Source organism: Notechis scutatus, chromosome 3 (assembly GCF_049901735.1).
Source record: "Notechis scutatus isolate UNSWTSFEM ecotype Mainland chromosome 3, rNotScu1.2, whole genome shotgun sequence".
Lineage (NCBI taxonomy): Eukaryota > Metazoa > Chordata > Lepidosauria > Squamata > Elapidae > Notechis > Notechis scutatus.
Genome location: NC_142011.1, coordinates 52,556,693 through 52,700,871, shown reverse-complemented (window position 1 = coordinate 52,700,871; position 144,179 = coordinate 52,556,693). Strand labels below are relative to the sequence as shown.

The window sequence follows — 144,179 nt, the reverse complement described above, 5'->3', positions numbered from 1 at the left end:
TCCTTGTACTAAGACAAAAAAGGAGATTTAGATATAATTTTGAATAGGAATTTGATGTTAAAAATATTAAGAAAAGGAAGCATATTATGCACATTTGAACTGTGAGCAAATACAAAATAGAAGTATTAACATCTACTTAACAGAACAAATGAGCTAAATTTATACGGCTGTTTTCAGAGTTTAATATTTTAATACATTTGAGCTTGTATTATACTTATCATTTGGTGTAGTTGTGTGCCCATGACTTACAGTCAATTGTAAATATTCCAATCCCTCTTAAAAGAGAAACTTCAGTTGATAAGATGTAAAATAGCCTTGTGCTGACATCTGAAGAAGTAAAAAATAGAAAAGATAAATTATACAAAGTATCAAGATCTACCTGGGGATGAGTTGAGTTGTCTAGCTGACAATAAACATGCTAAAATGACATGTGACAATTTGGGGGCAATGAAATGGCTTATTAAAGGGCACCTATGAAGTGTTTTTAACTAGGATTTTATTGCACAGAATACTAGCTAAGCAATCAAGTCTCCATCAAACATAGAAGCATGATCTCCCAACACTCTTGTAGTTATATAATTTAGACCCTAGGCCTAATTTTGGTTTGGTGAGGGAGAACATGTTAGATGAAAATATCTATTATGCTTTTACTGAGCAGGGCCTGAGACTTCTGCTCCTGTCCTAAACATATTCCAACCTTTGAAAAATATTGTTCCTAGGAGAATGGTGTTTCAGACTATTGTTTATTTAATTCACAATTGGAAGCTGCCCCCTTCCTCTTCATCAGTATGTATTAAAACCTGAACTTCAATATCCTTCAAGAGATATACTATAGTAGTTAAGAATATGAGCCTTGATTCCATCGTTATCTGAGCTATGATGGCTGTTCATTTATTCTTCATTCAGCCATTTGTTCATTCCTGTTTTCTCTCCATAAACATAACTGAAAGCAGTTCATTGTGATAAAATATGTACTCCATAAAACTTAACCTGCAGAGTGGAAAAACAAAAAAACCCAACAGCAACCAACTTCAGAAAGTAAATAAAAAACTGAAGTTTACTCTAAACAATAACTCATAGCCCACCTCTAACATATATGAAGGCACAGATCAAGGAAAACAGCTGTAATACACATATGATAAGGAGACAAATGCGAATCAATGGAAGGCATTCTTCACAAGCAGATCTTGGTCGTAAGTCTGAACATGAAATGTGATATAGTGCAGGGTACAGTGGAACCTTGGGTCATGAATGCTTCTGATCACGACCAAATAGGGTGCTGAGCAAAAGAATCTGCTAAATGTTTCACTCTGATTGCAAACACATCTTCGGGTGGTGATCAAACAACCACAGCGATTTCCCTTGCACGCCAATTTTTTTTGTCTGTGGATGCGCAGTCAGTCTTACTTCTGGTCATGGCCAAATTGGGTTGTGACCGAAGTCCTGGAATGGATTACGGTGGTGACCAGAGGTTCCACTGTATAGTAGGATGGCAGTCATGGGGCTATATTAGGTTTAGAAAGCAGATTCAAGTCCACCAATCTCACTAGGTAACTTTGGATCAGTTATGCTGCCTTTTAATTCAACCGACTACACGAGTTTTATGAATATGGAAAAATAATACTAGGATGTACAGTTTCGAGATCCTGAAGGAAAAGTCAAACCTAATCTAACAGTTTGGCAAACAACTCTTTCTTCAGCCTCAGCTGAGTGCATAGTTAAGCATGTTACATCTGGACTGCAAATGTCTACATGAGATAAGATTCTGGCTCATTGCTGCTACTAGTAGACCTCAGATTTGCAGCACCGTCCAATACCCTAGTATCTGCTTACAGAGGATGCTTTGGATATAGAGGCTTCTCAGTTAGAAAAAGAAGATTGTTGTTGCTGTTATGGAACAGAGACTAAACTAAGCAGCATATTGTTTTATGTCGTAGCTAGCAATTTGGCTCATCTGAAAAAATAACATTAGAAAGCAGGTACAGTAAATGTAGCTGTATATCTCAGCATGTGGCTGATCTTTGTGACTGAGTAGAATTGAGCTTGGGTGGTCTTGGCTGGGAGAGTCCCCCAAAATGGCAGTGGTAGAATGTGTTTCTGTATTGTTGCCCAAAAAAGCTATAAACATGGCTATGAAATCATGAAAAGCTAAGTTCAACCTGAAAAGAGACTTTGCTTTAAATCAGTGTTTTTCCAATTTAACAACTGTAATATGTGTGGACTTCAATTCCCGGAATTCTCCAACCACACACCTAAAAGCTGCCAACTTTGAAAAACACTGATTTAAATATAACTGGAGCTTCCCTTGATCTCTCCTAAACCCTGAAAACTATTGCACATTTCTCCAAGATTTATTAGAAACTTTGAACTTGGATGAACAATATTCAAGTCCTTGATGTGATCTCATTTGAAACTTGCCTTAGCTGCAAAATGGCAATGTTAAGGAGATGCCTCATAAAATTGTTGTAAAAAAAATCCCTCAATGTTACATTTTGAGTCAAAATGAGTAGTAACTGCAATTTAAATCAGGTACGTATTTATCGGCGTATAACACGCACTTTTTCCCCCTGAAAATAGGGGGCAAATGATGTATGCGTGTTATACGCCGATATAATGTTAAGAAGCCTTCGGTGAATGCTGCTGGGATCGGGGATCAAGGACACAAATGAAAGAAGGGGAGGAGGAAGCAACCGAAGCCTGTCCTTCTCTCTGGGTCAGCTCTCTCAGTTGCTCTCTCGCTCCTCCACCAGCACAGGAAGAAACTGCTTCAAAGAAGCGGGGGGCTTTTCCTGTCGCCTCTCCCCACCCCCACCCCGTCCGCCCGCCCGCCCGCCCGCAGTGCTCCGTTCTGCCTGCCTGCCTGCCTTCGTTAATGGTTGAATCGGAACAGCTTCGGCTGAGTAAAAGAGGCGAATAGTTATTATTCTCAGCCGAAGCTGCTCCCAAACAACCAGAAACTAAGGCAGGCAGGCAGAATTTTTTAAATTTTTTTTCCTGAAATTTCCCCCTTAAAATGAAGATGCGTGTTATACGCCAGTGCGTGTTATACGCCGATAAATACGGTATATCACTGCCCTCTGCTGCAAAAAAACCAGAACTGCTTTGTTGATCGTTGGAAGAGGTGCTTGCCTTTTCTAGCATTTAGCTTTGTCATAACTTGAAAGAGGAAACTGGTAAAATAGGTGGGCAGTATGCACATGATTTATCCTTTGGTTTAGCAAAACAAACACCACCAACCCCCAATCATTCTGTTTGCCTAGAGTGGCAACTGTTAGCAAGTGCCTAGTTCCCCTGGCAACCTAGCAGTTCGAAAGCATGCAAATCAGAGGTGGTATTCAGCAGGTTCTGACCAGTTATAGAGAACCAGCAGCGGAAATTTTGAATAGTTTGGAATACCACCTCTGACTGGCCCCACCCCCTATCTATTCTCTGCCTCCTAAGTCCCAGTGATTGGCTGGGTCTTCTTTTGTTGCCTTGCACAGGAGAACGGAGCTGGAAAGCAGGTTAATGGGGTGGGGAGGGAATGAGGATTTCTTCCTCTGCCACACCCACCAAGCCACGCCCACCAAGCCATGCCACACCCACCAAGCCACACACACAGAAACGGTAGTACAAATATTCGAATCCCACCATTGATGCAAATGAGAGTAGATAAATAGGTACCGCTTCATGGGAAGGGAACAGCATTCCCTATGCCTCGGTATATAGTCATGCTGGCTACATGACAAGGAAAGACTCTTTGGACAATGCTGGCTCCTTTGGCTAAGAAATGGAGATGAGCACCACCCCTGGGGTTGGAGATGACTGGACAGGGGAAACCCTTAATTCCCTTACAGAAGGACCCATGCATGGCAAGTAGAACAAAGAAGAGGATACTTGATCTCAGTTTTATGAAATCTAACTTCCTTATTGATATGTGGTGGTCCATCATCCATGTTTTAAGATTTATTAAAAGAAATCAGAAGCAACAGCACCCACAGTCATGAGAGGCCAGGCAAGGAGATGCGTGCCTCGATTTGAGTGAAATTGAGTTGGCCACACCCAGCCAATAACATGACCACCAAGCCATGCCCACCCAGTCACATGACCACCAAGCCACACCCACCAACTAAGCCACGCCCACAGAACCGGTTGTTAAAAAATTTGAATCCCACCTCTGTTGGTAAGGCATGGGATTTCAGCATGAAGAGTTTCACCATCAACTGCACATTTATCCATTATCCTTGACCAGTGAATTGCCATAGAATCCTCATAGAGGATAGCACAGGTAATCCTCAACTTATAACAATTCATTTAGCGACTGTTCAAAGTTACAACAGTACTGAAAAAAGTTGGCTTATGACCATTGTTTACACTTCCGACCATTACAGCATCCTCATGGTCACGTAATCCAACTTCAGGTCCTTGGCACCTGGTTCATGTTTGTGACGGTTGCAACATCCTGTGGTCATGTGATCAACTTGTTTTGACCTTCTGACAAGCACCATCGATGGGGAAGCCAGATTCACTTAACAACTTGGATACTAATTTAACAATGGTGATAAGAAAGGTTGTAAAATGGGGCAAAACTCACTTAACAAATGTCTCGCTTAACAACAGAAAGCTTGTGCTCAACTGTGGTTGTAAGTCAAGGGGTACCTGTATTGTTTCCGTGGTTTATGAATTTGATTAACTTATTGAATTATTTCTGACAATTTTCACTCTAAGCCACTCTTGAGATTTTAAACAAAACGCAAAGCAAAGCATACGTTTAAAAATAAGGGTTTTTTTTCAGAGAAAAAAGAGAATTCATAAAGCTTGTGTTACAACTTTGCACCGCATTTCAGGGAAATTATGCTTTAGCACTCATCACTGATTCCACATGAGATGTTGAATTACATTTTACCAGCTCTGAAAAACATAGCCTGGTAGAAAATAAGGAGCATCCTCATTATCTCAGCAGAAGAAAGATTATTTTCCCCCATCATCCCACTAAAAGCTACCTTGCTTTGGATCTCTTGTCTGCAACCAGGGAAGGGAAAGAGGCTGAGAGAATCAACCTGGAAATGGTTGATAATAGCTTCCTCACAACAGAAACAAAATGGGAACTTAAAGGCTACATTTGTTCTGGGTTTTTGTTGTTGTTGTTGTTGCATACAATTTTGTGAACTAGGTTAAATACATGGAGTCATGCATGTGCAAAGTACAACGGGATAATCTTTTTTGGGGAGGAAAACAAACAAGTAAAAGGGGAAAGACCATGAAATGATAGCAGTTAGAGAGCCTGATTTCCATGCTGAGCCTGAAGGAATATGTCTGTCGCATTGAAAGCTGTTTTATAATAGTTTCATCTTACCATTGTAATATCCCCAGTGTAATGGACCTGGGTTTAGGAAGTTTTGGTTTCAGGGCAAAACTGGCACACAGTATGTTTTTGAACCTGCATAAAACTCCATTTATCATGTTACTTGTGCAAAAATACATAAAATAGCATGCATAATGTCCCATTCCCATCTTTTGTATGCATATATACATAAAATGTGCATTCTGTGCTGCCATAGAAATATGCAAAATATGGACTTAATGGACATTTTTGCGTGACCGATAGCCCTTGCTTCTATTTATCTGTTAAATGTTCACCATGCCATGGTGAGTTCTGATAGGTGTGATTTTAAGAAACCTTGTAACACTTAATTTTTGGCTAGGCAATCTAAAGTGTTAAATGTATGCTTGGAAAGCCAAATATTTTGGTCAGTGTAGTTCAGTATGTCTATTTCCAGAAGGCAGATGTACTGACAAAGGTAGATGTCCCAAAGCTATATTCATCCTTTGAAATCTGGTGAATACATTAATTGCTTCTTAAGGCTGGCATCCTCCCAGTACAATTAAGATCCTAATAGATCAACAATTACAGCCATGCTCTGTGGGGGAAAGATTAAATTGATCCCAGTTAACCTCAAGGCTCTGAATTGCATCAAGTTCTAATATCTTAGCTGTTTTGCTATTAACAGCTTGAAAAAGGCTTTGACTGAGGGGGCCTTTTTTCTGTCCTTTGCTGTCTTGGTTGTTTTCATCCATCCTGTAGGGCAGTGGCCCCCAACCTTTTTTGTGCCGCGGCCCGGTACCGGCATCACAGAATGATCCGCAGCCTGGTACCGGCATCAGCATGCATGACAAGTCAAGGCGAGCCGAGCGACCGGCCAGCCAGCCGTCCCCCACTTCTCCCCGCCACCTTCAACTCCTCCTTTGTACCTTTGTCGATGGGCTTCCCTTCAGGACAGCTTCGGGACGGTTGCTCGGCTCGCCTTGCCTTGGGTGCTGAAAGAATCCTCGTGCCTTAGTTTCGTTCGAAGCCCCCCCCCCCTTCGATGAAACTAAGGCGTGAGGATTCCTTCAGGACCCAAACGCCGCTTTCCAACCGGAAAAGCTCACCTGGAAGCACTTTCTCGTCAAACAAGATGGCGGCGCCCAGCAAACCGGCGGCCCGGTAGGAAATGTTCCACGGACCGGTACCGGTCTGCGGCCCGGTGGTTGGGGACCCCTGCTGTAGGGCTGAATGTCCTTAACTCCAAGCATTATCACTCTTTCTTGCAACCTTCCCCAACCTATATCCCACCTTCCAGATGTTCGGGGACAGCAGCTTCTAGAATTTCAAGTCGTCCCAGGTAAAGAACACACTGGCTAAAACTCTGGCAATTGCCACCAGAAGAGCACTCTGATTGAAGCCCTTAAGTTGTTTTTCCATCTAGAACAGAGGTCTCCAAACTTGGCAACTTTAAGACTTGTGGACTTCAATTCCCAGAATTCTCCAGCCAGCTGGTTTGAGAATTCTGGGAGTTAAAGTCCACAAGTCTTAAAGTTGCCCCCTGATCTAGAATCTAGATAGATCTTCCATTTGCTATTGTATCAACCAGTAGCCTTTGGTGAGAATTAGGCAAGATTGGATTTATTCCTCATAGCATTTGACCCTTGTCATGTTTCCAAAACAAAAACTGTGCTTACTCTAGTGGCTCTCAGGGCAGTTGAGGTTGCCTGATATAATGGATGGCTGTTTTTTACTTTGTTAGACATAGACATAAAACAACTAGAAAGCTGTAATTGTATCACTTAGCCTTGCCAACTGCTCTCACTGCTGAGAACGATAAAACTAGAAGTTTTATCTCAGTTAATGACCAATAAATAACAAAGTAAAATATAAAATATAATGAGATTCAAATAAGGTATATTTATACAACTGTTAAGTACAGTGATATACTATAACAGAATTATGAGAATTAACTCTATAAAATCAATAATACTAAATAGCAAAGCCTAAAAAGTTTTTTAACTGCATATGTTAAAACTATTGTTTAGACTAAGATACATGAATACTTCGTTATCATTCAAGCTGAAATATATAATACTCCCCAAGGTATATAAAAAAACTTGAGCATCTAAGGTTGATTTTTCATTTTACATTTTGTAGGATGCCTTCTATACACATTATGGCTTTGTAGAAAGTTAGCACCTATCCCTCTCCTAGAAGAATGAAATATTTTAGGATATACTAAAAAGGCAGAATATTTCCCCTAAAAAGAGAAGTAGAAACTCAGAAGCAGAAGCTCACCTTTGTTAATGGGTGGGCCATTAAGACTTCAGCCAGAGTATTCTATATAACAAAGGCCTCTACCCATCTCACCATTGGCCTGGGAAGATTGCATCAGTTAGCACTCAGGTGAAGCCATGTGGTCCAGACAAAGCCTACAAAGTTAGCGAAGACCGCCGCCCCTGGGAGTCTGATAGCCAATGGGATACATTTTTTATACAGGAACAGGAAACACTAAGGTGGGGCCCCACAGAGGGTATGAAACCAAGGGATTCTCAGTATCCCTTCCCTTTTTCACTCAGGAACTCTGAGGCATGTGGTCCTGTGCACCATTAAACCTTCTTTCCAAGCAACTTCTATGAATCCAGTGTCTTTTTCCCCACTGGAACTGAACCCAGAAGGATATTTCTTCCAACAGCTTCTTGTGGTACAAAATATTACTTCCACTTACTTAAATAATTTGTTCAGTTGCAGTTCATGCCCATTTAGTATCCATCTTTGAATTTCAGGGCACTTTGCAAAAATTATGTTCTTGGTCTTGTCATAACTGATCTCAGTAATTTGCTCCGAGAAGGAGTCCACAAGGAATACCAGATCATACCACCATCTACGATGCCTGTCTTGCATCCCTAGATAAAGTATGTCCACTTCAACACATTAAACAGTTACACATATTGATATCAAAAGTTTCAGATAAAGTAGAGCCTATTCTATTGCTGCATCATCTGGAAATTACTAATGTACCAAATATTCCAAAGCATTTGTTATATTTACATAATACATAATTCACAAGCAAAGAAGCATAATATAGCCTTATCAGATGGCTGGTAGGAAAATGCTTAGTTTCCATCAGCACTTTGAACAGGAAGCTACTTACACCCCCTTTAGCCAACTTCAGTGTATTTTATAAACCTAGCCTGTGTCAAACGATCATTCCGACCTATATCACTCTTTTGTTCAAAAGCAAACAACGATCTAATATTGTTTCAAGACAAAGTGAGAAAGACTGATTCAGCAATGGCAATCCTGTATTGGTATTGTTTTTGTTTCATGACCAAATTGGTCCTTTTGCTCTCAGTTCATATGCATTTCATACTGTTTAATGAGTATGTTTTCTCTGAGAAGATAAGACTCAGAGGAATGACAACTGACAATCTGAGGTGGTCTGCTTGCATGTAATTGAACTACAGCTGCTCATGAGACCATGTTTGACTACAGAACAATAGCATATCTTTATCGTGTGCGGGGTCAACTACTTATAGTAAGGAAGTAAAATATAAGCTTCAGAAGAAATTAAGATGTTTATTTTATTTTTTCATCCAATGGCAAATACCCAGAAGAAGAAAGAGATCATAGTGGGATCCCAACTGGCTACCAACCAAACTGGCTACCACAATTCTGTTTTCTGAAATGTAGCTGATACCAGTAATGAGCTGGGATGATTTTCATGCTTGCTTTTCCATAATTGCTCATTCAGGACAAGCAACAGTTTGAGGGACCTGAGAGTGAGCCAGTTCTCATTCACTTCCTCACCCTGCTGCCTTCCAAATGTGCTTTGCTATAATTTCCAGCATCCCTCTCAAAATGGTGAGTATTATGTTGACCCTGAAAATTGGGAACTGTAGACAAATGCATCTGAAGAGCAGCAGACAAGGAAGTCTGGCTTAACTCAGTAGGGAGCATAGATAATATATAAAGGTGAGAAGCAGAAGCTTCAAGTGGTAATATACTTTTCAAAGCTGTTGATTCTAATATTAGTGGTAGCTGCTACAAAATGAAATAGGGTGTGTGGGAGGTAATTTTAAAGGGCAGCAGAAGATCCTTTTTGTGTTGCTCTAATTGACAGCCTAATTCCTTTTATATTGTCCAGGGTCTATTATACAAATCATACTATGAACAAGGACATTTTGTCAACAGTTTTTTAAAAACAGGAATAAGTTAATCACAGTTTATTGAACAAGGCAGGGTTAGATGCAGATGAAACCCTACTTAAAGAACCCCTATTTAAATCATTGGAACTTTAGAGACATTTAAGTTAAATTGATTGATTTTGGTATGTCTGACTCCATCAGGATCCAATCCATTTAACATTGAAATGGGTTTCTTAAAAATGGGAGCATTCTATGCAAAGTAGGTAATGCATACATATCCTATACTCTTTGATCCGAACAGCTGTGCTTTAAATGGCCTCCAAGGACATTTTTATCATAGAGCTGGACTTTTCTCCTTGAGGCACTGTCTCTCCTGAAGTGGCAAGACTAAAGTCATAATTTCTCACAAGGCAGAATGCCAACATTTGAACTTCTATAGTATGGATGTGTGTGATGTCATAGCACAATCATGGCATATTTTCAGTAAGGTTTTTGCTTCTGAAAATGAGTTTAATGTCTAAAGCCAGACTGCATTTCATCATTTTATTTATTACATGTTTTTTCAATATCTTTTGGTGAGAAGCTGCACAATTTGCTTTCTCTATAAACCAGCCAAAATGTCTGTAATGATAGCTTTATGTCTAAATGTACAAGTCTAGCAAAAATGGAGGCAAGGGTACTCCAAATTTTTACTGATAATCCAATCTATAAGATAGGTTCTCTCCAGACATCAGTCCATAAGTATTTTAAAGTATTTCCAGTTTGCTCATTCTTTTCTACCTCTTCAGAATAACAAAGTGCTGTTATTCAGATAACCATGTATACACATTTCAGCAGATGCCTAAGCTCTTCTATATACAGTACATGTTATACCACTGGAATGCCAAGTTTGCTGTTATCAGAAAATTACTTCCTAGCCTATTTTGAATTATTAACCAAATATTCTGCATTATTTTTTTATCTGTCCCAAAACGGAATGGCCTTGTAAAAATATATTTGTTTGATAATATCATGGGTGAATAGCTACAGGCTCAAAAGAACTTAGAGAATTAGCCTCTGTGCACTAACAAATATTCAAACTTTTTTTTCCCTGGCAGAACAAAACTAACAGGGATGAGTACAGTTTGGGTAGAAATATATTTGATACAGGCTGTAGAAATTTTCTTCTGTGCTCTACTGTTGTAAATAAAGGCAGAGAAAATTAAAGAACTGTGCAGAGCATAGCAGCTAAGTAGGTACTTCATCATAAAAAACCTAGATTGCTGTTGGCATCCATTTTTTATCAAACACTTTTGGTGCTATTTTCTAGGGGTACAGCACCAAACCAATTCCAAACCTAATCACACAAGAGAGCAGTATTTTGGGAAGATTTTTATTACTAAGTCACAAATGTGACAAACATCCACCTCTAAAATTAGTAGAAATCATACATTGTACTTGCAAAGACTTTTCTCTCAAAGAACACTCTTCATAGCATTCCATAGTACTTTTTAAGCAAAGCTTGCAAAAATAACTTGATTTAAGCTATGTAAGCTAATTTCTGTGAGAATTATTAAATGTATTTTCAGCAATTGCATTAGTTTTGAACATGTGATGTCAGTTCATATATATTAACACAACTCTGAAAAGAAGATAGGGTGAAATGAATTGACGTTGTGGTGTCCAAGACATAACTGAGCCTCCCAAACTTTCTGCCATGACTATATATTTAATACACCCCCACAACACAAACACTTTAAGGGAAGTAAAAACTAGGACAATTTATATTGGTCATTTCAAAATTTTCGTACTATCAGCTCATTTTCTTTTTATGTACACTGACAGCATATGCGCCAAAGACAAATTCCTTGTGTGTCCAATCACACTTGGCCAATAAAGAATTCTATTCTATATTTTATCAAGTGGGTCCTGGATTTCCATGTTATTCCAAGAGCATCAGTAACTGAATATAATAATAAATAGAAATATGAATAATTTGAGTAAAGTTTGTTGAGTATCAAAATACGTGTGTGTGTGTTGTTTGATGGTAATTGTCTTCAAAGATGACAAATACTGAAGACTGAGGAAACAGAATGTATAAACTGAGATAATTTATGAGTGATGGGTTGTGCTGTTCAGAAGATATTCATTGGTCCTGTACATCACCAGAATGATACACTGATAGTCCTTGTTTAGCCATCACAACTGGGATTGGCAATTTGATTGTTAAGTGAAGCAATCGGTAAGTGAAACCACAATTGTGCTTATGACTTTAACTTTCCTTTGCTTTACAGACTTGCAAAGATTGTAAATGCAAGGACTGATCATAAAGTTACCTTTTCATCACTGTTGCAACTGTGAATGGAATCAAATGACCAAGCCACTAAACAAGGACTACCTATATGTGATTAACATTATCACGTTTCCTTTCTCAGGTTCATACATATATAATACTGCACCAAGCTTTAAGAAGACATGTTTTAGAAGTGAAACAAATCTTCAAGTGATGTTATTTAATGACCTAAGAAATCCTCAAAATGAGAAATGTAACAGATATTTTCTTCATTGCTGCTACAAAGTTAGCAGACCCCAATAAGAAATACTAGATCAGAATTCCTCAACATTTACGGCTTTGCGGACTGGCGGGGGCGGGGAGAGAGGGGATGGTTTGGCATTGAGGGCTGGCAAGTATGCACATGTAGCTGCATTTGCACAATACACCTACACATATATAAACAACAATATTATTTTTTAAAAAAATCATAAATATAATGAAACTATTATTTTGCTTATTATAGTTAACACAGAGAATTGTTCATTCTGTTACATTTTCATACATCTGTAATTTCTTTGAATTTGACAAACTAACATGAATAATTATGAACAGAAAGATCACAGTATACATATAACTGAGCTATTAGAGCTGCTCCATTAACATTGGGCATCATTCAAATATAATACTCTAACATAAATGTGTTCTTAATTTGTAGTTATCTGGAACATATTTGCAAACTACATACTGTACATTTGGGGAAATATTTTGTCCTGCCGTTGATCAATCAGCATTTATGGCATATCCCAAACACTGAGATTCTGAATGTTCTAATAACTGGAAAGTTAGATTTGTTTAAAAGACAGCATAGCCTGTAAAAATGTGTGTCATCAGTCATTTTTACGGTGTAATCCTGCGTATCTCTGAAATTATAAGGAAGTAAGCTTATTCCATAGGAGAACATATGAGTTGGATCAGAATTTTAATATTTTAAGACTCTACGTTGGTGTTTCTTTATTTCAGCCACTTAATATTTGTGAACTTCAAGTCCCATGCTGGCTGGGCAATTCTGGGAATTGAAATTCATACGTCTTGAAATGGCTGAAGTTTTGTTGGATAGGCATTAACCCCATCCAACAAAACTTGAGTCCCACATCCTGTCTCTTCATCTTGGCACAGCCATTGGATTTTTGCAGCTATGAGTGACCTGTTCATTTCCTATAGACTGTTTGCCTTTGTTCATCTTTGGCCTTTGCACGATTTGTCAAATCAAGCTGCCAAGGAATTCTCTGGTTTGAGGCTTCTTTTTGTTCATGTACACATAGGCACATATTTAGGGCACACATAGAGCCATTCCTCCAAGTCCTTCTTCGATGGCATAGGAATGTAGAAAGAAGGACTTTTTCTGTTGATATAAGCAAAGCTGGGACAAGATCTCTCTCAATGGAAAGAGGCATTGGTTATTGTTAGGAGTAAATCACCATAGCCAATACCTGTTCAGGGTGAAGCGTGGTTTTCATAGATTTTCCTAATATGATTTGCCCATTGTTATTGCCTAAGGGTCTTTGTGGGTGTCTATGTGTCCGTGTATAAATCACTGCATTATTTCACTCAAACCGTGTGGATGGGATTCAATTTAAATTGATTAAGGCTGATTCAACTTCTCCAGTTATTCTGAGCCATTGTCAGCCCCCCCCCCCCCCCCCCCCCCCCCCCCCCCCCCCCCCCCCCCCCCCCCCCCCCCCCCCCCCCCTTTCCCCCTCCCCCTCCTCCCCCCCCCCCTCCCCCCCCCCCTCTTTTTTTTTTTCTTCCCCCCCCCCCTTCTCCTCCCCCCCTCCCCCCCCCCCCCCCCTCTCCCCCCCCCCCCCCTTTCCCCCCCCCCCCCCCCCCCCCCCCCCCCCCCCCCCCCCCCTCCCCGCCCTCCCCTCCCCCCCCTCTTTTCTTTCCTTTTTTTTTTTTTTTTTTTTTTTTTTTTTTTTTTTTTTTTTTTTTTTTTTTTTTTTTTTTTTTTTTTTTTTTTTTTTTTTTTTTTTTTTTTTTTTTTGAAATAGTTGACCAGAACAAAGGCAGGACACTTCTAAATTAAGTTTAACTCACCAACAACATAGCTGCTGGGTTGATATGGAATATAGAATAGCATGTTGTACAATTATAAATTTGGAAAGGAGAGTAAAAGATAGTTGTGCCTCATAGAAAATTATGGAACTTATAAGGAAGAAAGGGGAATATAAACTTTTCCTAAAGCACGAGAAGACATTACATCAAATGAGGCTTTGACACTCTCTTCTGACTGCAATGATTCTGAAGAATCAACATTATTCTAAAAATTGGTAAATGATAGTTTGGGTGAAGAAAAGAAGTCGTATAGGCTTGAGTGTCCAAAGAGGAACGGAAGAACCATTAGACTAGTTTGTTTGAATGTCATCCCACTCCAGATAATTCTACAATTAATCTGACACTTTGTGATGCTACACGTTGGCCCCCTATCTCATTAAAAGAAATTGAACATCTGATACTGGTGCTGCCATCAGGCAAAGCCCCTGGAGAAGACTATATCTTGGTGATTTATTAAAAGCTGATATATTGAGAATTTAAAATTTCATTTTTCTAATTTTCCAGCTAGACTTAATGCTTTGGGGGGGGGGGGAAGCAATTCACACCCTGGACAGTGAAGATAGGAAACATAACATGATGTAGCAAAACGTTGTGTGGAGTATGAAGATTTTGCAATAGCCGATCTCCTAGTTAGTGTCCACATTAGCATACAAAATTGGTTATTATGAAGGAACTGAGAAGCAGGCAATAGAAACATTGTTTTATGAGGTGCACCTTAATCCAGTATTGCCAGTAACAATGAAGTCATATCAATGAACCTCTCAAAAAATTCAATTATAACGTTAGGAAAACATTCAGTCAGGATAGCAACAATTTTGACCTACATTTTGACCTACATAACCTGTAGTTATGTTTATGCACATAATGCAGAGTTTTCTGGTACATCTTTAATGTGAGCCTTTAGTGCAGTTAAACACCTTAGAAGTTATCTGATCTTGAGAAGTACTTTTTTAAAACCATGTTTCTCCCTTTGTTTTTATTAACACGACAATCTGTGCATCTAGGTTTATTGGGGTAATAAATGCCCAGTGTTAACAACCACAGGCTACAGATAGCCAACACAGGATCATGAAAGGATCTAAACTGAAGAGAAATTACAGTTTAACCATTTTCATACAGGCCAATATTCTATAGGTGCTAATGGGATCAGAATTTTGCACATCCCCTTGATTCTGGTATTTCTCAGCTATAAGAGTATAAAAGTAACTTCTATAAGTTACTTTTTAATATCCTCTTTGAATCTGAGTTTTCTTCTCTATTTAAGTGGAGACCTTTTATTGAAAGGTAAAATAAGGAGTGGGCATTAGCAAACTTTTCTTGTTTAACAGGAACTCCTGCTAATTAGAAATCTGTGACTTGTTTTGATAACTTTGCTTTTGCATGCTGTAGAAATAAGTTTAATCTCCTTTAAAATTAAATTTACAGAGAGATTATAGTGTGCACAAGCTGGACTTTAACTTCCAGCTATTGTCCCATATGCAAAATGTCTGTCATATCCTGTTCAGTTTGTCTATAATCTCCTAGAATTTGTGACTTCTAAATATCCTTTCAGATTTTTCATCCACTTTGCCATGCTGTAATTCATTAGATTATGTTCATCTGGCCATGCAAACCAAATTATGCATTTATCCTAGTGGAACTTGGTTAATTGCAGAAGCCAAACAGGTCAGATTGGTTATTATTTGGATAGGTCCTCCTGCCTGGAAATTTCAAGGTTGTTGGCTAGACTGAGGAGTTGAAAAAAATCTCAGGAAGAAGGCAGTGATGAAGCACTTCCATAATATTGCCAATAAAAGTATTTGCACACAGTAATCAGGAATTGTACTTGGCAGACATCATCTTTTAAAAAAATATATATAAAATATTGTTAGGTGCATTCAAATGCCCTAATCAATGACTATCCCAACATTTCAAGCATATTGATAATTTGATACCATCTGGTGGATGTCACTGGATGCTTATGGCATTTTCTAATATTTTTGTTTTGCTACAAACATACAGGTTGAGGTAGCTGGAATCTTATAATTTAATTCCAACAACAGCTTCAGATTCTGAGGGGACCACTATGCCATAGAATTCTCATGAAGAATTTCTCTGCTCCAAGTCCTATTCCAATATGTACAGGCTTGCATATACATTTAATTGATTTACTCTCTTTGTCTGGCAGGGTTGCGGGAGAAGAGGCTCTAAGAGAAAGGACATTTCAGCCTATTTTATGTCTTTTGAAAGTGTCTTAGTTTCAGTGAGAAATATCTGAGTATCATGAGTTATCAACAATATTTTCTTAAAATATTGAGAACATACTATTAATTACTATAACTGAAATTATAGAATATGAAGTAATTATTTAGGCTATCAAGTCCAATTTCCTGCTTACTGGAGGAATCGAAATTAAAATATCTTCAATGGGTGATTCTGCTTTAGCGGGCGTTGTGCTTACAGCCCAGCACCGTGCAGGACGTTTGGCATTTGCCAGAGAACACCAAGATTGGCAAGATTGGTGCCCTGTGCTCTTCACAGATGAAAGCAGGTTCACACTTGAGCACATGTGACAGACATGACAGGGTCTGGAGATGCCATGAGAATGTTCTGCTGCCTGCAACATCCTCCAGCATGACCAGTTTGGCAGTGGGTCAGTAATGATGTGGGGTGGCATTTCTTTAAGGGGCCGCACAGCCTTCCATGTGTTCACCAGAGGTAGCCTGACTGCCATTAGGTACCGAGATGAGATCCTCAGACCCCTTGTGAGACCATATCCTGGTGCGGTTGGTCCTGGGTTCCTCCTAATGCACGACAATGCTAGACCTCATGTGGCTGGAGTGTGTCAGCAGTTCCTGCAAGACAAAGGCATTGATGCTATGGACCGGCCCGCCCATTCCCCAGACCTGAATCCAATTGAGCACATCTGGGACATCATGTCTCGCTCCATCCACCAACGTCACATTGCACCACAGACTGTTCAGGAGTTGGGGGACGCTTTAGTCCAGGTGTGGGAGGAGATCCCTCAGGAGACCATCCGCCATCTCATCAGGAGCATGCCCAGATGTTGTAGGGAGGTCATAGAGGCACGTGGAGGCCACACACACTACTGAGCCTCATTTTGACTTCTTTTAAGGACATTACATCAAAGTTGGATCAGCCTGTAGTGTTTTTTTCCACTTTAATTTTGAGTGTAACTCCAAATCCAGACCTCCATGGGTTGCTAAATTTGATTTCCATTGATAATTTTTGTGTGAGTTTGTTGTCAGCACATTCAATTATGTAATGAACAAAGTATTTAATAAGACTATTTCATTCATTCAGATCTAGGATGTCTTATTTTTGTGTTCCCTTTATTTTTTTGAGCTGTGTATATATATGTGTTTGTGTGTGTGTTTGTGTGTAAGTGTGTGTGTGTGTGTGTATTCTTAAGTTTTCGTGGGTACTTACATGTATGGTATTCAGCTTTGTTCGGGTATTTTCCCACGTCATTGTAGTTGTGCTTTTAAAGTTGTAGCAACGTTTCGGCAGAATCTCATCTGCCATCATCAGGCTTCTGTATTGAGTTCTTCTGGCAATCACAGACGAACTCAATACAGAAGCCTGATGATGGCAGATGAGATTCTGCAGAAACATTGCTACAACTTTAAAAGCACAACTACAATGTCGTGGGAAAATACCCGAACTAAGCTGAATGCCATACATGGGCACCGAAAACTTAAGAAAACACACACACACACACACACACACATATATATATATATATATATATTTTCTTAAGTTTTCATGGTACTTACATGTATGGTATTCGGCTTGGTTCGGGTATTTTCCCACGTCATTGTAGTTGTTCTTTTAAAGTTGTAGCAACGTTTCAGCAGAATCTCATCTGCCATCATCAGGCTTCTGCATTGTGTCCGTCTGTGAGTCAGACTTTTACAGTGGTTTCAGATTTGAATTTGGGGCAGCCTATTGCTGTGCCAGAATGGTTTTTTCTTCATCCTGATTGGTTGGGAGTCTTGGTCTGTGTTTATTGGTCTCGGAGTTTGCTGTGTTCTGCTTGATTGGTGTCTCTAATATCTTCTGTCTGTTTTTTGGCTCTTTTTGTATCTTGATTGGCTGGCAGCATTGTGTTGCTTTATTGGAGGCCTTTAGTGCAGCTTGGCTTCGGGTAAATGGACGGCTATCATTAGTTAGGAAGCTGGGTTTCATCTGGGTGCCTGGTTGGGATGTGTTTGAGCTGGAAGTATCAGGGGGGATCTGTTTGTGCCCAGGTGTTTGCCTGGCTTGTGGTGTGGAGATTTTTTTGTTTGTGAGTGCAGGCTTCCAAATGATTGACGATCGAAAACGATTGACGATCGATTGACGAAGAAAAAACCATTCTGGCACAGCAATAGGCTGCCCCAAATTCAAATCTGAAACCACTGTAAAAGTCTGACTCACAGACGGACACAATGCAGAAGCCTGATGATGGCAGATGAGATTCTGCTGAAACGTTGCTACAACTTTAAAAGAACAACTACAATGACGTGGGAAAATACCCGAACCAAGCCGAATACCATACATACACACACACACACACACACACACACACACACACACACACACATACATATCACTTTTTCTATGAATGTGATATTTAGAGGTGTGTTAGTTTGGAACATGAATGATTTGTATTTCTGTGTACACATTATGTGTTATTATTTGAAAGCCCAAATGTAGGCAGTAGATATTAGAACTGATTATGCAAAAAGCTAGGGAAGTGAATGGAGAAACTTTAAAGATTTGCAAACGCTGGTAGAAAAGTGATGCGAGCTTAAATTATCACATGTTAAAAGGCAAACCACCAGATTCCAGTTTGAGAAGCAGAGCAGGTGAATTTTCAGTCCAGCAGATTCAGAGTACTGCCTGGTTAGTCCTTTCTGACCCGAGTTCTAACATTTGAAAGATCCAGTACAGAAGCCAGCAGATTTAGAAAAATGAATTTCCATTTCAAATCAAACTTCAATTTCTTTTAACCTCAAAAAAGGAATTCAAAACATATGTAGCACTATATATAGCATGGAAAGTATACTCCAATCATGGGATTTGCAGGGAAGAAATTGTTCCAGTTCCCAGACATCTACACACACCAAATCTACCGTAGCTGCCAGACATTTAGAAGGGGATCCCTGAGAAAGGTTAATGTTTAGCACAGTGATTCTCAATCTTGACAATTTTAATATGTATGGACTTCAACTTCCAGAATTCTTCAACCAGCTTGCAGATTAGGGAATTCTGGGGAGTTTAACACCACATATCTTAAAGTTGCCAAGGTTGAGAAACACCGGGTTAACAATTCTGCACTAAATTTAAATTTAGTTGACTCAACCTTGAATATGAAGGATCTGATAGATTCAGAAGAAATCTGTAATAGCCAACTATGCTTGAATACAGTTGATCAAATGAATTTCTAGAAGCATTTGTGATGGGAGTGGTCTGTACGCCCAGTAAAATGAATACAAATAAATAAATTTCAAGAGGAGTAAAACCACCTCAGGCAAATGCAAAGTTGTAGATTCAAAATATAGCAGGGAGACAAAGAAGAAGAGCTGGACAACCCTTGTAGATGTTAACCCACCATTGGAAGCAGGGAAAGGAGAATGCCAGAAGGGGAACCTCTGAGTTTTTCACAATTCTTCCCCGGGTACAAGACATGTATCATACAAGTGAAGAACAAGGGTCATACGGTTAAGGCTAGAAACTAGAAAAATGAATTCTAGTTGGATCTTAGGCATGAAGCCATTTAGGTGGCTTTGGGCCAGTTCCTCTCTCTCATCCCTGGGAATGAGACAACATCAAGTCTGAAAATCTTTCTGAGAAATATGCCATGACTTGTCCTGGCAAGGAATCAAGACTGATCAAAGGCACAAAACAAACCGACAAACAATAAATACAGCTCAAATACAATTTTAGTTACTCCCCAGAGATTTAATCTTCCCTCAGTCACAATAAAAATGCATTTCAGCACAACTTTCAGAGACATTTGGGGTTTTGCAGATAAGCATAGCCTTGTACACTTCTAATTCAGAAGGTTGATTTTCCTGGTCTCGAAATCAAAGCATTGTTGAGATCAAGAAGCTCCTCATTATACTAAATATGTGAAAAGAACAAAGTTGAGATACGTTTTGGTAGCACTAATACTCTGCTCTGCTATGTTCTACTATGCTCTGCTCTGCTCTGCTCTGCTCTGCTCTACTCTACTCTACTCTACTCTACTCTACTCTACTCTATTTTTCTCTACTGTGCTCTACTCTACTCTACTATATTCTGCCCTACTTTACTCCACGGGCATACAAGCATTTAAGGATGCTTAACTTTCTCAAAATTAGGGCCAGAAAGAGGTAACATTTGATAACTAACTGTGCCATTAATTGATCCCTTGAGTATTTTTTAATGATTTTCAAGCAGGTCCTTTTGCAATTATGTGTGACGTCATAGAATGGCCTCCAGAGTCTCGGCAGAATGAACAGTGTGAGAATTACACATAGACCAGGGGAGTCAAACTCATGTTGTCATGGCAGCATCACATCATGTATCGGGACTTTTCCCCCCTTTGCTAAACCTGGCATGAGTGTGGCCAGCGCGTGATGCAACCAGCCCATGGGCCAGGAGTTTGACAGTCTTGACATAGGACAGTGAGCTCTAACTGCAAAAGATCTTCTATCTCATTTTGGTCTAAACTACCTCAAAGAAGTTTCTCAAAGGAAATGTTTCCTAAATGGGAGGAGGAAGGAGAATCTCTGGCTTACATTACCATATAAGATTAACGATTTCAAGACTCTTTGCAAATCCAAGATTCACAAGTGCCACAGAAACTAATTGCTAGTACAATTACCAGATACTTTACAGAATCCTATTCCCTTCACTTACACAAGTCAGTGGTAAACCCAGATCTGTTTGTTTTTAATCTCCCCCTCATGCTTTTTCAGATATTCCCCGCTCCTCCAGTAGAAATTTTATCTTGTTTTGTTGTCATTTGAAGCAATCTTTGCTGGACTTGTCATGGAAACTGGCCTGTTTGTTTCCCTACACTATGAAGAAAGCATAACTAACCCTGACAATCCTAAGAGTTTCTTGCTGCCTTTGAGAGGAAGCATTCAACAGTTTTTGGTAGAGGGACAGTGGTTTCCTCAAAAAAAAAAAGCGGGGGGGGGGCTTTAATCCTGAAAGCAAGTCTATCCTCATATCAAGAGACACAATTGCATGAATCAGAACTTCTCAGAATGTGATTTGCAAGCTCTTTTAGGTACTCTGTGGAAATGTTTAAATGCATAGTTACTGTAAGCGTTACAAAAATGCTTTGATTTTCTGTAGAGAAGAGCAGCAAAAATTTAACGTGGGACACCATGGTGTCTAATATTCAAGTGATTTGCGAAGAAAGGAAATTGAGCAGAAAGTTAGGCCTAGATTTCTCCTTGTCCTTTTCATACTTTTCTGTAACAGGCAATGATACCCTATTATACCCCTTTCCAACCCAATATATGGCCATAATGATGATAGAAGCTTTATTGTGACCTACCCTGAGGTATCAAATTGTGAAATCTATTTTAGGGCCCTTAGACCATCAGTCATTCTAATAAATTTTATTTTTTGAGGGACTCCTGATAAGTCAAGATAAATCACATTTATGTTTTTTTTAATCTTACCCTGCACTTCCCGATTGGTTCTTCTCCTGGTTGCTTTAATGAGATGGGTTCCTGCATCAATTGTTTTTCCCATTAACATTTTGTGTCTTCTCAACTGGTAACACAGTAGGTGATAATGGATACATGAATATAGGAGAGTTCTAGTGTCTTTTCAATGCTTGTTTATTTGTACATTTACTGTTCAAACAAGGTACCATGGAGGCAAACAGGCCTGGCATCCTTAATCCACCTGAAAACATTATGTTCTGCCTGTCCTTTCAAAATCCAAGCTTGCAGTTTTTTTCACACTTCTCTGCAAAGCTCTAGCCTCAGCACCACTATGGAAATGAATTGCTCAACCGTGGACCATTCATAGTCATTAAGGAACATTTACTATTTTGTTACTCCTAATCATCTCAGGGATCATGGCAATCAAACTCCTTAAAATATCAGTGGCAATAACAATTTAACAGAGATGAAATTATAGATTTAATTTACCATATATAAAATATAACAGCAGCCTTTATGCTAGGATTACAGAGTGAATACAAGGATTAAATGAGTTAATAACTATGAATAAAAATAGGGCTTGTATTAAACCAATGTATATGTAAAACAAATTAAAGAAGCAAACAGAAACAGTTGCTGGATATTGCCAGAAGAATAATTTGGAGTTCCAACTTGAGCCGGGGCTGCACAAGAATAAATAAAAATGCGGAGATTTCCGGTTTGAGCTTCTTCGGTGACAGACCGAAACCGCGACTCTGCGCGGTTTCGATCTGTGCTCGCTGCTGGAGTGCCCCGAGCCAGCTGGTTTCGGGGCTAAGCCACCCCGTGGAGGTGGTGAAGAGTGGGGATACTGCCTGCAGGGTTGAGGAGAGCTGTATCTCTCCTCCTCAGCTGGCCATTATTCCCTTTCCTGAAGGCGGTTGTAACAGTGGTCAGAAATGGCCACCCCAAAGAAGAACTCGACCAGAAAAGAATGTGCAGGAGGAAGATAAGAAGAGAAAGTTTTGGTTGACCGGGTCAAACAGCAAAAGGAACAACTAAGGTACCCTGGAATTTAAACTATATAAAAAAAAATAACAATGTTCCCAAAGAAGATTTTCAAGCAGCGAAGGAGAGAGAAAAGGGAAAGGATTTGGTTTTTTTCTTCTCTTCCTTTCCCTATACTGACAGCTAAGAGACTTAAGCAAGAAATTGGGGAAAAAATCCACTTTGACATCAATAGGCTGAAAATAAAATAAAATCAATAAGCTGAAAATAAAATGTCAAATGGATAATAAAGATTTCTGGATACTTAAAAGCTTTTGAAAGCAGGAAAGGAGAGAAAAAGAATAAAAGGGCAGGATCTGGAAGGGAGGAGACTGCCTGGAATTAAAAAGAACTTACAGTAAAATCTCAACAAGACTTCTAAAAGATACATTTTAACTGAAACAAGGCAATAAAATAGTAAAACCCCAGGAAGAGAAAGTGAAAAAAGAAGCATGAAGAAACAGCTTGGGAGTATTTGGATTACTTGGTGATTTCTGGATTTTTGGTTACTGCATTTGAATGACTAAAATCAATCGGGTGGTTGTTTAAAAGTGTTTAAAATGGCACCACTTTTAGAAGAACTGAAAATGAAACTTAAAAAGTACAAAGAAGATGCACAAGAAGGGAGAGGTTCTTTTGGCTTCATATTTCAATTTTTAGAAATGGAGATTTGGAACTTTGAGAAACAACAAGAAACGCCTGCAGAACAAGAAGATTGGGACAAAGAAGAAGCCATCTTTGATGAACAAGTAATTTTATGTGGGGGGGAAAAAGGAAAGGGGGGGAAAGAGAATGAAAAGTTTAAGATTTGGAAAAACAACCCCAAAAAAGAATAGTTTGAAAAATAAGTATAAAATTAGAAAGCAACAGAAGAGGAAAATACAGAGAGAGAATTAGAAGTAGAGAGACAAGGGGGTAAAAAGGGGAGGGAGAAGAAGAGAGGGAAGAAAGAAAGGAAAAGAAGTTATAAAGGACAAAAACAAGATATAGAGAAACAGGGCCTATTTGGAGATAATGGGTGAAAATCTAATTGAAAAAGGGATTCTGCAAAGGCACATAAGATATTATTGTTATATTAGAAATAGAAATAATTTCAGAAAATATGAAACAATGTATGATTAATATGATGAATAAAATAGTTATCGTAAGTTAGTGGAATGTTTGTTAATAAATAAATGTAATAAAATGAATATTTAATGATTTATAAAACATAAGTGAAGAGAAATAGGGGAAAAATTAATTATGGAAAAATTATACGTGTCCCCAAGGAAGTATGATATTTAATTGAAAAGAAATGTTAAAGATGTGAAGACTTTAATGAATATTAATGATAGAACTGAATTGAAATGGAATGAGTGTTTTAATTACATATATTTATAATCCTTTTTTAAAAGAATATAGTGTGTATTTTAAGAATGTACCAAGCAGAATTTGATTGGAAGTTATGTATCATATTGAATGTTATAACCTTAAGGTATATATTGAAGTTTAAAGAAGAGTTGAATGGATAAAATTAAAAGATATAAAGGTGTCATACTCCAATTAGTAACTACAGGAGAAAATTTGTCTAATGAGAAAAGATAATATGAAATTGAAACAGGACAGACAAAAGTATAAATATAATGATTTGAATTGAGATGAGATAATTAAAATAAAGTTGAGAAAATTAAAAGAGGGGAAAAACTATATAGAAAATGCAAAATAGTAATAAGATATGGAATAGAACACGAAAATGAGCATGAAATTGAGTTTGTGTCTGTATAAAGAAGTGTAACCCGGGACCATGCTACTTTCAAAAAAGATGTTTTACTTGTATTATGTTTTTTTGTGTGTGTGAAAACCCAAATAAAACTTTTTTTTATTAAAAAAAAAAGAATAAATAAAAATGAGATCCAGACAGCTGTGAGGAAAGAAGAAATAATTATTCCTAAAAGCAAATAGTGGCAGCTGCTGAGAAATGGGGGTAAAGCAACACAGTTAAATAGGGGAGCTTTTCCTGGGTGTATGTGGAAGTGTCTACATGCTGATTCTAGGGTGACACTTGAGAGACATGTATGTGTTCTGTCTCACCTGTGGCCACGAGGTGAGAGTCCAAATGTCCAAAGGAAAAAACATGAACAGACAATATCAGGAACAACAGAGTTAACTTTCCTTTGGCTGAATTCGTCGTTGGCAGATTTCCCAGAAGCTGTCTGCAAATTCTGATAATGAGCAGAACTATAAATCAGAGACCAACGGCAAACAGAATACTTTGTCCAAACTGCAGATGCAAATTAACAAGTTTGACCCAAACGGGGATTCAAAGCTAACATGCCTCCTTATATTCCTTGAGGGGCGTGTCAGTCTCTTTCCTCAGTCCCTGATTCGACGTCTCCTTCCAGTTTGTGCTTGACGTTTCTGCTTACATCTGTTCCTTGCATCAAACCAACATTCTTCGGTTTGATCTTCATCCAAGGACTCTGGCACGTTCTCCTGCTTACCTGCCGACACCTGAGGTATAACTAATGAGGAAGGTCCTGGAGTGGATGAGGATTCCGAAACTTCCAGCAAAGCAGGTTCAAACCCCAATGCCTCCTCTTCCTCCTGACTCCCATTTATGTCACTCAACAAGGCAGGCTCAAACCTTAATGCCAGATCTTCCTCATCACTCGAGCCTATGTCTTCTGACAGAGCAGGTTCAAACCTCTGAGTCACAACATGTATGTATGTGTGTGTTCGTGGGTGGGTGTGTTACGTCTTCTTGTGAACATGCAGTTCCACTGGGAGACCTAATTTAATGAACTATATTTGTGTTTGTAGACCTCATCCTTTGATATGTGGATTAGGTTTGGTAACTTATTTGGAAGTTTGAGGAAGTTTGGGTAAAGGATTTTTCTCCATTTGCTATTTTTACTTGATTAATTTAGTTTCAGCTTGAGGTAGAGATGCTGATTCTCAGACCATTGTGTTTTAAGGGGAAATGGAAACAGTACAAAGAATAAAATATATTTGGATATAAAACTTCTCACAATAGGTAAACTGTCCTTTAAAGGAAGCTTAAAATCCATGCAGTTTTCTTGATAGCAATATGAAACAGGGTTTGCTGTTGTCTTCTTTGACAATGTTTTTCAGCTCTTGCCATCTTATATGGCCCTGAGATTTTCTCGCAGCCTCCCATCCGAACCCAGGCCCAAATCTGGTGAGCTTTTAAAGATAAAAATAGGCTAGGAGTAGCTGAATCTTAATTGCCAATACCTTAAAATGAATGGATGTAAGTTCACTGGCCTTCATTCGGAAGGCTCGTAGAAGTCCTTTCAACCATGTGATTTTTTAAAAATAGATCTATCTGCAGAACTGTATTTATTGTACCTCATCTCAAACATTATGCCCATTTCTAGACACCATACTTCAGGAAGAGTTCAGACAAATGGGAAAATATTTGGAGGAGGGTAAGGAGAATGATCAGGGATCCAGAAACTAAATCCTATGAAAAGAGATTGAAGAAACAGAGAATATTTTGTTCCGAGAAAAGAAGAAGCACTCTTCAAATAATTCAAAGGATGTCTTTCAGAAAAAATTCCAAATCTATTCTCAATCATTCTAGAATTCAGGGCACAAAATAATGTATTTAAGTAGGAGGAAGATAGATTCTTCTTAAATGTTAGAGAAAATTTTCCAACACTAAAAACAATTTGAAAGTTTCACTAGAGAAATAATGTGTGTGTGTGTGTGTGTGTGTTTTCTTAAGTTTTTGCGGGTGTTTATATGTATGGTATTCAGCTTTGTTCAGGTATTTTCCCACGTCATTATAGTTGTGCTTTTAAAGTTGTAGCAATGTTTCGGCAGAATCTCATCTGCCATCATCAGGCTTCTGTATAGTGTTGGTCTGTGAGTCAGACTTTCACAGCTGTGAAAGTCTGAAAGCCTCCAATACAGAAACACAATGTTGCCAGCCAATCAAGACAAAAAAAGGCACAAAACAGACAGAAGATATTAGAAACACCAATCAAGCAGAACACAGCAAACTCCAAGACCAATAAACACAGACCAAGACTCCCAGCCAATCAGGATTAAGAAAAAACCATTCTGGCACAGCAGTAGGCTAGCCCCAAATTTAAAACTGAAACAGCTGTGAAAGTCTGACTCACAGACGAACACAATACAGAAGCCTGATGATGGCAGATGAGATTCTGCTGAAACGTCGCTACAACTTTAAAAGCACAACTGCTATGACGTGGGAAAATATCCGAACAAAGCTGAATGCCATACATGTAAATACCCACGAAAACTTAAGAATATATATATATATATATATATATATATATATATATATATATATATATATATATATATATATATATATATATATATATGTATATGTATATGTATATGTATATGATATATGTATATGTATATGTATATGTATATGTATATGTATATGTATATGTATATGTATATGTATGTATATATGTATATATGTATATATGTATATATGTATATGTATATGTATATGATGTATATGTATAGTATTCAGCTTTGTTCGGGTATTTTCCCACGTCATTATAGTTGTGCTTTTAAAGTTGTAGCATATATATATCATAAGCTTACATGTATATATATTGACAACAGTAGCAGAGCCAGGGATGAGAATGGTTACACATCTTAGTATTCCTTGATTTCTCAACAGTGAGGTGACCAACTGTCCTCTTTTAGGGAGGACAGTCCTCCTTTTTAAGTTCTGTCCTCTCTCGAAAAGTGTCATCCTACATGTCCTCCTTTTTGATAAATGAAGACTAATCTGTAAATCTCCGTATTTGATCGATGCCGATCTGATCCATTGTGTGTGATGTGACATATTTGTATTTGACATGACGATTGATCAAGGCTCAGTACAGTGTGGCGAGACGCGATTATGAGATGCATGCGCTCCACACAGGAGAATTGGTTTGAGAGAGTGCACCACACGCAAGAGTGCGCATGCAAGAGTGCGCTGCATGCAAGAGTGTGCCACATGCAAGAGTGCGCCACACGCAAGTGGCTTTGTTTTTTTTCTCTTCAATTTATTTATCCCTTTCATTGTAAAAAAGTTGGTCACCTTATCAACAGCCTTCAGTACTGTATCCTACTGGGCCATCTTCAGCATTTGGGACTGGGAGGCATTATTCTGCAGTGGGTCTCCTTTCTCTGTGGATGGTTTCAATTGTTGTTGACGGGGGATGAGGCAGGGCTTGACTCTCTCTGTCTTTTTGTTTAACATTACATGAAATTGTTGGGTGAGGTCATCCATCAATTTGGAGTCAGCTATCATCGATGTGCTGATGACAACCAATTATATATCTTGACCCTGGGTTGACCAAGTGATGCCACTGAAGTTGTGACAGACTGCCAGGAGGCCATGTAGGCCTGTGTAGGGAAGACCAGGCCCAGGCTCATTCTTGACAAGACCGAGTGGCTTTGTTTGTATGTCCTCTCCCTCTTGGTTCTAGGGATAGTTCATGCTTAGTCTTTAATTGGGTTGGACTTACCCATCTGAGATTAGTTTGCAATCCATTGGTCCTGCTAGACTCACAGCCCATGCTTTAAAAATAGTGGCTTCTTCACAAGAGCTTTGCAAAGGCCTTTGCACAGGTGTTCTAATTGCATCTCTTCCTAAACTGGAAGGCCCTTCAGATCTTGGTCACTTTTCAACTGAATTACTGAGTTGTCACTGAAGGCCACTTGGAAGTTACAGCTGGTCCAGAATGCAGCAGTGCAGACAGTCATCAATGTGTCACAGTATGCCTAGGTTTCCCTGCTGCTTCACAATGCACTGATTGCCATTTGGCTTCCAAGAATAATTCAGGGTGTTGGTTATGACTTACAAAGCCTTTCGTGGTATATGATCTGGTTAGTTGTGAGACCACCTGTCTCCCTATATTTCTGCCTGTATGATGAGGTCAGCTACAGTGGTCATAGTCCAGATCCCATAAAATAAGCAGTATTTCCTTGTGGAACCCAGCAAGTGAGTCTTCTCAGTGATGGCTTCTGCCCGGTGGAAATCTGTACCGCTCCTACCCTTTTTGTCTTTTTGCAGATTGTTAAAGATCTGGTTTTTCTTTCAGATCTTGGGCTAGGATGATCAGCCGCTTCATGTTTTTGGCTTTTGTCTTACAGTCAGCTATATTCTTTTTTCTCTGATACATGTTGTTTGCTGCCCAGAGTTGCTGTGGAATTGGGTGGCCTTAAAATGTAAATAATAAAATAAAATAATAAAAAATAATAAATTGAAGTGAATTTTTAATAACCGGCTAGAAGCTGCAAAAGCTAAATGTGATAGACTTTAGGAGAAATAACAGTGCAAGAACTGACTAACAATATCCTAGAAAACATTAACAGAGGAAAACATTTTCATTAACAAGAAACAGCTTCCAGGTTGGGAGCCCTTTGCAGCAATTTTTGCTGACCAGATACTTCACTCTCAGTGTTGCTGTGAGCTTAACACAGCCTGACTCTGATGCAGTGACTGTAAAACACATGTTGGCACAGCTCCCAGGCTCCCGTGCTATCCCTTGCTTGACAGGGTTGGACTCTAGGCAGAGGGATGGTCTGAGGGATTAATAGGTGTGAACAGTTATTTTCTCAGCTTGTCTCTTTCAGGAATAATTGTCTTGACTTGGCTCTTCACAAAAACCCACCCCGCTTCATGGCACCTTTGGCAACACTTAACACAGTTGGGCAAGTTGTAATGAAACAACCTGACCTTCCTACCCCCAAAAACAGAAGATGCTGCAAAATGAAAAGGCAGAGACCTCTTCTGTTCCCATGGTTACATCATGGGCCTTGCAAATTGTAACCCCTCTACTCTCATTTACCTTTTTGAAATGTTGGTTTCAAAGCACTTTCTAAAATGATTAAACAGTGATGGTTTTAATTTTTAAAAAGCTGATCAGCATTAGATACAGCTGTTAATTTGCAAATCATTTAATCGTTACCTTTTCTAGCTTAATTAGAAGCCTGCAAAGTAGACTAGCATTGTCGTTCTCATTGTACAAGTTACCAGAGGATGTTAAGAGAATACAAGTAGTCCAAGATAATTCACTGAGAAAGGAGCAGGGGTACATTTGGAACAAGGGGTCTCATTGATAACAGATAACAGATAATCAGAGTTGGAAGGGACCGTGTAGGTCATCTAGTCCAACCCCCCGCCCAAGTGGGAGACCCTAGACCATTTCTGACAAATGGCAGTCCAATCTCTTCTTGAAAGCCTCAAGTGATGGAGCTCCCACAACTTCTGAGGGCAAAGTGTTCCATTGGTTGATCTCACTATCAGAAAGTTTCTCCTTATTTCCAGGTTAAATCTCTCCTTGTTCAGTTTCCATCCATTATTCTTTGTCTGGCCTTCAGACGCTTTAGAAAATAGATTGACCCCTTCCTCTCTGTGGCAGTCCCTCAAATATTGGAAGACCGCTATCATGTCTCCCCTGGACCTTCCCTTTACTAGACTAGCCAAGCCCAGTTCCTGTAACCATTCTTCATATGCCTTAGTCTCCAGTCCCCTAATCATCCTGATTGCTCTTCTCTGTACTTTTTCTAAAGTCTCAACATCTTTTTTATAACGTGGTGAACAAAACTGGATGCAGTACTCTAGGTGTGGTTTTACTAAGGCTTTATAGAGTGGTATTAGTGCCTCCCTTGATCTTGATTGTATCTCTCTGTTGATACAATTTAGGATTGCATTAGCTTTTTTGTTTGCTGCTGCACACTGCTGGCTCATATTTAGCTAGTTGTCCATTAAGACTCCAAGATCCCTCTCACAGTTACTGCTATTGAGCCTGGTTTCACCCAGTCTATATGTGTATTTTTGGTTTTTCTTGCCTAAGTGTAGGACTTTACTTTTCTCTACATTGAATTTCATTTTGTTAAATATGGCCCAGTGTTCTAATCTGTCAAGATCTGTCTGGATCTTGAACCTATCTTCTTGGGTGTTAGCTATTCCTGCCAGCTTAGTATCATCTGCAAATTTGGTAAGTTCCCCTTCTATTCCTTCATCTAAGTTGTTAATTAAGATATTGAAGAGTACTGGGCCTAAGACAGAACCTTGTGGCACCCCACTGCTTACTTCCCTCCATGTAGACTTAGACCCATTAAGGACTACTTGTTGAGTACAGTTTGCCAGCCAGTTGCAAATCCATCTAGTGGTGGTGCTATCTATTCCACTTTTTTCTAGCTTACTAAGAAGTAGGTTGTGGTCTACTTTGTCGAATGCCTTGCTAAAATCTAAATATATTATGTCCACAGTATTTTGCTGGTCTACTAATCTGATTGATGAGAAACTATTCCAGGAAGTCTGAGGTATGTGGAGGACACGAACAAAAAAAGGCAGGATAACTATTGAAGTCCAGATTATAAAGACTAATTGTCAGGTTTACACTACATCAGTGGTCTCAAGGAGACCAAGTGCTCATAAATCATGAGATGGTAATCATATTCTGTGCCATGTTGTTGCAAATGATTAGTTGATTTCAATCAGTAATATATTTGATAGATTTCTTCCACTAACTCTTTTTTCTTTCTTGGTTAATTTATAGATTAGTTTGTCCAGTAAAGATATCACTTGAGTCAAATTTCCAATCTCTCGGTGTTAAGTACAGATAAAGATTGGTGTTGGTAATACCAATTCTTCAAGTCACCTTCTGACTTCCCCATTAAACATAGAGGAGCTTGCTATTGATTTCATAGATAAGCTTATACCAATATAGTAAGTGCTTAATTTTCCCAGGACACTCAAGAGGACAGTAAGTTCTGCTGCCTGGCCTTGTTGTCTTAAATGGGTAATATGCTCTCAGGAAATCAAGGGCTGGATCTGAAATGTGGCAGGTACTATTAGTGGTTTCTTAGCTAAACATTTTTTTTCAATATGAATGCTGAGCCAAAGGCTTATTGAAGATAAAATTTTAGGATGGGAGAAGGGACAGAACTCTGGAAGAAAATTAAGGCGATGGTAGGTCCAGCAGGGAATTTCTGTGAAACAAATTAGGCTATGTGCTAGAAATGGCACTGTTGTTAGTAAGTCATATGCGGCATACCTGTATATTGTGGCTTCAAAGGGTTTGAAGAGAAGCAACTATGAGCTAGGATTGGTAGTTGTGAGCACCTCATCTCACAAAGGGTTTTTCAGAGCAAGATTATGTGTTTGCAACCAACCCATTAGTATCCCAATGAGCCTGTGACTGTCCAGGGCATTATGTCCCATGGTGAAAACATCAGGTGGATGCCAGCAGCCTGAAAAGGTGCAGAAGTGAAAGACTGGTATTTAGAAATCCACCTATTCAGACAGATCTGACCTTTAATTGAGAGTGATGCTGACTTTTTGTTTATCATGTCAGAAAACATAATGCTTGCCTGGTTATTTGAAGGCAGGGAAAACACACACCAAAATAGCAAAGCATAATAATGATGGTGATTTTATAGGAAAGGTGAATGAAATGTCAGGTGCTTATGACCTCTCGAATGGAACTCTTCTTGCAAAGTAGAAGAGAAGCACTGACTTTCACTGCATTATGCAACTTTCATAGCATTTGTGCAATGCTAATGTGTTTTCTGGAGTCATAGAACAATCTTCACTTCTGGCAGTGCTCAAATTTTGCATAAGCTTGGAGATTATGATTTTGCTTGCTTTTGTACAAGTTTGCGGATCATGGATTATTTTGTGTTTATCTAATTGCTGATTCAATCTGAGTAACCTTCCCTCAAAAGTCTAATTCTGTCCTAAAGTGTCTGTTTCTCATGTGCAAACATCTGAGTAGAGATCAAGACCAGGTGAGGATGATATCAGTTCCCTGTGAGATCCTTCCTTTTTGCATAATTTGGAATTTCCACATGCAAAACATTGCTACATAGAAAACCACATGCAATTTGCATATAGATTTTGAAGCAGCACATTGGTTCACATGTTATTTTTTTTAATTTAATTAACTTCTATTTCAGAAAATGAACTACTTTATCCTGGTTTAGTAGATCAGAAGCAAATTATAGCAGCAGAAAATTAAATACAGGTATTCCTCAATGGTCAACCATTTGTTTAGTGACTGTTTTGAAATTACAACAGCACTGAAAAAGATGATTAATGACCACTCCTTTCCCTTGCAACCATTGCAACATCTTCATAGACACATGATCAAAATTTGGGTGCCTGGAAACCAGCATGTTTTTACAACAGTTGCAGCATCCTGGGAATATGTAATCACCTTCTGTAGGAGAAGGAATGGCAGAACCTGAGGTTGGAGTGAAAAATGGAATTAGCTTAGAATCCCAGCATAGCCACAAGTGAGCTAATTTTATCTAACTCTAACCAGGTGCTGACCATTAGCTGAGAAGATTCCTGTGCATAGGCTTTTAGCAATAAATCAGCTTAAACTGAACCTTTACCTATGGACTTAGTCTTTCATGCCTGCTACCTTCCCAGCCAGCTTCAAGCAAGCAAAGTCAGTGGGAGAATACTGGACTTGCTTATTGAGCATGCGATTAATGACTTAACAACTGCAGTGATTCGCTTAACAATCATGGCAAAAAGGTTGTAAAATCTGGTATGACTCACTTATCAATTGCCTTACTTAGTAATGGAAATTTGAGTCCCAATTGTTGTTGTAAGTTGATGACTACTTCAGTGCTGGTATTCTACCAGTTTGGCCCAGTTATGCCGAGCCAGTAGCGACAATGAGCAGTGGGGACTGAACTGGTTGTCTCTGCCGCTCGGCTGCTGGGCCCACCCGCCCGCCTAGTCTGCCATACTCACCTTTATCCTCTGCTTTTGAAGCGTAGCTGCTTTGCGCGGCACAGCAGAGTGCTGCGTGGCAGCTGCTGAAGTGACCAGGAGAGTGCAGGCTTGCAGGAGGTGAATTGGAACATTTATTTTTTATTTATTTATTTATTTGATTTGCCAATTGTTTACAAGATAATAAGTATAAGAGTATACATAGTTGTGAATACATGAAATGGGTACATATATTCCGATCTGTGGTTGTGGTTGAGGGTAGAACATCTCTGAGCCTGCACAAATGCCTCTGCACCTCTGCACAAAGTGTGTGTTTGACGCGTGCAAATGTGCCCACCAAGCCACGCCCACTGAACCGGTGGTAAAACATTTTGAATCCCACCACTGGACTACTTGTAGTTCAGAACCAAGAAGCATCTTAAGACAAGCATCTATAGAATTTGTGTATTACTGGTCACCTGATCACAGAAATCACTTTAATATCTTCTCTTGACATGAAAATTCCTTTGTTGAACTAAATTAAAGCATAAAAATAATACTTTGCAAGAATATCCACATATGGTACCTGACAATTGTTATAAATTATCACTCCAATACTCAGATTGTAATCAAACAAAGTGATTAAGGTAGCCAGAAAAGTGGCAAAGTAGAATACTGGATTAGAATCCCGAGTTTATACTTTTGGAAAGTTAACATTCCTAAAACCTGAAACTGATTTTAGCAATGATTACTGAAGCAGGTTTTATATCTTCTGTATACTAGAACAAAGATTAATTTACTGGAAATACACTACAAAGATAGATAGAGCCTGGCTATACCCTACCAGGAGGAGAATCTGGGAGTATATGCTCTGTGTATATGTGCCTGAGGAAAAAAGGCAGAAGGAAATGACTTCAGATTAGCCACCTCTTACAGAATAAGCAGACCTGGGGCTAACAAACATTTCCTGTGTGCCTCAGCATGAGAATGGACCACCTACTATTTTGTGAGGGAAGGACTGGATGGTACTCCCTTTGGCTACTCTAAACTACTGGAGAGGGTGACAGAGTACTATGAAGTCTGGAATAAAATATATCAATGGTTGGAGTTGAAAAAAGAAGAAATTTTTGACGCTTTATAGGAATGAAAGTTAAAGAAAATGAAATATAATAGACAAATATGATATGAATATAAAGACTAGAAGGGGAAAAAGGAGATGGAAAAGAAGCTAGGTTGTAAATATGTATATAAATGTAAATAGAAACAAATACGTAATGAGCATTAAATTAACAACGTAGGGAAAAAGGAAAAATTGCCTGTTATATCTACTTTTATGCTATAGTATGTATTGCCAAAATGATGGCCAAGAAAGTTGCACTGTGTTCAATTGTTTTTAATGTTTATTTAATAAAAAATATATATTAAAAAACCTGCTGGAGTAGCACTACTACAAGAAGTCTTTTTCCTTCTGAATTGGTGGAAGTACAGCAGTTCAGTATTATCTGTTGCACTTTACTGTATTCTACACAAATGCCTCTGTTCCAATTGGCTGGTAAGTGCTCTGGGAGCAACCCCCCTTCCTGTGACAGCTATTTGCATTTTTTTAATAGGTGAAATTGACATAAATTCTGCCAAGTTTCTCCTTCTCGCCAAGTATATGGAAAAACTGTAAAACTGTTTTTCCCCCCTATCAATCCTCAAAGAAGATGCCTACCAAAGGAAAAGCATTGGCACTTGTTATTCCAGCATGGGTAGGGAAGTAGAGGAATTGGGAAGAGGGCTCAGTAATGACTATCTAGGCAAAACATCTAGCTGTCATTGTGGTAAATACTAATTTACCACTGTATGGTTGCGCAGTGGTTAGAATGCAGTACTTCAGGCTAACTCTGCTCACTGCCAGGAGTTCAATTCTGACTGACTCAAGGTTGACTCAACCTTCCAGCCTTCAGAGGTCAGTAGCAATAGTAATAGCACTTAGACTTATATACCGATTCACAGTACTTTACAGCCCTCTCTAAGCAGTTTTACAGAGTCAGCATATTGCCCCCAACAATCTGAATCCTTATTTTACCAACCTCAGAAGGATGGAAGGCTGAGTCAACCTTGAGTCAATGAGACTCAAACTGCCATACTGCTGGCTGTCAGCATAATTAGCCTGCAGTAGTACAGTCTAACCTCTGAGCACCATGGCTCATGAGTAAAATGAGGAGCCAAATTGTTCGGGGCAATATGCTGACTTGTAAACCTCTTAGAAAGGGCTGTAAAGGACTATGAAGCAGTATATAAGTCCAAGTACTACTGCTACTGCTAGTGCTATTGCTAAAAGTAGAGGAAAAGGTTGAAATCTGGAAATATGTCTCATAATCTAGCTTGATTTTCAGATGACTTATTCAAAAATAACAAAAAATCCGAAGGTGTTGTATAGATCCCCACCTACTATCTTTTTGTGACCAGTACCTCAGATGGAGCTAATAAGTCAGTGCCACTGAATCCGTAAATGAGTACTAATAGTGTAGTGATGATACCTTAGCCCTCGGATGGCAGATAACCTCAATCACTGTCCTCATGTATTTGTTGGGGTGGGGGAAAATATCAAGCCCTTAGATATTCCAGAAAGCAAGGATTGAGAGCTGGATATGTGCTCTATTCCTGAATTGCATCAGCTAGTCTATTTTAGATAGTCGAGCTGATACAACAAGGAGTATGGATCTCAAAATTTAATACACTAAGGTGATTGGGTTTGCCAAGAAACCTGAACAGTTCCAAATTACATATAAATGGTGAAAAGCTAAAGCAAGCAGATAAATTTGTTATCTCCCTTGGTAGAAAGTTCATTGCAAATGAAAAAAGAACTCTGAGGATATACGTGGTCATTTGACTAATGAATTTTTGCTGAAATAAGTGAAAATAGCCGTATGTAAAAGTGAATGCTGCCTATTTTGCTACATGGCAGTTTGGTTAGATAATTCCTAAGGTACCTTTCAAATTTTATATTCAATTTTTCTGATTCCCTTTCTTTTCGCTAATGGCATGCTTTGAATTTCATTTGCATATTTCTTGTACCTTGTCTGGATTGTATAACATTGCTTAGCCAGAAAGAAAATAGGGTAATGGCGATGTAGACATATATGTAAACAACAGCTTTTCTCAAATTTTACTACAGACAGCCTGTGTGTGTGATTGGCATGATTTTCTTTCTCAAGCTTTTATTATTTTATTCAATACAGCTTTTATTAGTTCTAACTGTTGTTCATGATTGGACAAGCAGCCTTTCAAAATTAAGAGGGTATTTTTTTTTTAAAAAAGGTGTTTCTTGTGTGTGGCATTTTATTACAATTATTTTCCAAAAGAGTACATTTATCTACAGCAAGATAAAGTGCACAAAAAGCACCAACATATGCTATAAACTAACTGGTTTAAGACCAATCAAAAAGTAACAGGTGTATTAATGGCTGTTGCACCTTGTAACCATGTGAATCATTAACATCTGATGACCACAGAGCCATCTGAAGACCTGCAAAAATAAATGACCCGTTATGAATTAGGCCCCAGAAACTAAGCATTCCTAACCTTGTTCAAAAGCAAGGACATCAGCTCATATATTTAAGCAACACATTGAGTAGTGAAGTGTGAAATCGGGTTAGATACATACACTTGTGAACAAGACATAAAGCCTGCAGCATCATAGCCATGGATTTGCTTTCAGCAACAAAAAAAGTTGTACTGCAGAAACAGAGCATAACACAGCTTTTCTAAGTGGGTGGCCTACAAAAAGATGGTATCTAGAGGGCATCCGGCTGGTCTACTGACATTAATATGGCAAGGCAACCAAAACTAGGAATGTAGACTACTTCAAGAAAGCATTCAGGTAAAACAAAGAGAATACAGCTGAGGCACCCAGATGAAGACAACTGCAATCAATACCACAGGACACTTGCATGTTCAAATAGAATCTGGTTTTTTTTCCTGGTAGAGGTATTAATTAGATCATTCCATAGTGAAGCAGACCATTAGCAATCAATTACAACAAAGCACTGGCAATAAATGCAGATAATTAGGCTCCCCAAAAAGTAATTATGTTTGTTCCACTCCAATGAACTTTTTATTTTAATAGTAATTAACTTAGGGTGGGGGAGAGAAAATTTGAGTGACCCACTGTGCCCAGTCCTGACTGCATGAAAAACAGAAAAAATAGAATCATACCCCATCATAGTTATGAGCACTTTGCTCTAGATTAAAATACATTTATATTTTAATTATAACTATTGTATGTCTATATGTACAGTACATAAAAACTTCTCTGGTTAATGGGCAGTGGGGAAGAACGGAGGGGGCCATACAGTAAGACTTACCACAGCATAGTAACTCCAGTATGTCAAAACAATGTTGAATGCACACTCTTCCTACCATCTTTGACCATTTGTAGCTGAGACCAGCAAGCCTGAGCAACAAAATCCACAATCTAATGAAACATTGCAGGAGTAACAGCTCCATTAATGGGCAACCTGAGAAAGGAATGATCCTTCATTCTAAGGTTCTTTCGAGATCTATAGAAAGATGCTGTAGCAATGTACCAGCAGTGTAGATCTGCTTTCAGTGGAAATGTTTAGCATAACTTTCTCAAGCCAGTTTATGCTGTTGCATATTACAGAAGCTCAGAATCAGGAAGGATTTTTGATAAGACTGTGTAGGCTGACAAGAAGTTGCTGCCTTTGAAAGCTAAAGTTTTCTTTCACTTAGTAATCCCATTGGAGAGAGGAGGAGGTGGCTAAATTTCAGGCAAGAGATATTTTCTTAGTTACATTTAGATCTTAACAGAATTCAGACATTCACCAATTTAAAGCCAAAGGTAAAAAAGATAATTCTGGGAAACTACCTGCTGATTCACAAGACATTGTCAGACTCACCTGCTTTCATGGAAGCAAATCTTCTTATATACAAAAAGTTACTACTGATCAGTGATCTTAATAGTCTAATGTGGATCAGCGGTTGCCAACCGGTCGGCCGTGGCCCACTGGTGGGCCATGAGAAAATTTTGGTGGGCCGCAGAGAAATCTCACCCCCAGAGCACCCCCCCCAAAGCAATTAATCCAGGCTGTGCAGAAACACACGGCTGTGCCACCCACATGGCCCGTGGAAACCCTTCCTGCCCACTCACTCCTTAATCCGTAAACTTGCCTGCTAAATTTCTATTTTTTCTTTTTCCAACCATCATGTTCTGCTGTGCCGGGAGATTTAGATTAGCTAGGAAGCAGGAAATGGTTGGATTTCTTGCTTTCTAGCTAGTCTTTAGAAAGTTTAGATCTTCGGCTCTGCCAAACCACCTTTAGGACTGAAGGTTTGCTTGCAAGCAAATTCAGTGCAGACTCACGGCAAGCAAATTTGAGAGACTGAGCTAGCTGATGGCAGATAGATAGATCACTGAATGATTCTGTAAGCAACTCAATCTGCCTACCTGTTTTGCCTGATTTTGGGTAAAAGTAGCTCTTTTTTAAAAATAAAAAATTCAATATTTACATGCATGGTGTGTTGTGAGTTAATTTTGTGAGTTTGCTTGCAAGCAAATTTTATGTGACAGACTGAGCAAGCCAATGGCAGATAGATAGATTTCTGAATGAATCTGTGATTCTGTGAGCAACTCAATCTGCCTGCCTGCTTTGCCTGATTTTGGATAAAAGTTGCTCTTTTTTATAAAAAATTCAATATTTATATAAATATTTATATTTACATACAAGCCAGGCCCAGCCAGTCACATTACCACCAAGCCACACCCACAAATTAGGCCACACCCACAGAACCGGTTAGTGGTCCCCGGGATCTAAAATTATGAGTTTGGTGGTCCCTGAGGTCCAAAAGGTTGGCAACCGCTGATGTAGACAGTATATTTGGTATTGCTAAAGTAGTAGAATGCACCCAGAGATCTACTCATAAATATTCCTGATTTTTGCTAAATTATGAAATTGGCAGGCAGAGAAATCAGATTTTTTGATTCCTAAAAATGGTGTTAGTGTTCAAATAATTCTGGCAAGGTTCTGAAAATAACAAGGCACTTTGCATTTTCCCTCCTCTGCCTTTAGCTAGTCATCAGACAAGGAACATTTATATGAAGCAAAATGATTAAAGAAAGGCTTGAAGAGACTTTTCCTGATAGAAATTGGTCTAACATGAATTTTAAAAGTTGCAGATGTCAAGGAATACTGAGAAGCACAAATATTTTGGCTTCTGCCTAGTTGGGTGCTCTAAAGAGACTTTTTAAATTCATATGCAGTCTGTGTGTTGTGCGTCTAACGTGCAATATTCTGTAGTTTATATGGAAGAATTTTCATCACAAACAGGAGAAAGCTTAGAGTGAAGATTTTTAAAGAAAAAAAATCACTAAAAATAAGAATCCACTCAGATTGGTTAAGAGAGGAAGATCCTCCACATTCTGGTAGCTTCATTAATAACCTCATGAAATCCTAAGAAGAAAAGACTGGCGACACAAGTAGGATTATTTTTTAATCAGTCATATTAAACTAATGACCACCAGGTTGTTGTCTGAATGGAAACCACAAATTCACACATACACACTTACAAAGGAAAATCCAGTCAATGCCTGAAAAATACAATTCCCGGTTTGGAAAGCAACTTGAGAAACACTGCTTGGTGTCAGAATTATGGCCAGGGTCTTGTGTCCTTCTGCCTCAAAATATTCCCCCCACAACACTGAACAAAAACAAAAAACCCAGGAGATTGCTTTTCCTTTTTCAACTCCAAGAAGAAAAACAAAATGAGGTGGATGCAGTTGGAAGTTTGATGAGACAAGCCGAAGTCATCCCGGCACAATCTGAAGAATTCGGCCTATGGAAACAACTGTGATCTGAGAGGTCAAAGCTTGGCACTAATGAGATTGTACTGCTGCCTGCATTAACCAGTCAATTAAAATGTATAATTCCTTTTTTTCACTGGAAACCACACTGCAATAATGGAGAGGAGAAAAAGTGGGCTTGGTATTAAAGCTGCTGTCTCCCCAGAAGAGGCTGGAGCCTTGAAGCTTTGAAGAGGTCTCTGCCTGGAGAAAGGGTGGATATAGCTGAGCTTTATAAACATCCAGAAGACACAGGATAGGACACAAAACTTGTCAAAGACATGGCCATAGCAATGTGCTTTGCCACAGCTGGAGGAGAACTTTCCACAGGGGCAAGCTCAAGTGCTGTTCGGGAAGTGCAAGCATCCTGCAGAAAAAAATTCCATGAAATTCATGGTTCAGCAGCAAGTTTTTAAAATCTTCAGAACCTCAAATTCCTTGGCACTGGAGGTCATGCAATATCACTCTGCTTTGGAGTCAATTTTTGTTTTCTGATAAAAACGAAATGTGCATTCTGGGAAAGAATAAATGTGCTAGTGCAGATGTGTTGACAGCTTCAAAACCTGATGGACAGAGGAAGCAGGAGGCCCATTGCTATTTGTAACCTAGGCAGCGTTTGTATGCCAGAGGCAGACTATAAATATAAAATCATATCTGCTACAAACAGAAGACTTATATTGTACAACCTTTACCCATATACACAAGAACACAATTTACATATAATGCCTTACAGGAGTGTCATTGTCACAGAAAGGATTTTTTTTCCTAAAAAAAGAAGGGGGGGAAAGCACAGCTCCCCACCCCCCCAAACGTTCAGTGCACATACCAAGTTAGGCAGTCCAACAACCACAAGTGGAGCTCTGTTTTATTCACTTGCATTTTCTGAATTGTGCATGAACTAAACAGCCTTTTCAATGTGTGCGCGCCATCCCACAGAGATGCTGCACGAGAGGAATGTGGCAGCATGCACATGGAAGTATATATGTCTTTTGTTAATGCCTGAAATGCCTCATTTCTTCAGACATGCAGAGTGAAGCTAAGGCCTGAGAGTGTCTTGTGTTCAACAGCACTGCCTTCTCTTGGGCAGGACTCTTTGTAAGGCATCTTCATTGGGGAGTTTAAACAACCGCCGAAGAAGAAACAGAGGGAAACAAGAAAAAAAGAAACAGGCCAAAGAGGAATTGCATGAGTTTGTCTGTGCTTAGCAGGTTAACAAGAGGCTGCAGGACGTAAGACTATCTAGGCTGAAACTTGGAGGGCATTCAGAAGTTCTGTTTATTCATTTCACTTCCATCCAAGCTCAGGCCACCATCACAGCAGGACACTAATCGTTTCTGGAGTGGCACGTCCACACATGGAGTGGCAGGCAGGCACACACAAAAGTGAAGGCAGAAGTCTGATGGGAGCTTTTTTTTACAGCAAAGATTGGGCTCCTGGTCAGTGTGTCCGAGGGCTTAGGTGATCGAATGCCACAGTGATCGAAACTGTGCCAGCACAATGAGAAGCAAAGGCAGAAACTCTACTACCTATCGACGATAGTGATTGGGAGCATCTGCAAACATGTACTTTAGTCTGTAGGCTTCAGCAAGGAGGAGTCCAATCTCTTCATTGCCCCAGTGTATGGTGGGTAGATTTTGTAATAACATTAGAAGACCCTGAAATGTGGAAAAGAGACAGCTCAGAGGTATGGCCTTGGCTTTCAATGTGCAAAAGCGCTTTTACGTTCTTGGGGGCATTATCTTTCTCTTTCGTGATTTTATTTATTCAAATTTATTATCGTGGCCCAACTCCAATGGACTCTGGGACACGCACCAAATCAAAGCATCCATAAAAAACAGACAAAACACAAAACCAAGCAGGGAGCCTGGACCAAAATAATCTCAAAACCTACATCCGATTCAATATGAACTATAGTCATTCAGGCAGTATTGAGCCTGATAACCAGTGAGGGGGAAAAACACCATCTCAGGATTGGGGTCAAAACCTGAAACACGAAATCTTCACTTCCTGCTTTACTTACAGACTATGTAGCAAAGTCAGCTGTTACAGCTGTGGAAATTATTTTACTAAAGCACTTAGAAAAAATGTCTGCATCTCTGGGCAAAGTGATTTCATGCCTATAATCACAGACCAGAAACATTGCTGTACATATTCATTCTGTTCTCTTCTCTTCTCTAAAATCAATACGTTTTCAAGCAGGATAATTACACTGCATCCTTTTCTAAATGTGGTTGCCTGCTGATGATTTACCTGGAAGTCCTCTTCATCCAAAATCTCTTTCCGCCATTTAATCAAGAATGCAGCACAGACGTATAAATGGAAATGAGAGAATCCTTCAGGCTCCGACTGAAAAGAACACATCACTTGGGGTTAGAACCACTGTTATCAGCATGCCTTATTTATCACTGCTTTTCTACATTTGATAGTGGATATACATGTAAGTGATGTGCAAGGAGAGAGGCAGAGCTCTATTTTGTGATGATGTTATACAGGTAGTCCTTGACTTACAACAGTTCATGTAGTGAGTATTGAAGTTACAACTGAAAAAAAATAACTTACAACCATGTTTCACCCTTATGACTCTGTCTGGATCCCCAGGATCACATGATTTATGTTTGGATGCTTGGCAACTGGTTCATATTTATGATGGTTGCAATGTTCCGGGGTCATGTGGTCCCCTTTTGCAATGGTGGCTTAGTGGTTAAGACAGTGAGCTTGTTGATCAGAAAGGCCAGCAGTTTGGCGGTTTGAATCCCTAGTGCTGCGTAACAGAGTAAGGTCCCGTTACTTGTCCCAGCTTCTGACACCCTAGCAGTTCGGAAGCATGTAAAAATGCATGTAGAAAAATAGGGACCACTTTGGTGGGAAGGTAACAGTGTTCCATGTGCCTTTGGCGTTTAGTCATGCCAGCCACATGACCATGGAGACGTCTTCGGACAGCGCTGGCTCTCTGGCTTTGTAACGGAGATGAGCATCTCCCCCTAGAGCTGAAAATGACTACCACGTATGTGCGAGAGGAACCTTTACCTTTACCTAGCATGCAAAGTCAATGGGGAAGCCAGATTCACTTAACAACTGTGGCAAGAAAGGTCATAAAATGTGGCAAAGTTCACTTAACAACTGTCTCACTTAGCAAGCCTAAATTTTAGGCTCCATTGTCGTCATAAGACCTACCCTCAAGAATCCAAGGAGAAGACTGGCCCAACTATACTGGCCTCCCAGAAGGCCCTGAAAAGTTGGTTTTGCCATTCAGAAATAAGGAGCCTACAAAATGGTTGCATTGTGTTTAAGAGTCTGGATTTCATTTGGTTTTTTGTTTGTTTGTTTATAGTACTTTAATTGTTTTAATCATTTTCAGTGGTTTTGTTGTAATTGTTTTGGCAGTTTTTTGCTCTTGCTAATTTAATCATTTGAGCTGTCCAGAGTTACAAACGTGAGTTGGGTGGCTAAATAAACCCAATAAATAAATAAGTGATCTGAGTACACTATTGCCTGCTTCCATGTAGGATTATCGCTGGGAAAAGGTGTCTGAGTCAAGTCACATGGCACCGTTTTTTTAAATCAAGACAGGCTTCCCGCAAAGAAGTGGGATAGTCTCATACCTGATAAGTGTCCCAAAGACGAATGGTGCAGCGAAGAGGAAGCTCCCTCATCAGGAGATTGTTCATCCAGCGAAAGGCAAACTGCAAGTACTCCACTTCATACTTCCTAAAGTGACTGTGTACCTGCTCTGAAACAGGACCTTTTATTTGCAAATGGCAAATATTTGATATATTTGCTGTCATTAGCAGAAAGCACATCCCCATGAAACAGTATCTTTGCCTGCTGTCGCTATTCTACTTCTGAGTACAACTCAACATGCTGGTTTTGACCTATCATGTCCCACAGGGCTGCCTACTGCTATCCATCTGGGTCCTGCATCTCAGATAGGATGCTTAGCCTGCATTTGAGATTTGGGGAGTGTGAAAAATGTCTGTTTTTTAGTCCCGTTTCTATGAAGAAACTAGCAAAGAAAAAAAACATATTTCCACTAACAACATTGGAAGGGCAAGCTACTGTAGGTAAATAGGGAACAAACAAACCCATACTGACTTGCACTGGTGATGTTACCTAGTTGGGTAATGAAATGTCTACAAACAGCAAAGATCAGAGAGCACCAAGGACTCCACCAAGATCAACCATGAGCTACATATATTCTACTGTATTTTTTTTTTTTTGAATATGAGAAACTTGTGGTTTTTGTCGCTGGCACCTACACTATGGAATAGCTTCCCATCAGAATTTTGGAAAGTTCAAATGCTTGAGTTCTTACAGTCTTATAAACAGAGCTGTGGTCATGGCAATTATTTAAAACCTATCATCAATGTGGTCATTTTGAGGGGGCTGCCCATAAAAATACATCTTACTTACATTTTATAAATGTTAGCCCTTTTTCTGCTAATTTTTTCTCTTACAAGCCTATCAGCTTATGACTTCTTATTCACCCTTCTTCCCAAGAGTATTCTATTTCTAACATCCCAGTCTGATTGTCACCTAAGACAATTGAGAAAAAGAGCCTATGACTTTGGTCTCATGTCAACTGTTTGTGTTCCACACCGTATGTTTTTCTCCCAAGTGAGAATCCATGAGTGTTACAATTCAGTTGCAGATGTCAAACTCATATTCACTTACCATCAATACGACTGACCAGTTCCTCCAGTGCTTTGACTTTTTTTTGGATCCCTGGTTGTGCAAATGTGTAATTGTCCTGAAGCAAAGATATATTGTGTGTTTAAGAGGATGCAAGACCAGCAAACAGGTTTATACCTTTTTAGTTATTGAAAATGCTTTCCAGGGTTTTCAAACAGATTATTCCAAAAATGCCAGAAATAAAATATGAAACTATATATATATCCAGTAGACCTTATCATAAATTTCTGATATTTGGGACATATCTGATGGATATGCTCCTTATGGAATATTCATTTGCAATAGAAAATGATGGTGAGAATTGGGTATTAACCATTTCTTGCCCTCTTTAACTGCCTGTAACATAACAACCTGATGTTCCCAGTTTGTTTATTCAACACAGCATGAACAAATAGGACAAACTGCTGATTTCATCTGGTTATAAGACATTCTGGAAACCCTGGTTCTCCATGAATTACAGAAATTATTTCCTATGTATATAATATCTTCAAAATAAAAAAAAAATATTAAAAAAGATCCCATACAAGACTTTCAAAAATTCTGTTTTTGAAGTGGCATACCCTGAAATAATATAAATTTAAACTGCTACTATGATTAGCATGTTCCTGTCAAAAGCATAAAATTCCCTCAGTGGCCCACTTGCTTATCCACATATATAAAAATGTATGTTGATAAATAACCTCTATTTGTACATCAAACATTTTATGGTCTATATGATAGTGTCACTGATCAAATTGAGCTACATTATATTGATTTGAATATAGCTTCATGGTCAAAATCCGCATAATGTTAAACAAGGAATTCAGTTAAGTTTCCTGAGAATTTCGTATTAGTTTTATATTAGGTTTCTAGCCCTTAGAGCTGTGAAGATGGCATGCACATTTGTAATAACTATAGGAATTTAAGCAGAGGAAAGCATTATTAAGATTTTCAAGGACTAGAAAATGCTGTTTCAGTATCCATGTGATTCCTTCTCTTTCTCTAGAACTAACAAATCCAGAATAAATTATACAAATATAGAATGAACTATAAAAAAACCGTTCGAATAGTAATAGACTGCCATGATTCAAATTGAATGTTTGTGAGACATAATATTTAGTTAACTGAATAATTCTTGTTTTAAGCATGGGGTGCACTTGCTTTTGTATTTTGCCTTCAGTAGAGGCCAGAGCAGATAAAATTATGAAAGTGTACACATTATCCTTGGGTGACCATGAAGCAGCAGAAGTGGCTGGGAATAGCAGATAAATGCCCTACCTGGATCCCATCCAGCAGTTTGCTCATACACCAAAAGCTGTCAGCTTCGATGCTTCGATGCACATCTTGAGACAGGTTTGTTACATCAAAGTTCTCCACATCCTCTTCTAAAAAAAAAGAAAGTGTACCATTGTAGATTAACGCTTAGGGATATACGCCCCTTCTCTGTCTCTGCAATTTATTTTGTGTCTTTCTAAAAATAGAAGCAATATCCTATCAGGTCTTCCTTTTGTTGGTGGAGTTCTGTTTATTTTTGTTGGCGGAGTTGTAACTTCTACAATGGGAAAGTTCACACAAACATGGAGGGAAAATGCATCGGCAGTTATACACTCAATGGCTAATCACATACTGGATTTTGTTGATTCATAACTACGTTTATAATGATTATGATGGCAGAAGAAGTTCTAATCTAAGAAGCTGGAAAAGACCATAACTACTCTGAATTGCTATTGTTCAGATTTTGACAACATGCGTGACTTAAGTCCCATGACTACCAAGAGCTGAAAAGGTTCTGCAATATTATATGTATATGCACATGAACATATAAAAGACATGCATAATAAAAAAAATGATAAGACTTTATCTGTTCATAGTAACATTATGTTTGTGTATTTGCACTTACCGTATTTGCCGGCGTATAAGACGACTTTTTTGTCCTGAAAAACATGCCTCCAAGTGGGGGGGTCGTCTTATACACCGGGAGGACTCCGACTCCCATTTCGAGCTTGAGTTGCAGCCGGGAGGGAGGCTGGGGGGGGAAGCGGTGTGTGTGTGTGTGTGTGTGTGTGTGTGTGGCGGGTATCACGTGCTGCGCAACCTTTCCCCCTCTTCCTTCCTTAGCGGTGTGGGGAGGAGAGGATTCAAGATCCTCACGTGCGGCGTACTTTTCTTTTTCTTTTTTTCTTTTTGCACGCAGGTTTTGCATGCGGGCGGCTGTAGGTTAAGGATGGGAGAGCCCCGGGTGGGTTATCAGGTTTTACGGTGCTTCCAACATGTGCGAACGGTGGGAGAGCGGAGAAGAGAGCGAGCGAGCGCCCGCTGTGTGAAATCCTGCCGTCAAAGCAACACTGGGGGAGGCAGGGTATAAATTTACCAGGTTAATGTAGCAATGGTGATTAATGCCCAGAACATTGTTTGCGGGTATTGGGGTGTGTGTGTGTGTGTGGTGGTGGTGAGGAGAGGTTGTCCTTTGAATGCGGAAAAGTAGGTGTGACCTTGTGTAGGAAAATAAAGAGATCCTTTTAGCGTGTTTGGCTTCTTTGCCTCCCTCGTTCGTTTTGACGTGGAGATAATGGCCTTCGGGCGGAGGGGAAGAAAACGGTAGCTGGATCATTTCAAATTTCACTTACTCTCCTGCCTCACTTCAATATGTCTGAGCGACTCCAGATACTGGAAGACTTTTTGAATGAAAGTGTTACCTCCATATTTTTTTTAAAGAGGGCCACTTGGGGAAAAAAAAAGATTCTAAGGAATTCCTTGTTTCTTGATTAAAGAGAAGGCATTGAATATACTGTTCCTTGGCAGCCTTTTCAGTGTCCGGGTTTTTGGTGTGTGTGTGTGTGAGAGAGAGAGAGAGAGAGAGAGAGAGAGAGATCAGCTGTATTGAGAAGAGAATGTTTCCTGTGTTCTCATTTTATTTACAACATATTTTACGCTAATGGTAAGCAATGAAAAATATTTTTAAAACTCATTTCTAAACTCCATAGCTATTTGCATATTCTTGGTTCAAAATTGGATTAGCTCATTTCAAAATTGTCCAAAGCAGAAAAGTGCGTCAAAAAAAAAAAAAGTGCAAAAGTGGAAGGTGTGTGGAAGAGGGGTAGTCTTATACGGCGAGTATATAACAAACTCTATATTTTGAGTGGAAATGTTGGGGGTCGTCTTATACGCCCAGTCGTCTTATACGCCGGCAAATACGGTATATACATATGTATTTAGCAGATAAAATTACCAATGTTTAAAATTACACTAAGGCGAATATGATATATGTAGTTGGTAAGGTACAATTCCTATAAAATAATATGTGTCCTGAATATATAGTAAATTATAAGTATGAAATAGCACCCCTTTTTGGAAATTTATTTGCTAAAATAACTCCTGGTTTTCTTGTATGATCTTCTAGATTTATTTCATTTGATAATGAGGTCTGGATAGAAATAGATTCCCTGCAGGATGACGTTTATTAAGAGACAGAGACTGTTGAAGGGAGAGGTGGAAAAGGTTGTGGTTGGATGGAACTGAAGAGATTCTTAAAGAAAAGTTTAAAAATAAAAGGTCATGTATGAGTCAGTGTATTAACATGATGGAAGCAGGGACATGGGGAGGAATAATGAATAGTGTTAGTATAAACTATTACTGTGGTTTTTTTTCTTTTATTTTGTGTCTTTAATTTATTTGGTTTAGACTTTCATACCTGAGTTCTGCTTATTCTGACAGGAAGTAGTATGATGAACAAATACAGTGTCTATGCATACAATATGCAAATAAATCCCCATTCACACTTTGTCTAAATATATTAACTTCAGATAATATTAAGCTCAGGCAATTGTCACTACTGATGATGGGAAGTGGCAAGACAGAATTATCACGTTTAAGAAGCACGTCTTAATTTCTCTTATGGCAAACTGCTATTCACAAATCCATTCAAGGCAGAAAAATACATCTCGCTGTTCTTTGCTTCTCTTAATAGCAGATGCCTTGATCACATCTATCTAAGTGTTTTTACCAAGAGACACTTTGGTTGGCAACACTGAAAAAGAGTTATAACACAATGGAGAAGTCATTCAAACCTCCCACAATAGTAAGAGCTCTCTATCCAGTACAAGAGATTGACAGCACTGAATTCTGAAGAATACTTGTTTTTAAAAGGCAGGCACCAGCCGTTATGAAGTGGCATCAGGACAGGGCTAGCCAAAGTTGTTTTGGCCTCTAGTTCCTTGCCTTGGAGATGGATTTTCCTTGAATCCCATTAACCAGAAAGATTTTACCATCCACCTCAAAGCTAAAAACTTGACAGAAGGACTGTCATTGGTTTTTTCATAAAGTCAGATTCAAAGGTGCATGTCCCCCCCCAATATTCTTGGTTATTTTCCGACCTTAAAGTTGCTGCAATTTAATCTGGAAAAGTATTCTTTTCTTTTCTAAAATTAATTTTAGTGACTAATACAGAGTTGGACATGACACCATCTTTGAGTACATGCAATAGAATGAGAGGTAAAGAATATACGATATGAAGGATTAGGGATACAATCTCCCAGCATTTTTTTCACTTTGAAATAATTATGCAGGACCTTGGAATCAGCAGGATTTTGGATCAGAGGGGTCAGCAATGTATTTCCTCCCCTTTCTGAGCTTCTTCTTATTTTAAATCAGTCTCACAACAAGCTACAGTTGGCCTTGTAAGGGAAAAAAGGGCTGTGTGACAAACGTCTACATTCCTGTATTGGCTCAGTATTACCTTCCCTGGAATGCAAGACACCTTTATAGCATTTGAGAATAGCCTTAGTGGACAAACCTTTCTTTTTTATTGAAAACATTTTTTTACAATAACCAGGCTTGTGAAATGTAAATGTGGAGTACTCAAGGTAAGCTTAGTAGCTGGTACTTTTGGATTTGTTATCCAGGCAGCTGACATATTGGACAAAATAAATCAACTCAAGGGTCAGCATTCACTTTCACCCTAGTCTCATAAATGTGGAACTCTACTCTGCTTGTTTTGTAGGGACTTCCACCATGAGCCAAAGATGTTCACTCAAAAACCAATCTTAGTGACCCATACAGATATAAAATTGAAAGGATATTTAAATAGTCAAGAAGCGCCTTCGGGCACACGCTTGGTATTGTAAGATGCATATCTTGAAGTAAATAGCCTTTCGTAAGAAATTCATTTTCTTATGTTCTGAAGTCCCAAGCTTGCTATGTCATAATTTAGTTACCTAAACGCATGCAATATCTTTCACAATAGCGATAACACTTAGCCTTATAAACTGGTCATAGTCCTTTACAGCAGTCTTTGGGCAGGATACAATGCCAGTATATCACTCCCAACAATCTGGGTCCTCATTATACCGACCTTGGAAGGATGGAAGGCTGATTCAACCTTGAGTCCATCAGGATCAAACTCCAGACTGTGGGCAGAGTTAGCCTGCAATATTGCATTTTAATCACTGTGCCATCATGGCTCTAGAATTTCTAGAGCTAATGTGTAGCTAATGCTACATATATAACCTCCCAAATTAAATTTGACTGACTGAATTACTTGATTTTGTTAAAGTGAATTTACCATCAAAATACATTTTAAACAAATTCCAATAACTTAATTGAAATGGTGAATGAAATTGGACTTCATTTGATATGCCCTTCATTCCATTTAATTTAACCTAACACTCAACTTGCTGAAAAACAACATCCTCTATCTTTACTGCTTCTCAAAACTAACCATCAAGTTTAGAAGAAAACATATTACTGAACAGCAAGGAGGCACCAACCCTGTGGCAGCCCAGTAGTGAACAGTGTATAATTGGCATTAGTGTAATGGAAATGGCTGTAGGGGACACAGCGAGAGAAGCAGAGATAAGAGATGTTTCTGGCAGTTCCCTGAATCTCTGAAGCATATATTTTCACCAATGCTTATTGCTAATTTATGAAAAGATTTCACAGACTCACAAAAGCTTAACAGCTTTTAAACAGATTTTTTAATCCATTAGAGGTCTGAAAATGGCATCTAGCTCTGAGTAATTTGCATCTGCAGCAATTATAAACTGTTTCCACACACCCCACCTCTTCCACCAAACTTGAAAGGAGAACACCATTCAATGAGACCAGCCTAAGGCATCAGCAGAATCAAATGAAACAACTTCTTTAAGAGAAAAACCACAGTTTCTACCCAGTTCTTCCAATGCTAGTTAATTCGGTTTCTAAAAGGAAAGGAAAGTCCTCACAGAATCAGAGGGATTTTCACACACTCAAAAAAGCAAGGGCAATGGGCCTATGTTTGTGTCAAGTGACCAAGGCTGAAATCATATATGCCCACCAATCTGAACAACCAGTTTTCTTTTAAAAGTACCATTTTAATAATCTTTCCCCCCTAAATCTATCTTTTGGGGAAACATTCAAATTACAACATTAAACACATTTAATGCTGTTTTAAACTGATTATCGGAGCACTACAACAGTTTAAAATGTTTGCTCTTAGCTTTCAGTTCTGTGGAATAAAATCTTCTCAGTCAAGTATAGCACCACTTCAGTGGTGGGATTCAATTTTTTTTACTACAGGTTCTGTGGGCGTGGCTTGGTGGGCGTGGCAGGGGAAGGATACTGTAAAATCTCCAGTCAGAGGTGGTATTTGTCGGTTCTCTGAACTACTCAAAATTTCCACTACCGGTTCTCTAGAACTGGTCAGAACCTGCTGAATACCACCTCTGCACCCCTTGATGGTCAATAAATTGTTTTGAAATTTTTAATTTACAAACTAAGTATTATAACCCTAGATTATATCTAGATCCTAGTGGAGGACAAAATATCACAATACCTAACTTCTGAAATTTCTTAACTCCTAAAAGTAATAGAAGCTAACATGCTATCAGATACTTTTCTGAAAGGCAGCAATAGCATGATAGGGTGAGGAGAATGGATGAGATTCTGAGATTTTCTCTATTTTTTAAAATAGGATTATTTTGTATATAACTAATTCTATTAAGAATGGGATTGATTACAGTCAGAAACCTGGTGGAAGGCCTTTTCCTTGGTACCAGCCCAGCCTGCAGGATTAGTCAGAATATGTGTGAATCGATAAGGACATTCTTAATGCCATCCCATTAAGCTTAAAAGGATTTGAGATTTATACTGCATTATTGTTTATATTGTGAGTTATTATTTCATTCTAGAAAGCAAACAGCCTAATTTAAGAGCATACAATCATAGAATACAATTGCACAGGCAACTTTGAATATTTCTATTCCTGCAGACTTCAATTTCTAAAGATTTTCAAAATAAGCAGAATATAGGACTTTATGTACTTTGATTCCAGACACTGTACAAGCGGATTTGGATCATCAGAATTTTATATTTTTTTGCCGCTTCTTCCTACTTTTTGCTTCCTTAGAAACAAGAATTTGAGGAGAGGTTTCTGGGGAGGAATGGCAAACTGGGGTTCTGTGGATTAGTGGGAGGCACTATAGGTGAAAAGACATCGGGATGCTGGATACAGATTGCTGAAAATTCTCTCCAGATCAAGGAGACATCTTCATATCCTGACTGTTTTACAACAGTCATTTTTTGCTGCCTCCATCTATCTTCCAGGATGTGATCCATCTGACATCTAGCATGCAATTCCAGTGTCACAGAAAAATAGGGATTGCACAACCTATGCAGCTTTTCTATTGATTTAGAGGTTAAAAGGCAACAAGCAGAAGATTATCAATACTGAAGCCTCCTCCTGGCTATGCAGCTTTTTAATCTTTTTCTCCCAGCACCACTTCCCACTTTTTAAAATTAAGGAGGAACCCAAAAGAGCTTTTATTTACATGGGTTTCATTTATCAATATTTGACATATTAAAAATTAAAATCGATGCGTTCGTTGCCACTGTAGCTTCTCATGATTGTTTGATAGGATCCCTGAAAAGATCTTGAGAGATTCCCAGGAGTTCTAAGATCACACTTTAAGAAACACTGGTCTAGAAACATGATTAGATGTTTCAGCCTGTTGCCTCTTCTTGGGAGATTTAAAAAAAAATCAAGTTTTATTAAAAAGGATAAAAAGACAAATGCTAACGTTAAGTGTTACATTGTACAATTTTTAAAAAAATAAAAGAATAGAGTTCCAGAATTGTCCAGATACAATAAAAAGCTATTTAAGACTTCCGGTTTGCCAGGCTTCGGCGGCGGCGGAAATTCGCGATCCTGCGCTAGCCGTCTTGGTGCCTCCGATCCTGACGGGTCTGGAGGATAAGGCTGCCCCGTAGAGGCAGCCGGAGATAGGGGGGATCCAGACAGGGGTTTGGGGGTATCGCAGACCCCCTCGCCACCCGGCATAACCCCCTTTTCTCAAGGCGGTGGAGCAGCGGTCAGTAATGGCCGCCACAAAGAAGCCGGCAGCTGGACAAGATCGTGCTGGAGAAAGAAGGAGAAAGTTTTGAAGTGAAAGTTCTTTGGCTGCACCGGGATCTTAAGATGCATTCAACATCCTGAAAACCTTGATTTTTTGAACGATACTTTGTTTCCAGAGGAGATTTATAAGCGGCGAATGAAAGTGTTGAAAGAGAAAGTTTACTCTCCTTCCCTATGGAATTAACAAATGGACATTGAAAAACCTGCTTTCTTATAGAAGGTAAAAATTTAAAGCTCTTTGTTACAAGTGGGAATGGAGAGGACAAAAGAAAAATTTATATTAAGATCTTGTTGGAGGGGATGCCTGGAAGACTTTGAGACCAGAAGTTAATTGCAATAAGGCTTTAAAATACAGACTGGGTTTTTTTTTTTTTTTCCAATTGATATTACCCCAGGAAGAAAAAGTGTGAAGGGAAGAACTTTGTGCTCTGTTTGGACTGCTTGATGACTCTGGGACTTTGGGGAATTGTTTTAAGCTTTGAAATATCTTGGCTGTTTTAAGAAGAAGAAGAGGGGGGGGGGAGAAGAAAAGGTTTATAATGGCTTTATCCGTTGATGAACTAAGAGAGGAATATGGAAAAATAAAGAAAGAAGGCAAGGACGCTTTGAGAGAAACTTTTCGCTTTTTAGAAATGGCACTTGCTACTTATCAGCAATCACAACAATTGATGGAGGAAGCAGAAGAAGAAGCCATATTTAATGAATCCAAAAATTTGATTAAGAAAGAAAGGAGAAAGAGAGGAAGGAAAATGAAGGACTTAAGACCTAAAAAAACACCCAAGAAAGAGAAAAATAAGATGCAAAATCAATACAATGTTAGAAAAGCAAAAGAAAAGAGAAATTCAACAGAGAGGGGAAGCTAAAAAGGCGGAGGTTAGGAGGGGGGGTAAAAGACCAGGTGGGATAAGAAAGGAAGGGAAAAGGGGGGAAAAAGCCATAAAGGTATGAAACAAGACGGAAAAAGATTTTTTTTTTTTTTAGGGATAAAGGGTAATGTATAATTTTTTTCTTTTTTTTTTAAAAAAAGGATTCTGCAAGGTACATAAGATAGTATTGTAGTATCTGTATTAGAAATAGAAAATTAGAATTTTATAAGATCTAAATAAAGATTAAAACATTAAAATGCTTAATAATGATAGATTTTAAGATTTAATAAAATATTAAAGGGAATGTTTAAAATACTTAGTTTAAGTATAGAGTTTAATTGACTATTGTGTTGATGTTAGTATAAACTTATTATTGCAGCATTTGTATTTGAAATAGATAATTGGAATGTTACAAGATTTAATATTTAATTACGTATTTAATTACTTTATAGATTTATTATTTTTTTCTTTCTCTTAAAAATTAGTAGGTAAAATGTACTAAGCAGAATCAGATGGGGAACCAGGTGTTATTTTAAATGTCAATCTAGGGGAGCGATAGAAAGGCATCATACTTTGATTAGTGATTTCAGGAGAAACCTTTTTTTTTTTCCACTATAGGGAATGAGATAAATGGATAATTGGAAAAGAATGGACAAAAGATACAAGTGTAATGATTTAAACTAAGATGAAATAAATAAAATAGAATTAAGAAGAGTGAAAAGCGGGGAGAAGTTATAATGAAGATATAGAATGGTAAATAAGATAGGCAATGGTATATAAGATGAGCATAAATTTAATTGAAGTCCGTATAAAGAGAGGCCAAGCCACTTTCTAAAAAGAAGTTTTATGTTTTTGTGTTTTGTGTGTTTATGTTTGTTTGAGACTTAATAAAACCTTGGAGGAAAGTTAGATGAGAATAATTGTAAACAAGTCAGAGGGAAATATGAATATGATGACTATAAAATGGATAAATATAGAAAAGAAACGTAATTGAATAAGAGTAAAGAGAAATAATGAGAAATCTGCTAAAAGATATCTATGTGGAAATGGGATACATTAGAATTATGTTGTATAAAATAATGTTTTATCTGCCTTGTAAAAATTTATAATGGAAAGAGGTTTTATGTGTTCAATGTTTAATGATGTTTTGTTTGTCTTTAAAATTAATAAAATCTGTTTCAAAAAAAAGCTATTTAAATGAAACGTAAGATAGCATTGGTCTGCAAAAATAGAGTGATTTTAGCAAATTTCTTATAAAAGAAACTGTAAATTGTTATTTTACAAATTACAACAATAGTCTAAGGAGAATGTTATTTTTGTTCATGAAGAGGCTACGGTATGAATAAAAAGGCTTGAGAATACATATAATTCCTGCTCTTGAACAGAGAAATAAAAAACAATTGGATTGGACCTAGCAGCACACAGTGGGGGGGGAATCTAATCCAAATTCTTGACTAGTTTGGTCATCTGTTTCTATTTTACTAGCAAATTTTCAAAGTAAAAGTTCTTCTACTATTCCCCCAGATTTTTAGGGCAAATCTGCTGAATTTGCTTTACTCATAGACTTCACCTTGAGATATCTCCTCTAGTTCTGTCCTTCAGTTTTAAAAAGAACCAAAAAGACTTTCTCTGCAGCCAAGGGAGGGGTCTGAGGCAATCTGAATGTATATGACCAAGAGACATGCTTCATTTATGAATGTGGATTCTGTCAGTGCTTATCTGGCATGTGAATATCAGAGTAGGCAGTCTGTATATTAACAATACATCCTGAAATGTAGGCAGTGGGTGAACCAGTTCTTGCTTTGATAAATGTTTCCCAATAATTAATGCAGTGTATATGTCTAAAAATGTCTTAGGGTTACAACAGATTGAAATTTAGATTAGGAAGGGTAATGGTTTTATTGCCAAGGTTTGTTGCCAAGGCTGCGTTTTAACTTCTTTAGTGTCTAAAGGCTGTAAGGACCTTGAGTCAGTGAGATCATCTGAATAGGCTAGTCCAAAATCTTGAGGCAGTTTTGGAGCTGGAGGTTTCTGCAAAGTTTCTTGCTCCTAAAAATCAATCATTTTTCAGATGTTTATCAAAATTAATAGTCCGTGAGCTATATGCCCCTCTGTAGACCATAGACAATTAATTGGTCTTTACATTTATTCTTGATATCTAAACTTTCTTTCCTTTCTTGAAAGTGTTAATTGTGTTCTTTTTTGTTTCACTTTCCCCCATATATTTTTTTAAAAAGTCACACCACCATATCACTTCTCCAGATCCTAATCATAAACTCGTACCTAGTTTTGACCCTTGGAATAAAGTTGAACTGTGGGTAAAATGGCTGTAGAATCCTCAGTTTTTCATTTAAATTCTTAGAAAATCTTAAAATATGAATAGTTGCCTAAGGCTAATATTACGAAGAAAAACCCCCAACTTTGCAATGGATGCTTATTTCATGTGCAGGCTTGACAACATTCTTCTTACAATACTTAACCTGAATGCTCCTGAGCCTTTGTAATATTTTTTTTAAAACTGTAATATTTTAAAAAGTATTAACACTCCCAGTCTTCTCAGTTTAAGACAGAGTTTTTTCCTGCCTTTTCTCAGGTCTGAATAAAGTTTACCCATTTTTAAATCTCATTTTCCCTCCCCTTTTGCACCAAAGTTTCACAACCTGGCGGCAGAAGAAATGGACAGAAAATGGTTGTTTCCAAATTAACTCTTTTCTGGCCCAAACAGTCACCTCAGTTTCATCACTGCCCTTATTCTATGCTTTGCTAGTGTCATAATAGTGACACAAAAATAACTTTCTTGGTAACTGGTGTGCATAACCTGTGGGAAATTGCAAACTATTTTCTTATCTCACAAATCATTTGGCTATTCTGATGGTTAACTAAGCAATTATTAAGGGATTATAGAAAGGGGGAATTGGCATCCATGTTAATCTTTTCCCCAATTCAATAATCCTTCTCATCTGGTAAACCATCATCTACAGATTCAGCCTCAGTAAGCCACTCTAAATTATCCATTACATTTAACAGATGTCAGGTTCCCTAGACTCCTGGTGGTATAAACCCAAGGTAGCTAGATACTCAGTTGGATTTGGTTGACTTAATATGTGAAACAGAAAAATCTGTAATAATAACTTTTTATATCCAGATCACAAAAAATGAAAGGGGAGGAAAAAGCACTCGATCCCAAAACTTGCTGCTACTTATATATAGGTCTTCCTATATTATGCTATACTATTATTTGTTTAATCATGATTTATTAAATAAATAACAGGTACATTGGTTGCACAACATGTTAAAAAATCAGCTTAAAAACTTGCAATAGTTGGATTCACATAATTTGCCACACCACTGATTGAACTGATGTGTGAAGTCAGCCACAAACTGAGGTTATATTTGTACCACATGTAAATCAAACCAAAGTAATCTCTGTTTCATCAGATAAAATAATGCATTCCTACCATTTCCAAAATTAAGACAATGGCTTTATCTATACATTTACACACAACTGTTGCTTAGTTTGGATATTTCTAACTTGATTTATTCAACTATGATACATACAAATCTTTTGGTTACTCATCTTACTATCTTGATCTGCAATTAATGTAAGAAGTCACTAAGTTTTTAATTTTTGCCCAAGCGAGGAAACCATGTTATTTGCCTGAAAATAACATTGCAGCACTGGTGAAAAGGGCTCAGCAGAGATTATACTACCTGAGACTTCTCAGAAACCAACAACCAAATGAAAAACTGCTGGTGACCTTCTACCGCTGCACCATAGAGAGTATCTTAACTTACTGCACCTCTGTATGATTTGCCAATTGCACAGTGGCAGATAGGAAAGCACTTCAGAAGGTTAACGTCATTGCCCAGAAGATCATTGGTTGCCTTCTCCCGTCTTTGGAAGAGCTTTATAGCTCCCGCTGCCTTAAGAAAGTTCAAAACATTCTCAAAGATCCATCTCATCCTGGGAACCCTTTTTTTGAACTATTACCATCTGGCAGATGGTACAGAATAAAAACAAAGACAAACAGGCTGAAAAATAGCTTCTATCCCAGGGCAGCAGCTCTGTTGAATTCTACTGTATAGTGCAGTGTTGGCGTGGTGTTGGGGATTTCAATTCAATGTGTGGAGTGTGAAGGATGTGTGTTTGTGTTTATTTTCATGGTTATGATGTGCACTGAAGATGGTGTTTGATTTCATTGTACGAGGTGCAATGACAATAAAGTAAAGTAAAGTAAAGTAAAGTAAAGTAAAGTAAAGCCAAGTTATATCATGATTGGAAATTTAAAACCTTGGCTTGATCCAAAATGAATATCCATAGTTTCCTGGTTCAGACAAAACAGGATATTATGCAATGAAAATTTGATCTTGGCTGCTATGTATTATATACATAGGAAAAGGAACAAAAGAACAAACCAATTAATCAGTGGAACAACGTGCCTCCAGAAGTTGTGAATGTTCCAACAAATTGTTTCCAAATTGTTATTCTATATTCTAAAGAGGACTGCTTGTATTGGATGTGTGTGTGTTCCACTTAGAAAGCCAATCATTATTATACTTCTTGAAAGAAAATACTTGCTGCATTTAGACAATCAAATTCCATGAAAGGATCCATTGAAATTAACCATATTCAAACCCAGAATCACATTTTTTTAAAAACCCCAAAAAACTCCTCAGTCAGTAGCTTTAGATTTGCTTTGTGCACATTCCTGTACAAATGTATTTCTTCCTTTCAATGATTTGGTAAGTTTAGGCACCATTGTAACTATAATTACAGTTATCATCAAAATATGATTTGATATCTGGGGATTCCTTCACATATCACTGTTTCCAAGTGGAGGACTTCTTTTGCTAGATCAAGACTGTAAGACCGTGTGTATGTTTGTGTATGTTTGTGTGTATATATGTGTGAACTTAAAGGCAGAGCATACTATCCAGAACAGATGGTACTTTTTAAAGTACATATTTTTAAACATACAATTTTAAGAAAGGATGCTAGAATTTATTTGCTTTCCAATTCCCTCCCATTTCTTTTTTCTGTCTTATCAAATCCTTTAGATGATAAATACCTTCTGTTTTGATATCCACATATATTTGAAGCATTTAGGTATTTTATAAGTGTTGGTTACATGACAAACATGGTTCGGGGAAATAATATGAATATGCTCATAAAGGTTGTATATGAAAGACAGACAAATGCAAGAAACAATATAGTTCACTCCCAATCAGCTACTTCTCCCTCTCCCAAAGGAGAAGCAATGACTATGATAGCACGAGCAATCCTGAAAACTAGAGGTAGGGGTTCTGGTAAAAGAAGAGAGCTTTGGAAAATCCTCTCGAGTATATTGCTCAACACAAACATCTGTTCTGCAAGAGCCTGAGACAGAACCCACATAAAAAAAACCTGGATATCCAACATATGGCTCTGACAAGAAATTGAAAGGCAGCCAACAGTTTTGCAGCAGCCACTTGAAGCTGGCATGAAGAAAAGTCTAATGTGGCTGTGATTGACACTGCAGTTCAAGGCACCACCGAGCTAGGTTAGGAGAAGATTAATACGCACAACATTGGCTTGCTCTGCATGTGGCTGCTGGGAACAGCAAAGATCTCTAGACGGCATTCAACCAAGAAGCTTGGAGATTGCTAACCAGCAAATGGAGTTAATTTAAAGCAGGACTAGAGGCCAGCTCATCTTTCTGCCTGCAGACACTGTCTAAAATTTGTAGGATCCTGTCAAAAATAGAGATGTACTTTTTCCCACCTTACTGGGAAACCATCCATTTATACAATGACATCATGAAAAAAAAGCTATGGCTGTTTTGAAGGAATGGACTTTTGGGAGCTTCCTTATCTTTTATTTCAGCACAGAAGTGATGAAATAAAACTGAAACGATCACATTGAAACAGAGACAATCATGAAGGAAGACAAATTACCTTCTAAGTATGGATATTTACGGTGTATGCCAGCAGCAGAGAGTGCTGTCTTGACAACGTGCACATGTGAACTGATGTTTGTGATTCAAAGGAATCTTTTTTAAAAATGAAACTCAAGATTCCAAGTTGTCTCACAGATTATAATGTAATTTGATTTTTAACAGGTCCAAGTTTTTCTACTGTGGAATGGGATGGCTTAAGATTGGTTGTAGCTCACTAGGACATCAATTCTGTGAAATAACACCATTCTCCCCTTGTCATGATTTAGTATATGGCATCTATGACACCAGCATAAATCCCAAACATGGCCATTAGTTCTAAAAGGAGAACTCTCCACAGGACTGTAGAAAGAGATCCTGGTGCTTGACCTTGCAAACCTAAGTCAGTTTAATCTTCTGAAAGGAACAAGGACAGAAATATTGAATAATAGGCAATTTCCAAATCTACATGTTCCCCAGAAACTGAAATAATGTAAGGTTTAGAAACCACAATATATTTATTGTCTCCCATATCTTCATTCAGTAAAACACTATAATGAAATGGAGAAGAACTGGAACTAGGTGACTATAGTCCTCTGTGAAGCTCTATTGCAAGGTTGATACATATTCTTGGAGGGACTCCTACATTAATACCCTGTTTCTCCAACAATACGGCCTCCCCCAATAGGAAGTCCCAGCATGTTTTATAGGCATGAAATGAAATTAAGCCCCTCCCCCCAAATTAAGGCCTATATTAAAACATGCGAAATGGGGGGGAAATGGCGGGGGGCTTGCTGTTAGGAAGTACTTTTGTTGCACACCCGGATATGGTGCTGCCTGCGTTGACCCCGATACAAAGTGCCCCACCAACACCGAGGTCAACATCCAAGCCGTCGCCGCCCGCCCAAAGATGCAAGGGAGGGGAATTAAGTCACCCCCGATAAGACGGCCTAGCCGTTTTTTCAGGGCTCAAAAAAAAATAAGACCCGGCCTTATTATATGAGAAACACGGTAGTTGTAAAGTATTTTCAAGAAGATGTGAAATACTAAGAGTTTTAAGGGCACAGTGGCCGAGCGGTTAAGATGCTGAGCGTGTTGACTGAAGTTCAGTCCCAAGTACTGCATGACAGGTGAGCTCTCATTCTTGTCCCGACCTAGCAATTCAAAAGCATGCAAATGTGAGTAGACAAATAGGTACCGCTTCATTGGGAAGGTTACAGCATCCCATATGTTTCAGCATATAGTCATGCTGGCCGGATGACCATGGAAGCATCTTCAGGCAACACTGGCTCTCAGCTAGGAAATAAAGATGAGCACCGCCCCTTAGAATCAGTCATGACTGGATAGGGGAAACATTTACCTTTTTTTTAAAAAAGAAAGTTTTTATGGAATGATCAGACTCTTTGATTTTCCTTGTCAAAATTATTGCTTTTACTTGAAGACTGAGGTTTTAATGCTCTTCATTTTCAAGTAAACCACTGTGTATTTATTTTGACTTTATTGCTTTCTGTAATGGAAGGATTTGAAAAAAAAAACATTATGAACACAATTGTAAAGCTATTATCTTGCCCCTTTAATTTACTGGAAGTCCTAACTTTGTTTTTAGTTACAATGCAGTTGGTATCCCAGATACAGGTACAGCAACAGACAAACAGTGCCTGCAGGCCTCTATATTTTCTCATCTCATGAAGTGGGCAGCAGTGAGCAGATTCTCAATGAATTACTGAAAACTATGCAGCAAATAAGGTGACCTGAATGTTATTTTTATTCACACCTAAGTATGAATATTTGGCAAAATAGTGGATAGTATGGAATAAGTTGGAATACCCTCATTTAATAAGTCATTATGGTTAGATTTTAAAAAATCCTATTCATCCAAATATAATATAGGCTGGCTTTCCAATTCTTTATGTTGAAAGTGCAAAACATAACCAACTAGCCTTTTGACAAACCAGGAACTCTGCTGCCTGCCTGGATCCCTATCTGAGTCTCTCAGTCTAGCTCAGGCATTGAAGTTCCTCCACTTGAAGGTGTTCAGTGGAGTTCAATCTCATGGCCTGGAAGCTGGATCAGGGAAAGCCACGGGTTGTATATAGTCCATGACAACCATGGGTTTGTCCCAATAATCTCAAAACACATTAGTGGACATATGTCAGGGCAGTTGCTTCAGGGCAGTTTTGTTGTGATCTGAATCTAATGAGCATTCTATCTAGCCCACTGTTGTGGTTAGATCACCTTCTAGTTCAATTAAAATTGATGTTCAAAAGGGAACCTAACTGAACATGGGGACAAGCAAAAGTTCAAGACATCATGAAAAAGGGGAAACCTTTCCTTTTTTACTTCCCCTACTTTATTGCACTGATGGAACTTCAGCAACAGTGTACAGATGTATTGTTAATAACATTACCTTTTTTTTTTCTATGGACTTTTTTGTTTGAGTTTTCCTTACACTTTGGTTATATCTGGTTTAGCCAGTTGTTATTTGGTTACTGTTTTCTTTTTATTTATTATGCCATTCTTTTTTAACTTTTTTAAAGGCATAATGTGGTTGTTTTGGTTTGGCTAATACAACATAGCTGCTATAGATATAATACTCTATCGTCCAGTCAATATAGTTTATTCAAATCACATGAAGTTTCACATGAAGGTAACATGGTTACTAACAACTAGATTGCTCCAGAAATTAATTAATACAACTTAAAGAAATCTTTACCAAATGATATCAAATTCTGCCTGGTATTTGCCTTGAAAAGTTTGGTTGAAGTTAAATAAAGCTGTTACTGAATGTATTAGGAATGGTAATACATGTGGGAGACTAAATGGAATGCTTACCAAATGTTTCTTTTGTCAACCATAAAATCTCTTCCAAATGAGTATTCAACAATTCTGCCGCTTTGATAAGCACCTTTGGGACACTAAAATTTTTACTATAGTTGCAGCTGTTATAACCCCCATAAGCCATTCTGCCAGACAGCACTGGCTGAAACAAGCAATGCTCAGCAATGTTCAATGGCATCGCTGATCTGTTGAGAGCAGCAGATACACCATATATGGATCTGTCGCTGGCACAGATCCCAAAATGCTCATGGGCTCTGCAACTTCATGAAGATAGTTCCCTTGTGCAGCAGGCTAACAGTGAACAATTTGAAAAAAAGGCAACAACATACAAGAAGAGGAGAAAGAGTTTGGTCCTGTTTATTAGCCAGGTATCTGACCAGTGATTCAGCAAAAGCAATTTTAGCCTGATGAGAGCTGCCAGGCTCAATTGTTAGTTTTCAAACAAAGAGAGAAATAATGTATGGTATGGTATGGTATGGTATGGTATGGTATGGTATGGTATGGTATGGTATGGTATGGCATGTGTACTAGTGGTGCCAATGGATGATTTCAGAAATAACTTCCTTTGTAAACTCCTTGGCTGTTTTCTGTAATTTAATTCACTGAATGATCATGAACAAATATAGACCTCTCTCAAAACCCAAACAAATGATCTGACATATATATCAAAGAGCTAATCTTTGGTAGACTTCTCAAATTGATCTAAAAATGAGGGTGTCAGCAACCTTATCTCTACTAAAGAATGATTAATGAGCAGCAGTGACCTAATGTGCCAAGAATATTCATCACTACACAAGGATAAGGCAAGAATCCAGCAAATACAACGTTAAGAGGTACAAGTGTCGGGACCAGTTTATTTTTATTGGAGATAACCAATTAAGAATGCCTATCTCCAAATAAAGCAGTGATTTTCCTATACAAATGTCATGAGAGTGCTTGCTGGTTTGCTGATTCAGCCACTGGAGTATAAGCTAGATAAGGGGCAGATATACCAGAAACAGCTCAAAACACATTTGATGGGCAGCTACTCAAGGAAGTCTATCGAAGACAGAAATAGCGGAAAGGCCGCTGTGAGTTCCAGATTCTGAAACATCACTTCCCAGGAGAAGCTACATTATTGTATGCAAGGAAGAGTTAAATGGTCTGCCCAGGAAAATAACCAGGGAATGGCCTTTTTAGTGAAAGCACTATTCTTGGGCTACCCTCCTCATAGTGAGGCTTAGTTAGTGCCTAATATTACCATCAGTCAGAAGTGTTTTATAATAATATGCAAGTTAATCATTCTATTTTTCCCATGGAGGGTCACTGACAAATTGATTGGGAAAGACATTGGCAGTAATTGATAATGATAAATTTATTGTTTAATCATTAAATACCACATGGAATATTTTGAATGCTTCTTAAACAGAATTAATCATTCCATAGAACAAAATTCAAATGAAGCATTATCTTACAAGTTCTACTGATAAGACTGTTAAGAACTGTAACTGATATAAAGTTTTCCTAGAACAGACGAGTGGGCCCAATTAGCCCCCCACCCCCAGTAGCCAGCCATGAAGCTCATGTGTATAAATGAAGAAGCAGCCATCCTGCACGGAAAGTTCCTCATCAACCATATTTAGAACATGAACGGTCATATCATTAGATATATACCTAGAATGGCAAGTAGGAGCATGTCATGAAAATCAAAAGACTAAATGATCGTATTTCCAGACTTAGAAAAATAAAAACATTTAAGGCACAATATACCAATAACCAAGAGAGCTGAATATTCAATTTCCATGCCATTCCTTACTATCCATTATTTTCACGTTCTATTTTATCTCATTTATAATTAGGAGAGAACACCTACTGTATATATTTAAGGCATGATCTCAAATAATCATCAATATTCAAAATACATCTCTTATCCTGTTTCATTGCTTCCAGTCATTTATTCCATTCTCCAAGAAATTGCAAAAATTGGATTACTAATCTTTGATGCACAGTAAAAAAATAATTTATGAGGACTATCAATGCAGGTCAATTGGCAATTAAACAAATGAATAGTGTATGAATTATCTGTATAAATAAGTTTGATCAATGGCAGGAGGATTTGCAGAACTTGATTTTATTTTTTTCATTATTCTTTTAACTAAATAAATCTTACAGAAACAGATCATCTAAATGTGATAGTATCAGTCTGGCATTGACATCATCAGAATGTCTTTTTGATCCTTCTGTATCTGGCCTACAACTAGATACAGGTACTAGGTACACCTGATGCTGCTTTGATTCTGAGCCAACACAAACCAGTCAGATTTCTTTATACCAGCTTTTAAACTAATAATTCTCTGAGTATATAACTTGACCCATATAGGCTGCATGATTATTTTCTGGTGCTTTTTCTGATGTTTTTTCTCTAAGTTAAAAACACATCGCTATTATTATATGTTATACAGTTTCTCTGAAAAGCTCTTTCTTTTCTTAAATGTTATTCCTAAATTCTATTCTCAAAGCCATTTTTTCTGCATGTCAATATTATTAAAACTGATAGAATGTGCTACCTGGTTCAGTATTAACTGCTGGTGAGTATTTTTGTTTCCACTGTACAGGGTAAAAGAGGTGGACTTCAATTAGAAGCACTGCTTTAATGTAAAAGAAAAAAAAAGAATCTGTTCCATGACTAGATCTTTTAATTCATTAACCATGCCAGATTATTCTAAAAAGAAGGTGGAATTATTTCCATGTATCTTACAAGATACAAAATTGTAATCAGGGGTAGTGCCATTCTATACCTTTCTAAACAATTCAGAAGCAGAGCCCTCCTACTACTTGATAAAATTTGTCATTTGCATAATGCATCTTGATTGCAAAATGCTGCTATCTTTGACAAACAATGTAAGTATGACACTACCGCAGCCATTACTCTTTGTGGAGTTTTTCTTACTAATGACTTGTTTACCCTACTGACAATCACAGCTAGACAATATCACCGCCTCCCACAAAAAACCTTTTTCTGTCAGATTTAAGACATGGCTGACAAAAGCTAATCCAGGAGAGATATGATGGTGATATACTGTAATGGCAAAGCATTTCAGGGAGGATGAAGCTGATCGAGTGATGACAATCTGAGTATCCAACAGCAAGAGCTAGTCATATACTTCAGCCATCAAGCATCGCTTACCAACATATTCAGAGAGGAACACAACAAAGAATGGAGTGACCAGGTCATTAATCCCTTGCACGTAGCCGCTGGCAGGGTGTCGGATGGCCCAGATAAACAGGATTCGTTCAAAGATCTAGAGAGGAAGAAGGAAAGCCGGGTGCTTGAGTTAGCCATGCCCAAGGAAAGAGGAAGAAGGAGAAAGCCTGAACAAGAGCAGGTGAGGAAGAGGCTGTGATAAGAGTTAGAAATGCATAGTGACTAAAGAATTAGACAGGTTTGAGGTTCTTAGCAGCAAAAGAAGATTCAGTATACAGTGTACCTGGCTCCTAGGATGCCATGTGTCGAAGTCAGCAGTAATTCAGAATAATCATAGATGAATATTCTGCTCTGAAAAGAGTTTATCTATCCTTTTGCATTGTCTATGATTAAGAGGGTTACAAGCTGAGGGGATTACCTGGCTTCACTTCCTCCAAGGTCACATGTTCATGGGTGGAATCCTGAGGTTGTTTCAACCCAGATCCATAGCCATTGGAAAAAAGAAGCAAGCTCTGGAGAAGATCAGATACCTTCTCAACTTTTTAAACCTTTCCTTACAAAATTCAAAGTTGCTTCTTTTTAAGAGGAGGGGGAAAAAAAACACTGGCCAATTAAGCCTCACGCCTGCTTATTTGTTCAAATATTTCAGTCAAAGGGAACAAAAGGCACCAGATTGGCAGTACTGTCATTAATGTGAACTATGATTAAGCAAATGGTTGTAAACTGAGGATCATCTTTAACTGATATCTTTCAAATGGATGTTTCATAACAAGTTTAATGAATGTCAAGCCTAGTTCAAAAGAGCAGGTAACAAAAGATGGTGGGGGGGGGAGGACTATTGGACATCCCGGAGAATACAAAATTTTGGGCTTAATTCACAAGTATTCTGATGTGGATTAAGGCAATTTCCTGTTGTTCTAGTCCAACATGTCTCCTACCTCTGTTATGTAAGGGTCTTTCCAAAGTCACTATCATATATTTTGTAGATGCTCTTATATCTACTGTTAAAAGTTCCTCATTTTCTGCAATGGGGCTTCTTGCTTATGGATTAATATAGGCAACAAAAGGCCTTCTCACAATTATCTGGTATGGCTGAAATTCATGAACCTTAGGATGAGGCTACTGCTAATATGTATACAGCAGCCCCAAAACACACTGTCAAGTTCAATAAATCACTTCTGCAGAATCAGCAAGGCCTGACAGACCATACATTGCAGCTCTTTGACAGAGGTGCTCTAGATTCTCTTGTTTCCTTCAAATATAAGAATAGGACTCAGAATTGAGGCCCCTGATATGTTTTCTAGTTGCATACCAGATTCAGAAACATTAACCCCAGCATGCTTCAAGTCCTCATGGTGATTTCTGTAATTGAGAGAACTGGCATTCTCCAGAATATATGTTGTTTACACTTCATGAAACATTAATAATAAATAAATAGCTTCTCTGTTACATTTGCATCCACAATGACTGAATTTAGTAGACAAGCAACTGAAATCTGTTGTTTCGAGAATACAAAATCTTGATGGAGGCATTTATTGCTCATTGTAGGAAACGTGTCATGGCAGAACAATATAAGCAATACCTCAGTGCCCTTGGTATAAATTTCCTGACCAGTTTTCCTTTCAAGAGTCTGCACAGATTATTTTGTAACTTTCAGGTTAGTCTGCAATGGCATTTAACATAATTGTGACAGATAGCTCTCATTAATCATAATTTGATCATGGGCGTTTGTTTTGCAGCACTACCACTTATATTAATAGTTAAGTATTCTAGCTCTTAAGCTGATCAAAGCTTTTAAACAGTATGCACAGGCCCTTGTCTACTACAAGGAGAAAAGGGGCATACACCAGAAAACAAGCCATGACAATGTGCATGTACATTTCAAGGCCAACAGCACAGGACCTTGTTAGGTATTTATTTATGCTCCATAAACCTGAAGAACTGAATCAATCTATTATTATGTTTTAGACAGACCTTGCTTTAATAATCATAAATTCCCACACCCAATCAATGCTGACTCCTAAATATCAAAAACCCCATCTCTGCTATACACAAGAGCTAGAAATGGATTAAGATCACTTAAGCTTGACTGAAACAGCATGATTTACAGGCATCAGTAAATAATCAGTAGAATCAGACTGGTCAAAGCTACAATAATTTATATCTTATAACATGTTTAGTTATTAATATTTTGAATTCAATTAATCTAGCCAGAGGTCTGCCATTTAAAACTCTACTAAGATAGTTTATGTTCTTAGGCAAGTCACCTCATTGGTACAATATGGACTTAATGCAGTTTTGCTGCTGGTATACATTGAGAGGACACTTAAAGAGTCAGAGATTATTCCTTCATGAAGTCACTCGTTTCTGTTAAAGAGTTTCTAAAAATAATGACTTAATTTCTACAGAGCCTTATCACTAGAGAGCATCTAGAAAGCCCACACAGACTCCTACCTTTTACTCATAGTAACTTCCTAGATACTAGTAGTATCCTCAGAAGACTTATTCTGGGTACTTATCACTAACAGAAGGATGGAAAATGCCTGGATAAATGGATTACTTGGTTTTCATGCCTTGATTTGAACAGACAGATAATATCAGAACATTGTACCCTCGCAACTAACTAAATATAACTGTGCGTAGGAAAAACACTTTATCTTATGTAGTGCATTCTAAAAAATTAAAAAAAATATGAAGTAGTTGCATCTTTTTCTGTTGAAAGTTTGTAATTTCATGCAATATTTGAATATATGGATTTGTATGAAAAGTCCATAATTAGACAGTATTGAAGCTACTAGGCTGCAGATTGAAATGTTAGTCCTGTATATTTCTTCTTGTTGATTTGCCTGCAACATCTAGTAATATATCATATATAATGCAATGCCATTGTGTTACAAATGTCTCTATCCCCACAGCAATGGCTGGTAAAATAAAGGGAAACAGAATGCAACATGATCCTATCCACTTATATTAATACATATCCCTAAGAAAAAGAGGCAGGGAAATATTTATTTGGTGGCAGTGTACATTCTTTCATAATTTCATAATGATTTTTGCATTTCCCAAATGGTGAGCTTAGGTAGAATACTGATAAAACATTCCTGCAAAAATAAGTGTGCCTGCATGATTCATTTAGGTATATTGCATTTTGGAAATGCAGCATATAATACTACATAGCCACCTAATTTTTAGAATGAAAAGAAAATACTTAAAAGTGGGATTTAAATATATATCAGAAATGCCCTTGAATAGTACAAGGCAGTTTAGCCTAGAACATTGTTTCTTGACCTCGGCAAGTTTATGATGTTGGGCTTGAATTCCCAGAATTCCTCAGCAAGCTGGAAGTTGAAGTTACACATCTTAAAACTGGTTAAAACAGTACTCAGAAAATCAGTAATAATTGGACAAAACAGTAAGCATCCTTGGTCACCCACATCAAGGCTTATCGGGGGTGGGGGCGGGAAACTTCTCACCTCTTGAACTAATGGCTGCTGGAACAGAGGGATGAGGGGATTTGTCCGTGGAATGTCTATATGGATCTGAAAATGATTTTTAAGAAAATAAAAAGATATTAAAGACTGCAAACAAATCTTGCAATCTGCAAATATAAGGCAATATTTCTATGTCCTAATCTAAAGAGAAGATAGAATGGTATCGCTGATTCAGAGGACCAACATTATAGCATGTTCTTGCTCATCCCACTAAACAGAGCTGATGACTCAAGCATATATGTTAATGATCCAGCACAACTATGCAAGCCTTGCACGAATGATCCCTTCAAAAGACTACCCTAAAAGACCTAGGTAAAAGACCCTCTGGGTCAAGAATGCCTGCAGCTTTTGGAAGACGCCCAGGCAACAGGTGCACCAGCCTGGTGGTTATGAGTTCCAGAGATCAGTTTTGTAGGCAGCATAGGGGGAACTTTCCTCCCAGCAAAAAAGCAACCGGCCCACACTGTCAATGGCAGGAAGAATACAGTATTATAAAGCTGCTTCAACAGGAAGGATTAGGGAAGTCTTGTGTAGCTTTTTCTTTTCTTTCCAGTGAAGCAACTCCAATGGCTCTCTCTCTGGAAAGAAGTGGAAGAAAGCATCTTATTTCCTAGAGCAAGGTGTGTTGGAGACTAGATCTTCCCTCCCCTCCCCTCAAGCATGCTTAAAGTTGTGGATTTCCCCAAAAGCACTGACCTGCAAGCAAGTTCCTAGAGAATGAACAGAGGTTTTTTTGTACATACATACGTTTATGTGTCTGCTGGGTATATATGTATATCTGGAATGTATGGTCTTCAATATCTGACATAACTCTAAAAGGCAAAAATGCTATCTATTCCTGTTCTAGGATCATTAGTCAGATCACTTTCATGCCTGCTGGTTTTGGCAACAAATAACACCTAGGAAGTGTATATTATTATCTACTATATTATTACCAATGTTAATTTGGGAATCTGGAATGGAAAGACCCATTTGACTACAGAACTCACTGAGTGACTTGCCCAGATTGTCTCAACCAATCGGTCTCACATGGCTATTGTTCTGCAGGTAAATTCCCTCACTTTCTAAATACATGCTTTGGAGCTCAGAAAAGGTGGGAATATAAATGCAAAGAACCGTAACTAAACAAATAATGGGCAGAACTACCTGCAAATTGATAAGGGGCCAAGCTCAGTCTAGAGATTAGAAGTCTTGAGTACCTGCCGATAAGTATCTTGATGGTGTTCCTCGTTTCTGGAGTCATAATACTGTTCAATGAAGCCAAAATACTCTTCTCGTTTTCGTTGTAAAGTCAGCTTCCTTCGTTCCATATTGGCAGGGAGATAACCCTATAGAAGACAAACCCTGTCAAGTCAAAATTCTTCCACTGTGTTCCACATTCCTATCCAATTTTCGCTCCAACCTGCCCAATGCTAGCCCACAAGAAAATATTTTAGGAAAGGATATAGGATTTAACAAGAGTCCAACAAAAGGTTGTAGAACCAAAAGTTTGAAAAATGCAGCTTCTTCTAATCAAGTTCTCCTTCGGGGGATGAAACTGCAACTCTCAACATTTTTCCTTGCATAAAATGCTTAAAAGCATTGGAGACAGTCATACTTTGGAATCTACAATTCCAAGCACCACATAAAGATTTCTTGGGAGTAAGGCTTTTTGGAGGTCAGAAATACTGCTGTCCTGTAACTTCTCTCATTTTCTACCGAGACTGACTTTGGAATTCATTGGCATTCTTGCTTTTTCATGGCATAACTAATATAACATATGGGCTATTTTTATTTCTAAATCAGTTTTTACAAACCTAAGCATAAAATGTACTGTTCTCCCATGCTACAGTGTCATACTCCTCTCAAGAGATCCCAGGCAGCTTGGTTAAGAAAGACTTGGGCTAAAAATCCAACCAGGAGCTGACTTTGCCTGGAGCCCAGGTTATGCATCTTGGATACATTTTCATTATGTAGATGACACAAGTTGTCCTAGGTCAGAGGATGCAGCACTCACTGATAAAAGTCGCCAAGTCACAGGACGAACCTCTTTGGGGACACCAGGCCAGCTGCATTTCCTCAATTCATCTGCAAAGGGACAACAGTGAATTTATTTATATTAACTTTTTGGCATTTTTAAAGATGGCAGAAAGAATATACTTTGCCCCCCCTCTGGGTAAGTAACTTAGATATGTACGGCAATGGTGACTATGTTTCTTTTTATTTTAATTCTTTGAAATTTAAAATTGGATTTAAAATATTCATGCAAACAAAATAATAAATCAAATATAATCATTGGGACTCTGTAAAGATCTACAACTCTACTGCTTTAGTCCTCATACAATCCTTGTTTGATCTCCTTCAAGATTATCACATTAACATTCTCGGTTAACTTGGCTAGGGATTATCTCACACTGGAATCTCATGTTACACAGGGACATTTATGGTAACCCAAACAGGCCTGCGTCACAACAGGAGGGATGTGGTTGTTTTATTTATTAGTTCTAGAAACCACAAAAGTTTCCTGGGGTACTTTGATCACCCCAACACCTGGACTCACCTAGATCTGTGTTTTGGCTGGACAGAAGCTGCCGGAATTTTTCCAAGCGAGTTTTCTCACGCACCGTCATGGGAGGAGCCCCAGAAGCATTTTGGTCAGAGATGCGAGCGACAAGTGGAATGATGGGTCGGAGTGGGAGGGATTGCTGTTTGTGGAGGGAGTTGCGCATACAGGCATCCTCTAAAAGAGTTTAAAGAGGTCCATCAGGAGTATACTGGGCAGCAGCAAACACTGGAGCTTCCAGAATCCATTGTTTTCTTCATGCCTCCAGAATCCCCAATTCCAGGAAGGCTTCCACACCTTTAAACACACACATGGCAAGGAAAGTCTCCATACCCGTGAATTTTCTCTCCCATCACTGAATGATGGCAGAAGCTTCACATGTTGAACTGTTTCCTGCCATGCTGTTATTAAACAGGCACGCAAAGAACTTGAAGATTAGTCAAGATAAACCAGGAACTGATCCACTCCTGCTGACCAAGTTATCAAACTGTTTTGCTTCATTCATCACCAAGAACCCCTGCACAGCAATATCCTGAGATTTTACAATTTTCACTATGCTTGACATAACTCTTAAAGAAAGTGCAGAGATCCAGTGATTGTAATGGTAAAAGTAGAATGTTCTATTGTTAGCAATTTAGATGGATGGCTCTTAAACCATGTTCACTAATATCAAGATTACCTGGCCTGTCCATCAACATTATATAAAGCCAGTGCTCTCTCAGCTCTCCTTCCATCATCTCCATCTGTTTCCAGATTTCAGGCTCTTTCATTCCTTCTTCCTTCAGCATGCTAAACAAAAAAATCAACTGCACAGAAGAGGAAGCACCACACCTCAAAGGCAATCTACCACCCCAACTTCCTCTATACTTCAATGCTAAAAAGCCAAACAATTACCAGAAAAGAAATAGAATGTGCCATGGGCTTTGATGCCATCTGGTGGTAGCTTTTGCAATCAGATGGCTACTTTTTCAAAACCCAGAAAGCAGAATCTACTTTGCTCATTGCAGCATGCAAAATAAGGCATGCATTAATTTAATTGTTTGATTAATATTTGGAGTGTACAATTTCTGGCTTGAGGATGCCATTAGGCTTTGTGGCAGAACCCGTTTCAAGGGGAATTTCAGGGACTCTGCAAGGTGAAATGGGTATCTCTAGGGCGGCGGCGGGGGGGGTCAAATTGGTGGCCTGTGGGCTGGATGCGTTATGCGCAGGCCACGCCCACCCCAGCTCCACAAATGGGGAAAACATGGCGAAACGCCACGTGATGGCAACGTGACGCTGCAAGTTTGACACCTGTGCACTAGTGTACCTATAAAGATTAAGGTACTGATTTTATCCTCTGAACTTTCCTAAAGTCCAAAGCCACCAAAGAAGCTGTCATAACATTTTGGTCAATTGGGGAATGGAACACAAAAAGAACTCTGGCAAGGGCGCATGATGACTTCAGGCTGTACTCATATCTCACATGCAATATCACAATTCTGTGGTCAAAACTCTATGTTCTTTCCAAAAGTTTCAAAACATTTTTTGAGTACCAGTTCACTAACCAAAAGGCCTTTATTTACAGAAAGAGCAGACTCATCCTCTCCCAACCTCCAATAAACATGCGATGGCTATGCTTGATATCAGTTACTAAGCATGACTAACAGATACACTAACCACTGTTCATAAGAGCGTATCAGATCTATGCGTGCTCTGCAAAGGAACAAACTTTTACAATAAACCATTATAATTTCACCGGTTAGTAAAGCCAAGATCTACCAACTACAGTACATAATCAGATCCCAGGATTCACCTTGTCTAGTACCCAAATATATTGTAACCAAAGTCCATAAATAAATACAAAATTCAAGGAATTGTTTATATATCTGCATCAATGTATTCTGTTTCTCATAAATATGGGGCAAAATAAAAAGTTTTTTAAAAAGCATGAAAGTCTTGTTTCCTGGGATACTGTACTTAGCTAATCACCAGCTTTCAAGATTTCATCAGGAATTAACCACACACATAAAAGGCTATTTCTTCATCCATAAGGGGAAAAAAATGCATTTCTTGGCTAAAACAGATTGAAGGTTTTAAGAATATTCCATTCTGCGTTTGCCTACATTCTGCGTTTGCCTACAAATGCAGCATTTGTACAGAACTGCAGTGTTCACTCTCACAAATGTGATGGGAATACACTGGAAAAAAAGCCAAGAGCCACAAGCAACATACCAGGTCCTCTGGATAGCTGGGCCTCACTATTGGATTTGATGACTTTACAATTGATTGGTGCATCACTAAGAGCTGCCTGGGGCCACTCAGGTTTCATACGCAGCCTGCTGTGATTTTCCAGGACTTGTGCTGCTGTGGCTTTGGCCACTTTAGAGTTCAATGTTTGGAAAGATGAGAAATCTTCATCTTCATCATCCCCAATATCCCACGCATCACTGGTGTCCCGAGCAAACTCATGAAAACTGCTGGCCTTCTTATTTTTCATAGATAGCGTATTGATCTTGGAGCGTTCCTTGATGAAGCTAAAAAAAAAAGTAAAGTGACACACTGTATTGAGAATTGCACGCAGTTGTGATATACAAAATTTCCTTGCCTATGATCATCTTTATTCATCATTTTCATTTAATGTATCCGTTGCTCTCCCTCCATCCCACGGTTTCTTCCCTTCCCTTTCAATGAGCCAAAGAACAAAGAATGGAAAATAATGTTAGGCAATCTTCACCAAATACAAATTTTAAATTCTAAGCCAGAACTTTATAGACTGAGCAGACAAGAAGCAAAATATTTCTGCCTAAGTCCATGATGTTATCCATGAAACCTCCTGTGTGATAAGCAAAGTAAAACTCTGGTTTTATGTTATGTAAGTAGAATACTAAAGTATAAACCACACATATATAAGACATGTGAAAATAGAAATGTTAATATACTACTGCCCAAAATAACATGCATATTGAATAAAGACACAATTAATCCTTTGTTTGAACAACACTGTTAACTTTCACTTGCTTTATTTTCAGTTACATGAATCATAATCCTAGCATCAAATAACCCAGAATAAAGTCTTTGTCTATTTAGACCAAGAAACCTAAATGAATTCTAAGAAAGTAAGGCAGATCAAATGGAATTTAAAATGCAAAAAACGGAATTTCTTTTAGAATACATCAGGAATCCCTACCAATAATCCAAAGCTAATGATGGTACTGAACCCCCATTAGTTCCATTAATCTTTGCTTTAAAAAAAAAGAGGCAAAGGGACCTCACATGTACTTTTTCAGTCATAAATTTTTAATACAAAATGATGTTAACTAAACTGACAAGTGGACGTAAATTCTAAATAGTTGCATAATAATCCAGAAGTAGATGTCAATAACAGGAACAAATAAAATACCAAATTTAGCCAATCACTGTACAAAGACCAACATAAAAGGAGAAACGTATCACTGACACTGATTTCTAGGTAGTGTTTCTCGACCTTAGCTAGCATGGCTGGCTGGGGAGTTCTGGGAATTGAAGTCCACCCATCTTCAACTGGCCAAGGTTGAGAAATATTGCTCTAGGATAACAATGGTTTTTCCCCCTGAAATTCTCAACCATCTTTCCTCACTCTAGGCTTTATTATTTAAGGATTAAAATGAATGTATTAAATCAATGGATCACAGCCTATAGTCTGAGAAGGTTATGCATACTGTCTCCATTGAAAATTCCAAAACAAAAGTGGTTAAATCCCTTGTTTAAAATATAAATTTTAGTAAGAATTTTTCATACAATGAAATATAAATCCAAAGAAAAAGAAATAGAAAAAAGAAAAGTTACAAGGAACAAAAGTAACAAAGACAGAAAGAGAAACAAAGGTGAAGAAATAAATGACTTCTGATCTTTTCAACAGTTATTTACAAAGTTATAACTCCTCCTCCCACCTGAATGGTACACTAATAACTTAGATAGATATATAGACCTATATTTTCATCGTTCATATAGTAATCAATAATGTACAGTCTAAATTCAATGACTCCAATACAACTGCTTCAAAGTTCATAGCTAATATTCTTGAAATAATCATCCTTATCCTGATTGACACTAAAATTGGCCTATGCATGTCTTTGGCCTTCTTAAATCCCACCTGACCCTTTCCCTCACGGAAGCAGAGATAAGGATTTATAATAGATGACTTAATGTTGTATAGTCCATAATATAAAGGCAATAGGTTAAGTGATATCAGTGTGAATGAATATAGCTTAAGGATAGCCAAAAGTAAAAAACAAACAAACAAACACAAAAGTAAATCAGCATAGAATGTTTATATTTATGAAATGAATATTTCAAATTTCTTCATACAATCATATTCAACTATGTAAATGTGACAATCTTTAACAATCTAGTTAATGCTTAATTCATTTAAACATAAATACTAATTCAAGTCTGAAATTTTGCAGGTTTTCCCCTTTCCACTCTTTCGTTTGTAAAAATTCAGCCTCTTCTTGCCAAATAAAACCAAAGGATAAGAAAATCTCTCTGTGGGGAAAATGCTACTCTTATACAAAATCCCCACACACCTATTTATATAGGAATTGCCAAACGTCATCTCCTTAAAAGGAACTACTAGATCTGCAAATTTGATGTTAAACAACAATCAAGTAATACCTGTGTTGATTTCCAAATGATGATAATTAATGGAGACATAATATCCCCTATTTCCAAATTAGGATCAACAGCTGGAACCAAATTGAATCAGGTATCTCTGAAACAGACCAAGCAAAACTGGACTGCTTCTAAATGTCTAAGTCAATATTTCAATCAAATATTTTGATCAGTCTAATATATCCCTTTACATTCCTCATATTGCTTGCACCTAGAAAAAAATCATGCGAAGCAGACTGACACTAAAACTGCACTTTGTATGTCACTGCCCTTTTGAAACGCTACCTGTTCCTCTCCCTTTACAAATTAGCATAGAATTGTTTCCTGTCTCAGTGAGGGCAATGATTATGAAGGAGATGTAACATCCCATAATGATTTAATAGTTAAACCATCAGTTCACTATATGTCCTCCACTTAATGGCCAATAGTTTTTTCAAGGAAGCAAAATATAAACCTCAAAGGAGTACTGATGGTTCAAATATAGTATCCAAGTACTTCAGTAGAACATCATCAACCTAGGCAATATGTTTTCCTATTGTAAAAGTGCCTTCTCGTAGACGAGGTAGAATAATTTGCCATTTTACAACATACAGGTAGTCCTTGTTTTACAGACATTCATTTAGCGACTGTTCAAGTTACAATGGCACCGAAAAAAGTTTTTCAGACTTATGACTGTTGCAGCATCCCCATGGTCACATGATCAAAATTTGGGTGCTTGACAACTGGCATGTACTTATGATAGTTGCAGTATCCAGGGCTCATGTAATCACAATCTATAACCCACCCAGCTGGCTTCTAACAAGCAAAGTCAATGGAGGAAGCCAAATTCGCTTAACAACTGCAGTGACTTGCTGAAAAATGATGGCAAAATTGAGTTGTAAAATGGGATAAAAATAAAGCATTAAAAAGTACTTACTTTTTCGTGAGCCGTGGGTCCAGTGGAGGATGCTGAGCTCCATAAACAGGCTGAATACTGTGAAAGAGACAAGACACACAACCAATATTAGATGTATATTCTGCCTTTCCTTCAAGAGTTCAGGGCAACCTCAATTTTCCTCTAACAGGGGTGTCAAACTCATGTCGTCACAATGGCGTCATGTGATGTATCGGGACTTTTCCCCCCTTTGCTAAACTGGGCGTGGGCGTTGTCAGCGTGTGACACATCCAGCGTCTGCACTGGGAGTTTGACCATTCTGCTCTATAACAATGTTTCTATGAGACAGAATGGGTTGAGAGATTAGGTTTAGCCCAAAATAAGTCAGTGAGCTTTGATGGCTAAAGATGAATCTGAATTTGGGTCTTCCTTGCACTAATGCAACATATAACACTGAAAATAACCATACTGTACTTCAATAACTACAGGAACAACTTCAACATCCTCAAAGCTTCATAATAATTCAGAGCTGAAGGGTAGTTCTTTTAACAGGAGCCCAGATATTTATTTTGAACTGTTATGATAATATGAAATTAAGGTTCTGAAAGATTAAGAGTTAAATGCAGAACAAGTCTTCAACTCCAGTCATAATATTAGAGTGGCTGGGTTTGGTGCTTTATATAGCAACTAATGCACAAATCTTGCCTTTTGACATGAGAAGTACTATATTACAGAAACAGTTTTTTTAAAAATTAAAAATCGCTTTGGCTTTGTTTACACGAGAACCAGACCATTATGGCTTATTCAATAAACCAACCCCACACAACATAAACCAGCTAGTATATAAAAGAAAAATGGTGACTTAATTTGATAATTAAGCAATCAGAAAGGGATTCTACTTAATTGAACACCAAAGGCCTCTGCAAGGGGAGCGGGAGCCCGATCTTAACTGCTTTTTTACGGCAAAAGAATTGGGGTCTTAAGGCAAAAGAATTGGGAGGGGGGATTGTTCCAGAGAATATAGACAGTCATTTTAAAAAGCATGAAAATACTGTGAGATGGGAAAGTTTAAAAGCAGGAACTTGGAGCATGCTGTCCCTATGGGAGCATGTGGAATGGATAGATGTTCTCAGGAGAAGACAGTCCCACAACTAACTCATCATCTTGAATCACATTCAGGAGCCTAATATGTGCAAGTGCAGCATATGGAATAGTGGTATTATATGGGCTAAATGAACTACACCCATAACTACCTGTGCTGCTGCAATTGAAACTTCCAGATGGTCTTCAAGAGCAGTCCATATGTTGCAGTAGTCCAATTGGGAGGTGACTAAAGTGTGAGTGAGCATTCCTGGAATGAATCCAACGGGTGCAAAAGACATAGCTGTGCAAAAGACCTCTGGGCTACTGCTGCTACTTGCTCTTAGGGCAAGAGTTTGAGGCCTCCAGGTTGCACATCAAGTCTGAACGAGGTAGTGCCAACCCAGTTTAGAATGAAAGGTGGAAACATTCACATCCAGAATCCAGAATCATTCTGCCATGGAAGGATTCAGGCACAACCTGTTTCCCCATCCAGATCCTCAACACTTTCCAGAGACTTTTGACAGTTTCACTTGGATAGATAAGGCCAGAGATATACAATTGAGTATCATGAATGTAATTTATCTAGAGCATAACACACTGAAACAGAGGAGTACAATGACAAAACTATGCAGAATTTTAAGAACCAATTCAGTAAGCTAAAAGTAAAGCAGGAACAGAATTGACAACCCATTGTAAATACTTCTCCTTTACTTGGTGCCAAGAAGTCATGTGGAAGCGATTTCCCATTTTAATAAGCAGCTTTTTGCTAGTTTCCACAACATTTTAGCCCAAATCAAAATATCTCTTCTATCCCTTTTAGCAGATTTAACAGAAGGCTGACGGAGCTCTATGTATGCCAAGTGATTTATTTTCCTGCTTAGTCTGGAACTAACTGCCTGATGGGGAACAAATCATATGCTCATTTTTTTCTACCCTATACATAACATGTGTACAAAATTGCAAACTATGTTTATTATAAACAATTTATGCACATTCATATTGCACAACTCTAGGAGGAGTAAGATAGCTGTGTTTGGAAATCCTGTAGAAACCAACTATTATCTGATAAAAAATATCAAACTTCAAGGCTTCATAAAATAATAAAGGGGAAACCTTGCACTCCCTTCTGCTGGTGTGAGATATCACAGCATTGATGATGTTGCAAAGTACTCACATCAAAAATGGAAGAAGTTTATATTTACTGGTTGGCTCAGGTTCAAGTTGGCTCATTTGCCTTTGCTCAAACCAGTTTAGCTGGTTGAGTCAACTTTACTGTTTCAAACAACTATAGATGAAAGCTGTTTCACAGAAAGGCAGAATTATATGCAAGCAGGATGTGGCAGTATGTGGCAGTATGATAAGACAGCCAAAAACAAAACGCTACTACTGCACTTACAAAAATATTGTTTCTTTTCAAACACACATATTATACAATATTGATCTGCAATGTTCCTAGACTTCTGAATTGTCCAATTCTTATAGCCAGAGAAATAAAGATAAAAACAAAAATTACCTACTTAGGAAGAATTTAAAGCTAGCAAAGCATTCCAGACACTTTACAGTGGTAGTTAGTTACATGATCAAGATGAGATTAGAGGACCAGTCTATGAACCATACAGCTTTTGCCTTAAATTGCTATCCATGAAGGCTGCTTCTTAGTTTCCCTACACTTTTCTCAGTGGCATATTTATTTCTGATTTTGTCAATTCATTGTTTCTTAATTCCTTTAAGAGTGCAAAAAAAAAGTGCAGTTTTCTCCCATTTAATTAGTGAAAGGGAGTAATCTAATCAAATCTCACAATCTAAATAATATAATTAAGGAGAAAATATTGGGATATTCCAAATTTTTGAAATATTGGAAAATATTCCGCTGCTGATGCTCAAGTTCCTCTACACCCAAAGTAGTAAAAGAGGAAGTTATCAAAAAGATGCTCAAGAATATGATCTTATATGTGAAAACCGTTGAAAGTTTCTGTATGCGTACATTTTAACAAGAGCCCAAACTCTGCTAGAAAGACATTAGTTTGAAGAAGATAAAAGAAAAGCACAGTATATTTGTTTAGCACCCCTTACATAGGGCTTATGAGAGGAGGAAGAGAAATAAGGGGACAAATATTCCTCTCAATTCCTTACGATTCAAATATTAGAGCTTCCTGCTTAAGTTTTATGGGTAAGGGGTTACAACAGAGGCTAGTTGCATCTTTAAAAATGGAATAACTTTCCTAAGAAAGTTGAAAATTCGTGTCTTCTGCTCCAGCCTTATGTCATGGAAGTTCTCCGGACGACTTTCTGGGCTGATGATAGGGAAAAGTTTTCTAACCATTGCTCTACAGCCGACCGAACACATTCGTTCGGTTTAAGCATGGTTGATTAATTCGGGTTTTTATTTCAACTTTAACCTGAACTCTCCCGCAAAAAGCATTGGCCTAGTAAGCATTGCACACAGATGAAAACCGATCAGCCTACACACCAATGAAGACGCGGGCGGCTTTTCACTTTCTCGGGGAAAGCGGCACGCTCTGCACCTGTCTAAAGCGCTACCTCGACTGCCTCCCTAACCACCAATGCGGCCCGCAAGGCAGAGGTGACCAGGGCATCGGATTCCCGGAGGCGGGTTTGGAACCTGAGAACCGCTCGAATTAGTTGCTCCATCACTTTTGATTTAAAAGACCGGGCGCGTCACGTCTCCCGAGTGGCAAAAGAAGGGCAGGACTGCGAGATGCTGCCGATGAAGCGAGGCAGCCCCACGACTGGAAAGACCCGACTCTTGCCCTCGATGCCAGGCAAGAGGGAATCCCCTGCTCCAGACCACCTCCAGGGTTCTCCCACTTCCCTCTTCTCCTATGCCTTCTCCATCCACAGGAGCGACCGGCTGAAGCAACTATTCGCTTCAGGAGCAGCAAGGCTGGACCCTTCACCGCACTTCCGAGAAACGAAGGGCGACAAAAACTAGAAGCCAAGCCGGCTTCGCTAAGTCAACCTCGCCTCCTCCCCGGGGAACAAACGGATCGGTCGGCATCGATGCCAGGACGGAGCCTCCTTTGCTCACCTGCCCGGTAGCTTCGCGCTCCGTTTCCAGAACTGCTTGTTGCTTTCCGCAGCCATGCCTCGGGCAGAGGCCGAGACCCTCGCTGGCCCGGTAGCGAGAGGGGACAACCCGGAGCGATGGGGCCCGAATCCTCCGGCCGAGACCGTTTCACCTCCTCCTTCCCGGGGTCCCCTTGCCAGTCCCCAGAGCCGCCATCTTGGATTCGGGCGGGTAGAATGCACCCATTGGCTGTTGGACGGATAATCCCCAAAGCTTGACCAATCCTGAGTCCCATCTGTAGAGCCACGTGAAGCACGAAGGGAAGAAGAAAAACCCAAACCGGAGGAATCAGAAACCTGCCAGAGAATGAGAGGCGGGACAAGAGATCACAAGCGATAAGGGGGGGGGGGGAGGGGGGCGCATGGGGAGAGACTGGGGGCGAGTCACATGCGCTCTAGCGAAGGGGAAGCGGGAAAGGCGGTTTAACTGTCAAAACCAGGCGCGGGAAGGGAAGAGTTGTGTATAAAACAGGTCCACCGAAAGTCGCTCCAAGAAGATACCGGTTTGAGTATTCAGGAAGTGCTTGAGGTTTTTTTAAAAGAAAACACGAAAAAGCGCCGGTTATTTGGCCATATAGCCGCATTTCAACGTACATAAAGTTTGAAATGGACCTTCTTCCCCTGGCCCTTTGAAACCTAAAGATAAACAGTTCAGCAAGTTAAATAAAAATATAAATACAAAATCAGGTAGAAACTTTCCAGTAATTCACGTTTTGATATATGGATGGATAGATATTTTTTCCCTATTCAATTATATTCAATTTCTGGAGACGCCCTGCAGTTTTCTTGGCAAGATATTTTTTCAGAAGTGGTTTGTCATTGCCTCCTTCCTAGGGCTGAGGGAAAGTGACTGGTTCAAGATCACCTAATTGGTTTTGTGCATAAAGCAGAGTTAGAATTGAGGGCTCCCAAGTTTGATGCCTTAACCACTATGGGTAATCTTCGACTACATGTGTAATTGAGCATGCAAGTTTGCTTGTAAATCATGACTATTATGTGGGTTGCCAGTGACCATGCCTGAATTAACAACTATTTTTGTGGTGGTCATTAAGCAAACCCGCTTAATGGGGCGTTGTTTTGCAAGAAACCAGAAGTAAATACCGGTTTCTGGCTGAAATATCATAAATTGTAGTTACAGTATGTGACTGGGGTGTTGCAAAAGGCCATGAATGCAGGCCAGTTGTGTCTGCTGAGATTGGTGGCCAGTGGAACTTTGAATCTGGGTTATAAATAGTTTTTTCATAATTTTGAATGGTTGCCAAGCAACTGATCTTAAGGATTACCTGTATACCAAACTGGCACTGGTCCATTATATAGGTCCCTTGTATAAAGGAAAGTTCCTGTTCTTGTAACTAGAGTAATCATAGTCCTCAACTTAAAACCACAATTGACCCCAAAATTTCCATTGCTAAGCAAAACAGTTGTTGTGAGTTTGCCCCATTTTATGACTTCTTACCATAATTATTAAGTGAATTGCTGCAGTTGTTAAGTTAGTAACACAGTTGTTAAGTGAATCTGGCTTTCCCCATTGTATTTGCTTGTCAGAAGGCTGCAAAGGGTGATCACATGATCCCAGAACACTGCAACTGACGTAAATACATGCCAGTTGCCAAGCAAGTCACTTTTTTTCAGTGCCATTATAACTTCAGTCACTAAATGAATAGTTGTTAGTTGAGGACTATATGTGCATGGACATATGCTTTTTTTAATATATGAATACAGCAGAGGTTTCCCATTGCCTTTTTCTGGTTTTTTTTTACAACTTAGTATGATCTATTAACTCTAAAATTTCTGGTAGTCTCCCATTCAAATATTAACAAGGCCTGAATCTGCTTATTTTTTTTCCAAAATCAGTCATCGAAAATGGAAGCCAGCATTTATCAGAGTATCCATATTTGCATCAAGAGATAGCCAGAGTCTGCTTGATGTCTGCTTGATGTCCCGTGACCAGCAGTTTGCAAGAATGGATTAGTGGCTGAAAATTGTTTCACTGAAATGGTAACACAAATAATATAGCAGTAACCTGCTGATGATTACAACACCTTTCTGAAGATTGAAATTATTTCCAATTAGTTTCTTAACGTCAGTTATTACCCCCCTTAAGAACCATATGTGAAGTGTCTTGTGTTTGCCTTGTTGTATGACATATCGTATATAGGTAGTCCTTGACATACAACCACATTTGAGCCCAAAAGACAGTTAAGTGAGTTTTGCTCCCTTTTATGGCCTTTCTTGCTACAGTTTTAAATGAATCACTACAGTTGTTAAAGTTAATCATTTGGTCATTAGCAAATCTGGCTTCCCTGATTAACTTTGTCTATGGAAATTCTCAATCATCCAGGTCATGGTTGTCTCAAAGGTGTTTTTCCAAAAGGCAAGTGGACTTTTTTGTTTTTTTCTTTGAAGCCGTTCCACTTTCTGAAGAGAAAGTTTCTTGGACGAGAAGCAAAATATTGTCAAAGAAAAAAACAAAGTCCACTTGCCTTTTGGAAAATTAATTTTGGAACATCTATTGACTTTCCTTGTTGGAAATCAGCTGGGAAAATTACGGACAGTGCAACTATTATAAATACATGCTAGTTGCCAAGCGCCTGAGTTTTGATCACCTGACAATGGGGATGCTGCAAGTAAGAACAGATGATTATAAGTCACTTTTTTCAATGCCATTGTACCTTTGAATGGTCACTAAATGAATGATTATAACTCAAGGGCCACCTGAATAGGGGAAAAATTTTGCTTAAATGTAATCAGACTTCTGAATGTATACTGTTAATTTTGCCATAGTTGCATATTTCCCAAGTTTGGTTTCCCATTCTTGGAGATTACTTGATCTAAGTCCCTTAGGATTTTAAGATTTATCCTCAAGAATATAATTCTTGACCAGCAGCCCTATGCTGAAATTTGTGATAATGGTACTAAGTGTTCTGTCCCACCTGTATCCACAGATGAAAACTTCAAGTTACAGAGTTCAAATACTTTACGTAAACAAAACCAGAGACAGAAGATTCAATTGCTCTGTTATCACAGTCCTTTGGCAATCCTTCTAGATTCTGTCCGGCAATTCTGTATAGTTCGTAAATCACAACGCAGTAATCAGACACAAGTCTTTCCAAGGCAAAATTCACTTTCCTGATTAACAGTTAACACCTGAGGTTTAATTAGGGAAGTAGATTCAGGGGAGAGAGTGGACTCTGAATCCTCCAATAAATCAGGTTCATCTCTCAAATCCAACTCCTCTCCCTCTACTTGACTCCCCTCTAAGTCACTTAATAATGCAGGCTCGAATCTCAGTGCCAGATCTTCTTCATCACTCGAACCCACATCTGCTGACTGATCAGGTTCAAGTCTCGGAGTCACAACAACTAAGTATATAAAATAATTCATGTGATAAATAAATCCTGGTTTATCTCTTTAAGTTTCTAAAAAATGTGTGATTGACCAAGGCCATAATAGATAGTGAAGGTTGGTATCTGGTAAATCCATAAATCTAAGTCCAGGCCTCATAAATTACGGCTACTATTAGATATTCAATACACTGAGTGACTGAGGGTATGCGTTTGTCTTCCAATGTTGTAGAGCTAGATTCTTATTAATATAAAGGATATGGAGGATATATTTTCATATCCACTATTCACTACCATCTAGTAAGTACATACCAGTAGTTCAAAAGAATATAAAAGTCAAAAATATTAAATATTATCACAAAGTCAGATTAATATTCCATATAACTTTTTCCTAGATCATGACAATCTTAGGATATCACAAAAAAGTTTTCAACAAAGTATTATTCCCACTTTATTTATAATCCAATGATTTACTCATTCCTTTTGAGGGACTTCCAAGAAGTATTCGACGGCACTCTAGGCAAGTACAAAGGGCCCCCTATCTCTTTTAGCCTAGACCCAAATGTCGCCCCATACGCCTAAAACCCAGACGGGTGCCTTTTGCACTCCGGAAGAAAATAGACGAGCAGATTGACAAACTCGTCAAACAGGGGTTTTGCAGCCAATCGACCACGCCCGGTGGGAGACCCCTATAGTCACCCCAGTCAAACCAGATGGGTCAGTAAGGATCTGCGGGGACTATAAGGCCACCCTCAATTGCGCCCTGCAACAAAGCGCCTACCCCGTCCCAGTAGTGCAACACCTATTACACTCGCTGGGGGCAAGGTCTTTATGCTCGACCTGGCGCAAGCCTATCAGCAACTGCCGGTCGATGAAGAAACCGCCGAGGCGCAAACAATAGTCACCCACCGGGAGCGTTGTTGTAACCGACTCCAGTTTGGAGTCAGCGTAGCCCCAGGAATTTTCCAGAGCCTCATGGAGAGACTGCTGCGAGGAATCAAGGGGTGGTTCCCTATTTTGACGATGTATTGGTGTCAGCAGCCAACCAGGAGGAACTAGAGGGTCGCCTAAGGGAGGTACTAGAAAATTCAAAGGGGCCGGGCTAAAGGTGAAGAAAGAGAAATGCCAGCTATACACAGAGCAAGTCGAGTTTCTGGGATACCTCCTAGACCGACATGGCATCCACCCAACCGGAAGCAAGGTCAAAGCCATAAAGGAAGCCCCCACACCCAAGAACAAAACAGAGCTGCAGGCATTTCTGGGACTGCTAAATTTTTACAATGTGTTCTTGCCCCAAAGGGAGCATCGCGGCGGAGCCTTTGCATAGGCTCCTGGACAGGACGGCCAAATGGACCTGGGGGAAACGGGAGGACACCGCATTCAAGAATACCAAAGACCTGCTCACCTCGGATGCCGCTTCTCATTCAGTATAATGAGACCCTACCCATCGCCGTCACATGCGACGCCTCACCATTTGGCGTCGGCGCTGTCCTCAGCCATACACTCCCAGACGGAAAAGAAGCACCCATCGCCTTCTTTTCAAGAACACTCAGCAAACCCGAAAGAAACTACAGCCAATTAGATAAGGAGGCACTGGCCATCGTCGCAGCAGTAAAGAAGTTCCACGAGTACCTATACGGCCGCCGATTCACCCTCATCACGGACCACAAGCCGCTCAGCTAGGCATCCTGGCGGGAACAAGGCCACCCCGAACATCCTATCCCCCAGGATGACAAGGTGGTCTGAGTTCCTCGCCGCCACGACTACCGGCTCACACACAGACCGGGTAAGACGATCTCCCATGCAGACGCGTTGAGCCGCCGCCGCTTCCCGACCTAGACGACGATCCAGCTCCCACGACGACCACCCTCAGCATAGAGACATTGCCGGACTCCACCCATAACCGCGCCAGACATTGCCCGAGAGACTAATAAAGACAAGCGTCTGGCGCGGGTATTACATTGGGTAGCAAAGGGATGGCCAGAGAAAGACAGCGATGATGCATTCAGGACATTCCGAAACCGGCAAACAGAACTGTCGCTACAGAAAGGTTGTTTGTTATGGGGGACAGGGTGGTCATACCGAAAAACTGCAAGGGAAGGTATTACAATTATTACACGAAGGGCACCCGGGATTGTGAGGACTAAAGCTTTAGCCAGAAGCTATGCTTGGTGGCCAGGTATGGACAAGGAGATCGAGGCCTGGGTAGCCAAGTGCTCGCTGCCAAGAAACCAGACCAAATCCCCGCAGCACCAATTTTAGAATGGGAAACGCCCAGGGACCATGGTCGAGACTCCATATAGACTTTGCCGGGCCCACAAAAGGGAACACATTCCTCATCACGGTGGATGCTTACTCCAACTGGCTGGAGGTAAGCAACATGAAGACCACCACAACAGATGCAGTAACCAAGGTCTTAAACAAACTCTTCGCAACCCACGGTCTCCCGGATGTCATCGTGTCAGACAACGGACCCCAGTTCACCTCGCTGAATTCAAAGATTCCTAGCGGAACGAGGCATACGACACGCACTGACAGCGACGGCGCATCCGGCGGCCAATGGTAGGGCAGAACGGATGGTTCAATTTACAAAAAGAACCCTCCAAAAGATCGAACACGGGACATACAAGAAAAATAAATAAAATGCTCCTAATACAACATATCACCCCTAACACAACGACTAACAAAAGCCCGGCAGAATTACTAATGGGGAGAAAATTAAGGTCACCACTCGACAGACTACACCCCACATACAACCCGAAAAACCCCGGACTCATCTAGCAAGCACCGGTTTTTGCACCAGGCGACGCAGTCTATGCAAAAAACCTTACCGGAGACCCACTATGGGTACCGCAACTATAACCCAACTGACAGGACCCCACTCCTACCGCTACAGACAACCGACGGACAAACATGGAAACGCCACATCGATCAAATAAGATCAAGAACAAAAACACAACCGACACGCAACCAAACACAGACGACACCGATAACACAAACCAAGAGGGGAGGGAAGACACAGAGGATCAAATAGGAAATAACCAGCAATACTCACCAGTCAACAGCCAGCCCGAAGCCTCACCAGGAAGGAACAGCCAGGCCAGCTCAACCAGCCCGGAAAGACCAGGCAGGAGCGGCGAAAGTCGAGCTCGACCAACCCGGGTAGACCGGGAGGAGCTGCAACAAGAGGCCCAGCGACACCTTCCAGGGGTTCCATCGACAGGGCCAAGAGAAACAGAAGTCCCGACCGAACCGGCCGGGAACCAAACAACAACTAAGCTGCGCAAGTCAAGTAGACAAGTACGAAGCCCCGCCTACCTACGGGACTACGTTACGAGGACCGAACCAAGAGGAGGGGTGTTCTGTACAAGTCAATTTACATACTGTAGCCCCGTCGCGATTGGTTAAGGCGCACGGCGACCGGATTGGTCGAGCGAGCCGCACTGATTGGTCCGCTGGAATCCCCGCGATTGGTGGAAACTAATCGCGGGAGATTCAAGCGGTGTCATTGGTCGCGACCGCCGCGGCTCGAGAATAAAAAGCCGCAGTTTTTCCCTTCAAGCTTAAGCTGTATCAGGAGCCAATAAAGAGCTGAACCAAGTCACTGACTCCGAGCTTCCTTTCTCGACGGACACGACACCTTTTCTATACAAATTTAAAAGGTAATACATTTTAAATGTTTCTTTTTGTTCAATAGTCTAAGATCTATTAGCATTTTTATACAGTTGTGATACATTTTCCTGTTGTTTACTGAAAATGGGGATCTCTAATTCCTTGTTCAACCCAGTCTTTAAAGTTTGTATATCAAATTGATAGTATTGATCACAAATATTTATAAAAAGTAGAGAAGGAGAGAAAACATCAAGAGAATGATAGGATGAAGCATCAAAATCTAGGCAAGATGGACAGCATATAAATTTAATAAATACATTTTCCAGAAATAATATTTTAAATTCATATAATGGTGATAGGAGATACATTTAATCTTTTATAATTTCAACCCTAAACAGAGCCCAGGAAGGAGAATCTATATATATATAAAAGCAAAATACTACTCACTCATCATCACAAAATCTCCAGAACCGTAAAGGCTACAAACTTGAAATTTGGCACGTATGTTCCACTTGGCTTCACTAAGAAAAGATTTTTTGAAATGACCATCACAGCATTAGTATTTCGTATATTATTATTAACATGTTCTGATGCTAAGGAGTTCTACTCCCCATCCCCACCTGAAAAGAAATCTGTTCCAAATGCAAAACATAAACAGAGGAGTTTCAGTTTTAGTTTCACAGCACCAAGCAGCTTTAGTACAGAACAGTTGAGCTAAGTCATACCCAGGCTCCTTATTGTCTCCTTGCTCACCCAGCAAATACTGTTTCAGTTTCCAAACAGCTCTCAACTCTCTTACACACTGACAGGACACTAACCAAATGAATACCGATGGATGCTGGTAGGCAGAATTTTTTTCTCCTTATTTTCCTCCCCAAAAACTAAGCTAGTACATGATAAGTGAAACCATCTAAAATTTGGAATAAATCAAAGGTTATGCATGATGGTATAGTATACAGGTAGTCCTCAACTTATGACTGCTTCTTCTTCAGTGACCATTAAAAGTCACAGCGGTGCTGAACAATGGGGATTTATGATCAATCTATGGTATGTAGTTGTGGCCATTGCAGCATCACCAGGGTCATGTATTGGTGATCTGAATGCTTGAGTGCCCTGCTTGCAATTATGGCAACTCAGTGAGGTTTGGTCACATGGCTGCCATTTCTGACCGACCCTGTCAGTTTCCCAAAAGCAAAGTTGCCCTCATCATTTTTCTCCCAAAGAGGTCATTAAGGAGCATGAGATTCCAGAGTTCTTGTACTCTTTAGCACATGCCCATAAGCCTTGCCAGCTTGCTTGTGCATATGAAAAACAACAACTGAGTTTTATCTTCAATCTAGGGGCCATATCCCAAATCAGGAGTTATTTTATAAATCCTTTGGAAAATCAAAATTTATCTAGCCTAATATTATGCCAGAATTTTATCAAAAGGTTTTTCCATATTAAGTGATAGAACTACAGTTTTGTATTATCTGTCTTTGTTCCAATCAATCAGATCCTCTTCAAGCTGCGTATTATACTGTCTTCTTTCAAAAAGTGGTTTTTGGTTGCTTGGTTTAAAGTTTTGATTGGGGAGAGCACTGAGGTTATTCAAATAATTTAGAACCTTACTGTTAGAGGGGATATAATCTGCTCAGAGTCTTTTGGAGTTTAGAGCAGTGTATGAACCCAAATAAATAAAATGCTTCTTAATTTGTTGTGCAAATAAACTGTAAGTATACAGATAGTCCTCACTTAGCAACTACAGTGACTGTTCAAAGTTAACAATGGAGGAGACTTAAAACCAATTCTTGGAATTGTGACCATCATAATGTCCCTGCAGTCAGACAATTGTAATTTGGCAACTGGCATGCAATTATGAGGTTGCAGCATCCTGTGGGTCACATGATTGCTATTTGTGACCTTCATTGCTGGCTTCAGGTAAGCTGGTGCAGGGTGCGGTGGCACAGGCAGTCTTTAGGGCCCCTATTGTGGCTCATATCACACCACTATTCTGCAAGCTGCACTGGTTGCCGGTTTGCTTTGGATGCAATTCAAAGTATTGATAATCACTTATAAAGCCCTTCGTGGCATGGGTCCAGGTTACTTGAGGAACTGTCTCACTCCAGTGGACTGGCCCACCCCTTCTGTGCTGGTAGAGGGAGCATACTGTGGATCCTGTCAGTCAAGGAATTTTGACTGGTGGGGTCCAGAAGAAGAGCCTTCTTGGCCATGGCTCCTACCCTTTGGAACATCTTACCCCCTGAGGTGAGATTGGTTCCCAGCCTCCTGACTTTCCATAAGAGCCTTCACACCTGGTTCTGCCAAATGGCTTGGGGTCCCAATGGGGGAGTTTCATATTGCAGGTGGTTGACTAATTAAAAGCTAATCCCCCCTCCCCCCTTCTTGTGTATCCAGATCCCTTTTCTCTATATTGTGTTAATGATTTTGCTTTGTATACTCTGCTCAGTCATTTTACATCCAATGATTAATGCTTTTTTAATGTTTATTATACTGTAAGCAGCCCAGAGTAAATTTAAAATAATAGGAAGGAAGTTGCAAGTTTTGGTCACATAATGTCACACTCAATGAATAGGTGCCAGAACTGATCATGTGATTTTTTTTTTATAACTTTTCTCTTCCTTTACAGAAAGAATATAAGGATGGTGTTCTGGTTCTATAATCCAGCAGTTAAGTAATCCAAAAAAGGAAATGCTTAGGACCTGATAAATAATGATTTTCTGATAACAGAATCAGACCATGGTGAGAAAGAAATCAATTTTAATTTTGCAAGAAATTAATGAAAGCAGATATACATAAATTAGTAAAAAACTCTAGAATGCAAAGAGACCAATGGACATCTGAATAAGAATAACCTTAGAATGAGAACCACAGTAAGAAATATTAGTGATTTTGATCCCATTTACACTTTTTAAAGCCAGTTTGTTAGATGCAAAGCACAGTCTGAAAATATATATATTCCACAATTCATTTTAAAGATATGAGTTGTAATGATTTCTTCCTTCTTAAAAGTCAAAAGAACGAGTGAGAGTCACAGTAAAGCTTTTATGAGATTTTGATGCAGTTTATAATTCGAGTGCCTATCCATTGGTTGCAAAGACAAATACAACAAAGTATAGACTGAAATTTTAATTTTTGGGGTGTCATGCATCCATTTGAAATTTTTTTAAAAAATGTTATATCTCCCTTAAGGCAGATTTTTATAAAGTTCTGGGAAGATCACTTAGGATAGTGACAAGCTATTTAGAACATCAGATATTTTGGAACTATATCTCCTATAATCTATGACTGTCAAACATGGGGATTATTGGATTTTTATAAATTGAAGATTTTCAGATGACCTATGTTTGACATGATAAAGTGTCCCATGGATTATCTTGCGATCCTATAAACCACCATGCCTAGATGGTATAGACTGTGCCTTTGGTTTTCCCCCTCCTCCCCTGGTAATTTCTGAATTTGAGGAAATGTGTTTGTATTTCAGGAAATGAAATGTGTCTGTTCAAATAAAAATGTCTAAAATATATTTTTTATTTGTCCTGTAAGGTTACAATAATTCAATATTATGTACAGTATATTGAACAAGGCATATCAGAAGTAATATGCTTTGTGTAATTGGGTTTTTTTTGTCCTCATGCACTTATGAAATTTGCTGATTGTGGGCAAATGGGTTAAATGTATGTGCTATGCTTGTAGGTGTGCATTTTATAATAAGAAATTGTATGTTTTAGAAGCTTCTGCCTCTAGACAATCCCACAAGATTTTGTTTCAGGCATCTCAACTGGATTTATTCAGGACAATCCCAGCAAATCCACCCAAACTCTGAGTGGAACTGAGGGATTGTATGTGCAGATAGCAATTCTTCACAGCATATTCTTCACAGCATCCCTGCCAATGTTCTTGAAACCCATACTTCCCCAGCAGAGACCAAGTCTCCTTAAACAGGATTGTTGGACAGCTATCAACAGATGTAAAACATGGAGAAATAGCAATTGTTCACTGCCCTTATTACCACAATGTAATCCATAATATGGGTTTTTTACTTTTGCTTGGGCAGATTCACTCTTCATCTTTCTACCGTGACTCTCCAGACATCTCTTCTTTTGCTTTATCTCTTAGAGCTCTTCAAATAAAGTTCACATTGGGATCAACACAGGGGGAGACACCACACAAGGTCAATCAGGTTGAAACCTGTTCCATTTGCCCATACCAGGTTGCTTCAGCTCAATTGCCCACCAGATTCTTGGGGAAAATCCCAGCCTCCCTTTGGAATCCAGCTGGATTCATCAGTTGGAATGGGCTGATCTAACAGGCCTACCAACAACTGCATCATGCAGGAAAGCAGGACCAAAAGGTGGTAGCGTCAGAGAATCTCTAAGGACAACTAGTGGAGATTTCTTCCTATTTCATATCTGGCATGGGCACAATCTCTGACGCAACTATAATGGCAATGATAGTATCAGCCCTTCTGCTACACAAGCCTTCTCCAACATGATGCCTTTCTAGTTTTATTGAAAATGTAAGTTCAGTATTCCCAAACATTACTGGCTGGAAATTCTGGACGTTAAAGTCTCAAATCTAAAGGCATGATTGAGAAAAATTGTTTAAATTGTGAAAACACACTCTGGTAGAAGTTCCCTGAAGATGATCACCAACACAAGTTCAAAACCTCAGAAGATGAACCCTCTGAGCCTGGTATCTGACCCAGATTGGATCCTACAACATTGTCCTGGGACACGTACATTCACCATTTGTGTCAAAAAATGATACAAGTAAAGATTACAATTTTAAATTCTAGCATATTCATATATTGTGCTGAGCCATAACATGATTTGTTTGTTTTGATAAAAGGTTGTGAAACCCATGGTGTTTTTAAATCATCATTGTTAGGTTTAATATATGGCAACCAATTGTAGCTTATTGATCATAATGAAAACCTACCTTTGTGTGATGAAACACTTCATTAAATAATTCCCTAGTAGCAGTCTCCAAATAGATTGGATCATATTGGCTATCATACAGGGTAGAAATTGTACTGTTGAAAGGCATCAATTTGGGAAAACATTGAACAGTAGAATGCATATAAAATAAATACGCAACTCACATTTTATCTTTTATTCTAACATATTTAATTTTTCTCCCAGATTTATGTAGCTCTGGTCATTTTTTCCATATTACGTGGAAGTGATCCTATTTTCTTTGTTTTTCAGGCAATTATTACTCCAGACACAATCATTCCCCTGTTTGGTGATGGCATCTGTGGCATAACACCGAGAGCAGGATCAATTGTTGCTGGTGTGTACATGATCTTAATGACCAATATGTATCTTATCTTTGAGTTTCAACACCTAAGCCTTGCATTAATTAAATTAGCAAAGATTAAAATGAAAGGCTTAACCTGGATTATTCCATATTGCTATTATACAGCAATAGTTTTGGCTTTTATAACTTATCCTGTATGTTTCTATTATTTATATTGTATCTATAAGAGAAAAACTATAGGTCTTTATGTATACTTTGCTTGGATAATATTTTATGATGCAGCCAACGTAGCCATTATAATCTTGACTAGCCGCGCTGGACACCTACATGCATTTTCCATCAGTCCTTTAGAATGGTTTGGATTGGCCAGTAGGATTCCCGCGGATTGTTTTTGGCTTTGTTTTGTTATAACGTATATTATGTTGCTTGTTGAAGGAAAACGTGTAGGGAGGGTGTCAATGAGACAAAGGAGAACATCTAGATATATTACTGAACCTCCTAAGTTTAGACTTGGTGTAAGTGCCAAGAGACTTCAGTGATAGCTATCAAAATATTTCTTATGCAATTATGAACATCAGGCCTGCACAATACCTGGCATAACAAAAAATGGGCAATTAATATATTCATATATGTTAGCTATCCAATACCTTTGCCTATTCAGAACAATGAAATTAGGGTGATTGTCAGAAACATGGGAGGCCATAATATATACTAAGTTCAGAACCAATATATGTATATACCAAGTAATGCTTCACATTGTTTTACTTCATTGTCTTATTGGGTTAATCTAAATGTCTTTAATAAAGATAAATTTCATAATTACTGTACTTGGGTCTCTGGATTTGTTTGGGCAAAACATACTCCCCTCAAAATGATTAGTTTTTCTTTTTTTTTTGAGAAAAAAGTTTTATTGACTTTAACAACAAACAAAAACACATAAAACATAAGACATCAAACATAAAAGCATCGTCCTCCTTCATAAATTTACAGACAGTGTATCGGTTGGTTTGCCACTCTTTTTTGTGCATCCATTTCATAGTCTCCATTATAATTGTGTTACATATTAACTCATATTATCAATCAACAATTATATATCCTAGTATCATTATTAAACAATCATTTGGCTATAATTTTATTAATTCATATTTAAACGAGATAACTATACTTTACTTAATTTATTTTATAACAAATCATAAAATCATACCAAGTCTATCTTAATAAAATTTTATAAAGATGATATCAAAACAAAACTAAAAAATATATATATTAGTTATTTCCTAGGTTTCTAAATATTCTATTATTATATTTTATTATCTAACCATTGATAGAAAAGGTCCCAAACTTCATAAAATTGTTTATCTTCTTGTTCTCTAATTTCAAATGTCAATCTACTAAAATGATTAGTTTTTCTATAAAAGTACTTTTCTTATTTCTGAAATAATGATTTTTAGCAGACAAAGAAATGTGAATCCATGCAGAATTTTGAAAGTGCAATGTGGTTTTATGCTACAGTAGATAGATAGTACAGTATATGGAACAGGTTTTGCACTTCAGTAGATCCTTGAGAAAAGTATGAAGGTGACAAAAAGAATGGTTATTGTACATGTATTGATCTAGAAAAGCATATAAAATGAATAGTTTTTAAATATAAAATGTTTTATGTGAATATCGAATTGGAGCTTGGTTGCCAAATGTGGTAAGGACAAATGTAGTAAAGGCAGTCTGAACTTATGAGGATAAATGGAATACTTAGCAAGTAAGAAAAGGATGTGTGGTGCTGTTTAATATTTTTATGGATAAGCGTACAGGGAATATTTGCAGTAAGCTTAGAAGTGTATGAGTCAAGAATGTGAAAATATTTGTGCTTTTTCTATCTATGATGCTATGTTGCTGGCTGAGAACATGAATGGTAATCCAATTCACATTGGAGAACAAATACTTGTGTGGATCTGCATACTTTGCAGCAGATTTATTTCACACCAACCTTGAGTTTACCAGAAGCATTGAAGACTAAAGTACCTGATAGCTCAGCCACACAGATCCAGGTCACAACTGACTTAGAAGAACTGTCTTGAACTAATAAGTGGGTCTTACTTCTCCCTAGAGTGACCTATCTAGTGCCCTCCACATCAAAAGGAAACTGATCCCCTTAAGAAGTTCCATTAAAATTTCCTGTGGTTGGAAAAGAAACTCACACCAAAGAGAACTAGTTTATGTTTTCTATAAGTGGGCAGCAGGTGGTGCAATTTGTCTGCAAGCAAGAACTGGTAGGACCATAAAATAGAGAAAGTCATAGAAAATAAAGAAGCTAAATTGTTCTGGGATTTTAGAATTCAGACAGGCACCTGCCACATAACACCCCAGACTTAACAATTATCGATAGGAAAGATGAAAAAGTCTGGATAGTGGATATGGCAGTACTTGGAGACAGGAGAAGAGAAGAGAAGGAACTGGAGAAGATAACAACATACAAAATCTTGAAAATAGAAATAAAATGAATGGAGAGAAGGAAAAAACACAAAGTTAGTAGTAATAATAATCGGTGCTTTCGGTGCAATCTCAGGACAACGGAAGCACCATTTGAACACCATCTGCATTGACAATCAGTTAACTGCAAAAGGCAGCTTTACTCAGAACAGCTTACATCCTGTAACATTTCAAGCACCATCAAATGTCAACATCTGCCTATTCCATATTCTTGGGAAGAACTTGATGGATGGATTGAAATGCCAAAATCCAATTTATACACCTGGCTGTGTGATGAACCATAATAATCCATTGTCTTTATATTAGGCGAACATATAGGTAGTAAGAGGAAACAAAGCAGTAGTTTTTATTTATTTTCTGTGGAGGAGGATTGACTGTCGAGGCCTACATTTTGTTCTCACATACGTCCCAAGATTTCTTCAAAGATTTTCTTTACAAAGGACTCGCTGTGCGGGTACACATTCTCACATTGCTCAAGTAGCAGGGGTGTGACTAGATTTGAACCAATCATTATTCAAGCTCTGATGGCATCTACCCAGACAAAAAGTGAAGCACAGCCCAGGAGGGTAATTCTTATAGAGATTTGTTTGCTTTTTAAAACATTACTGAAAGGTCTGGAACTTGGATATATTTATGCGGAAAGTTCTTAAAATTAATTGTCCTTAATACCCTACTATATTTATACTGTATACAATACTAAAGGTACTTCATTGAATGAGCTATATTTTAACTGAGAAAAACTGGGAATAGGTTTGGGAATTGTGCCTTCATTTCCTTTCTGCAGAGAGAAAGTCCCAGGTGAACTAGGACAGCAGTCCCCAACCTGTGTGGCTTGGTGGCCTGTGTAGGGAGGGGATCTGGGCAGTGTCAGCATCTGGCTGGCATGCATGCACACATGCAGCTCAACTTGGTGAGAGGTGGGTCAGCACTTGAATCATATGCAAGCACAGCTTGCCCCTCCAGTTGTCTTTTGAAAAGCATCTTTGGAACCTGTTCCTACATGTACTGGTGCTGGGGAACTGGAAGTCTGCCTCATTGGGGATTGGGTTGCATACCAATCTCAATTCCAGGGTAAAGAGGCTTCGTGTTAATAATCTGTAAGAATCTGATGATGACCGACTTCAGAGGACATCATTCATTCACAAGTAGCTGGGTATGAGGTCCTCTCTCCTAGTGTACCATATACCTTGCTACCCAGCTAGTTTTTTCCCCTGAGATCCTCGGCCTTAAATCAATTACCCCAACTATGTGCCGGGGTTACCCATGTCTTGGGGCAGGGGTATCAAACTCAATTTCATTGAGGGCTGCATCAAGGTTGTGTTTGACCTCGGGGTGGGTGGGTGGGCAGGGTGTGTGTGGTCAGGGTAGGTGTGACCAGCTCAACTTCACTTGTGTCGGGCACTGTGGTGGCCAAGCGCTAAGGCTTCCCTCATACCCTCCCTTGCTCTCATTATTAATGCAGAACATTAATAGCAACCTTTTTGCATGGCTAGATCACTATCTTGGCAGACTAGACTAATGCCTTTTATTGACCTCTTTAAGGGAGACAGACTTAAGTTGGCCCACCCCAGACAATTTGGTTTACAGTGAGTGCCTGGTAATTTCTCCATAATGAAGCAGGAAATCTGTAGCCAGTCTGGTTGAATTGTGGAACAGAGATAGTGAAGATGCTTGAAGGTTGATATTCTTGATTCTTTGAGCCTAAGTAAGTTGACAGAGTACTCTGGAATCTGCTCAATCATCAGTAAATTAGACACTTGTCTTTCTTAAATAATACTGGTAGCTGGAAAGGGTATGATAGCACAGGGTGGGCACAGAAGAATCAAATACACTACATGACACCTGTTAAAGATGCTACATACCTACTTTCCTCTATCTTATCAAGGAAAATTTCTTATATTTTGCTGTCAGCCTATTAGAGCAGAAGATAAAAATTGTATCAAGAAAATTCAAGAATGGTAAGAGATGAAGTTGATTTTAAAAAATAGTATAGCAATAGAAATACAACAAATGTAAAAGATGTTTTAAAGTTTTTCTCAATTTCAAAAGATAACAAAATAGGTGCCTAGCAAACTACTTTTTAAAGAGCATTTCAAGCAATACAGCATGGCAGCCATGTACAATATTTGTTGTACACTTTCTATAACCAGTCTTATCACACAGACCCATGGGAGCTAGTATTTGTCCGTTCAGCTGATATAAACCTATGCACATTTTATATAACATGCAGTCCAAATACTATAGCTGGTTTGCCAAAATGAACTGGAAGTCTGAAGGACACATGTTGTTTATTCATACAAAAACTCCACAGATGGCCATAATCTTAAAAATAAAAAGAATTGAGACATAGAAGGAAATTGCCATAAATGAATTTGCTTTTCATCCATATTGTGCTAAAGCAAATAAGCCACTATATAGTGTATACAGTTTTGCTTTTCAGGATAGATCCAAAATTCAATTATTTTGATTTACTAATGTAACATATACCCACAAGCTATAATCATAACTAAAATTAACCTGTCTGGATGCAATTTAGAGACAGAAAATGGCAGGGAACATTGCATTCTTCTGTCATTTGATTCAATGCTCTTACTAGAGTCAATTTAGAAATTTGTTGGAATGTAAATGCTATCAATGATTTTTGTGAATTTGCATGAATGAAAATGGGAAACAAAATGATAGTAGGAAGAACAAGTGAATATTATAGAAATTCTGAACCACAACCAACATCCATAATCAGGAGAATTCCTGATGTGTTTTATGATAAATAGCAAGAGTAGCTTCAAATGAATTCCCAAAAATAAATATCAAAGACTTTGTTAAATATATTCTTACTAGATAGTAATTTAGGCAAGTTTCACAACAAACTTTAACCTCATTATTTAATGGGACCCAGTCCTAATAATGCATAGGACTTTTATTTGAATTATTGTAAGATAATTCATTTATTGCAAACATTCCATTTATAATAAACAAGGATGTATATTAATTTGTAATTTGGCTTTGGATACATTTTCCCTGATAATTATTTTTACTATTGGAAACCATTGTCTTTTCAGACGAGCAGCAAATAAACTGCAGAAATTAACTTGTCTGGTAGCAGTACACTGGGCTGTCCAAGGCCTTTCTTTGATGCTATTATTCCTGCCGCCACTCAGGAGATATTGACCATTCAAAGTTAATATTCTGTACAAAGAGAAGAAAAATCTGTAAGATCCTATAATGATAATCTCAAACTTAAAGAAATACTGCAGAACTATAGAGTAGATACCGTATCAGGTTAGATTTCATGTATAGAGTGAGATATTGCAGTAGAAACTATATTGGTAGCCAAGGCAATTTATATCTGAAATGTCATCATGGGCAAACATCATTGGTTTTTGCTGAGTAAACGGTCAGAGGAGGGATGATAGTAATTTACTATACAGTTAGAGCAACAGTTTTAAACAACTGAATGTGAGACATATGACCATTAAATATCCAGTAGACTGATTAAATCAAGTGATTCCATTTTTATTTAAAACAGAATGTATAAAAAAAATAGCATTTCTGAATTCTCTGTACAGTATTAGCTATTAAAAAAAACAGCAGACTACGCACCAAATTACTTAAACAAGGTTTGACAGTGTTGAAGTCTGGGACATCTTGCTCCCTTTCAAAGTACAGCACTATATACACACGCTATCTATACATATCCTCCCCATCAATACCAGTTAAAAACAAGTCTCAAACATGTGGAGAGGCTGAACAGCAACAGTTGGTTTATTTACAGGTGATGGGGAAGGGCAGTCAGCTGTTCCATACAGAAGCAAGATATCAAGCAAAAAAAGGCAGAAGATAATCAAAGAGGGATTAGAATATGGAACTGAAGTAGTAGCAACATACCAGAACAGGTCAACAGCTATAGCAGTGAGGTGTATGCCAAGAATTTGCATGATTCATAAATAAAATAAATAAAATCCTACCAGTTAGGATATTCCATTTTTAAAACCCTAGAAATAAATTAAAAACACTGAAGTAAAAATATTATGACTACAATCTTCTGTACACCAATTTTTGTTCTTGTATTCTGTACAAATTTACAGTTTACAGTTGCATTGTTTGTGCACTAGATGATGCCTTCATGTTCAAAAGGCAGCAAAAGCAAACACAGAGTTTATACTGGACAGCAATTAGGGTTGCTAATATTATCTCCTTCATTCTGTAGTTCTTTTGAAACTGGAATAAATTTTAAGACGGATCTTAAATCTGTAAAGCAGCAGTGAAGGAATGTTCAAGTATTTCCCCCCAGCACAGCTCAGTTTGCAATTGAAGGCACTCAGAACATGGTAGTAGTAACACAGTGAAGGCAGGTAGCCGCTCCAAATCACTAACTCCCTCCCTTCTCTTGTACCAAACATCTCCTCTAGTTCTTTGCGCCACTCATTTCATATTCTAGGATTCGGCTTGTCCAATTCATCTAGTGGTGAGAAGATTTATAAGTCAGGCTCCCAAACAGCAAGTCCACTCTCCCACAAGAGATGAGTTTCTTCAGACTTAAGAAAGTCATCAGGCAGCCTATGTCTGGAAAAAGATGAGTCACATTTCTATAAAGGTCTTCACTCCACCAGATCAAATACGGCAAAATTTTGTTTTGTTCCTCAGAAGGATGAGACATACTATTTGCTAGATTCTTGAATTAGACTATGCAAGTGGATCTCAGCTGTTTCCTGAGGCAGGAGAACATCTTGCATCCAAGAATGATTCAGAAGATCTTCAAAGGATGGCCTGTCAGAAGGCCTTAGAGCCAAACACCACTTAATGAGATGCTGACATTCTACAAAAGAAAGTGCAAAATTAGCAAAGGTCCACTGATGAGGAACATCTACAAAATAGAACATTATAAATGCTACTGCAAAATCTCAATTGGTTATTTAATAAAATGAGACTTCTTTACAAAGCTGAAACTCTTGAAGCCAAAACAACCATTCATCCATGCTTTATTACTTTGCCAAGGTTATATAAGATCAAAATTCTTAGATTGAGTTTTCAGGAATGCTAGCTTCTAAACCTTGGCTAAAAGCAATCATCAAAAATTTAAATCCTTAAGATGTTGCTTTATGTGACAGTGGTACTTGCATATTATTAGTTACTGCTTATCCAATATACTAAACAAGTTATTTCTGATCAGCATTCCAGACAGAATTTCACTCACCCCAAATTAACACTTACCTGAAGAAATCCTTTGACGAAAATAGACCTGGCCTTTTATAATCTCTTCATCATGCTCAAAAGGAATGTCCCCACACACCATATCATAGAGTAATACCCCGAGTGACCAAACAGCAGCAGATCTGCCATGATATCTGTGATATCTGATCCATTCTGGAGGACTATAAACTCGAGTGCCTGAAAATAGATGATAGATCATCAGGATTTTTTTTAAAAAACTACAGAAGTCAGAAACAAGTACTGTACTCTTAAACCTTATAGTTAGATGTATATAGATATATAGACAGTCTCCACGGATTAGTAATCAAGAGGCATAGGAATTTAAAAAGATCTAATTTTCAACTATTAAAAGATTAGTATATGTTTCATCTTTAAAATGAACTTTTATACCATTTGTCTATATCTTAAACTTAGACTGCAGCTTGTAAGTGCAATGCCAGAAACTCTTGCCTAGATGTCTTTGTTGTAGTGCTTGATCTTTCTCCCTCCTCCTCCCTCTCTTGGCAGGAAGCAAGGATACTGAGGTCAGAGCTGCTTGCCTGGTTTCCATCCACGTGACTCTTGTTTACAAACTTTGAGTTGTAAAAAGATACTTCATAATCCACAAGGGGGCACTAGAACCTTGGGAAAGCGCCTAAAAGAAGGCAGCAAACCCATCCTGGTTATTAACCGTTAAATTAAAAACAAAACAAAAAATTCAAGGCAGCGCGTGCCATTTGGGAACCCAGACCAAAAAACAAAAACAAGCAGCAAGCCAGCAGAAATTTTTCAAATAAACGGCTCTGAAGTCTTCCATGACTCTGTTAGCAACGCAGTTTGTTTTCTGGGAACAGTTTGAATGCACATGCAGATCATATCTCTATTCTAACATTAATGTTTAAATCCCAATCACTGCAAACTTGCTTTCAAAAACCATTTATTTGCATTTCTATTGCTAAAGTGAGATTATTTTAAAATGATCACCCCTAGATCAAATTTCACAGCATTCATGCCCTACAAAATGCAGCTTCCCTATTGAAATGATTAATTTAGTGAGTCTGTAAATACAGCTTTTAACAGTAACCTTTTCCTCAAGGCTTCATATTCAGACATCACAGGGAAGGACAAAACGCAAAAACCTCTCTTCAGTCTTACCACACAGAAATACTGCACAAGGTCTATACTTTTATTTTGGACTTGTAGTTAGACTACCATTAAAACAAAGACTTGCAAGAATATTTTACATGCAGCTTAGCACACATCCATTATATCTAGCAGGTAAATTAGTAAGCATAACTTGAAAACAATCTGCAATAGATTTTTTTCTCCCAAGACATTTCCTTTTCACATTTTTAAGTAAGGTTATGAGCCCATCGGATTGAATAGAAAAACAGTATTAAAGGTTAGCCACAAATAAGCATTAGTTCTCTGGGCAAGAGCAATTTTATTTAGGGAATAATTTATGAGAATCAAGTATACTTCAGAGAAAAGACAAATCGTTAAAATCACAGGAAGAACCTGTTCTATTGCTGTGAAGTTACTTAAAACACAGCCTAGGGAACACTATGTTTCTGAAATGAAACTTCCTGGCTCAGTTTTGAATGAAAACTAAGAACACTCACCATCAAAGTCTGTGTACACTGTGTCCTTGAGCAGTGCCCCAGATCCAAAGTCTATAAGTTTGAGCTCTCCATTGCTCAAGTCAATCAAGATATTCTCATCTTTGATATCCCTGTGCAGGACACCACAACTGTGGCAATGTCGAACTGCTTCCAACACCTGACGGAAAAAGCTACGGGCCAAATCCTCAGGAAGAGCACCTCGTTCTGTGATGAAGTCAAATAGATCTTGAACAGGATCTGGCCTTTCCAAAACCAAAATGAAACTGTCTGGCCTTTCAAACCAATCCAGCAGCCGGATCACCCCTCGAAATCCAGAGCCAACCTTTTTCAGGAGCAAAATCTCCATGGGTACCCTTGTTCCACCAGGCTGCGTAAAGAATGGGAAAAGGGGCGAGGAAAAAATGATTTCTGAGCAGGAGAACAAGTTGAACTTCAACATCCAATACAGACTGAAGATCTTTCTACAGTAACAAAACTCCAAGCATTCCTCCCTTCCTCCCACAACTTACCAGTTCTCCCCATTCGGAAACCCGGTCCCGGGACACATGCTTGATGGCCACCTTCAAATACAGGGGAGAGAGAATAAAAATTCATACATATAGCAGCCAATGCTAAAGGAAAATATATGAGTTTACTGGGGAGGCGGGAAGGGTAAAAACAATAGGGGACGATGGAGGCTGCAAGAGGGCACACTCCACTCGAAACCCATCACTCACCGGAGCTCCATCTGCCAGCCTGGTGCCTGAGTAGACAGAACCGAAGCCTCCGCTGCCGAGCAGCGGGCCCACTTGGTAGAGCTTCTCCAGGGATTCCTTTTCCTTTCCTACAAATAGCAGGAAGGAAAGCTCATTGAAGACCATGCCCTGTCAGACATGTCCTCCCCCCCCACCTCCTCAAAACAAAACAAAGCAAAAAAAACCCAAAACAGCCCACCCCAATCCAGTCCCTGCCTCATTAAACCGGGGTATTTTCAGGTCATCTATCCATCCATCCATCAACCATTCCCGACTGGTGGTTCCAGCCTCCCGCCTTCCCCTTCCTTTTCGCTCTCTTTCAGCTGACCTGGCAGCGGCTTGACGGGGTGCAGATCCCCGCCGGGCGTCGAGCATAGGTGGGCCAGTGAGTTGATCTTAGAGAGCAACATCCCCGCCCCGTCCGCGTGTTCCAGGCAGGCCGGGGTTGGCAGCAGCGGCAATGTCTCGGAGGAGGAGGAGGCGACGGCGACGGCGGCGGCAGCGGCACAACTGCCGTCTCCTAGGCACGGGCGGGAGCTGCGGGCGGGGTCGTGCCGGGCCAGCCTGCTCCCTCCCGTGTGGCGCGGCGGCCCGGCTTCAGCCGCCTGTAGTAAAAGTGGGAGGGAGCAGAGCTGGGGTGGAGCCGGGGAGAGCCGGCGGGCAGGTCTCCAGTCCGGGAAGACTCCGCCCACTGGCGCTGCCTCGGCCAATCCCTGCTGCAGTTGGGAGCCCGCGCCGGGCCTCTTCGTCAGAATGGACTGCTGAGGAGGCTCGACGTGGCGGGAAGAAAACGGCGCCAAAGAAGGGGGGAAAGAGGTGGGGGGAGAAGAGGGTAAGAATGAGAAGCTGGAGACCGGGAGGAGGGGGCTGGAAAGGGCTGAGATCGTTGGCGGGAAAAGGGAGAAGGCAGTGAGGAAAGGGGTGTCCTTGGAGAATTGCTTTTTTTTTTTTTTAATGTAAGGAAAATACATTCACGATTGCCCGTCTTTTTCTCGCCATTGTATCATTGCCGGAACATGAGGGGTAACATTCAGTGGGTGCATATCCTCTTCATCTCTGCTGCCTTCCGTGCAGTCGTTTTTAGGCAGGGAGCTCCCTGCCACACGTAGAGATACGTGTGGCGGGGGAGCTCCCTGAAACGGCTGCAGATACACCCACGCCGACTCTGCTTGAAGACGACTCCTAATGACTCATGGCTTCTGATGGGGGGAATCCTGTTCAGAACTTCCAGGTGCAGCACTCTGCTTTCTTCCGAGTAAATGCCATTACGTGCAAGAAACTTAGGAAAACGATAAAGTGGCAATTCAATCGAACGCCAGTCCTTTCCACCTTAAGGGATAAAACCTGTCCAACAAGCTAGATTGCTATTAGTTTATCCATCAAAATTAATAGGCATCTTGTCAGCCATTCGCACAAGATTTCGCTGGAGTCATCCTTTGTTAGGAAAGTAGCAGAGATTGATTTAAAGGGAAGTAGATTTAATAATGAAACATAAAACAACCAGAACAAAACCACAATAAAATCATGCATGCTTATGTGGCCAATTGGTTTCTAGTTGAATCAAGTCAGCAAAAGACTAAGCTTCCAGCACCAATTCTGTGAATTCTACAAAAAATGGTAGTTGGCTGACTAATCTTGTTTATGAAACGTCCTTTGGTAATTTTTCAGGTACACAACATAGACACCCAGTTCAGATGGTATAGTGTTTTTTCTTAAATATTTCAAAATCAGAACGGATTTTTTAAAAAAAATATAGAATGAGTGTTATCAGTATCCAATTGGGAAATGGTTTTTGTTATGTGAAGCTACACAATATCCAAAATACGTTTATATTAATTTGCTGCTAGCTATAGGTTCCAAGGGAGAAGTAAAACTTTCCTTAGATAAGGAGAATGCACATTGTCAACAGAAGCTCCTGTAATAACAACTTAGTTTTTAATTTTGGAGAACTAGTATAACAACATTCCTAACTATTTACAAAAACTACATTGTGATGACTATTTGAGCAAGTATAAATAAGCTCATAAATCCCTATATTCCACACAGTGTACTACATTAATTTTAATTAGAATTTATTTGTGTACTATACAATATTTTGCAATTACAGCAATCTAAGAAAGTTCCTTTAGTAGACTGTTTTCATCAGCTGATACTGTTGCCAGTAAGTTGGGGTTTTTTGCAATTTTTATCTTGTTCTTGGAGCAGTATGGGCATTGTAGTACAAATGTAAAAACTTGCAGATGTTGAAGGCAAGTTGTAAATTTAAGTTTGATACTGATTTTACTATACAGTGGAGTTTGCACAGATATTTTAAAAAGTTATTGTGCAAGATTTCATTTTCCAGTGAAGTTGAAGAGGAACAGCTGTTTTAAAAACAAGCATCACTACTTACTTGGAAGCCAATTATTACAGTAATCTGAAAGTGAAACTCTATAAATACTAGTGAAACTGGCAGATTATTTTCATGTAAGAAATAAGGAGTACATCCCATGGTAAAGAAAAGAGAAAATGGGAGGGAAAGATATTGATTTTGGGATTGCACTTCCAACAGTATTTAAACATGTATCAACTGGGTATAAAATGTTCTGAAGACAGAATTCTACATTTTGCAAAAACTATACAAATGTGGAAGGTGATGTGTGAATACTAATATTAAAGGTTTCTTTGGTTCATTTGGTTTCATTTTCATAATCATTCTGTTTATTGTAAAATTTGTATCTTGAAAAAAGATCAAAGATAGTCCAATATTTATAAAAAGAATGTACCTGGCTGACTGAATACAAATAACTGTCTTGAGATGGAGATATCATTTTGTTCCTGAATAGGAATTTAGCTGGTGGGGGGTCCCTTATCCCAGTGAATGTTTATGCTCACTTAAATATTTCTCAATGAAGCTTCTTGGATGACAAGCGAAATGTTTTCAAGGGAAAAAACCCCCAAGAAAATCTTTTGAAAAGCAGCTTTGGGACAATCATGACCTTGGATGATTGAGAATCTCCATAGATTTCTAATCCTTAAATTCTGATTCCACTACCATTATGCTAATTCAGCCTTGCACAAAAGAGCTCAATATAGGTCCTTCCATTAGTGTTATCAAGCCTGGCCATTGTTGACAATGGATCTGATACAGAATTCCTGATTAGGAGTGACTGTGCCTAAGGGTCCAAAATGATTGTCCCTTTGGGCAAAAGAAAAATAACTGCCATTTCAATTCCAGCTGCTATTCCCAGTCTGTCTAGTGGTGGCAGGTCTTCTCAGTATTTCTTACTGATTTCAAATAATTTTTAGCATGCAATAGCTGTTGTGCTATGTTACCATGTTGGTGAGAGAGAACTACATCTTTACAGTCATTCAGCTCTATTATTTGAAGATAATTAGGAATTGGCAGGGTATTGTATCTAAAAATAGTCTTTTTAGAGAAATATTTTAAAATTATGATATGGATATATAGTGGAATGGGAAACTAAGTATAAGCATGAAGCTTCCTGTTTTGTATGAATTCAAATAATGCTATATTGGATCAGTCTTTAATGTAAGCTTATCTGCAAGCATGATAGTCTTTTCTGATAATAACAACAAATGTCTTTGTCATCAGCACTAGGAACGTCTACCATGTTTGGCTGAAGTCAGCCTCATTGGAATTCTTCTGCTAATCTTGTCATGACTTCATTTCTTCCTGAAAATCTGATCATGGAAAATCTGTCAGATGAGCTTCTCTTGGTTGACTCAGTAAAAGGAGGAATCCCTATGAGAATTCTTGACCAGAGTGTCTTTTACAGAAGTTGACTGATGAGATACTTTCCAGAATTCCAAAGATAAGATAAACAATTTACCAGCATAGATTTCTGATGAGTCATTCTATTAACATTTATAGAATTTCAGATGCTAACATCTAAATGGCTACACATGAAAGCCAGCATCCTTCTGTGTGTATGAGTAGGTATGCAGTGTTATTTCTTTATAAAAACACTGGGTGTTTGCACCATTCCACTCATATTTTGAAGACTGATTAAATAGATTGTGTTTTACTAGAAATTCCAGAAGGGTGTTAGGGAGGTTGTGTGTGTGTATATAAATAATGGTAGGAATATCTAAAAAGGGAGAAACTGATCCCCTGAACTGATTCCCAAAGTCCCAGGAGTTTTGATTTAACTCAAAATAGCCCCCATTTTGGCATAGGATTCAAATCCAGTCAGCCCTACAATGGGAACATCAAAACCCAGTTAATTACCACATATTGCTCCACTACCTAGTGTTCCAAGAACTAAATGGAAAGTGCAGCAGTAAAAACAAGCCTCTCTATTACTGAACTCACTGTCAAGACTTAGCAGGATGGAGCACACCTCTCAGACCCTGGCCCCTAGTAGTCAAGCCACACCAACTTAGGCATGCCTAGCCAGTAGAGTAGAGCTAATGAAGCTTTTGCAAAACTTTTCTGGTGAAAAAATTTCAGGAAGTGCTGTGGGCAAGGCTCCAAGCTGTTTCTGAAGAAAGTGGGTGGTGACTTTTGACCCAGTTCATTAATTTAATTGTATTCTGCTGTAAGGAGATTTGTTTGAGTACTGGCTGACTGGATTAAATGTGTCCCGAAAACAGGCCCATGCACATGTGTACAAACATACTGGCCAGAAACAAAAAGGATCTGACCACTTTTCCAAATCAACATAGAAACTGATACTGATTGTAGCACTACAACATCATTCACTATAATTATCCTATGAGGTATTTCAGAAAAAAATGGAAAACACTTAATAATACAGAGGTAATATTTTCCTAACCCTCAACACAATATACAATATGCACTCATATAATATGTACTTAAAGAAAACATGCTAAATAAATTTATATGTAACTGAATGAAAAAGGGCAATAAAGGTCTAATATCTTTGGCTAAAATACAGTAGATTAATGATAGATAGAATGAATGAATGAAAGAATGAACCTTTTTACTATTTAATACAATAAATAGTGGTTTATGTTCTGTATAAAATATAATCACAGGAATATGTGGTCTTATATTCATTTGTTCAGTAAGCTGCAAACATTTTATGCAGCATTTTATCTCTGCTATTTGTAAATAATAATAAAAACAATAAAAAGCACGTGGCCAATTTGTACAGCAGATCAAGGGGAATGTGCGTAAAGATAAAACCTGGAACATTAAAACATTAGAACTTGGATCATTAAAAAAGATTTTGGCTGCTTAGGAGCAATCTATTCAAACTAACCCAATTAAGGCCAGAATGGAAAAATGATCAGATAATTCAAAATGCTGATTCTGCAAAGAAGCAGAAGAAACAATAGATCATATATTCATCTCATGCAAGAAGATGGCACAAACTGATTGTAAACAAAAATAATCATCAAATTGATTCACTGGACATCTATAAAATTATGTGCTAGTAAAGTAAAATTGGTGGAGAATTGAATAAATAGTTGAAAATAAGCAGGCTAAAATTTTGTGGAATTTCCGGATACAGACTGATAAAAAGTCTTGCCTCATAACACATCAAATATAACTGATTGAAAAGAGGAAAATGTGGATAATTGATGTGGCAGTACAAGGGGATCATAGAATAGAAGACAAAGAATTGAAGATCACAAATTATCAAGATCTGAAAAGACACTGAAAGATTATGGCATAAACCTGCTGAGGTAGTCCCAGTGGTTATTGGTACACTGATTGCCATGTCAGAAGATCATAGCATTTAGAAAATCTGTATTTTGAAAAAATTTCCATCCGTTAATTGCAAAAAAGCCACACTACTTGGCTCTACTTATATAACACACTAATACATTACAACATCCTAGGTTCTTGGGGAAAAACTTGATGTGTATGAACGCTAACATCAGCTAAGAACTGGCAGCTGTGATTTCACATAGTTGTGAACAGATAATGTCAAAATTGTAGGAGTAAGTAGTGGAGAAAAGCGATTCAGTTAATACCTTTTAATTCACAACTATTTATTGAATTTAAATTTACTGATATTTTTCTCAATTCTACATGAAAACTATGAAACAACAACAAAGTACATTTATTCTTTTTTTCAGCATGCATCTTAAAATTTTGTAGAAAGTTTAAAAAAATGAACTTTTCATATTGTCAGCATTTGGCATTATAAAAACAGGTGATGGAATTATGCCTGGTTTTCTTCAATTTCTATTTTGCAGAATTATCTCCATCTTCTGTATGTAATATTTGTTTAATAGGCAATATTAATTCAAATGAAATAGTCTTACGCAATTTTAAATGCAAGGAGGCTATTTCCTTCAATTTAATAACATTCTAGTGCAGATAGTCCTCGACTTACAACAGTTCATTTAGTGACCATTCAAAGTTACAAGGGCACTGAAAAAAGTGACCTATGACCATTTTTCACACTTATGACTGGGGCAGCAACCCTATGGTTGCATCATTTACATTTGGATGCTTGACAACTGACTCACATTTATGATGGTTGCAGCGTCCCGGAGTTGTGTGATCCCCTTTTGCGACCTTCTGACAAGTAAAATCAATGGGGAAATCAGGTTCTCTTAACAACTTTAAGAACTGCAGGGATTCACTTAACAAATATGGCAGGAAAGGTCATAAAATGGGGCAAATTCACTTAACAAAATTCTCACTTAACAATTTAAATTTTGGGCTCCATCTGTATAATAATCTTTCCAAACCTGAGATTCTTCATATGTGTGGGTCTATAAAACTCATAAATCAACATATCCATTCTTGAGAATTGTAAAATGTTGACCCCAAACATCCATAGGGCAGTGGGAACGTTGTACAAGCACAATTCTTCTACATTATAAATATTTTTTTTCAAAAAAACATAAACCTTTAGGTATGATTCTATGTAAACATGTAGTTAATCTTTAAATTACAGAATTGCTGTGAGGATAATACATAAAGCAAAGGATATTAAAAATTTAGGATAAAAAAATATTGATAAAAACCCTGGGCAAGGAGGCTGAAATAAAACAAGTGAAAATTCTAGTAATTCATACATTGAACAGTTGCCCTGTATTTTATCCTCTTCCTTAGTTCATACTTGGGGAAAACTGATACTGTGTATAAGGAACAAAACAGCACTATAACAATTGGCTGGCAGCCTTGGGCATTTCAAAATTCTCCCTAACTTCCAAGGGATAATTTTTCAATCATAATATAAAAAGTGATTTAAAAAAAAACAGTCGCTCAACAAATGATTAATTTTCAATTGTTTAATGGGATAAATGTACAAAGCAGATGATTCAATCAGTACTGAATTCATGATAAGCATCTGTCCCTAGTGAAAAAAATAGCAGGAAGTCAGATTCAATCCATGGCAAACAAATTAAGTAAGGGTCACATTTTAAGCTATGACCCTATACTGCTTGTAACTGAAGTAGTAACAGAATCTGGTAAGGGGTGATAATTGGTGGATTAAGGCTACTTCCGCTTGGATATTTTAATTTAGAATGGCAAAATATTACCCTTGCTCAGTGGAGTCTCCTCCTTTGACTTCATCATTCTTTTTCTTTTGCCATTTTCTAAAAGTGTAATAGTCTGTATGCATAAATACATTTCCTAAGATAGGAACCTCTCCACTATAACTTTGGGGTCAATAGCAATTGTGGATTTTTATACTGCTTGTAGAAAGCAGCTCTGATTCATTCATCAATTAATTCAATCCTTTATTTTTTTTTATTCTTGTATATAATCCCTATAATAATTCATGCCATGTAAATTACAAAATGGTACATGGTGAATACACAGAAGATTGTATTTTATCAACCTCTCATGTTAGGTTTCTTTTAAATCACTAAGGGTCACATTTGAGCCAGTATCTATTGCTCTATTTTTTTTTATCTTCATCTTTAAGTGCACTGTTTTATTGTATTGCAAACAGTTGCTGGGGTGTATCCACAGTATGCACTTGTACTTGTACAATGACAATAAACTTCTTCTCCTTCTGACTGCAGACACTTAGCAAGTTCACCAAAATTATGTATATTAAAAAATTAAGTCACTGGAGAAGCATAAATAGATGCAGATTATCTCTGTGCCCCATTTCTTAGACCAAGTGGCTTAATTTTATATTTTATTTTAGGAGAGTATGGCATACCAAAACTAAGAAAAATTGGTAGGCCAAAGAGAATAAGCTCCAAGATTGGTGTAAGATGAGGTGTTAAACTCCATTTCATTGAGGGCCACATCTGGGTTGTGTTTGACCGGGGGGGGCGTGGCCAGTTCAACGTCACTCCCGTCAGGGGCACCTGTGATGGCCCAAGCACTCGCCAGTGGAAAATGGGCTCCTGAGTTCCGTTTTCGGCTGCCACAGCCTCCTGCAACCCTCTGCCAGTGAAAATGGAGCTCCGAGCTCTGTTTTCACTGGCAGAGGGTTGCAGGAGGCCATGGCAGCCGAAAACAGAGCTTGGGAGCCAATTTCCGCTGGCAGAAGTACTGTGGGCTGGTCCTTTGCTGTTTCCATGATGGCCCCATGGGCCAGATTTAAGTACCGTGTGGGCCATTTCTGGCCCCTGGGCCTTGAGTTTGACAGCCCTGGCCTAAGATATTTTAGCAGCTAATCAGACAAGTAAAATGGTATATCTTTTCCACTGAAGATACACAAGCTGACTGGGTTGGTAACTAAGTGTTTTTCACCACTAAAATAAGACCACCACAATGTTTTCCATGGTACCTGAGGCTGCAGGATAGTCTAAGGAGGCAGTTACATGTAACTACAATACTGTATATAAGTCAAAGGACAAGAAGATTTTCTCTTGAAATAGAAATGGACAACCAATGCTTTCAAATATATGTTGCTGGAAGTACAGTAGTTGCTCATTTTGCCTAGAGGTAACTCTGGCCTTTGCCTCCCCACAAGCAGCCTCTTCCGGTCCTTTCTTTTAACACCCATTTGAAATGTCCAGCTAGAGTAAATCAGAGTGGATATATTAACCTGAATGTTAAAGCCAGTCAGCAAGAACAACCCCCTTTGTAAACAGACACAAAACTTAGGATGAAAAGGAATAATTAAAAGATAAAAGCCAGAATGGAGAGACTTTCCTTGAGTATATTGATGAACATTTATATCCTTAAATGAGCTGTCCCGCTGCTTCTTCCTGTTAGTAGTCAGATTATCAGCACGCTTGCCTGATTTGATGGTTGACTTGCTTTGTTTTCTGCCTAGATTCCAGACTTCTGCCTGGGAAAGGGGTCATGAGGGGGACTGTTGACTGTTGCCTATTCCATGTTTTTGTTTTTTTTGGATAGCTGGAACTCACATGACCTGCTTACCTTAAGTAAACTTCACTCTACTCTTTGAAAGTGCCCAATCTTCTTGCTCTAAGCTGCCATGTGACTCAACACTACAGTAGCCTGTTCCTTGTTCTGAACAGGTGATTACTGGATTCTTGAAAAGGATGGCAACCTGCAGTCTTTGAGCTAATCTTCTATTTACAAACACTAGACAAATCTGGCATCAACTGACTTGCACAGATATATAATCAACAGAAAATTCTCCAACTGTTTCCTGTGATCTATAAGTCAGCATTGATTTGTGTCAACACGCCAAAGAGAGTCCAATAAATAAATAATTAAGATAAATGTTTCGTGAGCATCACTGGATTTGCCTTAGTGAAGGACAGTTAGAGATTGATTTTGCAACAGGAAGAGGTTCTATTACCCCAAGGCATTATTTTCCCTTGGGTATTATCCTAAGGGCAGCCATTAGTTCCAGATGAGCGTGTACAGGAGTCTTTTGTAAATAGGCATTTGCCTGTAGCTGCCCAACAGCACCATTTCACTGCAAACCGATGGGAAGTTAGTCTGTGTCCTGGCAAATAGACTGTCCCCAAATCAGAGCAAATGTGACCTTTCATAGAAGCAGATGTCAATGGGAGTTTCAGTTTCCATCTTTCACTGAGGTTCCTTCAGTCAAGTTTATACATCCAAGGGCTGATTTACATGTACAGTTGTCTTCTATTCACAAAAGCTTCTCATTTATATAAAGTTCATGGAACTGATAAGAGAATACAACAAGGAAAAAAGTGTTTGAATATCTATGGACTTTTGATTACCACTGTAGTTTGGGTGAGTACCTAGTAAGTGGCCCTTAATAGAAAACAAATCTAAATGTTACACTGATAATGTATTTTACAGCAATCCTAGTCCCCGGATTGTTTTAAGTGAGAAAAGATTAGGAGAGGGAGGACAAATTCCAAAAGAGGACATGTCATATCTACCCCAGAGATGCCAGAAGTTTTTGGGTAGAACAATGGGACAGGCTCCTTGCCTACATCAGCATCACACTGTTCAGGGACTTTTGAAAGAGCTGGAGGAAGAAAAAGATATGCCTTCTCCCAACACACCCTATTAGCCAAGATTTGTATTAAGCAAGCATGGCTTTGGAAAAGGCAAAGAATCTCCTTCCTCAAACAAATATTGTTGCTCTGTTTCTCTGAAAATGCTTATTCTAAGATCCCTACTTGGGGTTTCCTGTCTATAAATACAGACTACTGATTTACAGCAAAGTTTAGGCTAGAAAATATTTTTATTTTTTTTTCCTTCCATAATCTGCAAAAAAACTGATCTTCCTATGACTCTTTTCTGTGTCTGGACTATCTTAACAAGCTTCCTTTCTCCATGGCAGCCTTCTTTCCACTCTCATTCAGTTCAATGTATCCTAACTTCATTCTCTTATTCTCATACAGACACATTAGCAGATTTGTTTATCTCTGTCCCTCGATCCCAGCCCCAAAATTAGGAAACATAACAGCTGGAGTCCAAGCCATCTTCCCCAGTTAGAAAAGACTACTTTACAGCTTCTGGGTTGCTCATCTCTTTTCTAGCCTGCATAAATCTTATCTTGATAAATGACCTTGCCAAAAACAGGGGTGGCCACCAGTATGGTACAAGTTTCCTTATTTCATAGACATAAAATCATTAGTTTCTCCAAACAAGGGTCCTTCAGATTTACTACCCTCTGACTCCTTTTCACTTCAACCTACTCAACAGCTGAGAATTATGGAAGTTGGAATTCAAAATGTCAGGAAAGCACCATATAGGGCAGGGGTATCAAACTGGTGGTGTGCTGGCCCAATGCGTCACATGCAGGCCACGCTCACCACAGTTCCACAAAAGCAAAAAAGTCACGATATATCATGATACATCTCGCGACGTGATTGAGTTTGACCCCTGTGATATAGGGGAAAGTTCTCTTAAATTAGTGAGCTGTGAAATATCATTTAGTGTACTGCTGATTGGAGTACAAGAGGAGAGTTTCCATCGTGGCAGATTTTAGAGATTCAAAAAGTCAACTTTTTCCACAATAATACTCTTCATGGTTGGCCATACTGCAATGTATCTTTTCCCATGGCTTCAGAGGCATTGGACTCACCATTTCTATCTACTCTATTCTAGGCTGTGCTATTATGGTACAGGACTGGAAATTGCTTAATTCTCCTAAGAGGTTTGGAGTCTCTTAAAATCCATTAAGGGAACAGCATCCACACAGCTTATTGCTGTTGTCCCTAATATAACAGTGACCAGCAGGGAAAAAAAATGTTTCCTGTGTGGAGCTAATTGTACATAAAATTCTCCTTTCGTGTAAATTTAGGTGTTCATAAATAACAATTCATTTGCTTCTTTTCTCCAAGTTATTGGAGTGTTCCAATGCACAAAAGGAATTCCAGCTTAATACCTTTTTGTGTGTGCTACTTTGGAGTAACCTACTTTTCTAAGTGATATCTTCACAAACCCCTCCTCCATTTCCACCTCAAATTACAATCGAAGCTGTCAAGGATGGTTATAAACTATTACACTTCTTTTAGCATTTTCGGTAGGGTGCTTTTGCACAGCACAGATATATTTTCAGCTCTTAAGTGCATTCATTCATTGCCCTGCAGAACTGGAAAGCATGTATGACCTTCCCTGACTCCTTAGTTGTCTTCTGAGCACATAGGTAGGCTCTCAGACATTGGATGGACTATACATGTGGGAAACTGAAAGGTAATTTAAAGTAATCTACCTTATGACATTCCCATCCCTAGTTCAAATTTCTCATTAAAGCATGAACTGGGAAAACAGGAAGGATGCAGCATGCTAGTTTATTGCCAGTTCATTGAGTATTGGTGGTCCCAAAGGGTATCTTACTATACTGGAGTATGTAAGCATTTTTTTGCTGTTGGCATTCCTCTTATTTGCTTATATCTCCATGCAGTGATGCTATGAGGACAGGACTTGAAGTCAGAGTCGAAAGACAAAATACAGTCTTTTTAAGGGCCCAACTTCAGAAAATATGCATTTGCAAGTAAAATAACCAATTAAACAAGAAAGGGCGTCCATTCAGAATGTCTAAATTATCGAACCAGCCTTGTCTTTAAGTTCTTGCTTTCTCAAACTGACCCATATCTGTAACTTTGAAATAGAGGCTCACTTTGCTGGGCTGATTTATTTAGATGTTTTTTGAAACTGACAAATTGAATTTTGAAAAGACTGCAAGATGAGACAAAATTAGGGTCTTGGGCATGTGAAAACCCTTCCTCTAATCCAGCTGTCATGATCTGTTCTGCTAGTAAGGTTTTAAGTTAAATACGTGATATTTGCAACCAAGTTTTATGTTTCTGTATGTTCTCCTGGCTGAGAAGCAGCTTCCATACAGACATCAAAGGGTCAGTTCCTAACACTGGAAACAATCCATTCAGTTCTTCATTCTCTTGAGCTGCATTTCACTCTAACCAGAGTTGCCTTGCATGATAATCAGGCCTAATTATTGCTTTATCCCTTGATTGTTCTGCTGGGCCTTTGGAAGTATAATGTCTCTTTCTCAGTTTACATGTACATTTCTTCCTGTCCCCTCATCACAAGCCTTGTTCTTTAGAGCTACCAGTACTTAGATTTTTTTGGGGCCCCTTGAGAGTTCGCAGTTAACAAATCGTTTAATAAGTTTTTAAAGGTGAGAACAAAAATATTCTCTGGTTTCAATTCACAACACATATTACTGAGTATCTTTCCTTGATTGTTAGAATGTTCTACTGTTCATTCAGTCCTGGGGCACTGCTTAGTTTATTCCTAAATCTCTGTTGAGATCATTCAAGCAGACATATGAAGTAAATAAAAGTTTAAATGTTTTTGAAATTATTGTTCATAACCAAACAATTGGAACATTTTTTAATATAAATCTTTTAAATAAATTTCCCATTTCTTTTTTGATTCTAAGTGTATTTAGTTGAGACATAGATATGGTTCATACATAATGCCAAATCAGAATTTTTAAACCACTGTTTGTTGAATAAACCATAGTCACATGGCTTATATGGAAATGATACCATAATGGTTAGCATCTCATATAATACTAAACCAGAATTGGACAATGCATACCATAGATCAGGATTATGTATTAAATGTTTTAAATTTGATTCTCAGATACAGTCACATTATATACCTAGTAACATCATGAATGAAGGGAAGAAGTACATGCATGTAAATGACGGGTATTGTCTTTTGCTGCAGCTCCAACTCTTAATTTATTCCAGCTGTGAATACGACCTGATTAAAACTTGCTGCTGAGCCCTACATGTTTGCTCAAAAGTAAGTCATGTTGAAGTTTGCAAGAACATGTGCTTAGAATTGGATTACATATGAACATATGTATTTTCTTTATTGTTTGTTGATAGATAGCTCCCAATAATTGGAGATAATGATAAAGACATAAGACATTAAGAAAAGTGAAGAAAGCAACAAGAATCAACTCGGTGTAATCAAAAAACAGGTATCTAAAACCACATTGACCAATTCTGAATTGCTGTGGCTTGAATTCTTTTGGTCATCCATTTCTTTCTAATCATCTACTCTTCGATGAACTTTTAAGATTTCCCAGAGATTTTAATATCACCATTATCTAAATGTTTGATGTACAAACTCCATCATCAGATTTATTGCTTTAGTTCAATAGCTGCTCGAGACCCAGATTCTTTCTCGTAATAAAAAGGAGACGAAAGCCAGTTTTGTAGTGGTTTTTTCCCTCCCCCTTATTGGAGAAGAAAAGGACCAAAGAGGAGTTGAATCCTCTGGATAGCTAATATTTCTTAGGAACCTCTCTCTTTTTTTCTTCTTTTTCTTTTGTTGGGGAGGGGGGGTAGATTGTGAGGAGAGAGAGAAAGACTCAATGGAGGCCCTTTTGCCATTGCTAATCTGCTTTGTGAATGGAGCCACATGGGGGATTGGGGGAGGGAAAGGAAGCCACATGCCTGACATTCCTTTCTCTGGGTGGGCTTCTTCTCTCCAGACTCTCAGGATGTGGGAAATGGAAGATGAAAGAACTGCATTTCCAGCCTATCAGGTTACAATGCCTGAACCAGAAAAGAATGAAGGAGGGGAGGGGGTGGATTTGCAGAGGGAGAGCCCAGTTTTATTAGAAAGTGTCACAGGGAGAAAAAAAAGGTTTGGGGAGGAGAGAGTTTGACTGAGACCTAGGATGGCAGCTCATGTTTTGTTTCACATCACATCAGAGCTGAGGAATTTCCTCTGTTCTGGAGGTGCCTTACAGAAAAGGGGCAGAGTTTAAGGCTAGGCTGGGATGAATAATGGTCCAGCAGCAACCAATTAAGTGTGTTACTAAGTGATGGCTGTTTACAAGCAAAACCTCCTGCAGTGCTGAGGAAAGAGAGCCTAGCGAAGTGTGGGAGAGGCATATTTGTGCGATTTATACACAAAATCCACTGGAGATAAAGAATAGGAGCCATGGGTTTATAATCCCCTCTCTTTTTCTGAATTTGTGTTCTATAGTTATAATTTGGAGGGCTAATTATAATCACACCGTAGTAGATTATCTACAGGAAGAAACGTAGGGTCCTGACTGATTTTTTACCCTCTCTGCCGCTCAAGAAGAACAAAGAAGGAAGTGAGCGCATTTTTTTGAATGTCAATACTTTATCAGTAGATAGAATCATAGAGTTGGCCATCAAACCCGACTGCAGTGATCAGTTAATTCCTTAATTATGGAAAAGTTTTCACAGTGCTAATCTAATTTTAAAAATAAAAATGGATCATATAGCTATATATTGGATTCTACATAGTTTTTTTTTACGTGATTTGCTCACTGAAGCCTTCAAAATTCCCACAGCATGTTGCAGTAAAAGCAGTGCATTGTTCAGTTTTTTCTTAACTATCTTCCCACTGGATTTTTCTGCCTTTCTGTATAGTCAAAACTCAAGGAATTTGTTTGTTTGTTTTAAATCAAGTTTTAGGGTGGAATGACAAAGAAAAATGGGAAAAAATTACATCTCACAAGCCACCATTCTGAGTTTTTTGACACTGTAGAAAGTTAGCACCCACCCTTCTCCTAGAAGAATGAAATATTCTAGGAAATATTAAAAAGGCAGAATATTATACTTCCCTGGATGAGAAAAAGGAGAAACATGATCTTGGAAAGCAGCTCCCACCTTTGTTAATAGCCCTAGAAAGACCGGGCCATCCTATCTACAAGACAAAAGATGTTTAGCTCCAGGGTGATAGGATTAGCCCTCACTCAGATCCAAACAAGGACAAAGCCACTAGGAATTGCCCAAAGCCCCTTCATTACATCACCCAGCAAGATTCAACCAAACCTGGGACTCAAGACAACCTACAAAGTTACTCTTGCATGGCCCCATGGGAGTCTGACAACCATTCGGAATACATTTCTTGCCACAGGAACAGGAAGCAAGTTCAAAGCCAACAGGGCTTATAAATCTCTCTCCCTCTCTCACCCATGTGCTCCATTTTGCCTAAGACTTCAAACCCCATGTGGCCTGCTGTCCACCATTAAGCCATCCTTGCAAGCAGTCTCCATGTTTCCAGTGTCTTCCTTCCCACTTGGAACTGAACCCAGATGGACATTTCTTCCAACAACACTAAATAACCCAACAAGTTAGTGGATGCTGCTCAATTGCTTCCACTTGGCTCCAGACCAGAGATGTTAGTCTGATAGCTTGTTTACTGTACCATATGAACTGAGACTTCTTGCTTGACTCTCTCAAACCAGAAATCAAAAGCTCAAAGGAAACTTCCAAATCAGACTTGTTAAAATTAACCAGGGAGCCACATTTGGCTATTGCATCTAAACATTTAATGTTAAATTAGGGTTTTGCATTTTTAATCCATGCATAAAGTATAGTTAAGCTGCTTAGAATGTTACTTGATAGGAAGTAACATCTAGTAGGCCATGACATTGATGGAGCCTTATTTTCCTGCATTGCTTATCCGGCATTTTCTGTTGCATTTTTTGCTCTGCACCCTGAAGCGCTTACATAAAGTTCAAAATAAATTCCACAGATCAGCTGTTCAGGAGAGGGAACGCATGTGTATGTTAAAGCTTTCCTATCAAGCCTCTCTATGATTCTTTAAATGGGCCCACCCGGGCGAGCGCAGAAAAGTCCACCGGGCCGCGGGGGGCCGCCTCTTGATGAAGGCTTCCGTAGCCGGAGAAGCCACCGGGCCCAAAAGAGGCGCTCGTGAGCTGGTAGAAAGCCTTTCTCCGAAAGCTCGCCGGCCTCATCTTTGAGAAAGCCCGTGGGTCACGGCTTTTTCGGGCAAGCCACCGGGGCCCGTGTGCGGGGTGGCCGGGGCATAAAAGGTGGGGTCCTGCTTTAAATGGTGAAAATTATGTTAATAGCTTATTTTCCTAATTTTTAAAGCTGAAATTTCCTTTTGGTACTAAAATAGAACTGTTTAAAATGCTTGAGGTTGCTCCAGCAGTTGCAGTAATGTGTCTCCCATATTAAACTTCCCTCTGGGATGTGTACCGCAAAGCAGAGTTTGTTCTGCATACTTGGAACGTGTTTTTTCCATAGAAAACTGCTGCTAGTTTGTCACTGTAATGCACAGGATCCTCAAAATTTTACTGAAAGATGGCAGGTACATTTCTTAAGTAGCAATAAAAATGGTGCTATGTGAAACAGCAGAGATAAACCTGGTTTACATTGATTGAACAGAAAAAATGCCAGGGACTCTAATGTGAAAAGATTGAATGATAATCATAATATATAGTTTTTAGAGGGACGTTGCTAAAAACAATTTCACACCATTTTTACCCAACAAAGTAGATCATGATAATTGGGTACAAGAATGGGGATGGGTGGAGTGGGGTTATGTTCTGAAACAATTTTTAAAAATGTGTTGGTTTCAGAGTAATCCTAACTGTAGGACAGAACAAAAACGAGGGTGAAATTTAACATGTTGGTTTTTTCTTCAAGGGTACTGTTGAAAAAAATTACAAGATTATTTTTCTAGTTTAGATTAGGTTCTGGAACTTCTGGTTGGTGGTTGACCTGCTTTGGGCTTAGAAGGAAAATACCGTAGGATCAGGCCTGGTTAGTATTTGGATGGGAGACTATTAGAATATTCCATGTCTAAGGAGTAGTATGGATTTTGAAAAAGAAATATTTCGAAATGAGGGCATGTCAGATCATTTCCAGATTGTAGTCAAGAAGTCAAGTTTGACTCAGGAGGCAGCTTTACTTTTTTTAACCTTCCATATATAGATAGGCTGACACTGCCAATGCAGTTTGAGTTGGATTTATCCCTGTATGTGGTTGTGAAATCTTTTTAACATGCAAATTACTGATTGATGCTCAGTGTTCTGTTCCCATAATCCCCTCTTGAAACTGTTTAAATGTTATTGTTATTTTGTTTATTTATTTTTTATTTTATTTTGTCAAGCAATTATAAGATAACAGGTATAAGTATAAACATAGTTATGAATACATGAAATGGATACATATAATAAAAATAAAAAGAAACAATAGGACAGGGACGGTAGGCACGTTGGTGCTTTCTTCCCTAAAATTCTGCTTTAAAATTGTTTTATTCCTAATAGGGGTGCTGGTGAAGTGGAAAGGGGACATATAATCTCAGAGATTATCTTGGGAGGAAAATAACTGAAGATGGTTAGGTCCCTACCACACTGCCTCTAGTTTTACTCCCTAATTCCTCCAAAAGAGTTTAAGTTAATTTGCAATTGTCCTTTCTGCCACCATCCATGATACAAAGAGAACACGACCTAAGCAATAAGGTGACAATAGAAGATCACAAACTCAGCACCCAATTAAAGCATCTCCCTATCTATGGTTTGTTTTATTTAGTATTTAAAACTTCTGAGCATTGGCAATCGGGGCTGCAGAGCCTCCAAGGAGTAATTCCTTTGGGCAGTTATTAAAACAGCAGAGAAAATATAATGTGCAGTACCTTAATCCCTGAGGGTGCAGGAGAGTATGAAAGCTGAGGTGAGGCAAGAATTCCCACTAATGGGGGAAAAAAAATCTGCCCTTTAAGTTCACAGTACTCCAGCCCTTTCGTTGAAGTCCAGATCCAATGTGTTCCTGTTGAAGCACAGTTGACCTGGAAATCTACCAGTTTAGCTGCCAGAATCAATATCTTAGGATCTTCACGGTAATGAAACTACTGTGAGAGCAGCGCAAGCGACCACATGTAGATACTGTTAGCCACGACAGTAGAGTTCAGCTCACTTCTCTCTTTTCCTAGGTTGATATTTAAATGCGGTCCACTCCTCTGCATGCAGACTGAGTGAAATAGAGATAATGAAGGTTTTGCCCCAGTTCTCTTACCATTTATCTTTGCCTTCACAGGAGCCTCCAAATCAGATTTAAGGCAACACAGAAGAAAGAGTTGCTCTGCTGGTGTTTGGTGTTCTTCTCAATGGACAGGCACAACTAGACCTCAGTTTTTGCTTACTCTTTCTCCTACAGTTTTTGTTACCTATTTTTCCACTTCCTGTATTTTTTTTCTCCATTATCCCAAGAGTGGAATTTTGTTTTTAATTTCTTTAAAGTATTGTGGATGGTTAGCTTGTTATAACAAAAAATAACTGAGTCCTATGATACCTCAAAGCAGCCTTCCCCAGATCACTGCCCTCCAAGTATGCCTCAAAGGTGCTTTTTCAGGAGGCAACTGGGCTGTCTTGTTTTTTCTTTGAAGATTTTTTTGCTTCTCACAGAAGAAGCTTCTTTAAATCTGACATGATAGTGGGGAATGGAAGGATTTATACTCCTTGCAGACAGCTGGTCATTTGCATCCTTTTAGAGGGTTGTTGAAGCACTTGGAAGTTTATCTGTGTCCTCAGGGTCACATGAGTAGAACTCCTGATTCCTGTATCCTGCATTTTTTCCCCTCTGGAAATCCATTCTTACTGCACACCATTCAAAGAGTGTTCATCCCAAATTGTATAGCTAAAAGTCAAGGAACATAGTGAAAAAAATTGGACTCAGATTAAATATAAAGAAGACCAAGCTAGTGACAGCAACAACCAGCTTCTGAAATAACAGCAAAGTTGCTGAATTGGTGGAGAGCTTCTGCTTTTTAGTATCAACCATCAGTGGAAAAAGAATAAGCAGTCAAAAAATTGCTGCAGACTTGGTAGAGTAGCTATGAAGGTCTTAGAAAAGATATTCAAATATCTTTTTTTTGTGGCTATGCCTACAAAGGTCAGAATAGTGTAGGCAATGGTATTCTATGTGACACTTTATGGAAGCAAAAGGTGGACTTTGAAGAACCAGGATAGAAAGACCATTGGCACCTTTGAACTCTGGTGTAGGAGAAGACTCCTGAGAATACCACAGATCTTTAAGGAAACAAATGGATCCATGAATAAATCAATCTAGAGTTCTGACTCGAGATACAGGTGATCGGGTTCAAAATACTCTACTTTTGATGCATTATGGAAAGATCTCCCTCTAAGTCCCTGGAGAAGTCTGTAAAGGGTGGAAGGAAAAAGAAAAGGAAGACTAGCAGCAAGATGGTCGGACTCAATTATAGTGGTGATAGGTGCACCATTGGAAGACTTGAAGGATCAGAGTGGGGATACATTGCTGTAGAGAATATTTATGTGTTCATTAAGAGTCAGCACTGACTTGAGGGCACAAAATACAACACCATTGTTCTGTGATCAGCGATATTCCAAACCAGCATTGTGGTTTAATTTTCACTAGGTAGCTTCACAATGTTCTTTTAAAAAAATATTTTTTTCAGTTTGTTTTTTGCCTGGCATCAATAGTTTTGTCCAAAGATAACATTAGTCAAGTGAATATTTTGCCTCACTCTCACTCTCCCCTCCCCAATCTGTAAATGCCAGAGTAATCCAAGCCGAGCTTTATTACAGTGCATTGGGAAAATTCCCAACGGAAGCAGCCACTTTGTTTTGTCTCATGCATTTAGTCATAGTAACTGCCTATCACTGACAATCAAGCCTTTAGCTAGGATTTCATTCAATATCCTTTGGCTTAATTCCAACATTTACTCCCTTCAATTGTGTAAGGCCGACCATGTTTCCTAGATGCCTCTCTATGTCTTTCCCGTTGTCCACTCATTTTTGAAAAATAGAGATACATAATGAGCCTGCTGAGTCTCCGGGCTTGGCCCATTCAATTGGTAAACAGAGCCCTATAATTGTCAGAAAGAGGAATTCATTCAGAAAGAACTAGCTCTCATGTGGAGTTGTTGCCAGGGTCTGCCTTAATGAACACCAGTCTTGCTAGATTCTGGCCATTCAGAAAACTCAGGCATGTGTGTTCAGTGCAGTCCTAGGATATATACACACCACCTTACCAGTAGTGAGTGCAAGCACTGTGTAGAAGTTTCAGTTGTATCCAACTTAAGTTTAAGAGAAGCACACAGACTGCACCTTTATGGCCAGAGTGTCAGCAACTCCCTATCTTTGTTATAAAACACGCTATATATTCTTAGACCTGAGAGAGAGTGACTAGCCCAAGGTCCCTCAGGTTCCAAGAGAAGAGGGAAAGTAAGAGAGAGAATCAGTCCTTTGCTGCCAGTGAGGTCCTTTGCTTGTCTGCTTAGTCAATTTATATAGGTGCCCACTCAACATAAGGCAGCACACAATTAGAAAACATATTGCTATAAAAGAATTATTGTACAACACAAGACATAAAGCGAATTGCACTAAACACCACTCAAAAACCCAATCAATCAACCTGCCTGTATAAATAAAAAAGGGAATAAGAGACCCAGAGCACTTGATTTGCACAGAGGTGACCAGAGGCCATGTTTGCATGACAAGATGCAAGCATCTCTCAGTCAAACAACTCCTTTTTGCATGCCAGAAGCTCTTGTATTGGGTTGCTTAAAATCAGCCGTCAAATGGCCATGTCACTGTTCAAAGGAGATTGCTGCTTCCCCACTCTGGTTTTATTCCTCCTCCTCCTGCAACTACTCAGAGATGGGGGAAAAAATCTGTGATTTGGGTCACACCAACAAAGAGAACAGGTGTGGGGGAGAATCACCCATTTTTGCACTTTCCTTCCCTTGTATGGGTAGGTAATTTTAAAAATGGGTAATTTTAAAAATGATAACTGAAACAGAATATTTGAAGGCCTTTCCAGAATTCTTTTTGATTTTCTTGAGGCATCAGAAATCACATTTAACTCTAAGCTAATAGATTTCATGACTTGGGGAAATTTAGCTGATCACTAGATTAGGTCTGTTTGAGGTTGCATTTAACTTCCTTTTCTTTTTTTTAGTTTTAAAGTTTTGCCCAGGTATGCTTATGCTCCACATAAGGCGAATGGCCTACAGCAGGGGTGTCCAACCTTGGCAACTTTAAGACTTGTGGACTTCAACTCCCAGAATTCCTCAGCCAGCAAAGCTGGCTGAGGAATTCTGGGAGTTGAAGTCCACAAGTCTTAAAGTTGCCAAGGTTGGACACCCCTGTCCTACAGCTTCTGCCTCTTTGCTGGCTTGAACTGAGGTGGCAGCCGTTGCCACCTCGATTCTGACTGGCAAAGAGGTGGTGGCTGTCGCCTCGGGCCAGCAAAGTCGCAGCGGCTGGAGGCCCCTCACGTCAGCAAAGAGTGGCCATTTGGGCTGGCAAAGAGGCGAAGGAAGGCTCACCAGGCATGCAGCTGGGCCACATGAGAGGCAGCGGAGAATGGTGAAGGAAGGCTTGTCAGGGAGCCAGGCTGCGTGGGAGGCCAGAGCGAAGGCAGGCAAGTGGACCGGGCTGCGGGGGTGACGTGGTTGAGGCAAGCAAGCGAGGGAGCCACAGAGCAGCAGCTGCTATGTTGCGGCCATGGTGGGTCAGGCAAGATAAGGGACTGGGAGGGACAGGGTAGGTGGGGACAGCCATTATTAAGCCGATTCTCCAAACTGCACAAAAATTTAACAACCGGTTTGCCTGAACCAGTCCACACTGGCTGAATCCCTCCTCTGCATAAGGCTATGATCTGTTGATTTTTTCTCAACAACTCCGAACCCACCTATTATGATTTAATATTATGTGTGAACTGAAGTATTCAAATTTGTTTAACACACTATGATAGCAAAAGATGTCTTAAAGTGTAAAATTGATCAATAGATTGTCAATCAAGTACAAGGTTGTGATTGTTTCCTGAGTTATAAGCTAATATTTTGGAAATAATACCAGGTGTTTCATTCCTAGTTGTTCTTTTTCCACTCTCCTAAGGAGTCAGAGCTTTGTAGGAAATAAGTCACAAATGGATACATAGCAAAACAGATATTTGATTCTTGCACTACCTTAATCAAATTTCCTCTGAACTCATGTTTAGTGAACAGAGCATTTATCTCCTTATTCAAGGATTTAATACAACATGAAATAAAACCACTGAAAAAAATACTCTTTTCTCCATTATTCTGACAGTTTGTGCACACTAATCTTGGCATTGCTTTGGGCTAGAATAGCATAAACTAGTTTTATCAGGTTCAACAATACAAGCCTCTTAAGTAGCTGCTGGGGTCTCAAAGACTGGTAATGTTGTGTCCGTCGAGAAAGGAAGCTCGGAGTCAGTGACTTGGTTTCAGCTCTTTATTGGCTCCTGAAACAGCTTAAGCTTGAAGGGGAAAACCGCGGCTTTTTATTTCCGAGCCGCGGCGGCGCACCAATGACACCGCTTGAATCTCCCGCGATTAGTTTCCACCAATCGCGGGGGATTCGCAACGGCCAATCAGTGCGGCTCGCTCGACCAATCCGGTCGCCCGGCTTTAACCAATCGCGACGCGGGGCTACGAGTATGTAAATTGACTTGTACAGAACACCCCTCCCCTCTTGGTTCGGTCCTACGTAACGTAGTCCCGTAGGTAGGCGGGGCTTCGTGCTTGTCTACTTGACTTGCGCAGCTTAGTTGTTGTTTGGTTCCCGGCCGGTTCGGTCGGGACTTCTGTTTCTCTTGGCCCTGTCGATGGAACCCCCTGGAAGGTGTCGCTGGGCCTCTTGTTGCAGCTCCCTCCCGGTCTACCCGGGTTGGTCGAGCTGCGACTTTCGCCGCTCCTGCCTGGTCTTTCCGGGCTGGTTGAGCTGGCCTGGCTGTTCCTTCCTGGTGAGACTTCGGGCTGGCTGTTGACTGGTGAGTATTGCTGGTTATTTCCTATTTGATCCCCTGTATCTTCCCTCCCCTCTTGGTTTGTGTTATCGGGTCGTCTGTGTTTGGTTGCGTGTCGGTTGTGTTTTTGTTCTTGATCTTATTTGATCGATGTGGCGTTTCCATGTTTGTCCGTCGGTTGTCTGTAACCGGTAGGAGTGGGGTCCTGTCAGTTGGGTTATAGTTGCCGGTACCCATAGTGGGTCTCCGGTAAGGTTTCTTGCATAGACTGCGTCGCCTGGTGCAAAAACCCGGTGCTTGCTAGATGAGTCCGGGGTTTTTCGGGTTGTATGTGGGGTGTAGTCTGTCGAGTGGTGACCTTAGTTTTCTCCCATTAGTAATTCTGCCGGGCTTTTGTTAGTCGTTGTGTTTGGGGTGATATGTTGTATTAGGAGCATTTTATTTATTTTTTCTTGTATGTCCCCGTGTTCGATCTTTTTGGAGGTTTTTTTTGTAAATTGAACCATCCGTTCTGCCCTACCATTGGCCGCCGGATGCGCCGTCGCTGTCAGTGCGTGTCGTATGCCTCGTTCCGCTAGGAATCTTTCGAATTCCAGCGAGGTGAACTGGGGTCCGTTGTCTGACACGATGACATCCGGGAGACCGTGGGTTGCGAAGAGTTTGTTTAAGACCTTGGTTACCGCATCTGTTGTGGTGGTCTTCATGTTGCTTACCTCCAGCCAGTTGGAGTAAGCATCCACCGTGATGAGGAATGTGTTCCCTTTTGTGGGCCCGGCAAAATCTATATGGAGTCTCGACCATGGTCCCCTGGGCGTTTCCCATTCTAATATTGGTGCTGCGGGGGATTTGGTCTGGTTTCTTGGCAGCGCGAGCACTTGGCTACCCAGGCCTCGATCTCCTTGTCCATACCTGGCCACCAAGCATAGCTTCTGGCCAAAGCTTTAGTCCTCACAATCCCGGGTGCCCTTCGTGTAATAATTTTAATACCTTCCCTTGCAGTTTTTCTGGTATGACCACCCTGTCCCCCATAGCAAACAACCTTTCTGTAGTGACAGTTCTGTTTGCCGGTTTGAATGTCCTGAATGCTTCATCGTTGTCTTTCTCTGGCCATCCCTTTTCTACCCAATGTAATACCCGCGCCAGACGCTTGTCTTTATTAGTCTCTCGGGCAATGTCTGACGCGGTTATGGGTAGGTCCGGCAATGTCTCTATGCTGAGGGTGGCCGTCGTGGGAGCTGGATCGTCGTCTAGGTCGGGAAGCGGCGAGCGGCTCAACGCGTCTGCATGGGAGATCGTCTTACCGGGTCTGTGTGTGAGCCGGTAGTCGTAGGCGGCGAGGAACTCAGACCACCTTGTCATCCTGGGGGATAGGATGTTCGGGTGGCCTTGTTCCCCGCCAGGATGCCCAGCAGCGGCTTGTGGTCCGTGATGAGGGTGAATCGGCGGCCGTAGAGGTACTCGTGGAACTTCTTTACTGCTGCGGCGATAGCCAGTGCCTCCTTATCTAATTGGCTGTAGTTTCTTTCGGGTTTGCTGAGTGTTCTTGAAAAGAAAGCGATGGGTGCTTCTTTTCCGTCTGGGAGTGTATGGCTGAGGACGGCGCCGGCGCCAAATGGTGAGGCGTCGCATGTGGCGGCGATGGGTAGGGTCTCATTATACTGAATGAGAACGGCATCCGAGGTGAGCAGGTCTTTGGTATTCTTGAATGCGGTGTCCTCCCGTTTCCCCCAGGTCCATTTGGCCGTCCTGTCCAGGAGCCTATGCAAGGGCTCCGCCGCGATCGCTTTTTTGGGGCAAGAACACATTGTAAAAATTTAGCAGTCCCAGAAATGCCTGCAGCTCTGTTTTGTTCTTGGGTGTGGGGGCTTCCTTTATGGCTTTGACCTTGCTTCCGGTTGGGTGGATGCCATGTCGGTCTAGGAGGTACCCCAGAAACTCGACTTGCTCTGTGTATAGCTGGCATTTCTCTTTCTTCACCTTTAGCCCGGCCCCTTTGAATTTTTCTAGTACCTCCCTTAGGCGACCCTCTAGTTCCTCCTGGTTGGCTGCTGACACCAATACATCGTCAAAATAGGGAACCACCCCTTGATTCCTCGCAGCAGTCTCTCCATGAGGCTCTGGAAAATTCCTGGGGCTACGCTGACTCCAAACTGGAGTCGGTTACAACGCAACGCTCCCGGTGGGTGACTATTGTTTGCGCCTCGGCGGTTTCTTCATCGACCGGCAGTTGCTGATATGCTTGCGCCAGGTCGAGCTTCGCAAAGACCTTGCCCCCCAGCGAGTGTAATAGGTGTTGCACTACTGGGACGGGGTAGGCGCTTTGTTGCAGGGCGCAATTGAGGGTGGCCTTATAGTCCCCGCAGATCCTTACTGACCCATCTGGTTTGACTGGGGTGACTATAGGGGTCTCCCACCGGGCGTGGTCGATTGGCTGCAAAACCCCCTGTTTGGCGAGCTTGTCAATCTGCTCGTCTATTTTCTTCCGGAGTGCAAAGGCACCCGTCTGGGTTTTAGGCGTATGGGGGCGACATTTGGGTCTAGGCTAAAAGAGATAGGGGCCCTTTGTACTTGCCTAGGGTGCCGTCGAATACTTCTTGGAAGTCCCTCGCCAGCTGCTGCTCCCAGTCGGCCTCTGTGGTGTGGTTTACTCCCGTGACCTCGATCCCGAGTGGCGCGAACCATTGGAGTCCTAAGAGGCTGGGTCGGTTCCGGTCCACGATAGTCAGGGGAAGTTTCGCGGTGCGGTTTTTGAACGTCACCTCGAACTGTCCGGTCCCAATGACGGGGATGCGGTTCCCCTGATAGTCCTTGATGATCAGCTTCTGGTTCTCCAGTCCTCTTTTTCTGGATGTTCGGCACCAGGCGCTTGAGTTCTTTCAGGCGACCATGGAGAGGTAGGATCCGGAGTCTACCTCCATCCGGCATGGCTCGCCCTCGATGCTCACCTCCACGTAGACCTTCCGGGCATCCGTGGTTTCGGCATGGCCGATTGTGACCGTCTGGTGGGTTTCTTCTCTCTGGCGGCCTTCCCGCTCCGCCGTCCTCGGTTGTCTCGGTTCCAGCGATAGTCGGCTTAGCGATCTCTGGTTCTCGGGGGTGTCGTCTCGTCCCGGTTGCTTGGTTCTCGCCGGCGGGGGCTGTGTGTCTTTTGAGTCGGCAGACTCGGGCGATGTGGCCCTTCTTGTTGCAATGCCGGCAGATCGCGTCGATAAACGGCACTCTGATCGAAGGTGATTTCCCCGCACCCGGCGCACTGGTTCCCGACTTACGACCCGTTGATCTCGCCGGTCCCGTCCTGTTTGTAGTCGGTGGACGTCTTCCTCCTCGTCCGTGGTCTCGGAGGCGGAGTCCAGGTCCCGTGGTGTGTGGTGGTTTCTCGTCGGCTTGTCTCGGGGTTTTCAGTGTGGTCCCGTTGTCTGCCCTCCGAAGTCTGGCTGCTGACTTCCGGGTGGCTTCGGCTGCGGAAGCTTCGGCCAGGGCGTCCCGAGGTCGATGTTGCCTTTCGCCATCAGTCGACTTTTTAGTGCCTGATCCCTGAGGCCTAGGACCACGCGGTCTCGGAGGATATCGTCCAGGTCCCTGAACTCGCACATCCCCCTAGGTCTCGCAAGGCGGCTATAAAGTCGCTAATGCTCTGTCCTGCCGCTGGTTTCGCCGATAGAACTCATCCCGCCGGATGAGGATGGGCACAGCGGGGCGTAGTGGTTCCGAAGGAGTGGCTCGAGATCGGCCCAGTCCATCGCCTTCACGTCCTCGGGCTTCGCGAGGGCTTTGGCCATCTTAAACACTGCGGGCCCGCAGTGTGTGAGAGAAGACGGCCCTTTTCTTCTGCCCGTTCGCATCCTTCAAATTGCTACTTTGAGGAACATCAGGAATCTATCCGTGTACGATTCCCAGTCCTCGGTAGCGGGGTTGAAGGGTGCTGGTGGGGTCATGCTGGCCATCTCGTCGGTCTTTGTCTTCCTCGGGACACGTGCTCGGTGGTTATTCTCTGGATCCCATCCTCGTCGCCAGTGTTGTGTCCGTCGAGAAAGGAAGCTCGGAGTCAGTGACTTGGTTTCAGCTCTTTATTGGCTCCTGAAACAGCTTAAGCTTGAAGGGAAAACCGCGGCTTTTTATTTCCGAGCCGCGGCGGCGCGCAATGACACCGCTTAATCTCCCGCGATTAGTTTCCACCAATCGCGGGGATTCTGAACGGGCCAATCAGTGCGGCTCGCTCGACCAATCCGGTCGCCCGCGCTTAACCAATCGCGACGCGGCTACGAGTATGTAAATTGACTTGTACAGAACAGGTAATGTCTACTGTTTTACATTAATCCTGTCACCCTTTGTCATATGGCCATCATTTTATTTGCCTATACCTTAGAATAATATCACAATGGAGGCATAGTAAACAAAACCAATACTAGGTTTTAGAGCCTACTTCCTGTCACTAAATATAGAGCTATTGCTACCCATTTCTGCTACCCCAGGGGGAATATTAAAATCAGAGGGTATCTGTTAAGTGTTTTCCCAAACCTGGATTTGTTCCTGAATCCTAACATAAAAGATATTAATAGCTTTTTTCTGGATGTATTCACATATCCTTATACAAGAGATAAACATTTCACAACTACATTCTGTATCACTGCATTTTTATAGTGAGAAAAATTCCTACTGGTTGATTTTTAGCAAGTGGCTACCTTAATGAAAATCAATAGAATTAATCACATTTTGTCAAGCCCCTCATTCAGTCTTTTCCAACCAGGTGCCTTGCAAAGGTGCTGGAATAAACTCATATAATTCCTAACTGCTATCAAAGTGGGAGGAAGGTGATAATCATCACAGTTGAGACCAGAGCTACCAACACATGCAAAAATAAAGTGCTATGGAACATTACCACCTTTAGAAAACTGTGTTTCTTTGCTGGCAATCATCTTTGTACATAAATAGATTGTCCACATTAAGAAGGGGAGAACTGATGAAAGGATGTTAAAAGATGGCATGAGAATTAAAAAGTTAACATAGTATCCAGATGTTCCATAAAATTGCAATATACTGCAAGTTAAAAGTTAAAATTTTGTATATTGCAAGTTAAAAGGTGTGGCTGCAAGTCTTCTGAGTTTTTACATGTATATATAGTAGCTCTACTGAATGGATCATTTTTGAAAAAAAGGACAGTTTGCTCAGTGATTCTATATATATATTATTTACACAGAAAACATCCCTGTAAATAAGGAAGCTGGAATTAGAGGATGGGATATTATGTCCTTTTGCCAAGGAAATTAGCTTCAAAAGGGGTTGGCAATTCAAAAGTGGCTAACATCAAAATGATTTACTAGATTACTTTCCTGCTGAATACATGAGACCTGGATATCCTTTGAGAGCTGCTGGACTGGGTGCTCAGCATGATTGTCTTCAACAGAAGTATGCAGGCCGTGTCCTCCCCTCTCAGATGGAGCTGGGTCAATTTTCACTGCATGCCCTTGAACCTGTTTCAATATAAATAGGGAGGAAAATGGCTCTTCAGCTGTTCCTTACTGAAAGCCAACTGCTTTAACGTTTGTGAAAAATGAGGTCATGTGGATGAACTGCAGGCATGGGGTTAGGGTTGGGATGAAAAGGAAGGATACGCGGAGGGAGTGTGCAGTAGCAATGCTTTCTCTCCAGGGGTGGGGTTCTCCCGGTTTGGACCGATTCGAGCGGACCCCTTGTTCTGGTAATCAGCTGACTCCAAACTGGTTTGCTCCAATGAGCATGTGGGCCCACCCACCCACCCATGGGCTTTCCTGTGCTTTATGTCTTTTTGTTAAAGCACAAGCTGATTCGTGCGGGAGAGTGGTTTGCTGCGGCTCAGCTGTTTTCTTCAGCTGCAGTTGAAGGTAGGTATTAGCTTTTTTAAATGCGGAGCTCAGGCGCAGAGCACTGGGTAGAAGTTTCAGTTGTATCCAACTTAAGTTTAAGAGAAGCACTGGTTGTTATGCTGGTTGAATTGCACCCCTGTTTCTCTCTGAAGTTTAACTCTCATGTAAGACTAGTCAGCAAGTATGATGAGATCAGGGAAACTTTACCTCTCATCTGAGATCAGCACTTCTGTTTTAAAAGAGAGACACAGCCCAGACCCAGTTTATCACACTAATTTCCATTCCCTGACAGTGGCAGATAGTTGCCTCTTGGACTGGCTTTGATTCCTGGCTCCTTCAAAAAACCAGCAAAACGTTGCAGGAGAAAGAATTCCAGCCATCCCACAAAAAGGCCTTTTAAGGGGCTGCTTCAGCATTAGACTTGCTCACTTGTTTATTTTTGGAGTGGGAACAGAGATAATAAACCGCTCTCTGTTTAAACAAGGCCTTAAGGTGGAAAACCTCACTGCATGGCTTGAACACGGATGGACTAAGTGGATGCCATCAAATGGGCTGTATTGGAGAGGGGAAATCAAATGGCTAACAACCCAAACTCTGACTTAGATAAGTAATGATGGGAGAGTAAGGCCATAATCAAGGAAGAAGGCAAAGTGAGAATGCAATTGGGATCTATTATGGATCACTTTATATATACAGACAATATCAAAAGAATAAAGCATTGCTGGAAAAAAAACCCATGAAAGCTCAGTTGTCTCCCAAATTTGGGGAAAAGTGAATGGATGCATATTTTACAAATGAAAAGACTATGATTGATGCTCCTCCAGCACTGACCCTGCTCTGAAGTGGCTTGATATGAGCTCTTCCTCATGGTCAAATTGAAGCTGACTCAATTAGCCTTGAACAGCAGAAAAATACAGCATATATTGTGTTGTCCCCATTGTCAGTCCCTCTTCCAAATTCAAGGAAGGAGTTGATGGATTTCTCACTCTGACCAACTTCACCTGTTGGCAGGACACAATCACCAATCACTCTTTCTAATGGAGGTTGGGGAGTGAGTTTAGACTGATGCCTAGAATGGTGGGTTTAGCCACCTGTTGTCCTACTAACAGGTGGCAAGTGGAGAGAACTGGGTGATGTAGTACTAAGGAACATTGTTGATGCGCTTCTCCACTCTTCATATCTGTACTGTAACTCATCAACCAAGTTATTTCTCAATGCATGTACATTGCTTTTCAGAGTTTTTTTTAAAGCAAAGTAAAACAATATGGCTAACTGAAACTCCTTATCAGTACTGTAGAGACTTTTCAAAAACAATAACGCACATCACTAATAGAATGCAGTTGTCTTTCCTAGCACTGGATTATGCTCTTACAGAAGATAAAGCCATGTTTAAGACCTGTTAAGTGTTATGGAAAATGTTGGCTGGGAATTATGTAGAACAAAGGCTTCTTCAGAAGTCAGATATCATGTCTCTCTTGCAGCCCAAGCCAAAATGGCCCTGGAGAAAAGTATCCAGCGAGCTTATAGTAAAGTGGGCAGGATCCAATCCCCAACTATCACTGGGCACTTAACTGATGAATCGTGCTGGATCACATCTATAGCAAAAATTTAACCTTAACACTGGAATAGATAAAGACAGCTTAAACTGTCTCAGATATCGGCTGGGCTGAGATGAAGGCAATGTCATGAAGATATGAAAGAGAGAGAAAAAAGTTGCCAGGGCATATGGTGAAGAAAACCCATTGGCTAGTAAGAACAAATGCAAAAGAAGACAGAAAACAAACAATTACTGGAATTGCTTAAAATGTCTTCTTAATGGCACAGGAGTCCTATCTTCCTTTTCATTGGGCCATCCTAGCACTAGGCAATCATAGATTTCACTAAGCCTTTTAAGTGTATTCAGCATGCAGATGCCAAAACAAAGAAATAAATATTATAACCTACTTTGTTTCAAAGAGAAAAAACATAATTTCTGAGCAAAGCTCTGATTTGTCAAAAATGTTTGGAATGGCGATGTGTAGACTGCGGACAGTCTATCCTCAGTGAGACATTTTACCTTGCGAAACACCTTGCTCTACCACAATTCATAAAGTTCCTAAAGAACTTGAAACTTTGCCTTGACAATCTGAAACAGAGAGCAACTTTGTGAAATTGCTTCAAAGGGCTGTATCACACTTGCATCTCTAAGAAAGTGAAGCATCCTTTTGAAAATCTTCACTACTATACTTTGGAACTTTAGCAACTTCAATTCAGTTGCATTCCATGAACGATAAATCATAACCCGGAGAGTGATCAATTTATAAGGACCTTGAAGATCTTTCTGTGATTATTAGAAGCTAGCATGGATTGACAACAACAGGTGACACAGATCATCATGTCTTCAGGGTACAGAGATTTTTGCCCCACCTAACCAATTTTAAGGCCAATTTGGATATTGAGGCAAGGCAAACTAGATTTTAAATAACTACCTAGGAGGTTCAAAAGAAAAATGTCATATTTTGAGAATGCACCCAAGACCTGAATAAACATGGATTGTAAGTAAAGCTATGTTGATACAATACAGGCAGCACCCTGATATATTAAACATGATGCTAAAATGCAAAGAAACCCTTGCTCTAAAGATTTAAAACCCAATGGCTTTGGGGCTGATTTAATGTTGTTTTGAGACTGGATTTGCAGATGATCTGTGTCATCTAAGAATTGTGTGGTTTCATTCTCTCCTACGTCATCCAGCGTGTTCTTCTGAAAGCCACACTATTGAAAACTTCCTACATAAACTTCCTCTTTGTCCCCAGAATTTCTCACTGAAATATTTTTGTCTCTAATGTTTACATGTTAGAGATTTAGTTTCTCGTTAGCATGAGTGTCTTTCTAAAGAGTGTTATAATAATACTGTATTCTTCTTACAGTGTTCAATTCTGTGACACATTGCCCATTATAGTTCTGTTACAGAAATCACATATATTCATATCCCTCAATATAGTACTGTATTTTCTATGTAGCTCTTATAAGCTGGATTTGTGAAATCTTTTGATTCTTTACCAGTAGAATCCAAATTCTGCAGCAAAAGCAGAAACATACTGAATTCTGGCAATTGTGTAAATATGCATGAGTAGTTCCATTGTAATTAATCATTTCCACTTTTCCTCATTTAGGAAAGACACAGAACTACACAAGGAATTGCAATGCCCCATCTGGCTGCAGGCATTTTTTACTTATCTTGTGAAAAAGCCTTTGATTTCTATGATTTCAGCTGTCCTGTTTCCCACTTTGGAGCCTATATTATGCAACCACAACATTTATAACCTTTACCTAAAATGAAATAGAGGAAAGCTAGGATTCCCCAGAAATTACATTCTGTAGCCAATAAGCTGTATGACATTTTGCAACTGTTTAACTATAATATACACCCATATTTCTAGGAAGGCTCATTCTCAGGGCTGGATGAAGCAGGAAAAATAAAAGTGGAAAAGATATAGAATCACAACACAGGAACTCGCTTTGGCCATTCACGGGAGAAAACAGCTGTCAGTCAATTGGTTCGATGATTCCACTTTAGCAAACTGAACAGAGAGAAAAATGGTGACTTTACTTGTTCTGCCTTCCTGTGTTTGGTTTTACAGCCCTGCCAGCTTCGAAACTAAATTTTACCTTGATGATGCTTTGAGTAAAGGGCCTCTTCCAAGCTTTCTCAAAGGAAGAAGTTTTTCCTGTTGCAAAATGTGGAGCCAAGCCGTTGAGTTTTCAATGAGATCCTGGAAAAGTAGAGAAAGTTTTGGGGTCCTGGAATGTCCCAAAGTATTTCAACAAGGTGAAAAGCATACATTGCATGTGGAACCATCCTGCTGGCTCGTGTATTATTGTTGGGAGACTACAGCCACTTTTCCAGGAATACACGGGCCATATCAAGTGATAAATAGCTCCTTTATTGTAATGCCTGAGACTGTGGCACCAAGGTTCACGAATTTTGCTCCCGTGGAACTCTTGGAAAATAAAAAGAGAAAAATATTTTAAACCTCTGAAAAGCTTAATGCCCTCTGCAGCATTTTCTTTAAAACCAGTGTCTCAAAGCACATGCCCTTCCTCCTCCAGTCATACGGTGGTGGCATTACCAACCTACATTCAACCTTTGGTTGCTGAAAAGAGGGCAGGATTTAAAAGTGCAGCATCCAGATACAGAGAGGTATCAAAATGTCTTTAAAAGAAAGGCTATTAGCATGGCTACTTTACTTCTACAGTGGCCATCGAACCTCTCCTTAGAAATACACCCAACAATATGCAAAAACAAAAGTGTCATAGCCAGTGACAAGTGGTTTGCAGAACTAAAAACGACATCATTGGACTATCCTTTGATAGGGCAGTACCAAAGGGCAGATGGTGCAGCTCGGGGTAAGTCAGTTCATAGCAGACAAGGCTAAGAAGTGACTGTCATGTCCCCTCTGGAACAGCTGCTTCTAGGAGCTGAGAGCTAATAAGTCTTCTAGTAGTTCCTTTTCCTGGTCAAAAGCAAAAGCAATGTACAGAAAGCAGATCTTTGCAGGCCAGGCAGACGGGGATTCTGCTTCTTTACCAAATGAAGTTGAGCTTGCCCCGGGGCAGCATTCTGCAACTCTGCATACCACCTCCTGGAATGAAAAGAATTGCTCATTTCTCAGGTGCATTCTCCAGATTCCTGGCTTTGTGAACGCAGGCAGGAATGCTGACCTTCCTGATCATGGGAAAGCCTGTTCCCCTGCCTTTAGGGCAGCAGGTCCCGGAAATCATGGGCTGGGGGAGAAAGGTAGAGCAAAGGGTGTTCCCCCCCCACCCAGCTTTTTGTGTTCTGACCATACTTCAATCTAGCCAAGCTTTTTAAGAGATCACATGGAGAAAGCAAGGAACGTGAGAACATGTTTTCTTCTGCTTGACCATTCTAAAAAGGGACCGGATCATTAGCAGGGGGCGGGACGCTGAGCAAAAGTTTTCCTTTGGGAAGGAACATACAATTCTCCCAGTTTAATCGCTAATACTACTCAATGAGAGTGAGCACAACACAATTCTCCCGTGGGAAATGTGATCAAAACTGTGATACTTCCTCTTTCTTGCTGCTACTGCATACTCCTTAACCCCTACGCTGATTCATAACTTAAAGTGGAAAGGCAGCGATGCTAAGAGGGAATTCTTGAACCAATACAATATTTTGTATTTGTATATTTGCATTCTGCAAGTTGGACTGACTTTATCTTTACACGGACAGATGCTAAAACTTTATTTAGAGGAGAGGACGACACCGTCCTTTTACATGTATTTGTTATTTCAGTTTTAGGCACAAAAGAATACAGCAGATGAAAGATAAAACCAAACAAACAGAGAAATCACAGAGGCAGCGCAGAGGCATTTTAGCCCCTGTATGCGTGCTTGCTGTATGCATCCAGCATTGACTTCTTTTCCTTATAATACTGAATGTTCTCATTGGGCTTCCGGGCCTCTGTAAAATAATGTGATGTGTGGAAGTGTGAGTGGAAGGTGAGCCTGAGTATTAATTAGCAGGAGCTAGCAGCAAAAGGCATTTGTACTTGATTTATTGCTCAATGTCAGCCTGGAAGAGGAAGCAGCCTGGTCCCGTGGTTTGAAATGGGAGAATAATGATTGATATGATATAGTCACATTGCAAGCTAGGACATTGTGATCTGGTACAAATTTTATGGCATTGGGATGTACCATCTCAGGAACGGCCCATACCTGATCCCCTTGCATTGTCCCATTCAGATGTTATTGAACAAGGACAGCCTTTGCTATCTTGGAAGCGAAAATGGAATCCCAGGGCTTTTGGCCAAGCAACCTGTCCTTCTCTGTCCCCTATCAGCTTCACCGTGGCTGCTTTCCCGAGCAGGAGCCAGCTGCCTCTCAACACCTAACAGATTCTTTTTCCTAATAGGGAAATAAACTTTGTCTGCTTGATTATCATAGAGTGTTTCTTTGACATGCAGATCCAGCTTCAACTGTTGGCCTGTCCAGTTACTTTTGGGGAATTACTGCCAGCTAGGGACAACTATGCAGGACAAAAGAGATGGAAGCTGTCTATATCTCCAAGGTATGCATGTGACCAGAGGTGGTATTCAGCAAGTTCTGACCAGTTCTGGAGAACCGGTAGTGGAAATTTTTAGTAGTTCGGAGAACCGGCAAATACCACTTCTGACTGGAGATTTTACAGTATCCTTCCCTTGCCACATCCACCAAGCCACACTCACAGAACCGGTAGTAAAAAAAAAATTGAATCCCACCACTGCATGTGATCTCCCTGAAACATGCTTCTGAAATGTCAGCACAGAATCCAACAAGCAGAGCATTATGCCTGGTCTCTCACGAATCACTATCCAATGATTGCCTCCAACTGGACCCTCAGCGATGCATGCTATGACAATACTATACAATATCCAGCTGAGCTCTGGGACCAAAACAAGAGAATTCCCTTGGCTGGTTTCCTAGATACAGGATGCTGTTATAACAGTTGCTTCATTTATCCCCCCTTCTTTTTGTCCTTATACCTGATTAACTACTGCACAGATAGAAGGAACCCAAACCCCAAGTGTGCAGTGTGAGGGGGCAGAAACCGAAGCAACAGCTTTACCTGGGCAAAACAAACCAAAATCTGATTCAATAGCAATTTAGTTGGAGGCAAGGCAATCACTCTGAAATTCTGCTTTCCTTAGAGAGAGAGAGGGATGCTCAGAATTCCTATTAAAATGGAGGTAGTGGGGTAATCTTTGCTTCCACAGCTACTTTTGCAGACCCTTGGGTATGTGTTGTTGTCTGCATTGGTTTTTCCAACCTGTTGCATCAGGAAGTAGGATCTTTTGTTCTTCTGATGAAATCATCCCATTGGATATTAGAAGAGGCTGTAGCAAAAAGGAGCGTCTTGAATAGTTTAATATACATCTGGAGGAACAGGAAGAAGAGCCGCAAGGAAGACAGTGGATAGATAAGAGAAATCTGAGTTCAAAGCAGGAATGTAATTTGAGAAAGTGCTATTGACCTGACTCTCTTTAGTTCTCTTGAAGGAAAGGGTAGGGAGGAGAGAGGTGCAGTCGGACTTGTAAGATACTGTAACTTTATAATAAAGGTAGTATTTATCAATCACTTCCTTGGTTTCCTGCTCACAAGACTCCACATGGCACTTGAATCAATTTTCACTGAACCAAGTATCTTTCTTTCTTTAAACTAAGAGAAGAAAGAATAGGTTAAGGGAGATAAAATGATACTTATCTGCCTCCTTCAGCATATAATATTTCTTCTGTCACTTCTTTGCTTCTTGATATCAGTGAATGCATTCTGCTTTCCCCTCACACATGAGTTCAAATGAAACCATCCTAGCCAAAGTTTCATCCTTCCTTTCAGATATCCAATGAAATGATGCAGATCAGAGTGATCCAAGATTTTCAGACTAGGGGCCAGGTAGGTAAAATGGTAGGAAAAAAATGTCAAGATGTCAACCACAATGGTATGATCGAACCTCTACCTGTTTTGGGGCAATAGCAATAGCACTTAGACTTATATACTGCTTTACAGCCCTCTGTAAGTGGTTTACAGAGTCAGTGTATTGCCCCCAAACCATCTGGGTCCTCCTTTTACCAACCTCGGAAGAATGGAAGGCTGAGGCAAATTTGAGCTGGTGAGACTCAAACTGTGGAATTGTAGGCAATCAGCAGCCAGCGGAATTAACCTGCAATAATGCATTCTAATCACATTGTCATTACACCTCATTGTGAGCCATTGGTTTGATCATGCTGCTGTAGCCATCAACTTGACATTTTTTTTCTTGATCCTGCAGATCCACATGCTGGAATTACTAGCATGTAGTTAGAAAAAAGTAGGCAGGGCTAGGACAGGCACAGGTGGGCAGCTATACATTCAGTGTAACTTAATCATACTTATTTATTAAATACAATGAACATGATAATTCTTCAGAGGTTTATTCTTTTTTTAAAAGTGCCTTGAAAGTTGTATATATTTTCATGAAAATTTACATCAATGTTCTAGAAGTAATATCTATGACTTAAGGCATAAACTGAATTTCAAGATATATTCTCCTGACACACAGATAGAATTAATGTTTGGGCATAATTCCCCTGTTTTCTATTAAACAGCCATATTCTTAAAGCCAAAATCATATTCATCCCATTTTAAATGCATAAAGCTACTTTACAAATACATTTTCTTAATTGGTACATGAATTCAATCAGAGAGGAAAGCATTTAGCTTATTCACTTAAGTTATGTATCCATTTGTTTAGTTGATAGGGAAAAAACCCTTTCTTTGGACAGATAATCAAATTCTATCTAAGGATCATTCAAAAGGCCACATTTTCTATCTCCCATACCTCTGAATCTACAGTAGTTAGAATATGCTTGTGAATGAATTGGATTTTTGTTTTACTATTTTCACCTGTATTTGGGTAACAGCGCATTATAGTTGTGGATGGCATTTTGCACAAGCACTGGCCATGCACTCTCCTTGTTTGGAAGACAACCTCGTTTGAACTCACTATAACATTCCACAAATGGGTAAAAAAGAATTAAAGGCTGATGTTGACATGTCTCCAAACCTTCTTTTGCAATCATTATCCACCTTTCAGAAAAGGGTATTTCCTGCTCACTAGGAAACTATTTTATTGTTTTACCTTTCTGGAACATTAGGTGATGGTTGATGAAAAAGAGCTGTTTTTTCCGTTTTTGTAATCAATCTACAATCTACTAGGTTAAGAGCCAGTGTGTGAGCTTTTGAGGGAATTTCAACATATAGAATGAAAATGCAAAGTGAATGGAACTATATCATGCATATAGGTACTGTTAGTATTTCTAAGTATGGGGAGGTTTAGGGGGAATTTTTAAAAACTGGGTTAGTGTTCAAAACCCCAAATTTTGCAATACAATGAAAGAGACTTCTGGGAACTACAAAAAAACAGGGGTTGAGAGGACAGGCTCACCAAAAATGTCTAATAATGTTGATACTTTGGTGATTATTTTAATTTCAGAAGCATCCTCTCTTCAACAGGCAGAGGACTTTTCCAATATTTAAGAAAAGAAACAAGAGAGAATAAATTATGATTAAGTTGTATTGGAAAGTCATATGAGAGCAAACTGAAAAAAAAACTTTAATAACTGGGTTGAATTGGTGTTACTGAGCAACTAAGGACTCAGAAGGACAACATCTGCATGCAGGAAGTACAGTCTGCTTAGCCTTGGTCTGGTTGAATATGCTTCAAAAGAGTGAATTCTGAAGACAAACACTTAGTTATGTTGGAGGCAATGAGAATGCATCACTGCTCCAAAATTTGAGATAGTAAGATAAAGAAATTATTTATGCACTCAAAATAGTTTCCTGGTTTAGACCACTATAACTCTTTAGATCATGATGAAAGCTAGCTTACACCTATCTCAGAATGACCAGCTTCTCTATATAATGGAGAAGCTGGTCATTCTGAGCTAGATGTAAACTAGCTTTCACCATGATACTAGTTCTAGTTCTTTTATAGCAAGTAAGTAGAACTCACTTTTTGTTGCTCTGTGTTGTGTCTATTCAGTACTGTATATGGGAATCTATAAATGCCAAGCTCAGTATGCAGATATAGGAAAACATCACAAAATGCTTCATCACAAAATGGAGGGAGAGAAGTTAAACTATCAATTTACTGCTTAAAACCCCCCAATCCTAAAGTTATGCTCCAGATCTCCGTAATTCTTTAAACAAATGCTGGTCTGACCATTCTGATGATGTTGTAAAAAAAGCAAAAAAAAAAGTTCCTAATCTAGAAGAAGTTTCAACTGGTCTTTCAGGAATACAAGATTTAGCATACCACAACTCCTAGGGTTTACAAGTTGCTCCAGTTAAAAAATAAATTCATCCCTTGCAAACCATTTTTAAACATTTGCTAGCAGGCAGATGGTGGGGTGGGGTGTTGGCTTTTCTAATTCTTAACCAAGGGGTGGAAGGCACAGAGTCATGGGTGCATTCCTCCCAACACACAGAAGACACAAGAACTGGCTCTATGATGCCGGAAACTGTTGCAGCATAATAGCCAGCTTAAACTATGGACCAAAAATTCTTGGATTTTGCTTCTGCCATGATGGCAGTAGATGGTTTAATGCTCTCTGCCTTTTACTATTTGTTCTCTGCAATATAAGAGTTAATTATATTGACTTGATTTACAGAGTTGCAAAGATTATAAGGAATAAAATGTTTCCAAAGGACTGTGGGTATATAAAAAACATCTTTGAAAAGTTAAGTGATTTGTTATTGCATTTCGACAAGCACGAAATAGATCATGCTTATTGAACAGCATCCATCTCTGCAAAAAAATATATATGTTGATACACCTAACCTCCACACAGCTCTACAATATACTAAAAGATAGCTGCTGATCATCCTATGTTACAGAATTATGGGTGATTAGGAAAGCTGGCTTCAGGGTGTAGGGGTAGTAAAAACAAAGTAAAAATGGTGGCTGTGATCATGAATTAAAGCTCTACCGCTTTTTATGTGTGATGCATGTGTCATCCATGAAACAAAGGGCAGGGCTTCAATGATCTATTTGCAGCTGCCATCTTGACCTTTTTTAGATACCTTCATGGAGATCCCTGAACTCCCAGTGAGCTGAGCGGAGAATAAACGGCCCAAAGTCACTCAGCTTTTGTGCCTGAAAGCCCCCAAATTCTAGTGCAGCATATTTAACCACTGTAGCAAACTGCTTCTCTTTCTCTTTACATTTTTTTTAATAAAAAAATGTGTGCAAGTTATCTCCCCCCCCCCCCCCCCCTGCCCTCAGGCCAAAGCTAGATTGATTTCTGGACTAGGACTGAACACTCTGAAGAACTGAAAACCATCAATTACAGAATGTAGACTCCATCTTTAGACTGAAAACCATCAATCACAGAATGTAGACTCCATCTTTCTTTTAGCATGGCTCTCCAGATGTGAGATGTTGGAGATGCTTTTCAGAGAGGGAAAGGTTATTATTTTGACTTTCAAAGCAGATGTTCGGAGCTAATGTAGTCATAACATTTTAGAGATGTTGGAAGTCATCTTGTCCAGCCCTTGGAATCAGTTCAGGAATCTTGCAACTACAACATCTTTGGCAGATGACTATACAGTTTCTGGTTAAGTATTATGAATTCCCAAGGC

General features: G+C 39.4%; 3 protein-coding genes and 1 long non-coding RNA gene across 5 annotated transcripts in view; 1 reads left to right on the top strand and 3 right to left on the bottom strand.

The window, feature by feature from the left end:
- Positions 1-39,675: 39,675 nt before the first annotated feature.
- Positions 39,676-81,877, bottom strand: TBC1D22B (TBC1 domain family member 22B). The gene is made up of 13 exons (XM_026677850.2): positions 81,563-81,877; positions 77,473-77,529; positions 74,139-74,440; positions 71,922-72,101; positions 71,379-71,449; positions 70,582-70,710; positions 69,365-69,430; positions 65,874-65,988; positions 45,984-46,090; positions 44,709-44,784; positions 43,640-43,767; positions 42,288-42,383; positions 39,676-41,692 (listed from the first exon to the last, which is right to left on the bottom strand). Exons 1-13 carry the CDS (start codon positions 81,616-81,618, stop codon positions 41,564-41,566), a joined length of 1,512 nt encoding a protein of 503 aa, XP_026533635.1. The 5' UTR covers positions 81,619-81,877; the 3' UTR covers positions 39,676-41,563.
- TMEM217 (transmembrane protein 217) lies at positions 61,538-94,595 on the top strand. Of its 2 annotated transcripts, none has more exons than XM_087959899.1 (3): positions 61,538-61,615; positions 91,186-91,298; positions 93,767-94,595. In XM_087959899.1, exons 2-3 carry the CDS (start codon positions 91,296-91,298, stop codon positions 94,355-94,357), a joined length of 594 nt encoding a protein of 197 aa, XP_087816025.1. In that variant the 5' UTR covers positions 61,538-61,615; positions 91,186-91,295; the 3' UTR covers positions 94,358-94,595. The 2 variants fall into 2 exon arrangements, with proteins under 2 accessions (XP_087816025.1, XP_026533633.1); XM_026677848.2 differs by lacking the exon at positions 61,538-61,615 and adding an exon at positions 81,974-83,598.
- Positions 94,596-99,797: 5,202 nt separating this feature from the next.
- Positions 99,798-104,520, bottom strand: PIM1 (Pim-1 proto-oncogene, serine/threonine kinase). The gene is made up of 6 exons (XM_026678153.2): positions 104,180-104,520; positions 103,834-103,940; positions 103,627-103,677; positions 103,118-103,484; positions 101,517-101,693; positions 99,798-101,121 (listed from the first exon to the last, which is right to left on the bottom strand). Exons 1-6 carry the CDS (start codon positions 104,259-104,261, stop codon positions 100,964-100,966), a joined length of 942 nt encoding a protein of 313 aa, XP_026533938.1. The 5' UTR covers positions 104,262-104,520; the 3' UTR covers positions 99,798-100,963.
- A 35,587-nt stretch (positions 104,521-140,107) lies between these two features.
- The window catches only part of LOC148131184 (uncharacterized), an 8,083-nt gene continuing 4,011 nt past the window's right edge, over positions 140,108-144,179 (bottom strand). Inside the window, exon 4 of the long non-coding RNA XR_015748328.1 lies at positions 140,108-140,219. This is a non-coding gene — a long non-coding RNA (uncharacterized LOC148131184). The remainder of the gene's footprint in view (positions 140,220-144,179) is intronic.

Excerpts from the sequence above, each read along its gene's own strand:
- PIM1 (XM_026678153.2), bottom strand. The coding sequence starts at position 104,261 with ATGTTGCTCTCTAAGATCAACTCACTGGCCCACCTATGCTCGACGCCC. Across the intron at positions 103,485-103,626 it reads TTTCCGAATGGGGAGAACTG|CCTGGTGGAACAAGGGTACC; the intron begins GTAAGTTGTGGG and ends TTCTTTACGCAG. Across the intron at positions 101,122-101,516 it reads TCGTCAAAGGATTTCTTCAG|AATGTCAGCATCTCATTAAG; the intron begins GTAAGTGTTAAT and ends TTTCTTTTGTAG.
- TBC1D22B (XM_026677850.2), bottom strand. The coding sequence starts at position 81,618 with ATGGCTGCGGAAAGCAACAAGCAGTTCTGGAAACGGAGCGCGAAGCTA. Across the intron at positions 70,711-71,378 it reads TGACTTGGCGACTTTTATCA|GGTTATCTCCCTGCCAATAT; the intron begins GTGAGTGCTGCA and ends TGTCTTCTATAG. Across the intron at positions 69,431-70,581 it reads ATCAAGATACTTATCGGCAG|ATCCATATAGACATTCCACG; the intron begins GTACTCAAGACT and ends AATCATTTTCAG.